General features: G+C 37.3%; 7 protein-coding genes and 4 non-coding genes across 11 annotated transcripts in view; 7 read left to right on the top strand and 4 right to left on the bottom strand.

The window, feature by feature from the left end:
- Positions 1–2,912: 2,912 nt before the first annotated feature.
- LOC133983295 (NLR family CARD domain-containing protein 3-like) lies at positions 2,913–11,576 on the bottom strand. Its single transcript, XM_062422331.1, has 7 exons — positions 11,559–11,576; positions 10,120–10,348; positions 5,377–7,165; positions 5,113–5,286; positions 4,086–4,259; positions 3,694–3,740; positions 2,913–3,493 (listed from the first exon to the last, which is right to left on the bottom strand). Exons 1-7 carry the CDS (start codon positions 11,559–11,561, stop codon positions 2,961–2,963), a joined length of 2,949 nt encoding a protein of 982 aa, XP_062278315.1. The 5' UTR covers positions 11,562–11,576; the 3' UTR covers positions 2,913–2,960.
- A 10,489-nt stretch (positions 11,577–22,065) lies between these two features.
- LOC133983972 (cathepsin K-like) lies at positions 22,066–28,261 on the top strand. Its single transcript, XM_062423188.1, has 8 exons — positions 22,066–22,185; positions 22,788–22,907; positions 23,768–23,830; positions 24,284–24,373; positions 24,492–24,707; positions 25,539–25,701; positions 27,952–28,060; positions 28,162–28,261. Exons 1-8 carry the CDS (start codon positions 22,066–22,068, stop codon positions 28,259–28,261), a joined length of 981 nt encoding a protein of 326 aa, XP_062279172.1.
- Positions 28,262–29,279: 1,018 nt separating this feature from the next.
- On the bottom strand, positions 29,280–42,317 carry sri (sorcin). Its single transcript, XM_062422087.1, has 9 exons — positions 42,197–42,317; positions 41,976–42,044; positions 37,898–37,942; positions 37,722–37,791; positions 34,974–35,017; positions 33,203–33,350; positions 31,444–31,557; positions 30,411–30,469; positions 29,280–29,623 (listed from the first exon to the last, which is right to left on the bottom strand). Exons 2-9 carry the CDS (start codon positions 42,024–42,026, stop codon positions 29,597–29,599), a joined length of 558 nt encoding a protein of 185 aa, XP_062278071.1. The 5' UTR covers positions 42,027–42,044; positions 42,197–42,317; the 3' UTR covers positions 29,280–29,596.
- trnap-cgg (transfer RNA proline (anticodon CGG)) lies at positions 32,836–32,907 on the top strand. Its single transcript has one exon. It is a non-coding gene; the product is annotated as a tRNA-Pro (tRNA).
- A 7,401-nt stretch (positions 42,318–49,718) lies between the features above and the next one.
- Positions 49,719–56,376, top strand: snrnp48 (small nuclear ribonucleoprotein 48 (U11/U12)). The gene is made up of 9 exons (XM_062422057.1): positions 49,719–49,937; positions 50,950–51,063; positions 51,592–51,652; positions 52,275–52,355; positions 54,223–54,402; positions 54,618–54,739; positions 55,444–55,565; positions 55,658–55,774; positions 55,896–56,376. Exons 1-9 carry the CDS (start codon positions 49,791–49,793, stop codon positions 55,990–55,992), a joined length of 1,041 nt encoding a protein of 346 aa, XP_062278041.1. The 5' UTR covers positions 49,719–49,790; the 3' UTR covers positions 55,993–56,376.
- Positions 55,994–101,876, top strand: zgc:113232 (uncharacterized protein LOC541546 homolog). The gene is made up of 27 exons (XM_062422036.1): positions 55,994–56,048; positions 57,520–57,806; positions 61,391–61,475; positions 63,485–63,550; positions 64,114–64,277; positions 65,208–65,339; positions 66,412–66,465; positions 66,589–66,642; positions 67,383–67,436; positions 68,608–68,661; positions 69,212–69,265; positions 70,913–70,966; positions 72,027–72,080; positions 72,329–72,382; positions 73,544–73,588; positions 83,297–83,350; positions 83,471–83,524; positions 85,388–85,441; positions 90,000–90,071; positions 91,090–91,125; positions 92,659–92,703; positions 92,832–92,864; positions 93,125–93,271; positions 96,865–97,041; positions 98,215–98,305; positions 99,662–99,739; positions 101,255–101,876. The coding sequence occupies exons 2-27, from the start codon at positions 57,786–57,788 to the stop codon at positions 101,458–101,460; spliced, it is 1,992 nt and encodes a 663-aa protein (XP_062278020.1). The 5' UTR covers positions 55,994–56,048; positions 57,520–57,785; the 3' UTR covers positions 101,461–101,876.
- trnap-cgg (transfer RNA proline (anticodon CGG)) lies at positions 62,638–62,709 on the bottom strand. Its single transcript has one exon. It is a non-coding gene; the product is annotated as a tRNA-Pro (tRNA).
- On the bottom strand, positions 100,664–100,745 carry trnal-aag (transfer RNA leucine (anticodon AAG)). The gene has a single exon. It is a non-coding gene; the product is annotated as a tRNA-Leu (tRNA).
- Positions 101,877–116,314: 14,438 nt separating the features above from the next.
- Positions 116,315–121,525, top strand: cd83 (CD83 molecule). Its single transcript, XM_062422768.1, has 5 exons — positions 116,315–116,391; positions 117,109–117,245; positions 119,017–119,248; positions 119,915–120,018; positions 120,139–121,525. The coding sequence occupies exons 1-5, from the start codon at positions 116,358–116,360 to the stop codon at positions 120,298–120,300; spliced, it is 669 nt and encodes a 222-aa protein (XP_062278752.1). The 5' UTR covers positions 116,315–116,357; the 3' UTR covers positions 120,301–121,525.
- An 8,101-nt stretch (positions 121,526–129,626) lies between these two features.
- Positions 129,627–129,708, top strand: trnas-aga (transfer RNA serine (anticodon AGA)). Its single transcript has one exon. It is a non-coding gene; the product is annotated as a tRNA-Ser (tRNA).
- Positions 129,709–130,169: 461 nt separating this feature from the next.
- Positions 130,170–132,498, top strand: part of cfap418 (cilia and flagella associated protein 418) — a 20,393-nt gene continuing 18,064 nt past the window's right edge. Inside the window, exons 1-3 of the mRNA XM_062423057.1 lie at positions 130,170–130,352; positions 131,565–131,667; positions 132,418–132,482. Coding sequence (XP_062279041.1) covers positions 130,201–130,352; positions 131,565–131,667; positions 132,418–132,482 — 320 coding nt within the window. The 5' untranslated portion in view covers positions 130,170–130,200. The remainder of the gene's footprint in view (positions 130,353–131,564; positions 131,668–132,417; positions 132,483–132,498) is intronic.

The raw sequence follows: 132,498 nt of genomic DNA on the forward strand, positions 1-132,498 counted from the left end.
CAGCAGCAGCAGTAATGCAGTAGTAATTTAGTAATGTAGTAATGTAGTAATATAGTAATGTAATCCTAGACATCGGCCAAGGCACTGAATCGCGTAGCAAACGTGTTGAGGAGCAGGTAGAAGTTGAACCTGATGAGCATCAACAGGCTGGTCATGATGAGGGACAGACAGCAGAGAGGTACTGGTTAGTAACAGGGACACTATTACAGTAGACTACATTTATTCAGGTTGACATTGAGCCCTCTCTTAAGGCAACTACATAGTCAGTTTTTATCAACTGGGTTTGTATAATATGATGATGAAAAATAGCATGCCGTTTAGTGCTGTTAAAATTAAGGTGGTAAATCTTGCTTATAGCGAGCTCACTTCTACAGGTAGATAGAAGACCATGGTGTTGAATGAAACTGGAAAACCTAAAGCATCCATTGGTATCACTGTTGACATGCTTGTGAGTGGGGAAAGGGGTTAAATATAGCTCCACATTTAACCAAAGGTTTTGTGGAGTTAAAATCTCACTGTCTTCCATATGAGTGCTGTTTGTTTCTCTGTCATTAGCGTGGTGGGTAGAGCTACAGTATGAGCTGATACTTAGTCTATAGGCCACAAGGAAGAAATTGATAGTAGTAAATCACAGCAGAATTGTGCAATTAATTAATTGGTTTTGTGATGTTATTTGCTACAAACACCTTGTTTGGTATAATATTGGTATATTGGTATTGTGAGGAGATATCAGGACAACGCTGTTAGTGACTGTTTGTATGTGGCCAGGTAGTGGGCCTATTAGGGAAAAAATCCAGGGCCATTTTTTATACCCAGTCCGTCCCTGGTGAGATCGGTTAGTTAGTAGGCAGGTTGTGTACATTTGTCTCATGTTACTCTGAGCTACAGTGAGTGTCATCCACACTGTCAGCTGTCTATCCAGAAATAAAATAAACTTTGCACAATTAAAATACAGCTAAAATCATCATTATGTGTTATATCATGTATAATTGGTTACTTTAGTTTAAGGTTTGGGCCTTATACAAAGCAAGTCTGAAGACATGTGAATGATTGAATTATTATTATTAGTATTATTATATTCTTCACCAAACTATTTTTTATTATATTCATTCTAGTTAGCTTAGGTTTGCTAACAGCAAATAAACTCACAGCATTATCAGAGGATGAGTTAATTTGATGCCCTTTCAATAAATCTTGATATAATGTCTTAGTTTTCCAGACATTATGGTCACTTTGTCCTTTTATTGATTGTTACATAAGCGACTTCAAGTTACTTCAATCAAAGCAGTTTATTGAACTGACAAAATATGACAGTATGATCTAGATATCAACTATTTCAAAGTGACAATACACCAGTCTGTAGACCATATAATCAAACAACAGAAGACTTTTGCAAAGGAAACGAGAGATAAGGTTATTAAGGTTATTAAACAGAGGAAACAGCTTGAGCCAAAAGTTTTTGATTTTTGTATTTTTTTTCTCTTCTCAGTTCTTGAAATCAGTGATAATGTGAGGATCAAACAGGAGCTGAGCTGAAAGGATCAGAGGAGAGGAATGTTAACACAGATCTGTACAAACCAGCAAAAGTCATGAATCCATTCACCATCCATATAGATAAACCTTGGAGTCTGAGCTATGTCATATGAATACCTAATTTGAATTTCTTTTCTTTTTATGATGCTAAAAGCTTCTGTGTTTGCATTTCACATCATGTGTAAGAACTGTTAAGACAAAGCTATCTAACAGATTTCTCTTCTTTTGTTTGGCTTAAAATGTGATGTAATTACATGTGAAACTGTCCTATCATGTAATAAATTCAAATGTGAAGGTGGATTAAAGAAATATCTTGACAGTATATTGAATTTTTGTATTTTTATTACAGGCATCAATCAATATCAGTTCAATGGGCCACTGCCAAAGACCCCAAAAAAGTTGAATCACATAGAGAACATAAAAAAGGAAAATTTCAATCAAACTACAGTGTGATTTAAAGTTGTCAAATAGTGTTGCAGATAAACTGTAAATACAAATTCATATAAGTTCAATACCTGAAATTTGTAAAACAAGAACAAACTGTAGCGTTAAAACCATTAGTGCATAATTTACATCTTGCAAGGTTTTGATTAGTGTACTTCATTATTATGCATTGACCTGTGATGAATAAGCATTTTCGGGCCTTGTATCATAAAGCACATCCTATAAACATCCCATCCACTGACCAATCAAATCACTGGAAAAAAGTCATAATATTTACAGGATCCTGACATGTACAATGTAACAAGGAAAAGACTCCAATAAATAGCCTATTCTTTATAGTTTAGTAGAATAATGTATCTTTTCTTGGCTTGCCATTTTCATAATGATAAGTGAAGCTGCATTTTAACTGTGCAAAGTGTCTTTCGTCACTGCAGCTCAGAATAACATGAGGTGACCTTAAGATCTACAGTGTATATTGGGTTAAATTCAGTAACCATGTTCACATTCTGCCTGAATCTGTCATTTTTATTCTCTTATTTAGTCTGTTTTATTCTTTTACCTATTTTTTCCCCTCTATTCTATTTTACTCTTCGTGGTTTTTTATATTATTATGTTTCTTTTTTTGATGATGCCTTTATGTATTTTGTAAAGCACTTTTAATGGCATTGTTTTTAAATGTGGTTTGTTGTGAGGACACATTGGAAAAATGCTGTAAATGAAAACAAACTTTGAAAAATAATAATAAAAAAAAATTAGCCATGCTTTAGCCAAAGTAAAGCGTAAGCGTGAAGTCCATGGTGGTTATGTATATGTTGTCTGTACTTAATCATATGACTACTTATTGTGATTATGATTAAGATGTATTTATTTATGCAATGCAATGCATCAAACCACAAAAAGCATGACATCAACAAAAAAGTGTGGAGTATCTCACATTGTGCAACCTGCAAAACCCGCTGTGTCTGATCTGGACCTAATCTTTTCTATATCTCACACAAATACACTGACATCTTATATGTTTCAGTCTTAAACCTGAAAGCAGGGTAGACCGGCTCAGTGAATGTGGTTTGGAAGGTTTGAAGGTGGATAAGCTTGTCAGAGGACACGTTGTAGAAGGACAGAGTGCCAGCAGGCCAGTCCAGGTACACGCCAACTCTTTTGTTGGGGGGGGTATGTAAGGATATTCTTCTGTTATTGTGCAGGCTGGAGTAACCTCCATCAGAGCAGCACAGACTCCACGACTGATTGTTTCTTCCAAGACAGCTGTCATGACCTTCTCCTCTCCTCTTGATTCCTTTGTAAGTCACTGCCATGAAGACCTGTCCTTCCCACTCGACCTCCCAGTAACAGCGACCAGTCAGACCATCTGTACACAGAATCTGTCTCCAGTAGTCAAACCTCTCTGAATGATCAGGATATGGCTGCTTCTCTCTCCCCACCACCACCTTTCTGTTGTGGTCAGACAGTACGAGTCTTCTGTTGGCTGTGTTTGTGTCCAGAGTGAGTTCACAGGCATCTGAGGGAGAGAATAAGACAAAATAAAGCTGCAGTTTGTCAGACTTTTATCTGACTTTTATCCCTTTGTCCTCTAGAAGATACTGGAGGGTTTAACCTTCTTGCTGTGAGGCAACAACGCTAACCACTGCACCACTGAGCAGTTTTACTTACACTATTAAAATGATTAATTATGAAAGATTGTTTCAAAAGCACACTTACACTTCCTCAGACCAGATTTCATTGACTGTGACCCACCATGGTCCATCCTGAAGGAAAAACAAAGTTGGATCAGCACCTTTTAATATCCTGGTTATTATCTGTGTTCATCCAAACTACTGGTACATACAAAGTACAAATACTGATTCTAAAACAATTTTTAAAAATTAATTTTATATGTGCAGTTTGTCAAAACTGTGATCCCAACAACCAAAATGAACATATTTCATTATAACACAGATCTCTCAAAACCTGAGCAAATAAGAAAAGTTGTCTGCATGGCTAGATAGATGCCAGAAGATGCAGTAAAATGTCTTAATTTTGTAATTTATTTATTTGCTTATATTGACCCCCACACCCAAACAAACTCAACCTATAACCTTGTGTGTCCATACCTGAGTGTGTCCAGTCTCCAGTGTGGATTCTCCTTTCTAACAGAAAGCAGCTTCTCTCCTGACTCTCCTGGATGATTGTAACTCAAGTCCAGCTCCTTCAGGTGGGAGGGGTTGGAGTTCAGAGCTGAGTCCAGAGATGCACTTCCTTTCTTTGTGATCAGGCAGCCAGACAGCCTACACACACACACACACACACACACACACACACACACACACACACACACACACACACAGAGTTTAGTTTTTCAACAACAGTATATCACTTGTTTCTTTTTTGTGGAAAGGTCTACTCATACATATGAGCAGTGCTAATAGAGCCACTTAGGTATTGCTCTATGGCTATGGAAGTTGTGTACAGTTGTTGTTAGCTACAGCAGCTACATATTTGTGAGCTTTCTTAATGCTAAATAATAAAGAGTGATGCTAGCTAAAGTTAGCCTTGAGTTTAAAGTCTTTTTGTTAATATTTTCTTGTTAAATATTGCTGTTAGAGGCAATATAGTGTTACATTTCTTCTGATCTTTCAGTTAAACTGGGTGAAGTTTATGATACAGCACCGTTACACTTCAATAGTGATGGCAAGAACAGCATGCATGCCAGTAACGTTATTGTAGTGAATTAGTGATGAAAAGCCTTCTTGCGTGAATCATACATGCATAATAGACTATCTATGATAACAAGAATGCTGAAAAATATAAATTTGCTAAAAATTTTTAGAGACCCTCGATGTCATGTTTTCAGGGGAGCTTGTCGTATTGAGCCAGCCTCCTGGATCTTTAACTTCTACATTGTGAAAATGTGCCACCTCAAAAAAATGCATGTCGTCCCTGCTTATATATTTCCAACCAATGTTTGCACTTAATACTGTTTCCCCAACAATACTTCTGTCATCTGAGTACAGCCATCTACCAGAATAACAAGCAAACAAAATTTACTGTTGAACTGGACATTTCATCTTTTGGCTTTTTCCACAATAATCTTCTCCTAAGCATAAAGCATTTATATGTTCATATGTTCAACAAACTGACCTGAGAGTTTCCAGTGTACAGTGTGGACTCTCCAGTCCACCACAGAGCTCCTTCACTCCTGAATCCTGCAGCTCGTTGTTACTCAGGTCCAGCTCTCTCAGACTAGAGGACGGGGAACTGAGAACTGAGGCCAAAGCTGTACAACTTATCTCCGAGAGGTTACAACAGCTCAGCCTGAAGACAAATTTTCAACAAAATAAGAAAATGGTAAGATTTGTTTTTAATTTTAATACATTAAATCTGTGTAATTAATTTTGAACCTACAGAGCTTTTCTGGAAGCTTTGACCACTGGCAGCAGCCTCAGAAGAGCCTCATCTGAAGCAGCGTATTTCTTCAGGTCAAACACGTCAAGATCTTCTTCTGATGACAATAACATGAACCCCAGAGCTGACCACTCAGCAGGAGACAGTTTATCTGTGCAGATACTTCCTGATCTCAGGTGCTGTTGGATCTTCTCCACTAGAGAGTGATCCTTCACTTCATTCAGGCAGTGGAACAAATTGATGCTTTTCTCTACAGACAGATTCTCACTGATCTTCTTCTTGATGTATTCAACTGTTTCCTGGGTAATCTGTGAACTGCTTCCTGTCTGTGCCAGCAGACCTCGAAGGAGAGTCTGATTGGTCTGCAGTGAAAGACCCACGAGGAAGCGCAAGAACAAGTCCAGATGTCCATTTGTACTCTGTAAGGCCTTGTCCACAGCAGTCTGGTAGAAATCTGTCCATTTGCTTGTGAACGACCAGGATGTTGTTTGCTTTTCTGCCAGCAGATTGACTCCAGTCTTGATGAATGTCAGATGGACATGAAGAGCAGCCAGAAACTCCTGAACGCTCAGATGGACGAAGCAGAACACCTTGTACTGGTACAGCCCTCTCTCCTCTTTAAATACCTGTGTGAACACTCCTGAGTACACTGAGGCTGCTCTGATATCGATGGCACACTCTATCAGGTCTGATTCATAGAAGATCAGGTTGCCTTTCTGCAGCTGCTCAAAAGCCAGTTTTCCCAGAGACTCAATCATGTTTCCGGTCTTGGGAGTCCAGTGTGGATCTGTATCAGCTCCTCCATCATACTTTAAGTTCTTCAGTTTGGACTGAACCACCAAGAAGTGGATGTACATCTCAGTCAGGGTCTGAGGCAGCTCTCCTCTCTCTCTGCTTTTCAACACATCCTCCAGAACTGTAGCAGTGATCCAGCAGAAGACTGGGATGTGGCACATGATGTGGAGGCTTTGTGATGTCTTGATGTGGGAGATGATGGTGCTGGCATGCTTCTCATCTCTGAATCTCTTCCTGAAGTACTCCTCCTTCTGTTGATTAGTGAACCCTATGACCCCTGTCACCATGTCAACACACACAGATGGGATCTGATTGGCTGCTGCAGGTCGTGTGGTTATCCAGAGGCGAGCAGAGGGAAGCAGGTTCCCTGTAATGAGGTTTGTCAGCAGCACATCCAGTGAGGTGGACTCTGTAACATCAGTCAAGATCTCATTGTTGTGGAAGTCCAGAGGAAGTCGAGACTCATCCAGGCCGTCAAAGATGAACACAACCTGGAACTCTTCAAACCTGCATATTCCTGCTTCTTTGGTTTCAGTAAAGAAGTGATGAACAAGTTCCACCAAGCTGAACTTCTTCTCTTTGAGCACATTCAGCTTTCTGAAAGTGAATGGAAATGTGAACAATATGTCCTTGTTGGCTTTGTCTTCAGCCCAGTCCAGAGTGAACTTCTGTGTTAAGACTGTTTTCCCAATGCCAGCCACTCCCTTTGTCATCACTGTTCTGATTGGTTCATCTCTTCCAGGTGGGGCTTTGAAGATGTCTTCTTGTCTGATGGTTGTTTCTGGTCTGACTTGTTTCCTGGATGCGGTTTCAATCTGTCTGACTTCATGTTCATCACTGACTTCTGCAGTCCATCCCTGTGTGATGTAGAGTGGTGTATAGATCTGATTCAGAAGAGCTGGGTGTCCTGCTTTTGCGATCCCCTCAAACAGACACTGTAACTTCTTCTTCAGGTTAGATTTGAGTTTATGTTGGCACACTGCAGCATGAGCTCCTAAATGAACACATGACAAATATTGTATTGGATTGTAATAGATTGTACATGTGTACACATTGTGTCAGTGCAAGTTTAAAAAGCCTTATAGTGGAGGCATGAGTGGTACAAGTGATACTTCTGGTTAATACAAACTAGGCTGCAGTGTGTTACTATTTGATTTTTCCCTGTTCATGCTAGAAAAGAGAGCTATTAGCATTTTAAACTGTTTCTTTATAATATTCAGAACTTCCATGCAACATCTTTTTCACAAGTATGCGCTGCATGCTCCAGCTGTTTCAGCAGCTAATGAAAATGTATAAATTATTGATGACCCGTTATTGCTGTATGTTGGACAGAAAAATAAAAAATAAAAGCAGGTGGGTGCTGATTCAGTGTGTTGATCAGTAGGGGTGGGTAAAAATATTGATTCATCAATGCATTGCAATATATTTTTTTTTTCTGAATCGATTTTAGCCCCTGGCCAGTGGGGGCGCAGTGAGCAACACCTTTGTGCGATTGGTGTTGTACGGACGGAGGCCGCACTCGACCAAACAACAACAACATGGCAACTAGGCATGGGCCGGTTACGGGTTTCATGGTATACCACGGGATGAAAATGTCACGGTTTCAAAACCACTCAAATTTTCCGTCATACCGTTCCTGCGGTACGAGCGGGATTTTTTTTTAATGTGACATCTCATCAGAGGGAAAGTGGAGGTCCCTCAGGTCGCGTGTAGCTGCAGTGTAAAGTACCCCTCCCCCCGCACACCTCCGGTTGCTATTACAAGCAGGTAGCTCTGCAGGCTGTATGATGGCTGAAGGAGGCGAGCCCCACAAACTTTTCCACCCGTCTAAACGAATCAAGTCGGCTGTATCGGAAAACTTCGGAAAAAAAGACAGACGGCCACGGCTTGGAGGAAGAAGGTTGTTTTATTTTACTAAAAATAATTCATTTATGTCGTGACTTGAGTTGCAGGTTTAGCCTCAGTTAATGGACTGCACTTATTTTTTTATTTTTTATTTAGAAAGAACTCAGTTATGTTTTATTTTTTATTTTAAATACATATTTACTAATGTTACATCATGTTCTATATATTGTTTAAAAATAAAAGACTGTTCAATGGAAAAGTTATATTCTTTTTTTTGTTTTTAAATACAGACATTTCAAAATAACTGAATAATAATAGCTGTAATCATAATACCGTGAAACCGTGATATTTTTGCCTAAGGTTATCATACCGTCAGAATCTCATACCGGCCCATGGCTACTGGCAACTGAAGCAAACTTGTTGATGGAGGCAATAAATGAATGGGGATTAACGGAGAAAGTACCGGCAATTGTCACCGACAATGCCGCCAACATGCTACTTGCTGTCAGTCTGATTGAGTTCATATGGGCATGAAAATAAATAATTATTTTAAAATTACCAACAGGTACTCTAATGAATTATTTGTGTATTTGTACTTATTACTGAATCGATATCGAAGCATTTAAATCAATATCGAATTGAATCGATATCGAATCGAATCATGACCTAAAGAATCGAAATCGAATTGAATTGTGAGGTTCTTAACAATACCCAGCCCTATTGATCAGACATAGTCCGGGACACTAGTTCAGGACAGCAGCTGATGTTGAAGTACGATGAGTAAAAGCGCACAGATGGGCAGCTTTTATTGAGCTGTGGCAGAGACACACAGAATGAGCACAGATCTGAAGAATAAAAGATTCACTAGCTTTGTTGTTTTTCCACTGGATGGAACAGAGGATGATGCTTTTGTTTGCTTTTGGACTTGAGCAAGCATACAGCTACACACCGTATCAAATATGTAAAGTTACTGTGTTCTTTTAAAAGGTTTAAATGATTCATAGCCTAACCCCAACCAGGTCTGAGTTAATATACTGGTCCAGTTCAGTTAAGCAAATCATTACCATTAACCATTTACCCAACACACCGTTTCAGGTGTAATATTTGTGTTTGGATTGTGTTTCAAATAAGAGTAAATTGAAAAGTTTTGGAGTATAAATGTATGCGTTTATAAATGAATAGCTACTGGTGCATTCAAATAAACCAGCCTTTAATAAAAAAGCGTTTTTCCCTGCATGACACCCCTCAAAATAGTGCATCTAATGGCACTTTTCCACTATACAGTACTAGCAATACTCGGCTCGATTGACTCGACTCTACTTGGGGGGTTTTTTGCGTTTCCATCAGGGATAGTACCTGGTACCTGGTACTTTTTTAGTACCTGCTCTGGCGAAGTTCCAAGCGAGCCGAGCCGATACTAAAATGTGACGTCAACAGATTGCCGGCCACTGATTGGTCAGAGAGTCACTGGAAGAGTCATGAGCCGTCCGACACAAGAATCAAACCCGGCATTTTTAAATACCGGCAACAGCATTACAGCCATTCATGCGTCTTACACACTGTTTTTTACGGTAGTTTTTTCTTGTGATCCAGCAGAGGGCGCTCCAAAACTTCACTAACTTACCTTTTGACTTTCTTGTAAAAACATTACCCATAGTGCTGAGTTGTCAAAAACTCCATAGTGCACCTTTAAATTTTTGATTTCTTTAAATTTGAGATGCACATATCCACTGGTTACCTACTTGTTGCTAAAGCAGGCCACATATTTTTATTTTTCATAGTTAAATGTTAGTACTTGCTTAGAGTAATTTTGAGTTTCATGTCCATCCAAGTGTGGCAAAATAACACAACTAAGTCTGTCTGAAAAATTGTATTGACCTTTTTCTTGCAAAAACATCGATGTAACCCCACTGACGACCAATCTATTCTAACCATCAGCAAAAGTTAAGCAGCTGTCAGTTTGGAAAAGTTAAAATACAGATAGTAAGAAATAGATCTGATGCAGATATTGCACATCATATTTACAGCAGACATGTAAATCTATTTTACCACCAATTTTACATTTTTCACAAAATGCTATATATGTTGAAAGTTACTTACTGCTTTGCAGACGGTCAGCCAGCTTCTCTTGCTTCATTCTCCTCAGGAACCACAGTGTGATCTTCAGAAGTGACTCTCTGCTGCTCCTCCTCTGCTCCTCCTCCTCCTTACTGTGCAACACATCTTCATCCTCCTCTTTCCTCTCCAAGCATTCTGTGTAATCTGGACTCAGAACTTTCTGGAACTTCTTTAGTTCGTCCTTTACCAAAGTGATGACGTTCTCCTCAAGAAGCTAGAGCAGGGTTATATTCATTTAGTTGATATTTTCAAATTCAAGAATGAATTTTGATGATTAAACTTAACCGTCATGGTAGTGTTATACAATTTATTATCTGCACCATCTTTCAAAAAATGCACATCAGTATCAGTTTCATCAAGTCTGCATCAAAGCATCAAAAAATCTCTTCCAGCAGCTCAAATATTGTCTTATTTACATGTTGTATCTTCTTGTAGCAACCTAACAAGACAGAAGACGGCTGAACTAGGGGTGGAACGGTTGCTTTTCACGGTTCTGGGCACGTGTGTATTGTTTGGTTTTTTTCGGTTCATTACACTTGCAACGTAAGCCAGTAACCCAGTAACCCAGTGAAATTTTGTTTTTTTTCATTTGGCATGATGCGGAGGCGTTACATTATTATATGTGGGACCTATGGAGGATGGAGGCTTTTGCTCCGTGCCAAACTTTCCAACAGTACGAACACCAGCAGCTACCAACCTGAGAGAGACTCACCATCTCCAGACATGTTGATTATAACAAAGCAGCCAAACTACACAAAAACAGAAATGGTAGGATACACAAACTATTGTTAAGAGCCGTCAGTTAGGGTCAGGTTTGAATCCCTCCTGATAACGTGTTTCTCCAAGGGGGAATCCCAGATCCCCACCTGTGTCCATGCTGTCAGTGTGTGTAAAATAATGTTAATTCGTCTGAGGCACTAATTTAAAAGTCTCCTTGAGACATGACTGTTGGTTAGTGTTAAACTACTAAGGATTGTTTTTATTAATCTGTATTGCGCTCTTGCCTTGATGGCGTCATCCCATCTAAAAATATACACAACATAAACTGAACCGAAAACCGTGACCCCAAAACCGTGATATGAACCGAACCGTGGATTTGTGAACCGTTCCACCCCTAGTCTGAACTGTTATTAAGCTCAAATATACAAACTAACTGCTTGATGAAGCCTTGTTTCCTATTCCTTTCTGTGTAACATATGATATAATGTGTCTTTGAGGAGCTTTGGAGCTGTTGCTGGACATCTTTGATGGAGGTAAACTAGCTGTTTCCCTTGTCTTCTAGTATCTGTGCTAAGAGCTAATTCTGTACTGAACACACAGCAGTTACAGTATCTTAATCATTTTGTATTTTCCTAAATATAAAACATTTTGGAATAATATTTGTGGCTGTTGTTTGCAAAATGTGTGTCTGTTAAGATACATACCATAAATACGGAGTCCAGGTGTGTGTGATGATCAGCCTGGTGTGTTTCTGATCCCTCTAGAGGACCTCTGTGGAGAAAAACCTGATCCATCAGTCATTGTAAAAGAAATGTGTTTTATGCGTAAGAGACCAATGTAGACTCTCTATTGTGGTACTATCAACATAAAATAATGGATAAGATGGCTCCTTCTACTCTGGACTTTCATCGTTAAGCTGAAGATGTTTCACTGTTTTTTTTTATGGATTTTGGAGCAATGCTGCTAGATTGTACTTTATTAATCCCACAATGGCATCCACAACTTGCTTGAGACAGTGGTTAACCATTCAACAACAATAATAATGTTTGCAGTAACATTATGTTGGCTTACTTTGTATCAGGATCATCTCCTTTAAAAACAACAACAGCCTCCTTAGACCGGTTGCTCTTCATGGACACACAGCTTGGTGCTGGAGAGTCTGGTCTCTGCTGCTCCATCCTGACACAAATAATACATTGATAAAACAAAGAATGTTTTATCATTTATTAACAAAGAATAGCAATGCTGTTGTCTGTCGGGGGGGGGGTTTAGTGAACTGAAAAGCTCCTTTTGTGCCAGACTAGTGATGCCAAGGTGCTCTACAGAAAGATTTAGAAGGTCTTTTATACCTGGTGCAGTGAGGTTTTTCAATGAACATTGCTGTTGACTGCTGAGCGTTGTGGATTGTTCGATTGATGTTGATGTGGTGCTTTGCTCTTATCTTGTACTGCCTTAGTCTGTATGTTTCCTTGCTGTATGTTGGCTGTTTGTGTGAGAAGGTGACATTCAATTTCCCCACCAAGTGATTAATAAAGTACTTCTTATCTTATCTTATGTTTAATGATTCCCTTAAGATGAATAATAAATAGTTATGCCTGTGTCTGTGCTCTGGTGACTCACTGAGATACCTAATCATTAATTTTGACCAAATGCTCAAAGGTTCAAATCTGGCAACCAGAAAAGCTACGGTGGCCCCAGGAGCTCATGCGGAAGAAAAGAAATTGGCATGTAAATTCTTAGGAATGGATAAATAAACCAAAAGAACAGATTGGCAAAATGTGCACGGTTGACTACTGAGAAATTTGCTTAATATTAATATTGTGTAACATTAACAGTAACATTATGTTGACTTACTTCGTATCAGGACCATCTCCTTTAAAAACAACAACTGCCTCCTTAGACCTGTCGCTCTTCATGGACACACAGCTTGGTGCAGGAGAGTCTGGTCTCTGCTGCTCCATCCTAGTAGTTCATTAAGAGAGGGAGAGACAATTAAACCTCAAAATGAGTGAGATTTTGAACAGGTTATCAGTTTCAATACCATAACCAAAATGATCACATTTCAGACTCAGCAACATTTCCTCCTCTTCATTAGGCTTCAGGAAAGTCCTCAATAATGGTATACTGATTTTACAGCTGAGATCTGACATGGAAACATTTAAACATCATCATCTTACCCCTCTGGTTTGGTCTCGCTGACGTGTTCCTCAGACAGACTGGTGTTAGAGGATGGGTCTCCCTCCTCTTTCTCCTTGGGCTCACTCATTGTAAAACGTCCTTCTTTACACAAACACACCCAAGATCCAACTGTGTTAGCAGGACTGACTATTAGATAGTACTGAGCTGAACCTCAGTAGTTTGATGGGGACTACTAAGAATTAAGGCGAGGTTATTTGATCCTTTTCACCCAATACTATGTTTTCTTCAGCGATGCAACTAATGTTCTCACACAGTTTTATATAGTCCAACAAGTTTTCATCTAGAAACAGAGGTTCTCATACTTTATGTTAAGGTCCCCTAAACCAGTAGTTCCCAAAGTGGGGTCAACGGACCTCCAAGCGTCCTTGAGTGGGTTCCAGAGGGACCTAAGCAAAAAGGAGAATAATTTATTTTAAGTATAATTCCATCCATAAGTAACACAATGATAGTGTGTATGTTTGGTCCTAGGTTTCATACACTTTCTGTAATAAAATATCTTAAAGCAAAAATCTTATCAGATGGGCAGTGTTTCCCCTAGGTTGACTGCTTTAGGGCTGGATGAGGATGAGCATATATTTACTAAAAAGGCATATAGGCCTATCTCTGACACTGTTCCTTCAGTTGTTTTCATCAATACACACATCTTAAACCAATAAAGCTTTTTATTAAAAAAAATAAAAAATAAAAAAAAGTGGTCAGTGGTCTTTGTGTCAGTGAAAGCAAATGGTACTCAAACGTTTTCACATCAAGAGTCCCTAAACTGACACAAATTAGACCACAGACTTCCCATCTGATAAGAATTTTTTTTTAGATGCTTTATTGCAGGGTATGAAGCACTAACACCAAGAAAGTGGACCACATCACTCCAGTCCTCAGATCTTTTGCATCAATACTCCTGATGGTTTACAAAGCACTAAATGATTTAGGGCCAAAATACATCTCTGACCTTCTACTCAACTACAAGCCACCCAGAACTTTCAGATCATCTGGGCCTGGTCTTCTATCTGTATCCAGAGTCAGAAGTAAACATGGTGAGGCTGCATTTAGTGTCTATGCACCCACTATCTGAACCCTCAAGACTTTCATGTTTGCTGCTGCTTTTTATTAACTGCACTGTAACATTATTTTTGCTATTTTATATCTATTTAGTCTGTTTTAGCAGCTTTATCTCCCTTTCTGTTTTTATATTGTAGCTGTTTTAATTATTTCTCTTGTTCTTTTTTAAATAATATTGTATGTTCAAATTTGCTTTTCTTATATTCTCCTTTTGCACTATACCTATGTAAAGCACCTTGAGTTGCCCTGTTGCTGAAATGTGAAATACATTTGCCTTGCCTAGAACTGGCCACATCTTACAAACTTTAAAATGTCAAACATATAAAGGACGTGTGTATCTCTTACCACTGAAGCTTCACCTACACCGTCTGTATCTGCTTGTTTGTCCAGTTTTATTATTTTCGTTACCAAACGTCAGATTTTAAACTACTGATAACAATGTAATGACTGGAAATGAACGTTAACTGACAAAAAACTGTCCCCGTTACAGTGACGGTTAAAACAGCCGTTAGAGGAACGTTAACTAGCTTAATCCAGTTTTGGACCATAACGGACGTTTTCAGATAAAGTTGTTTTTTGTTTCGATTATTTGATGAAACAATACGGCTACACTTTGCTAACATTAGCTATCGGTACACGTTTATGTTGAACCGTCGAGTGACACAAATCCGTGTTTCAGTTATAAGTTTGTTAACGGATAAGGTACATGAAAGCATCAGCAACATTAAACATGTAGTAACAAACCGAATAACGTATTAAACTGTTGAAATATTTGATACGTTACCTTTTTTTTCATCATAACCGATGTCATTTACCCAAAGAGAAAGTGAAAGTAAGAACGTCAACAAGGAAATGGGTGTGACTCGGTCTGAACAATAATAATAAAAGTATTCAGAATAAATCAGACAGACGGGCTCTACAATGGTTGGGCTGAAGTGTGCGGGGAGAGTTTATATGTGCTTCTGTTGATCAATCAGAAAATAACCTTTTATTGATCTGATTCATTTTGTCACTACCGTCACACCCTCGTCACAACTGTCGCCTACTTTTAATGTTATTAAACGAATAATTCCACAAAAGTCTAATTAAAATCCACACAATTGTATCTACTTGTTCTCCTTTATTAAAAATGTCAACATGCAAAGACACAACATGTTTCACTTAAAAGTCCATTCTCACTGTTTGTGTACTGTTGTTTAGATCCTTGTAAAAGTCCTGCATAAAAATAAGTATTATGAGTGATGTAGTATGCAGTATTACAGTAAAAGTACTGCAGTATTATGAGCGATGTAGTATGCAGTATTACAGTAAAAGTACTGCAGTATTATGAGCGATGTAGTATGCAGTATTACAGTAAAAGTACTGCAGTATTATGAGCGATGTAGTATGCAGTATTACAGTAAAAGTACTGCAGTATTATGAGCGATGTAGTATGCAGTATTACAGTAAAAGTACTGCAGTATTATGAGCGATGTAGTATGCAGTATTACAGTAAAAGTACTGCAGTATTATGAGCGATGTAGTATGCAGTATTACAGTAAAAGTACTGCAGTATTATGAGCGATGTAGTATGCAGTATTACAGTAAAAGTACTGCAGTATTATGAGCGATGTAGTATGCAGTATTACAGTAAAAGTACTGCAGTATTATGAGCGATGTAGTATGCAGTATTACAGTAAAAGTACTGCAGTATTATGAGCGATGTAGTATGCAGTATTACAGTAAAAGTACTGCAGTATTATGAGCGATGTAGTATGCAGTATTACAGTAAAAGTACTGCAGTATTATGAGCGATGTAGTATGCAGTATTACAGTAAAAGTACTGCAGTATTATGAGCGATGTAGTATGCAGTATTACAGTAAAAGTACTGCAGTATTATGAGCGATGTAGTATGCAGTATTACAGTAAAAGTACTGCAGTATTATAGTGATGTAGTATGCAGTATTACAGTAAAAGTACTGCAGTATTATAGTGATGTAGTATGCAGTATTACAGTAAAAGTACTGCAGTATTATGAGTGATGTAGTATGCAGTATTACAGTAAAAGTACTGCAGTATTATGAGCGATGTAGTATGCAGTATTACAGTAAAAGTACTGCAGTATTATGAGCGATGTAGTATGCAGTATTACAGTAAAAGTACTGCAGTATTATGAGTGATGTAGTATGCAGTATTACAGTAAAAGTACTGCAGTATTATGAGTGATGTAGTATGCAGTATTACAGTAAAAGTACTGCAGTATTATGAGTGATGTAGTATGCAGTATTACAGTAAAAGTACTGCAGTATTATAGTGATGAAGTATGCAGTATTACAGTAAAAGTACTGCAGTATTATGAGTGATGTAGTATGCAGTATTACAGTAAAAGTACTGCAGTATTATAGTGATGTAATATGCAGTATTACAGTAAAGTACTGCAGTATTATGAGTGATGTAGTATGCAGTATTACAGTAAAAGTACTGCAGTATTATGAGCGATGTAGTATGCAGTATTACAGTAAAAGTACTGCAGTATTATGAGTGATGTAGTATGCAGTATTACAGTAAAGTACTGCAGTATTATGAGTGATGTAGTATGCAGTATTACAGTAAAGTACTGCAGTATTATGAGTGATGTAGTATGCAGTATTACAGTAAAGTACTGCAGTATTATGAGTGATGTAATATGCAGTATTACAGTAAAGTACTGCAGTATTATGAGTGATGTAGTATGCAGTATTACAGTAAAAGTACTGCAGTATTATGAGTGATGTAGTATGCAGTATTACAGTAAAAGTACTGCAGTATTATAGTGATGTAGTATGCAGTATTACAGTAAAGTAGTGGTTTGGTCCCTCTGACTGATATATTATTATTATGACATCATTAGATTATTAATAGTGAAGCATCAGTGTTAGAGCAGCATGTTACTGTTGTAGCTGCTGGAGGTGGAGCTAGTTTACACTACTTTATATACAGTTAGCTAGTTTAGTCCAGTGGTTCCCAACCTAGGGGTGGGGCCCCTCCAAAGGGTCAGCAGATAAATGTGAGGGGTGGTGAGATGATTAATGGGAGAGGAAAGAAGAAAAAACTAATTTCTGATACACAAATGTGTTTTCAGTTTTTGGACTTTTTCTAATCTTTGATTTTTGCTGAAATATTGGATCATTTGAACATTTATTGAAATGAAAGCATGTGAGAAGTTTAGAGGGAAAAATCAGTATTTGGTGGAGCTGTTAACAACTCATAGACATCTGAAATGTGAGCCTGACTACACACTGCTTCTTGGTTTCATCTTTAACAATGTGTTGTATTTTAAAAGCTTGTTATATTTTCCATTGTGTCAAATCTGCATCTGAAAAGTAACTAAAGCTGTCAATTAAATGTAGTGGAGTAGAAAGTACAATATTTCCCTCTGAGATGTAGTGGAGTAGAAGTATAAAGTAGAACCAAATCAAGTACCTCAAAATTGTACTTAAGTACAGTAGTTGGGAACAAGTACTTGGTTACTTTCCACAACTGACTATAGGTAACAGTGAAGCAGTCTCTTTACATAATGCAACATCCCTTGCAGAAAGATTGAAATCTCTATGAGTCTACTTGATTTTTGAGTACTTTTTTGAGGTTTTGAGTGCAATATTACTTCAGTTTTAATTAACTGGTTATAGTTAAGTTAAACTGATGTGACTGGTAACAAATACACAAAACTGTGTCATTTTTCCATTTCGTGTTCAGCAGGTAGTGGACAGTGGGTTTTCAGAACTTTTTCTCTGAAAACAGCTGCCTGCTGCGGCCTAAAATGATACTATGAGAGAGCTGAGAGTGAACCAAAACAGCAAACAGCCGGACAGCAAAACAATGAGCTGAAACTCACTGTAAAGTTCTGTAAAGCCGAGAGCTGCTGCAGAGTCACTGATAATTCTCTGCAGGTTCATCACTACGAGCCACGACCAACAGATTACGCACTGACAGATCACACAGTGATATAATATAAAAATGTGCTGATTATTAGCCACTTCAAAGTATTAAAAGTAAAAGTAGTTGGGCTGGAAATGTATGTGAATAAAGAGATGCAAACACAAGTCTATCTATTCTGATGTTTTATAGGGACATTTGCAAATGGGCCCAAGCATGCAGAGGCTCAAGGTCTCTATAGAAATGAGCAGTGTGCAATGAAAAGGTTACATATCTGTACAGAATCTGAAAATGTTATCACTTTCCCCTTATAGGTATACACAGAACATCTTGTACAGATATTTACACAACCTTTTGCTATTGTTTCCTACCACAGACAAGGCTCATCTGTGTTTTTACATTACATAGTCATTATACAAATTAGGCAGACTATTTCAGTATTCTATATGATTTCCCTTCTGAAATGTTGTATAAGTTGCATAAAATTGTGTTTAACAATATTTCTTGGGTAAATCTAGACAGTTATTCCCCACCACGGGTTTCCATGATGAAGGTCTGGGCAGGGAACAATACTTATAGTTGTCATACTATAATGTGTTTCACAACTCTCACACACGCTCACTCATGATTACCTTTGCTATCATCACCCGGGGCTGTCAAGATATGACCTATCAGTTGGTCACATCTATCTGATAGCACGGCAACAAAACCTCCATTGTCAGAGGCAACAAATGATGCCTGTCAAGATCAGTTATCAAATGAGTGAATGTTCATTCTGGATATCAAAAAATATATTTGTGCATATCTGCAATTAAAAGCCCAATACACATGAATGCCAAAAGTGATATCATTTGTTCCAGGAAGAATACCATTGTGGCATCTGACTATGAAGACTAGGAATAATTGAATTACAGAAATCCTCAATATCCAGTCTAGCTATTAAATGTTAAAATGTCTTGCCATTAGTGTTTAAACTCAACTTTTTTATCATGTGAAGCAAATGAGCAAAATTTGTTTTACTACCAGGCATTAAACACGTCACAGGAATAAACTGATCCCAAAGGATGGCATTCCATGATTATTAAATTTCATTCTTCATTTCACCTTGAAGATTCTCGGAAAACCATTGAGAGCAACCTTCATTTACAATTAAGATTACACATGGAAAAACAAACATTAATAACAAGCAAACAACAAGGAAATATACAGTACCTAAACAGAATCATCAGTCAAAACAGCTATAAACAGGCAGTGAACAGTTGTTAATCATATTCCAGAAGTGTCCAAGAGGTACAAGAATATTCAGTTTTAGATCCATGAGTTTGCTGCACTAATACTGAAATCAGTCTTTTAAACTTAAGTTCTTGTATGGAGAACCTGAAGAGCCAGACAGTCACTGGTTCGAAATGGACCAAATGGTAAATGGACTGTACTTATACAACACTTTTCTAGTCTCCCAACCACTCAAAGTGCTTCTATACTACAGTCATATTCACCCATTAACACACACATTCATACACTGATGACAGGGGCTGCCACACAGGGTTCCAACCTGCTCATCAAGAGGAGATAACATTCACACACCGCTGGCACAACCATCAGGAGAGATTTGGGATTCAGTATCTTGCCCAAGGACTATTTAACATACAGACTGTAGGAGCCAGGAATCAGCTTGCCTGTCTTCTGATTAGTGGACGAGCTGTTGTACCTCCTGAGCTGACCAGAATTCCAGTGCAACAGTGAAGGGATGATTGATGGTAACTTTCCAGACAGGGCTTTATAGATGTACAGATAACAGTGATTATTGCGTCTGTAAGGCTAGCCGATCTTACAATAGTGGAAACAGTGGTTAATATTCTAGAGGCCTGATAACTGTGGTCACATATCTCTATGGATCCAAAAGACTTAGACCAGGGGTGTCAAACATATGGCCCACAGGCTAGAACCGGCCCGCCAAAGGGTCCAAGTTTGCACGAAAGAGGTTTTGTTTTTTTTCCACCGTGACCAGAATACAGGGTCAGAAAAGACAATGAATACATATTGTGGTCATATTTAAAACATTCATATATTAAACATTGTATAAAATGTTGTAAATCAGCAGCTTCTGTGCAAAATAAACTTTAAAAAGACTGAAACATATTGTTGAAATTGCACATTTTTCTTTAGACATGGTAGGCTTTTCACCTGTTTAGTAAATAGATGGTTTATATTATATATTATTTGTAGGTTATTACGCAACGGTTTTACTGGTTTGGCCCACTTGAGATCAAATTGGACTGTATGTGGCCCCTGAACTAAAATGAGTTTGACACCCCTGACTAAGACCAAGCTACAAAACATGGAGGAGGAAGTACTTTCCTGTGTATGTCACATGCAAAGTACTTCTCTGTACTAGATGCTAATCAAAGCGTTTGACAGATAAAACTTGATGACGAAAGCTCAGTGCTGTGCACCCTTTAACACCCACATAGGAAAATATATAATCCTACAGTTGATGTCTGAGATTCAATCCATGCCAGAAGTGTTCCAGAGGGCTATCGCGCAGATGATTGAAGGCCTTGATGGTGTTGTAAACATCATTGTCGACTATCGATGACTTGCTAGTTTGGGGAGACTCCATGAAAGAGCGTGATCACAGGCTGAAAAGATTGAGCGCAAAGGAGCACAACCTTTTTAACAAAAACAAGTGCTTTATCAGGACAAAAGAAATCCAATACACCAGACACACAGTCAGTGCCAGTGGACTGAGACTGGATGAGCGAAAGTGGTAAAACAGCTGCCATCACCACAGAATAAGCAGAAACTTCATCCAACTTCTGCCAGACTTTTGAAAAAGGGTGAGCCTTCTTTTTTTCTTAAAAGAGTAAGCCTTATATTTTTTTTGCATTTACTAATTATTACCTGATTTCCTTTCAAATGCAACTTGGGTGAATGAATCTTGGGGAAGAATGGGCTTTGTTTTAATTTGCTGATCTATGTGAAACACTTTATGTGGGTTTTAAAAAGTTCTGTATAAATAAAGATTATTATTATTATTGTTATTTAGACATGTACAATCTTGATGATTGATAAAAGAAAAATCTAATTGAAATACATTCCAACTTTATTTAAAAAAATTGTATGATAGACACTTGGAAAATATCACACCAAATTATTGGGGGAAAACCTTATTTTAGCAAAAAATCGCCTCTTTGGCACAACAAACTCTTAAAAGTGGACAAGAAGACGCTATAATTGAGAACTTGGGTCGAGGCAGGTATAATTTCTATTGAAGATGTTTTCGAGGATCATCATTTTATGTCATTTGGAAAGATAATGAATAAATATAAAATTCATAAGAAAGATTTTTGGAAATATCTCCAACTAAGAAGTTGTATGATGTCCATAAAAAGAAAACTTCCCTTAATACATCAAACTAGTATACAAGAAAGGTTACAAAATAGACAGGTGAAGGGTGGGGCTTTGAGATTTTACAGTATATGAGACAATCTCTCTCACCAAAACTCAATGGTCTCAAACGAGCTTGGGAAGAGGATTTAGAAAGAGAGATAACTGATGAGAGATTCAGAGAAATTGGTGGTTCCTTGTATAAAACATCTAGAGAAATACAGATGAGATTAATCACTTTATTATTGACCAGGAATCTATGAAATAATATAATAATCTTCCTTAACAAGGTACTTGGTACTGTAATGATACAAAGCCCAGCATTCTGCATACTAGGTATAATACCAGAAGGGATATGTTTGACAGGCCAACAAGTTTTATGGTATAGATTAGCCCTTTTTTTTAATCATTATTTTATTTACTTTTATTGGTAGGGTCTGTTTCAGATCTGTCTTTTTTCTTTTGTTTTGTTTTTTGTCTATTTGTGCTTTTTCACTTGTACATTTCTTATCCTGTGTGATATTATTGTTTGTACTAAAAAAAACAATAAAAAAGAGAATTACAACAACAACAAAATTGTATGATTGAAAATATTTATTGTTAACTGTTAGAAATAAGTTGTTTGAATGCAAAAAAATCTAATCTATTAATGAAGTCTTTGCTGCTGTTTCAGGATGTTGCTGTGTACCTCTGCATTGTTGTTGGTGGTCTCAGATCTGGGTTTTTGTCAGGATGAAGCCTCTCTAGATGACCAGTGGGAACAGTGGAAAATCAAACATGGAAGACACTACAATGTACGTATTTATGTGCATCATGTGTTTCTATCTGTTTAAACAATGCACACCCATGCCTGCATATCTGTTCCTACACATGCTCAGTTGCATCTGCCTTACCCAGACCACACAGAAACTGAAAACATGACCACTGTTATTAGTTGTTGGAGTCTAAACAAACTAAACTGACCAAACTCATAATAACTCACAATGAAGGAACATGTCACCCAGTGCAGCTGTCAGGTCAACTGCAGTACAGTATTTCTGTGTCTGTTGTTTTGATGCCTTACTTAACTGTTGGGAATGAGCTAGTTTAATATAACAGCAAAAGTCTGAACAGGATTAAACAGAATCATGTTCATTAAGTGTTTCATTTTTCAAATGAAACAGAGCAGACATCAGACAGGAACTGTGAGGAGCTACAGGAACAGCCTTCAGCAGCCAGACGAGGTATGTTTCTTGGTTTTTAAAGCCAGCTGAATGAATGCGGACAGCTTCATGAGTGAAGACATAATATTAACTCTTACATGTAATTTAATATGTCATTTATTAAGATTTAGGTTAGTTTTAGGTGTGGTCTACCCTTTCAAGCCAATAAAATAAATTGGTGTTGGACATTTTAGGAAGAGGAATATCGGAGAGCCATCTGGGAGGAGAACAAGTTAAAGATTGAAGCCCACAACCAGGAAGCAGAACAGGGAAAACACTCCTACAGAATGGGGATGAACTTCTTTGGTGACATGGTGAGTTTAAACACTGAGGCATTCAAATTTAATGTAGAATATTTTTTGACATGACACTATAATGTTGAACAAATAAACAATATTTCAATGTGGAATCAAGTACAGGTACACCTACTGGTTTTGGACTGCAGAGAAAAATGTTTTGAAAGAAAGTTAAAATTTTCATGAATTGTTCATGTTTTTGATAAAAAGGCCACTAAAATGAGTTGGTATAAAAACACGTTACATGTAAATACACTGTATTATAGTTATATTTGTTATATAGTACATCGTATATGTTATATTATTATCCTGAACCTGTGAACCAATCAACCTGTCAATCACGACGTAGCCACGCCCTAATGCATACCCTGCTTTATCGTCACATATAAAATCAGGGAGGCCAAAATGTCCCAAATGAACATCATACTGCATTGAAGAAGGCTTTAAACTAGCGATTGAGACCATAAACACATTTTGAAAACGTTTACTGAGGTTAGAAATCAAGTGAGAAGTTGGTGAATTCTCCATTGACTTGTATAGAGACGGAAGTCCTTTTGACACCAAAACGGTCGCCCCCTGGTGGCCTTTTGATAGAATGCAGTTTTAAGTTACTTCCGCGTTGGCCTCTTTTCAGAGGACCGGAACTCCAAGCTTGTGTTAAACGGACAACATGTGTGTGGAGTGAGAACAGTTTAAAAGGGACAAAACAAAGACAGAAAAATGAATGTACAGTCTGAAAAACGTATCAAAGTGAGCTCCAGCAGGTTAGATTAATTGTGCAGTTCAGTGTCAATTTGCTTTGTTGCTGTGAGTTGCTCTGCATTGACTAAAGCCCAAAAACCTGAAACATGATATAAAATGTAACTCTCCTCATCCAGACCTCCAAGGAAATGGCTGAAAAGATGACTTACCATGGAGAACATCCATCAAATGTAAGATTTGTACATTTATTTATGATTTTTAAATGTATTCATTATTATTATGGACACTTTGTTTGATGAACTGATTGTGAGGTAACTTTGTGTCAGATTGATAACAGACATAAACTAACCTAAACATGACTTGAACACAGCAAGTGTGTGCTTCCATGTTCATCTTACAAACAGCCAGAGGGTCATAACTTTCTATGGGTACGTTTAAGCCAAATGTGTATATTACAGATAAAATCCAGTGGGTCTTGTTACACGACAGCGAAGTCGCCGCATTGCATGAAGGGCTTCAAAGACATGGTGAGTGAACACTCGGCTAAGCATTCATGCTCCAGGCTTGATTTGGTTTTGTGGTGCTCGGATCTATCGGCATTGCTTATCCATTTTATTTGTTAAATCTCCAAAAACTTGAAATGTGATGTAACATAGCTTAAACTCTCTGTCTCTGTTTTCTCTGGATTCAAGGACACAGAAGAAAAGGTTGACAATGGGACTTTCCTACCAAAGTCTATTGACTACCGCAAGAGAGGCATGGTGACTCGAGTCAAGAACCAGGTCAGAGGAAATAGGTCCATGATGATATAATGCATGCCTTAATAGTAATCAATAGTAATCCTCAATGCCACAGTCTTAACTAAACTAAACACCTTACCCTATGCTCTACACCTTCCAGGGAAACTGTGAATCCTGTTGGGCATTCAGTGCTGCAGGGGCCCTCGAGGGCCAATTAGCCAAGAAGACAGGCCAGCTGCTGGACCTCAGTGTTCAGAACCTGATCGACTGTGTCACAGAGAGTGATGGCTGCGATGGAGGATTAATGACAGATGCCTTCGAATATGTGCAAGATAATGGCCTCAACTCTGAGGAGGTCTACCCGTATGCTGGAAAGGTAATATGTTAAGAGGAAATTAGCCTTAGGGCAATACTAAATACAGAGAGAAAGTTAATCAAAAATAAGCAGTGCCTCTTTCTCCTAGAGAGAGGAAGTGAGTGGATTGAGTTCTCACTGTAACACCTCTCAATCACCATACTTAGTTCTTCTAGTGAGTGATCATATTTCTGAGACAAATAGCTGCTTTTGATTGCAAACTAAAATATGTGTTCCTGCTTAGGTTGAAGAGAGCCTTTCAACTGAAATTAAATAGCATTGTGTCTACTACGGCAACAGATCTGCTCTGTAAATCACGTGTCCTGTGTTTGGTTTAGAAAAAATAAATAAATAAAAAGGTAAAAGTTAATCGTATGTAGCAGTACAAGAGCCAAAGACTCAACAACCCAAAGGCTGTTTCTTATCTAACATACGACCATGAACACACATCTTGTCCTGCACCTTAGCTGCACCAAACAAACATTCACTGGGACAGATGCACTGTTAACATCAGTAAGCAACTAGATAGCTAATTAGCGCCTCCTCTGTAGCCAATTAAATGGCATTTTATGGGCAGTGATATTTAATTAATATTTAGAACAAGTAAAAAACATCAATGTATGATGAAATAGTAGTGCTTTTTATATGCAGAGAGAACACAGGTTAGCCTACAATGCAGGCTGCATATCTGTAACATTAATGCAAGGAAATTTCGCACAGTATTAAGTAGTGTAGTATGAATAATGACCTCACTTTGGGTTGACATGCTGGCAAAAATACTGCCAAGAAGACATTGCTTCTGTTGCTTGTTCTCCATGTTCAAAAATGGGTTCTTCCTCTTCTTCTCCACAGAAGCAACGGTGCCGCTACAACCGATCAGCCATTGCAGCCCAGTGCAAAGGCTTTAACAGGACACAAAAATGGAATGAAAGTGCACTGGCTAAAGCTCTGTATGAAGTGGGTCCTGTGTCTGTGGCCATCAACAGCAGCTTTAAGTTCATGTACTACGACAGTGGTCAGTACCTGGCAGAGTTCAAGTTTCTTTGTTGAAGGGACACTGCTGGGGTGTCTTCATGTTTAGAAATGCTATCTCATTATCTAGAGTTGTAGTGTGTGTAGTGTTTTTTTATAACTACCCTCCATACATACTATAAAGTATGGTCAAGTAGTCCACTGTAAAAAATGTCCGTATAGAATTAACACTGAAATGCTGTAAAATGACGACATACAATACAATGGAGCATTGTTTACTTTACAATAATATTTTGTACAATGCTAAACCAAACATTACTGTTAAATTAAAAGAAAGAATATGTTATATATATGTATATATATATTTATAGAAATTACCTGTTAATGTAGTTTAAACACAGAAAAAACACAATACAAAAAACAATATAATGCAGTTTAAATGATAACATCATAGCGTTAAAATAACATTATTTGTAGATTTTGAGGGGAATTTATTTAAAAATTCAGTTAAACAACATATATATTGTAGCATGAAATGTCTTATATTAAGGCTTTGTAGTTAAATAATGTTGTTTGTTTGGTATTTTTCAGTGAAATGGGATTCTATGTACAATAAGCGACAACTAAGATCGAGCGGCATGGTGGTGTAGTTAGCACTGTCGGCTGCCACCCTGCTGTGTAGAGTTTATATGTATTCCGGTTTCCTCCCACAGACCAAAAACATGCAGTTTAGGTTAATAAGTCACTCTAAAATGCCTGTAGCTGAGAGTGTGAATGGTTGTCTCTAATCCCTGTGATGGACTGGTGACCTGTCCAGGGTATACCCTGCCTCTTGCCCAATGACAGCTGGGATTTGCTCCAGCCCCCCTGTGATCCTCTATACAGGATAAGCAGCATTTTTTATGTAAATTGGTTTAATAACATAATGATCATGCTAATTCAGCAGAAATCCAATGTTGAATTTACTGGATTAAAATGTAATTTTATACATTTTTTTAACTGGTAATTTTACAGGGTGTTATGAATGGGTGTTAGGAATTATTCTGGCAACCACAGCTGCCAGTTTTTTCCGTAAAAACGACAGGATTTCTTTTACAGTGTAAGAAAAATGCCTGATGTCAAGGGTTTCTAAGCTTGATGGAAAGTGCTAACAGATTTGGACAAAAATACTTGGTAGGGCGCCCAGATCATATTTTGTTTAGGTTACCTCATGAATAATGTAAAACAGCTGACATGCCAGACATACTATATTAGCTGCTCCTTCTTGTTTGTCCATTGTCATTTGTCTCATGCATGTAGCCTGATTACCCAAGCTCGTATTAAACGTGCATTGAAGTAGAACTCCTTGATTTTGTCTCATCTTTGCATTTTCAGGATCATCACAAAAGCATCCACTTTCATGCAGTTTACTGATACTGATACACTTCCAGAGCATAGTGCTATATAGGGTTCAGTAAAGTTCAAACAAAGGGATTTTTGCATCAGAAACAAACTCTGGCGTCAATCCAACTTTTTTTATTTTATTTTCTGACAACAATACACAATTACGTTGAACAGCTCAGTTACCCTCTATGACACTTGACTGATTTATCTTCATTTTATGTAATTACTTTTTTCATTTGATATAGCGTGATGGATAAGATGGACAGCTAATGATAAAAGGTAGGACTGTACCACTTTAGGGTGAGTTGCTCATTTACTTCCCTACTGTAGACCTGGATGTTTAAAGTGTGTGTGTGTTTGAAAGTGGAGTTGAAAACCTGCGAGTTTGAGCACAGACCTCTATGAAATAAACCGATAACCCCATCAGTATAACAACATTATCGAAAGGACTGTTCAGAGAAAAACGTTTTTCTTGACCTTTCACTTGATCTGGTCTGTTTGCTATTGTGTCTAACCAAGTCTTGCTCAAAGAGAAGTCTCAGCCTGTGAAAGTTGAGTTGTCAAAATCAGCTAGATATTCAGCCATGACTTGGAAATAGATAGTTATGTTTTCTCTACTCCAAACAAAATCCCTAGCACTCCAATTCTGTCATGGCTGAATATTTGCAGTGCTACGCTAGCTTGTTTAGGTAAATATCACAACTTCTTGACTTTGAACTTAGATTCTTTGAGAAATTTCCACTGTATTAAAATTTCAGGACAAAGATAGTTGGTCTACAATACGAAGGTCTACAATACAAAGAAGTAAGCTCTGCATATGAGACAAGATGATAAATGCAGACAATCACTAGACTTACCCTTTATGTAAGAATACGGGCTCAGTCACTCACTCTTTCACTTTTGTGTGCAGGTGTTTTCTACAACCCTGAGTGTGACAAAGACTACGTTGACCACGCCATGCTGTTAGTGGGCTACGGAGAGACTGCAGAGGGTCTGAAATACTGGATTGTCAAGAACAGGTGGGACATGTCACCTGTCTGAATGACATCAGGTTGTTAATGTGTCCAACAGGTTGTTTTTTAGCTTTGACCTAATGATGTTCAACACCTTTCTCTGACAGCTATGGGGAGTCCTGGGGGGAAGAGGGCTACTTTCGGATCGTACGCGACCACGGTAACCACTGTGGAATCGCCAGTGACGCCAGCTATCCGCTCATGTGAGAGGAAAGATGAAAGACGTAGAAGAAAGAGGGGCTAGATGAAGGGATTGTTCCTGGACTACTGCAACCATACAGGGCACGCTGATCCCTCTTCAGATTCAATACTGAACCATTACTGACCCCTGGTGGACATTTTGGGTAGTGTTTTTTTTTTTTTTTTTTTTAATTTGTTTTGCATCCTTGTTTGAGCCTGTTATGCCCGCAAGTAAAGATGGGAATATTGTTTGTTGTTGTTATTGAAACTAATTATATTCACTGTGATTGGTCTTTGCAGTTCATGTGGTGACAGCTAATTTATCTGAGCTGTATATCAGTATATATATATATATAAGTTAAAATATTCATCTTTCATATCACATGTAAAGAGAAAGAGTTTAAAACTTTATTTCTAACATATTGTAAGTAGTTTATTATTTAATCAGTCTGAACTTGTAACTATTTATACTGTAATTTGGAGCCAATCCCAGCTCACATTGGGCGAATGGACAGGTCACCAGTCCATCACAGGGCTAATAAATTACTGTATAAATTTATGTGTTGTATATTTAACATAACAAAGACATTAGTACACTATACCAGCATCCAAAGTACTGTAAATGAGTATCTACTACAGCCAGTCAAATGTGAACTACTCAGGACTTTAATGAAGATATAACATCTTACTTGACTTCTTCTTATAAAAGATAATAGATGATAAATGCAAATAAAAGATTATTTCTTTTATGAAAATCATGAACTACTCAGGATTGACCTAGAACAAAAACAAAGATTTTAGAGCAGGATTCAAATAATGTATATGCATGGATGTTTTTATGTTTGGATTTAAACAATTGGAGTATGAACTATTTGGCCTGTTTGCTGCAGCAGTATCCTAGAAGTAAAAACTGTGATTTAGGTTACAAATAAACAAGCAGATGAACAACATGAAAGTAATGTCATCGACTCTTAAATGAAAATTAAAGGCATTGCCTAATAAAAAACAAACAAAGGAGCCAAACATCAGTGTGTGAGATATTTATTTTATTCATTTCATACATGATAACACTGCCGAGCTCTTTGGGTTTACGTGATTACTCTTGAGGTAAAAAGCTATAGATGAGAGATAGTGGTAATAATGCCCTCCAGTATACAGGCAGTCTAATGTCTGTCAGTGGTTACTTTATATTCTTAGTTAGTTCGTATACTTTATACTCGTTAAATTCATGTTAAAATGGAATGTGACAGTGACGTTTTAATCCTCGTCGTACAAACATCATTAAAAATTAACGTAGAAATGACATGATGTGATTTTAGATTTTAAAAGGCGAGTATGTCCCGTCTGTTTGGTCTCTCTTCTTCATACGCTCATGGTGACCTGGATAAACTAGAGAGAGAGAAAGAGAGAGAAACATATTTAATGTCCAACTCTTAATCATCAATCATCCTGCAGTCTCATCTCGGCTATGGCTAATCTCACTAGGCCGTCATATCAAATTATGAGCTGATTATTTGTGTTAATATTTTGTTTTTGCTGCTTCTAAGTGGATAGAAATTTTAAAGAGTTACTGTAGTTACATTGTGAGAGATGGAAAAATAGTTTTTAAACTTGAAATTGGCAATTGTGTGTAAATTGGGCCAAAACTACATCTACACGGTCGCCCATAAAGTTGGAATAATTTTGTTTTCAGACACATTCCTCTTTTTATTTTCTATTTATACACATCAGTAATCACCTTTGACCAGGTGCAATGAGATTGAGCAATACAATTTGGAGAATATATACACTTTATCTATCAAGAATAAATCACATTGTCACAATCATTTCATGGAAAGAGGTAAAAAATATTTTATTCCAACTTGGGCGACCGTGTAGATATATCATATCTAACTTTGATATGATATATATAGAATACATGGACTAATGCATGCAGCATCACAGTGACTTCTTTGAAAATACTGATCCACTGATCCATCAAACACTGGCCAACACACCTGGTTGAATATCAGTGTCAGATCAGCATGTTACTGTATCAGTGACTTTACTGCCTGAGCAGACTAGCTGGCTAAAAGCTTCTCCTCTGTGGTGATGACGGACTCAGATGAGGTTAATAGCAGAAACAACGTCAGAGCTTTAGAAAATAAAATAAAAAAAGACAGTTGTGGGAACTTACGTCATCGTACTGAAAGGAGGCGCTGCCAGAGTGGGCCGTGTCTCTCCTTCTGAACTGATCTGAAAAACAAACAATAATGAGCTTTAACATCATGATGAGCTTTAAGGCTATGTTGAATGACTGTAGCTGTACAATTTATAGCAAGTTCAGTCACAGAAACATAAAAACAACCACAGCTTTGAGGCTTTGAGTGACTCTTCTAATGCCAGGTACAAATGTTTTATTGGGCAGACTAAAATCAAGCAGTGGAAGAAAGATCCTCAGACTAAAACAAGCTACAGATCATCAAGGCAACCTGCTCAAACCATAGACTGTATATAAAATGGACGTAACATCCGTGATGTCACCCATTGGTGTGTGGACTGCTGCTTGGAAGCGAATAGTATCGGATCTGAGCAGCGCCATCTGGAAAATTTCAGGTGCATGCCGGGAAAAATAAAAACACAGATTCTACTTATATGGGCATCAGGAGGAGCATGAGGCGCCCTCCTGAACCTGTGAACCAATCAACCTGTCAATCACGACGTAGCCACGCCCTAATGCATACCCTGCTTTATCGTCAAATATAAAATCAGGGAGGCCAAAATGTCCCAAATGAACATCATACTGCATTGAAGAAGGCTTTAAACTAGCGATTGAGACCATAAACACATTTTGAAAACGTTTACTGAGGTTATAAATCAAGTGAGAAGTTGGTGAATTCTCCATTGACTTGTATAGACAGAAGTCCTTTTGACACCAAAACGGTCGCCCCCTGGTGGCCTTTTGATAGGATGCAGTTTTAAGTTACTTCCTCGTTGGCATCATTTCAGAGGATCGGAGCTCCCCGCCTGGCTCAAACAAGCTGAATCTGATAATTTATCTACTTATTAACTTAATAAAGCTTTCACTGAGCTACCAGTCTGCTAGCTCAGTGTTTCCTCTGCTGTTAGGTGGTGTTTAATATATGCTGCTGAGATTCATTTAACTGTTTTTTTTTGTTTAGTTTTTTTATGCCGACAGTCAGATGCCATAAATGTTTCGGCCCACTCACCAGTCAGAGCGCGCAGTCTTACACAACAGCTCACAAAATCATCGAAGGGGATCCTGCCGTGGTTACTGTAGCGCCTCATGATGCAGTTCATGGCCTGAGGGCTCAGATTGTACCCTGAAACACAATCAATCAACTTCAGTTTCACTTTATTCGAAGTGCACATCACCCAATGACTCTCTGCACACTTTATAGGTTAAAATATAATATAATATGAGGCCTCACATATAAAAATACAGACTCACAAACAAAGGTGAGAATGTTACTATAACTATATGAAGTTATGACATTATAAAAGGTTTATTTTTCAACAGTAACAGAGTGGAGGTAATTATATCACAGTAGTAAAAAGTTGAATGTTTAACCAGCCAGTGAAACTACGAGGGATTATATCATTAAAAAAAAACAGGCTTTAAAGGACAAGTTCACAGTTTCATAAAGATGTTTCCTCTCTGTAATCATTCCTCCTGTTCATACTGACTATTAAAACCTTCAAATGTGCTTTCAATGTAAAGTGATGGAGACTAAATCCACAGTGTTTCCACACAGTCATTTAAAAGTAGATGATCAGCTTCTATTGAGCTTTATCAGTCTGAGTTATTATATCAATGATATCTGACATGTTTACAGTGTTTTTAGCATCAGATTCCCTCTTAGTGTTTCCTGTTGAGCTGTGGTGGAAGTATAGTAACACAAAGACTTTGCTACTAAAAACACTGTAACGTTGAAACATAGAAGATGAAGATTTGACTCATTCAGACGACTGAAGCTTCATATTAACTTCAGATCAACTTTCTTTTTTTCTTTTTTGTTTGTTTGTTTGTTATTTTCCTCATCTTCCTCCTTTCTTTCTTTCTGTCTTTCCTCAACTTCCTCCTTCTTTATTTGTTTGTTTCCTTCATCCGTTCTTTCATTTTCTTTCTTCTTCCTTCTTTGTTTGTTTGAGGAACATTAGGAAATAAAGAAAAATATTTCCTAATCTTCTTCCTTTCTTTCTGTCTTTCTTTCCTTCTTCCTTTCTTTTTCCTTCCTTCTTTCTTTGTTTGTTTGCTTATTTTGTCCCTCATCTTCCTCCTTTCTTTTCTTTGTCTTTTTTCTTTCTTACTTTTTCTTTCTTTCTTTTCTTTCTTTCCTCAATTTCCTCCTTTTTGTTCTTCCTCTTCTTTCTTTATTTCTTTCTTTCTTTCTTTCTTTCTTTCTTTCTTTCTTTCTTTCTTTCTTTCTTTCTTTCTTTCTTTCTTTCTTTCTTTCTTTCTTTCTTTCTTTCTGTCACTCATTTGGACGATCAACTTTTAAATCCATGTTTCCACAGAAGGATTACAAGAAAAAACACACTTCATGTTCATTTGAACTCCTGAGTGAACACACACTTGACTAATCTTCTCCTCTACAAGTGGCTCGTTGGTCTAGGGGTATGATTCTCGCTTCGGGTGTGAGAGGTCCCGGGTTCAAATCCCGGACGAGCCCTAACTTTGATTACAAGACATCTAAGGAAAAGAAAGAGTACTGCTACCATGATTGAAAAGAAAAGAGGATCTTAAAAAGAATTAGCATGTCTTAGCTATGTTACATGAATAAAAGGAGGGTTTCTTACATTACGTTGCCAAGCTACGCCTCATTTTATCAAATAAAGAACATTTTAAACTAAAAAAAAAATTACCAAACATCTGCCTCAGAGTGACTCCCATCCAGTAGAACAGGGAAGTGAGAAAACACTTAGGAGAGACAAACTGCAGTATATATATTCAACGAGTGGTTTTACCCATGGTGACGATGGCCTGGTGCATCTCTTGACCCTCCACGGTGCCGCTGTGGTCCCGGTCGAAGGATGCAAAGGTGTTCTTCCAGCCGTTCAGAGCCTGAGAAAGCTCCTTGAACTCATTGAAGCCCATCGTGCCGGACATGTCCCTCTGAGGCAACACTCACAGTCAAGGATCAGTCACACATATCTCCAGTTATTCTCTCTGTTACTCGAATTTTACAGGCTCAAACTATACAACGTTAACTAAAAGTTTCATAGATTAGATAGATTTCTGTAGTCAGTATTTGACTTTTGTTGCTGAGGCAGGAAATGACACAAGACCTGAGAAAAGAGGATGCAGATAGAAGATTCCTCACCACTGATCACATGTTCGTTTACTTCCACTCAAAAATAAAGTAAACTTCAGCCTTTAATTAGCTCTTCTATCAGTCATCAATGTTGTATATTGTATTTATTCTTCTTTATTTTAACTACTGTACTATTACTATTATGACACATTAATGCTTTTATGTATTTATTTATTTTAACATTGCTTTATTCTCTTTTTATGTCCCTTTCAATGTGAAGCATTTAGTGTATTTAATTTATTTTGTTGTAAAGCATTTTGAACTGCATTTATTGTATGAAAAGTGCTATTCTATTTATTCTTCTGCTTATTAATGTTGTTCTTATTATTATTATTATTATTAGAAGTAGTAGTAGTAGTACTAGTAGTAATCATAGTAGTACTAGTAGTAGTAGTGTCATGGGAGCCACCAGGGATTTTGGGCCCCATGAAAAGACAATTGGGCTCCACCACCACACACAGGACACACCAACCATGCACAAATGCAGTAACCACACCTCTAAATGCGAACGCTTGCAACTCTCTTCTAGTCCAATAATAACTGTTCAATATCTACTGACACTGAGACAGGACTGAACCATTTCATGTAAAAAGAGGGGGGTGAATGGGCAATACAGAGGCTTTAGGTGGTTCATTTTTGCCAGAAACAAGAAAAATAAAGTGCCAGTTTAATGTGTACATTGTAAATTAATTATTTTATTAATTATATGTCTGTTTAAAAAACAATGACTATTGTTCAAATATTTTTAGGGCCCCTGTCAGTCACAGGCCCATCCTAACCTTTCACCCCCTTATGGCTCCCCTGAGTAGTGTGACCAAAAGTCTGCAGACAGCTCTGTCCTCATACATGGGTCTACTTTAGGGATGGGTCTGTTATTCTTGATTCGAGGCTCTTAGTTATTATTAAGATAAATATTAATGCTTCAGCATACAATTAAATATTATTCAGACAATTGTGTTCTTCCAGCTTAATGTCAACAGTTTGGAGATTACTCTTTTCTGTATCAACATGTGCTCAAAGCTCCATAAACTAAATGTTTTCTCAGATTGGTGTGGAGGAAGTTGACCATGTTTTATTCTAACTGTATTAATAATATAAGATGCTGCTCCCTGACTTATCTCAACTTCTACAGGCTGCTTTGTGCCAGTGCAATTGTTTTAAATATGAAGATAAGTAATGACTCCCCTACTTTACACTGTGCTTTCTCTGTCTGCAGTCTGTTCTCATCCACATGTGTACACATAAGAGGCAGCATGAACTTGACATATCTCTGCCTTTGCTGTATTTTAGATGATGCATGTTGACGTTAAACTCAAAGACACATTATCATTATTATTATTATTATTATTATTATTATCATTATGATTTTAGCCATAAAGTGTCCCGTCATCGTCCGCTCTAAATGACTGATGGGTGAAGGATACGTCCAGCATGTTGATCATCAGTTTGCAGGTGTCCAGGCTGAAAGCTGTAACAGAAAAACACAAACTGTTTAAAACTCATAAAAACACAATTTACAAGTGTGAAGTACCTTGAAATGTACTTCAGTTTACTACTTGAGTAAATGTACTCAGCTACTTTCCACCACTGGACTCAGACTTATGATGTAATTGTGTTTTAATGGAAAAAACTCAAAACTCATTTGACAACAGAAACAGAAACCTAGAAACAGTCATCTAACCACAACAGAGTCTGAACTTTTCAACCCAGAGAGTTTGGTTGCATGTTGACCTGACATACGCTCTGCTCGCTACCGTTTCCTGTGAACTGCAAATATAAAACCTATGAAACCACGATGTTCAGCAGAAGTTTGTTCTCATGGTTCATTTCAATCTCAGCCTGCAGCCAATGACTGAGTGACACGGTCAGATCAAGAGCTCAACAACAACAACAGGATGTGAAACCACAAGTGTGTGTTTACAAGAAGCTCAGAGCAGAGGCGTAAAAACTTGTTTCATTCAAGGGGCCACAAACAGACCAATTTAATGTGATGGGGGCCGAACCATTAAAAATATGGAAGGAAGGAAGGAGGGAAGGGAGGGAGGGAGGAATATGAGACAGGAAGGAAAGATGGAAGAAAGGGAAGAAAGACAGAAGTAAGAAAGGAAGGAAGGAAGGATGGACAGAAGGAAAGAAGGAAGAAAAGAAGGAAGGACCGAAGGAAGAAGGGAAGAAAAGAGAGAAGGAAGGAAGGAAGGATAGATGGAAGGAGGGAAGAAAGCATGCATGAATTAAATCTGTTCGAGGTTAAAACACCTGATGAATCAGACGAACGATCAATACGATCAATACAGGCCAATAAAGAAAGAAAAGCCTGTTTAAACATATGAGTTATGTGTATTTCCACTAAAGGTCTCTCATGTCTGTTCAAGTGTCTGCTTACAACAGGCTGAGGCAGTATACAGTATATGAAGGTATTAACCAGAAAGACTCTTTAATTAAGCTGGATTTAAAACAATAACTACCACTGACTATTTTAGATAGATTTTAGCCAAATGTCTGATTTCTGTCAGCTTTATTTCCTGGTAGAGTCGCTCAAAGTCACGCCGACCTTTCTGATCCCACGTTGAGGATGTGAGCTTCACATTGTGTCCAATAAAGAAAGAAAGGCCTGTTTAAACTTGTTAAAGGACTTTGTGTTTTTCCTCCAACAAACAGTCAGCATCTTTCACCGCTGCTGCCTGTCTATTCATCCTGCTGCCTGTATAATGACTGGCTGTTCTCTGGTAGCACTACAACACTTCATGTTACTATAAAACTCTGTCAGTATAATAGGAAAAGGAGAATATGTTTATAATGGCATTTAAAATATAGGTACAATACACATTTATATTGTGATACTGCCCAAGCCGAGGGGACACTTTAACTTTTATACATGTTAAATTTGACTCATCAGCAAAGCGAGCACCTTATATCATATATATTATATATTACTGGATTACTATTACTGCTGCATTAACATGTAAGTAGCATTTTAATATTGTAGCTGGTTGGTATCAGGCGGGGAGTTCCAGTCCTCTGAAATGAGGCCAACGTGGAAGTAACTTAAAACTGCATTCTATCAAAAGGCCACCAGGGGGCGACCGTTTTGGTGTCAAAAGGACTTCCGTCTCTATACAAGTCAATGGAGAATTCACCAACTTCTCACTTGATTTCTAACCTCAGTAAACGTTTTCAAAATGTGTTTATGGTCTCAATCGCTAGTTTAAAGCCTTCTTCAATGCAGTATGATGTTCATTTGGGACATTTTGGCCTCCCTGATTTTATATGTGACGATAAAGCAGGGTATGCATTAGGGCGTGACTACGTCGTGATTGACAGGTTGATTGGTTCACAGGTTCAGGAGGGCGCCTCATGCTCCTCCTGATGCCCATATAAGTAGAATCCACGTTTTTATTTTTCCCAGCATGCACCGGAAATTTTCCAGATGGCGCTGCTCAGATCCGATACTATTTGCTTCCAAGCAGCAGTCCACAAACCAATGGGTGACGTCACGGATGTTACGTCTATTTCTTATATACAGTCTATGGTTTGTATGTAAATTTCGGAATCTGTAAAGTACCTCGTTACTACAGCTGTTAAATAAAGCATAAAATGGAAATACTCAAGTAAAAGTACCTTCAAATGTACCTCAGTTCAGTACTTGAGTAAATATATACTCAGTTACTTCTGTCTTCTCTTTAATCCTTCCTTTCATCCGTCCTTTTTCCCTTTCTTCCTTCTTGCCTTCCTTCTGTCTTTTCTTCCCTTATTCCTTCAGTCCTTCCTTCTTTCCTTCCTTCTGTTTGTCTGTCCATCCTTCTTTTACTTCCTTCTTTCGTCCTTCTTCTCTTCTGTCCGTCAGTCCTTCCTTCCTTCCTTCCTTCTTCCCTTTCTTTCATCTTTCCTACCTGTCTCCTTTTCCTTCCTTCCTTCCTTCTGTCCGTCCACCCTTGCTTCCTTCTTTCTTTCTGCCCTTTCTTTCATCTCTCCTTCCTTCCCTCCCTCCTTCCTTACTTCTGTCCTTCTTCCCTTTCTTCCATCTTTCCTTCCTGTCTCCTTTTCCTTCCTTCCTTCTGTCCGTCCGTTCATCCATCTATCCTTCCTTCCTTCCCTCCTTCCCCCCAGATTGAGGATGTAATTGTATTTTAAGCAGATGATTCATTTTAAAAACAACAGTGTGGTGTTCTTACGCTGGTACGAGCCGGAGATGCCGGACTGTGTGAGGCAGCGCTGCAGCTCGTCTGGTGAGATCTGTCCATCCTGTCAAGAGTCAAGAGTCACAACACAGTCAGATAACAATAGACTACCACACAAAGATGAGAAAAACATTATTATCCCCAAATATTGAGGGTCAGGTGTCTCTTACCTGTCCGGCCACAGCTGAGAAATATCCATATAAAGGATCCTGCTGCTGCAGAGAGAGAAACAAGAAGGATTTAGTGGAATTAGTTCAGTTCATTATTCTTTTATATTTGCTTGTTTGTGTCTTATTTTGCTCCTAATGACGCCAGTTTATAGCCTGCAGTGAAAACCTAAAGATTATTAGTTTATTATTAATTAATCTGCAAGTTATATTCTACTGTTATTATTTTACAGAAGCCAGAGTGATGCATTCAAATTGTCTGTTTTGTGCAATCAGCTGCAAAACAACCCATGAAAGATACAGTTTATTATTTTAAAGGACAGAAAAACAACAAATCTTCACATCTGATCTTCCATATTAATTAATAATCATGACAGTACATAAACAGTTCAGAGTTTCCCAGAACTTTTAGAGACTATGGTGAAAATGTTGCACATTTTAAGTCAAATGCATCATCCTGGTTTCACTCTGAGAGCAACATTAAGAGGTTATATCTTTGTGTGCTTTAGTAATTTAACTACTGGTTGAACAGTGATGAGACACTCACAAAGCTCAGGAAAGAAATATTACCAGTTAATAAATGTTTGAAACAAACTAACTAGAAAAAAAGACTAATGTCCATATTTCAGCTCTGAAACAAAGAAAGCAGAAATGATTATCTAAGTTCAACTAGTTCATTACTTATGAACATAGTAAATTTACTTTTGTTTCTTCAAATAAGTAAAGTAACTCTTTGCTGATCAATAAAAGACTTGTAGATGTTTTAGAAGTGGATCAAGATCAGAGTTGATTTATTGTACAGATGGAAATAAAGAAGATCTCTTATTAAGACGTTGCTTTTTTAATCTGAACAAACTAAAGCAGAATAATGTTGCTGCTGTGTTTTAGATTCAGAGGTTTGAGGCTGAGCTGCAGGGTTGAGTGGAAGTTTATTTGTGTTGTTGAACTTATCCGCTAACCAGAAAATAACGTTTTATTGACCTGATTCACCGGCTTTCTAGCTTGCTCGACCACAGCTAACACAACAGCGTCCTGTAGCCGCTTACTGACCCTAACCCTGCATTAAACAGAGAGGAGGAATAAAGTAGTAGATTTCCTGCATTGAACAGACTCTCTGAGAGCAGAGGAGAGCGCTGAGTGACAGCAAACTGCAGCAGAGACGGTGGAAAGTCATCACAACTTCTTTTAGTAATTAAACAATATAATCTGCACAAAACAAGATAACGTCTCAGCCTATATCTTATTTGAAAATACGTTGATATATCTTAGTGTACAGATGTGTTCAGCTCACTGTGAGACTGTGGCGGCACAAATTAGACGATGACGAGCCGCCACAGTCTATATAATTAATGGGAAACACTGTCAGTAGTTGTCAATTCTTTCCATTGACTCGTCAGTTATTCGATTAATCTGAGACACTTTAAACACGACAGACATTTACAGATGTGGTATAATTTGTTTAGTTGTCAGAGTGAATAAATCAATTTAAATGTATTGAAATATTTAGCAGAGGACAGCAGGTCAAACATGTATGGAAGCCCATTTCCGCCAGAAAAAAAAAAAAAAAGATAAAACTTAGCTTTGATAATAAAAATATCCTCCAAGTAAGTCAAAATTATGAGATAAAAAGTCATAATTATGAGATAACCAACTATTTTATCTCATAATTATGACTTCCATAAACCTGGCTCCAAAATCAGGGAAAATGTGTTTTAAAGGGTTTCAGATGCTACAGAATTTACAAGCTAAAGCCCGAAAAATCTTATTATATTAGTCAAAACTTCAACTATACTAAGTTGTTACAGGCTCATGATGTCTGAGTGGAAGATAAAGCAGCACACACACAGAAAGACTGAACATTAAACACTGAAAATGTTTTAAATAGAGTGAGATGAAGCAACCAGGCTGCAGTCAGGAGGGTATTTTTGGTTATTTTGCAACACGTTTTAAAACCTTTCCTGTTAACTAACTGGGAGCCGATGCACGTTGGCAAACATGTGTGTGTGTGTGTGTCCAAATGTGTGAGAGGAGATCAGTCTGTCGTCCGTGCAGCATTTCTCTAATTCACCTTATCTGAAATAAATCTCAAAAATGTCACATTATCAGCACAAACCCTTCATTCACTCAGTCAGTCAGGCGTGAGCTCCACCAGCTGCCTGCGAGCTTTACATTGTCCAACCAGAGCTGACTCAGTGTGTTTATATTGACCGCTGGAAAGGATTGATCTCATTATCTATTGTGTGTGTGTGTGTGTGTGTGTGTGTGTGTGTGTGTGTGTGTGTGTGTGTGTGTGTGTGTGTGTGTGTGTGTGTGTGTGTGCTCCCCTCAATCCTTATTTTATTTCCAAAATCGTTATCAGCAAATCCAAACGTCTGACTTTCCCACCAGCACATGAACGCATCTCAGTCATTTCAAAATCTCACATCATGCTCTGTGTTTAGCCCCCTCTGTGGCTGATATTCAACATATGAGTTCAAGTCTCACGTGTGTGTGTGTGTGTGTGTGTGTGTGTGTGTGTGTGTGTGTGTGCTCCGGTCAATCCTTCTTTTATTTCCAAGAGAAAACACACTCACTGACTCAAAGCTTAAAACCTCATGAGACATCTGCTTATGATTAAGTTACAGATGATTCCTCCTCCACAAACTTTAAGAGGAGTTTAAAGTCGACAAATCAGGATCCTATTAGCGAGTAAAGTTTCTATTGTTCTGCTGTAATACTACGAGGAGAGAAAACATCTGCTGGACTAAATAATGAAATATAATAAAAGTACATTTACTCAAATACTGCAGTAGAGAACGCCACGTTATACTTCACCTACAGTTCAGAGGGAAATATTGTACTTTGAACTCCAGCACATGTTTCCTTACTGATTAAGATTACACACACATACATGTAAAACCACTTTTAACTATTAAATCAATGTATTAAATCAGCTATTTTGGATATTTGATACTACACATCCACTACAGCTAAGCAGGGAAACACAAAGAGGGAGTTTGACAGACAGATGTTTCCATTTCAAAAGGTTTCTGTATTATATTGTGATTTATGTGTGAATTGTTTGGATTTACATGATTTATATTCACGTTACTTTGTCTCAAAACACTAAAAAGAGCCACCAAACAGTAGTTCTGTATAAAGAAGATGCCACTACACTAGTAATATTAATAATACTTAATAAGACTTAATGTTAGTATACTACAGCATATTAAAGTGCAATTGAATCCAGACTGTTAAATAGTCTACTTAAAGTGTTTTTGTACTTAAATTACACTTAAATATTATTGAAGTTGTATAAAAACCACACTTTAATTGTATTAAGTATACTTTACTATGCCGTAGGGAACTATTTTAAGTATATTTAATATATTGCAAATGTTCTTTAGTTGACGGTACAAGTGAAATATATTCATAATGTAATGTAAAATGTACTTTGAGTGTATTATCTTACATTAATAGATAACAAATACATCTACTTTTGTGTACTAAAGTATTTTTATATACTGCTTTAGCGTTATGAGTGTTACCAATATACTTTAAGTGTACTATATTATAAAGGAGACTTAAACATATATTTAAAAGTTGATGTGAAGCTAATATGAAGCTTCAGCATCCAAATAAATCAAATCAAGTAGATATATTTCATTATTACAGTGTTTTTAGTAGCAAAGTCCCATTTTATGTTCCTATACTTCCACCACAGCTCAACAGGAAACACTAAGAGGGAATCTGATGCTAAAAAGACTGTAAATGTGTCAGATATCACTTGATATAATAACTCAGACTGATGAAGCTCAATAGAAGCTGATCAGCTACTTTTGCTTTAAAAGCAGATTTTAAAAACACTGTGACATTGTCCTTTAATTACACAATAATGACTTTATAATGCAGACAGATCAGACAGACAGTTCTGATGTATTTCAGGTAGAAACGTTTAATATACTTTAAGATAAAACACCTTCAGTCTTGTCATTTTTCTGCACGAGCACACTTCCGGACTGTTTAGGAAGGATATCCCAGGATGGTCGCTGCACATAAACAGCTTTATTTAACAGAAACATGTTATAATACATTTTCTTACCACTGCTGGGAATCCACCTTGGGCTGCACCGTACGGTCCTGGGTAAGCCATTGTTGAGTGTCACGTTTACTGTTAAAAAAAAAACAACAAAATGGGGAATTAACGATCAGAAGAAGCTGTTATACTCCTTAAAGCCAGAGGGTGTGTCTGTCTGTGCACTATAACACACTAACACACCACAAAACGATGGAAACCGAAAGTATAAAGTGTTATAAACTTGCCTGATTCACCAAAGCGGGTTGAAATGGTAAATATAAAGCGATGAAACGCAAAGAAAATGGATCAAATACGCCAGAAAAAGGTGAATTCTTCGTGAGGGTTGTTAAATATCATCTGCTGCGCTCTGATTGGCGGAGAGCGACCACGTGGTCTAAAAACTGGCCAATCAGAACACACAGCGCTGACCTAACAGAATAAAAGGTTTGTATGTGAATTAAATATAATGTAAATAGAAAGTAAACACACACACACACACACACACACACGTCATTACCATTGTGTTAAATAATCTTAAATAAACCAGGCACTGTACTGTAAAGGGAAGAGTGTAAAAGATTGAAAACAAACTAAATACCTTTCTCAAATAATAAGATTAGATAAGATCAGATATTCCTTTATTAGTCCCACAATGGGGAAATTTGCATTATTACAACAGCAAGTGGACAGTAAAATAGAATATAAGAGCAGCAATAAGAAAAAGAATAAAGAACAATAAATAATAAGTACAAAAACAATAAGTACAAATAGTAAAAAATATATATAATAAAAATAATCGTGACATTATTTACCAGAGTAATATTGGTATTAAGTGGTAATATACCAGAGGTGATATTCTTATTGCACAGATTAAAGTGAAATAAATATATATGTATATTATATGAATATTGCACACAATTGAAATTATTAGTATTGTCCGTATACATGAAATACTAATATTGCAGAGGATTGGACATTAAAAGTGCATGAAAGTATATTTAAAATATATTATATATATTATATTACTGGATTACTATTACTGCTGCATTAACATGTAAGTAGTATTTTAATATTGTAGCTGGTTGGTATATACTCATTATTATTACCTATATACTAAATTACTAATATACATAGTTAACTCTTTTCCAATGTTTCATATTGTATTTTTAACCTTCCTGTTGTCCTCGAGTCAAGGAAGGAAGGGAGGAAGAAAGAAGGAAATGAGGGAGGAAGGATGGAAGGGAGGGAGGAAGAAGGAAGGATGGGAGGAAGAAAAGGAGGAAGGAAGGAAGAAGGAAGGAAAGGAGGGAGGAAGGAAGGAAGGAAGGAAGGAAAGAAGGAAGGAAGGAAGGAATGAAGGAAGGAAGGAAGGAAGGAAGGAAGGAAGGAAAGAAGGAGGGAGGGAGGAAGGAAGGATAGAAGGAAGGAAGAAAGGGGGATGGAGGAAGGAAAGAAGGAAGGGAGGAAAGAGAGAGGAAGGAAAGAAAGAGAATAGGAGGGAGAGAAGGAAGGAAAGGAAAGGAAAGAGTGAAGGAAAGAAGGAAGGATGAAAGGGGGATGGAATAAGGGAGGAAGGAAAGGAAGGAAGGAAGGAGGGAAGGAAAGAAGGAAGGAAGAAAGGGGGTGGAGGAAGGAAAGAAGGAAGGGAGGAAAGAGACAGGGAGGAAAGAAAGAGAGAAGGAGGGAGGAAGGACAGACGGAAGGAAGGAAGGAAGGAAGGGAGGAAAGAGAGAGGAAGGAAAGAAAGAGAGAGGGAGGTAGGAAGGACAGACGAAAGGAAGGAAGGAAGGGAGGTAAGAAGGAACAGTCAAAACAGACGGGGTCAATTTGACCCGGGAGGACGACAGGAAGGTTAATTTATCACCTTTTTGACAATGCCAATAAAACTGGAAATGTGTAGGCTTTGTAAAAGTAGAATTAATGGCAGATCTGTTGTATTGGACAGCTTTAACCTTTGTGTCGTCCTCACAGGTCAAATTGACCCCATCTGTTTTGACTGATCCGTCTTTCCTCCCTTCCTTCCTTCCATCTGTCCTTCCTCCCTCCTTCCTTCCGTCCTTCCTCCCTTCCTTCCTTCCTTCCTTCCTTCCTTTCCTTCCTCCCTTCCTATCTTCCAACCTTCCTCCCTCCCTCCCTTCCTCCCTCCCTTCCTTCCTCCCTCCTTTCCTTCCTTCTTCCTTCCTTCCTTCCTTCCTTCCTTCCATCTTTCCTTCCTTCCATCTTTCCTTCCTTCCTTCCCTCCTTCCTTCCATCTTTCCTTCCTTCCTTTCTTCCTTCCTTCTATCTTTCCTTCCTTCTTTGACTCGAGGACAACAGGAGGGTTAAACTGCACAGGTGTTGCTAATAATGTGCTTAGTGAGTGTATATGTTATATATATAAATGCAAAACACTGGTGTGATTAATAGAGAGCATTACATCATCAGTTAAGCTGCCCAATCAGCTCGTCCTGTGAGGTGACACGTACATTCCTCTGCTGCATCCAACTCCGGTCCAAAGAAAACCCATCTGAGGCTCCATCTGTTGTTTCCTAGAGGAAGGAAAGGGAGTGGTGCATGTGCATGGTGGTGTTTGCTCCGTTTCACCTTCCTCCATCACACACGAGCGCTCGTTGAAGATCCAGCTCGGGCCGAGATGTACAGACTGAATCCTGACTGCTGGGTTTGGTCTCCAAGGCCTCGTCTGCGTCTCGTTCCTCAACAGCAGAGGAGATTCACTTCAACCCGCCCAGGAAACCAAGAGGAAGAGGAGGAAGAGGAGGTGGAAGATCACTCTGCTGTTTGCTGCTACACTACAGGTGGGTTCAACATAAGATAATGCAAGAAACTTTATTGATTCCAAAGATGGAAATTAGGTTTTTGCAGCAGTAAAAGCAGCAGGACTCAGCAAGGAAAGACTGACAGTTGGAAAAAATGTTAGCAATAAAAATGTCATAAGTCATTCTTATCTTACAGTAAAAAACAATATTATCCTAACACTACTAAAAGATACTATAAGATAAGATAAGATAAGATAAGATACAATAAGATAAGATAAGATATCAAAGATGTAAATGTATGTATAGTATATATAAGCATGTATAGAACAGTGTATTACTATGTATACTATATTTAGGACAGGTGAAGGACAACATGTGCAATTTTAGTCCAATATATTTTTAGAAGCTATAATTTAGGAATGCAGTCCCCATTTTTTTCCTGTGTAAAAAAGAAAAAAACACAATATATGTGTCTATGTTACAGATTAGAAGCATAAAAATATACAGTATATAAACATAAAAAACAGGAAGGACCAATCACACTGTAGAAAATAGAAAATGGAATAATAATAAACTGTAGGAATATGAAATGAGTAGATTGATTTTGAGATATATGAACATAGTACATGATATTAATACTGTTGACCAATGAGAAGAAGGATCTCCTGCAGTGTTCAGTGATGCACTTCAGTTTATTCATCAACCATCATGTCTTTACTTGACTATGGAGATATATTATGTACTCTCACGCTGCTCATTCCACCTTAAAACAACTTTATGCAGATCATAGTAATCACTGTGTGTTGTATGAAAAAGAAGCAACAAAAAGAGAATGACACACGATCACTACTGTGTATAAATGTCTACTAAAGCTGCCTCGTTTATATCACATCTCTGCTGCTCATGAAACTAGATCTCAGGAGTGGACTTAATTATTCACAAATACTGAACGGGCACTTTGAACTTCAGCACTTTGCACCATAGATTGAAATTACTACACTACCACATGTTTGAGATAGTTTCTGACGCTGTTCATACATGTCGTGTCTTGCTCAAAGGTCTCCCACGCAACACACAACCTGATCTCAATGCAGACTAACTGAATTCTTCAAAGGTCATAAAACGTACCTTGTTGATCCTGCGGAGCCGCCCTGCTGAACTAATTGCAGGTCTGCTGCAACGCTCAGTTCTTTAAATCAGGGCTTTTGGGTTTTTAGCTGTTTTTTACTTAATAATTCAATTTGGGGTTTCTGGAGCAAACCAGCAGTCAAATGGTCGCTGCCACTTTATTATCAACTGTCCAATAAAGGCAAAAATACCAAAAGATAATCTTTTATCTATCTAATTATTCATATCCCACACATCTCCGTAACGTACTCTCTTACAGTATATCTATATACAGCTTTTTCCCACCGGCAGTCAGACTCCTTAACTCCCAGCACATATCCCTTTAAATGGACACTTAAAGAGGCTCTTTACGAATATGAACATCCTTTTAAATCATGACTTTTATCCAGGCCCATTCATTTCAGATTGCAGATTGCAGATATCTATTTAGTGCATGTTCAAATTGTATTTAAATGTGTCTTTTTATTATGACTTGTCTTTGCTTCACATTTGTTTTGAAATGTGATGAATAAATAACATTTCATTTTGCCTTTGAATCCATCCGTAAGAGCATGTTTCTCTTCTGCATCTTGAAAACCTTCCCACTGTGTGTGTGTGTGTTTGTGTGTGTGTGTGTGTGTGTGTGTGTGTGTGTGTGTGTGTGTGTGTGTGTGTGTGTGCGCGTGTGTGTGCGCGTGCGTGATGACTGGTGACATCATTCCCTCTCCAAACCCAGCAGGTCTCATCAGCAGGTCTGCAGGAAACAGACGGATCAGACATATGATTCAGCCACGACTTCCATCTCTGAGCCAAAACTCTGCTTTAACCAGTCATTCATGTGTTTGTGTTCCTAATGTTGAATAAAATGTACTTTATATGGAAAAACTGTAGTAATATAAAACCCATAGTGTGTCCAGGTTACAGTGTTAACTCTGCTTCTAATCTGTATCTTCAGGTTGTGATAGCATCATCACCGAGGCTGCTGATGCTCATTGGTCCACCCTTGAACTTGCCGCCCACTCGGGGATCCCCAACAGCTCCGTCCTGGCTGGGCAGGGTCCACAGCAGCCAATCACAGTGCTCCATCATGCTGCTGGGGGAGATACAGCTCAGCATGCCATTGGTGGTCACTGCTGCCAGGGTCCGGGGACGGAGATCCAGGCATGTGGGTGTGTTTATGGGCAGAGGGGACCAGAAGGATTGGGTCACTGCTGGCCTGGAAGTCCATACGTCTACTACGGAGGTGAGCGTCCACCTGATGTTTCCAGGTGTTTCTGGTTGTTAAAGGACAGGTTCACAATTCACAAGTGTGTCTTAAATCATCAGTCAGGTGTTCATATGAGCAGTAAAGAGGTTTTCCTCTCTGTCATCATTCCTCCTGTTCATACTGACTATTAAAACCTTCAAATGTGCTTTCAATGTAAAGTGATGGAGGACAAAATCCACAGTGTTTCCACACAGTCATTTAAAAGTAGATGATCAGCTTCTATTGAGCTTCATCAGTCTGAGTTATTATATCAATGATATCTGACATGTTTACTGTCTTTTTAGCATCAGATTCCCTCTTAGTGTTTCCTGTTGAGCTGTGGTGGAAGTATAGTAACAAATGACTTTGCTACTAAAAACACTGTAACATTGAATCATAGAAGATGAAGATGAAGACTCATTTGGACGACACCCATCCATTAGAAGATACACCACAATGATGTGACTGAAGTAGCAGCTTTGACTGGTTGTTGGTATCAATGTTCACAATCTCAAATTCCTTTTAAAGGTTTGGTTCACGTGTTCAAATAGCAGTCAGCTGTCTGTATGAACAGTGAAAGATGTTTTGTTCACTGTAGTCATTCCTCCTGTTCATACTGACCATTAAAAGATCTTAAAATAACTTTTAACTGCATTTTTACACTGAAGAAGGCCTGTAGATTTTGTCTACAAGAAAACATTGTCAGGTTGGGGGTTGGGCTACTGTGGGATCGTTTGACACACCTTCCACTTGACATGGCTGCAATCTGGACTGGACTCTGTTGATAGTTGCCGTCCAACTTGTAAGCCTCTTCTGGGTTTGATCAGCCTGCTCTCCTCTTGAAGATTTTATTTGTTGGTAAAATGATGGATAAGAGATAAGTTACAATGAGCTAAACTCATGATAATACCTTGAAAACTGGGTGCTGGATCCTTAAAGTAGTTAATAATGGAAAAGAAATATAATCCAAATAAGGTCACTTCAGAAAGGTACACACAGTTCCATTGAGGTCCCATAATTAGCCCTAAGAGGTACATTAATGTAGATTGCACCTTGTGGGACAGAAATGGACTGTCCTCTATGTACTCCACCATGCATCGTCCATACCATTGCTCAAAAATACTTCATGAGAACATTCACCTTGATGGAGCTAATTCAGTACATTGGATTTACTCATAAAGCCCATTATCTTATTAGACTTTTCAATGATAAGTTGGGTAGCTTTGTCAGTAAAATCTACATTATAGAGGTTGGGATTGGCTGTCAGGGCTCTCTGCAGTTCCTCAGGTAGAGATAAAATGATCACACTCCTCGGCATTGTCTGAGCAAAACTGGAAAAACAGGTACAAGACAGGTCTCTATACGGGTACAAATGGGTCAAGGGTACAAAAGCTGCTCTGTAGAAGGTACCGTCCCTGTGACAAGCTGTTATACCCCTAAAAGTACAATGATGTCCTGTATTTTCTGAGAGTGTAGTGTGATATCAGTACTGAGAGCCAGTATCTCAGATGTTAAAGGTCAAATGCTGTATAACAACATTTGTTTGTTTGCTTCATGCAGTGAGGAGGAATGTGGTGGTTGGAGTGGAAGTGGTGGAGGAGGTCGCTGTGGAAGACACTCTAGAAGTAATGTAAGTATGTTATGACTTATTATGACATGAATAGTTTTTATACCACTGATATAAGATGTTATCAGTGTGATTGTAATTGTATGTGGTTTAAAAGGGTGATTGCTGTCTTTTCTCCTCTCAGAACAGAGCACATATACACAGATGATCTGCTGGATCCTGACCTGCTGCAAGATGACCAGCTCTACCCAACATGAGCCCCCACTAACTTTCAGTGTCTCCTGTTTTGATTGTAAATAATGTAAACAAAGTTACTGTCGTTCACATTTTTTTGTCATATTTATTTGTATTTAATATATTTATCCTAGCATTATGTTTATGTTGGTATGTCTTTGACAAGCTGTTATTGTTTGTTTTAATGACAAACACTGGCAACTATAAGTAATAAACTCTATAACAGAAAAAGTGTTTAAGTGATACTTTTCATTTGAGAAATTAAGTGTGACAATATAATATAATATAATATAATATAATATAATATAATATAATATAATATAATATAATATAATATAATATAATATAATATAATATAATATAATATAATATAATATAATATAATACAATATAATATAATATAATATAATATAATATAATATAATATGGTGTTGCAAGAGCAGCAGTTTGTCTTGTTAATTTCTTTTTTTAATGTATTTTTAACTTTTTTTTTTACTATATATTTTTTTACTACATTTGTTTCTTTTTTTAATGTTTGTGTACTTAAATATTATTAATTATTCTTTTTTCTTTTTATTGATGCTCTTCTATTTGTGCTATCCACTTACTGCTGCAATATAATATAATATAATATAATATAATATAATATAATATAATATAATATAATATAATATAATATAATATAATATAATATAATATAATATAATATAATATAATATAATATAATATAATATAATATAATATAATATAATATAATATAATTTAGTGGACTACTACTACCAGCATGCATTGCTACAGCTTTCCCGCCGACGCCTTGGCCATACGTCATCATCACGCATCCTTCCGAACATGGCGGCTGCTGGAGTGAAAACAAAACACTGATGAATTTCAGACACATTTTCTGCTGATTTGGAGTCAAAACAGTAAAAATGTCGGATTTATTAGAAGCACAAACCCTCCAGGAGCGACTGGACCGTCTGCAGGAGCTGACAGAGTTCACTGAGAGCTGCAAAAAACAGCTAGACGGTTTATTAGAGACGTTGGGATGGTCGCTGGACGACAAGGACAGTAACCAGGTAACGATAACGTTTAACAGTTTATTAGAGATGTTGTTTAGGTCGCTGGTCGACAAGCATAGATATATATGGCTATGGTCGACAAGGACCCTAACCAGGTAACAATAACAGTTAACGGTTTATTAAAGACGTTGGGATGGTCGCTAGGCTGTGTGTACCTAGCAGTATTTATTTATTGTCACACTAATGTCTCTGTTGCAATGTAGCTTGAATGTTATTCTCCCTTGTAAGTCGCATTGGATAAAGGCGTTTGCTAAATGACTTAATGTAAATGTAAATGTAGGCTACAAGGACCCTAACCAACTAACAATAACGGTTAACAGTTTATTAGAGACGTTGGGATGGTCGCTAGGCTACACGGACCCTAACCAGGTAACGATAACGGTTAACGGTTTATTAGAGACGTTGGGATGGTAGCTAGGCTACACGGACCCTAACCAGGTAACGATAACGGTTAACGGTTTATTAAAGACGTTGGGTTTGGTCGCTAGGCTACACGGACCCTAACCAGGTAACGATAACGGTTAACGGTTTATTAGAGACGTTGGGATGGTCGCTGGGCTACAAGGACCCTAACCAGGTAACGATAACGGTTAACGGTTTATTAGAGACGTTGGGATGGTCGCTAGGCTACAAGGACCCTAACCAGGTAACGATAACGGTTAACGGTTTATTAGAGACGTTGGGATGGTCGCTAGGCTACAAGGACCCTAACCAGGTAACGATAACGGTTAACGGTTTATTAGAGACGTTGGGATGGTCGCTGGGCTACATGAACCGTAACCAGGTAACGGTAACGATTAGCTGTCGTTAATTTAACGCAGGAGGGTCTACAATTATTGTCATTATTGATTAATTTGTCGATTCTCAACAAGGAAAGCAGGAGATTGTCACATTTGGGAACCTAGTGTCTTCAATGATCAATTGATTATCAAAATCTTTTCAGATAGTTTGTCATTTCTCTCCAGTTTATAATTAATCTTGTTTCATCGTCTGTTTGTGCTGTTTTTAGGAAGCGATGGAGCAGTGTCCCTACGACCCTCACCACCAAGTCCCTGTGAGGAGCATGGAGAAACACAAAGCTTTCTGTAGCCTCAGAAAGATGGGCTACACAGCTGAGGAGCAGGTAATACACAAACACACACACACACACACACACACACACACACACACACACACACACACACACACACACACACACACACACACACACAGCTCTAGTTTAACAGGAGCACCCATCTTCCATCTGTATCAGTAATATTAGCGAGGACAACAACAACACAATACCAAGAAAACAGACTGCACAAGTGTCTTTTCATCCATCTATCCATTTTCTGCCACTTATCTGGTGTCAGGTCATGGTTGCATTAGACTGAGCAATGACGTCCAGACACCTCTCTCCCTAGCATTGCTCATCAGCTCCTCTTTGGGGATACCAAGGTTGTTGATGCTGCACCGATCCGCCTGTCAGTCTCACGCTCCGTCTTACCCTCACTGTGAATAACACCCTCAGATATTTAAACATCCTCCACTTGGGGGCAGCAACTCCCTCCCAACCCTGAAAGGGCAATCCACCTTTTTCCTGCAGAGCACCATGGTCTCTGAGTATTTGGAGGTGCTGACTCTCATCCTGACCGCTTCTTATCTTTTTCAGGAGGAGATGGTCGACCCTTCGGTGTGTTACGAGAACAACAGCATCAAAAGCTTTACAATGGGTGAGTTATATTACTGATGATTGTTACAGAAAAGCATTGTTTTCCTTTATGATCCAAAGTTCAGCCAATGCTTTTTACATTAGAGATTCTGTAAGTGGTTTTCCTTGTATGTTGAAGTCTTTTTGAGAAATTAATCAATTTGACCCCAAAAAACATACACATTTAAACTGCTGTCATGAAATATTGAGGCTTGCTATAAAAACTTTCAAAGAGTCAAGACGTGTTTTATTAAGGTTTTTGTATTTGACTGTTGATTAAAAACAAAAGAAAAGAAAACCTAAAAGAAATCATAATTTTTTGTTGTCCTGTTACTGACCCTAAAGATATGTTTTAAAGGACAGGAGAGAACATTCGACCTACAAGATATTATTAAACATAATGTAGATGTTTAAGTATCTTTTTAGAAGTTTATTACAGAAAATTACAGCCACTGACCTCCACCTGTCACCTAGCTCTCTTTGGTGAATTTTTTTCTTGTTTTTTATCTTTACTGAAGGATGAAACACCTCAAAGAGAGTCTTGATGAAAAGAAAGTGATGTGAAATAATTTATCAAAGAATGAAGTTAAATCTCTTTGTCTCTGGCTCAAATCATTTCCATCATCATTTCTTCCTCTCTGCAGACAAACCCACGCAGCACCAAGTAATCCTGCAGGCGAGATCTGCTGCTCCGCTTATGAGGATGGAGGGAGTCTTCTGGCAAGGTATCATCACTTTAAATGTGTTTGTTGATCTGGGTCAGAGACTACGGAAGAACACTAGACTTTGGGCTAAATCTGGTTTATTTACAGTCATTTTTATTTACATGCACTATCCCTGACAAATAAATTAATACAGTAAATAAGACAGAAATGTGACAACTTCTTATTAAAAGCAAAGAAACACAGTGAGAAATCAACATTGAGAGAACATGTACATTTACCCAACCAGACCACTAGAGGTCACTGTGGATTTATCTTGTACTACATATATAAACTCATCACAAAAATAGTTTGGTCGTCTGCCTGAGGATCCTTAAAAAGTCTTAAATTTAGTTTTTGATATTCAAGGTTTTAAAAATATCTGGTATTGTAGGCGTCAAAGCATTACATTTGATCTGAGCTTAATTATATCAGTTTAGTTGATGTTATTTATCATTATCATCATTATTTTCAGATTATTTTACATAAACCAACCAATTAACTTATTAATTAACAAAATCAGCTCCATTTCAACCCACTGCACCAGTAAAATCCTGCTTTTGCATCATTATATGTCTCCGCAATGGTATTATTTAAAAGAGGTTTTAATTAAAAAGGTCTTAAAAGTCATTTGATTTGTTATTAAAAATGTGCAGATACCTCGTCTATCACCTCCAAATTTGAACCCTTAATCCCGTAATACCTAAAAAGATCCTGAAATTCATCATATTATTTTCATTCTGGATTTTTTTTTAAAACTTTTCTTTTAATGATCATATTTGTGCTGACGTGTGTAATTTCGTGTGTTGTGTGTTCTGTTTTCAGCGACACTGGTGAGTATTAGAGAGGAACTGGGCTCTAGAAAGTTCTGCTGCTCTGGTTCAGGCTTGCCTGATTACGTGCAGTATCCTTTAAATGTCATATCCTTTCCAAACCACAGGGGCTGGGCTGCGGGACACACACACACACACACACACACACACACGTAATGAAGCACACACACACTTTCCCTTTACGTGTTGGGGAAAGGCGTCATATAGTCAGGCTTCACAGGTCACATTAATGTGGAAGGAAACTTTATCCTAGTGGCACGTTGTTATGTGGTTTCAGTATATGAACATCACTTCCTCTTTCCATGAAATCCACTACTTCTATGATCACATACTGAAAAGAGGATATTCACAATCAGTTTCATCATCTGCATTTCTGTATTACAAATGAGGTTATAAACAGTTAATATTTCATAGTTTTATAAGTATAGAGCATGTTAAATTACAAAATAACTGGTTTATGAACATGAAGTGTGTTTATCTTGCTGTAATGATTCCTCCTGTTCATACTGACCATTAGAAGATCCCTTCATCATGTTTACAATGGAAGTGATGGAGGACTAAATCCACAGTCCTCCTTCTGTAGAAACATGGATTTAAAAGTTGATGTGAAGCTAATATGAAGCTTCAGTCGTCTGAATGAGTCAAATCTTCATCTTCTATGTTTCAACGTTACAGTGTTTTTAGTAGCAAAGTCTTTTTGTTACTATACTTCCACCACAGCTCAACAGGAAACACTAAGAGGGAATCTGATGCTAAAAAGACTCTAAATACTTTTATTACTACTACTACTACTACTACTGTAATAACTACTACTACTGTAGCAACAACTACTCTACAAGTTCTACTACTACTACTATTACTATTACTAGTACACAAAGAGGGAATTTGATGCTATCTGCCATCTGATGAAGATGATTGAAGAAGCTTTACAGCCTCATGTTGATTCTAGCAGAGAAAATACAAACAGGAGTTGTGTCTTGACTATTTAAAGAAATAAGTATAATGAACAGAAAAGAGTGTATATGTTCACCTCCCTCCCTCGGTCATTTCTCCATCAGGTCAGTACTCCGGCCAGCCCGTCGACGTGCCTCAGAGCCACAAGCGAACTGTGTGTGACCTCACTGTGGCCGACCGGTTAGCTCTGTACGATCACGTGATCGGCGTCTTCAGACAGAACGAAGCCGACTCCACCAGCAACGATGATCTCTACGTAGATTTGGTGTCCAAACTACAGAAGGGTAAAGCTCGCTGGCTTTCAAAGCGTCACACAGACCCTCAAACATCACAGTCATGATATGAGTCAGAACTGTTTTAATCTTTGTTGTCAGAACACAAATTAAACTATCTTCTAAACACATTTTGCTTTAATTTTAATGAAAATAGAAACGTTTGGATTCTCCCTCCGCATGCTTGTTCTGTAAAAGTAGTTTTTTTGTGGTTTTTTTGTGTGTAGATGATCAACAAAATGAGCCAAAGACTCACCTGGAGCTGATGGCAGAGATGAGGGACTACAAGAGACGGCGCCAGTCCTACCGAGCCAAGAACGTTCATATCACCAAGAAGTCTTACACTGAGGTATGAGCGAGCCACGGGAGAACATTCACCTGGGTTTCTACCCTTTGGCTCACATTTTCAGGTGTCTGTGGGCTTTGATTGAGGCTACAACACAACTCACTATACAAGAAAACATCATTGAGCAGACTTTTGTTTGCCTTAATGTTGTGAAAATGTAGAATAAGTGAGAGCAAGTTTTATTTTGCTTAATTCACATGAACTTAAGCTGGAAATCTAAATTGTAGGTTCAGGAAATAAAGGAGTAAATCTTTCTCTATATGTTCAGCCCTGTTAAATGTCCACAAAGCATTTACTAAGTATCTTTACCCAGTTGTGTGGCTTAAAATAGATTTTTCAGAATGTAAGGTGATAAAATGTCCTTAAAATGTTTTATTTTCAATTATGGTATGACTTAAATTTTGAGGATATTACTTCTTATAAATATAAAATCATTTGGTCCTCAGTCTCTTCTGTTTATTCTAGGATCAGTTCATTTCTAAACAGTTTTTTAATTAAAACTAATATAAGGTGTTCTCTCAAAATTTGTATTCATGCAGTTAGTTTGAAATTTACATTTTTATGAAGAGTTTTGAAGAGAAGAAATATTAAATAATACAGGAAACACTGATGATCCAAACCATCAATCAACACCAAAACTCTTCCTGTTTAAATGTGATTAAAAAACTAAAAAAGTATAATGTTGTTGTATCACTTTGATTGTTCAGGTGATCAGAGAGGTGATCAACGTCCACTCAGACGAGCTCTGCAAGCAGTGGAGAGAGGAGGGAGAGGAGGAGAAGGAGGAAGAGGAAGAGGAAGGAGAGAGATCTGAACACTCGTCCCACAGGTAGGAAGAGAGAGCGCAGTGACCTCTGACCTCCTGATGAGCTGATATCGAAGCTTTTTAAAGTTTTTAACAATTAAAATTATTTCTATCAGACGTCGGCCGGATGAAAGGCAGTCGGTGTCGTCGGAGTCCCGTCAGTCCCACATCAGACGCCACCGCAGCCGGGAGCGAAGCCATGAGAGAGAGAGCAAGAAGAAGAAAAAGAGGAGGTGAGAGAAAAGTTAAACATAACACAATCAGAGTCAGGCGGCTTAAATGAACAATGTTTTAGATTTTAAAAGTGTAAAATCTACTGATGTGGGCTCATTTTGGCTGTTTTGGATTTTCCAGCAGGGAATCCCGATCACCAGACGGCGACCATCACCACCACCACGAACGAAAGAAGAAGAAAAAGAAGAAGAAAGACGAGCGGGAGAAGGAGAAGTGAGAGCGTCGGATCAGCAATCGACGTGAAGTCAAAGGTCGTCGTGGCCTCTGCGTCAGGTGTCACTGATTATTTTAAGTTAACACACTCAGGGGAGGAAGGGAGGGAGGGGGGGGACAAACGGGGAATAAAGTTTTAAAGAACCAAACACTGCAACAATTTGAGGGTTTTTTTGTGCATCATGAACAACGTTTTGAAATCTAACACCACTGCTTTTCATTTCAGTGTCTTTACAGTGTAATTACAGTGTTTGTCAGTCATTAACAGACCCTCACACCCCCCCTCACCCCCCCTCAGGATTGGCTCTGAGAGGTTTTCAACTCAAGACTACAAAGGAATGTTGGACAGGAGTGTCATAGCTGGCAGTTTTACCGTAAGGTTCAAAGGTCAGCGGGTTTTTGGGCTTGTTTTTTTTTTTGCTGTGTGGCTGCAAATGTTTACACATGATTCCTGCAGTCATCAGGAAACTAGGGTAAAGCTTTTATTTTAAAATTTGGGTTTCTGTGGTTTGGAGAAGTTTGACGATTTATAACCCAAATATTATTCTGTAGAGCAGTAGTCTCCAACCCTGCTCCTGTAGAGCTACTGCCCTGCATGTTTTAGGACCATGTCTCTCCACTCTAACACACCTGATCCTAACTATTAACTCATTATCAAGCATCTGAAACTCGTCAACGGGCTTGATAATGAGTTAATTATTAGAATCAGGTGTGTTAGAGTGGAGAGATACCTAAAACATGCAGAGCAGTAGCTCTCTAGTAGCTCTACAGTAGCAGGGTTTGTAGGGAAATTTAAAAAATAAATAAATAAGGAAACCAGTTTTTATGATTTGTGTAACTCAAGTAAAAATTGTATAAAGCCACAATATCTGTAACACTTAAATAACTCAACATGTGTAACTTCACTCATGGGACTCATGCTGAGTTGTGAAACAGTGCAAACGACAGCATCACATGAATAAATATGTATAAACCTAAAGGTGATTGGTCAAACAGTGTGTTGCTATGGTAGTAACACACTGGTTGCCCCCCCCCCCCTTATTGAAAACATCCTCCAGTGTGCCTGGATTAGGGGTGATATGGGGCGGACACACAATAAAACTAAACCCTGATTGTTTTCTCACACTTTTGCACGTCACATCGATTATATAATGTGGGTCGGCTTATCTTGTCGGAGTGGGCGCTTCACCTGCTGACTAGATCTCACAGTCAGAGGTGAGAGATGGGGAGGGGGCACGTTGACCTCAAACCACAGTTCATACTGTGAATCTGTGAATAATATAAAATATAAAATCAGTCTGTACACCACCAACTGGTTTAGTCTTGACTCTGAGCTGGGCGATGTGGACTAAATCAAATATCACAATATTTTTGAGCAAATATGCTTTCTCTCTCTCCCTCTCTCTCTCTCTCTCCCTCTCCCTCCCTCCCTCTCTCTCTCTCTCTGTCTTTCTTTTCTCTTTCTCTCTCTCTCTCCCTCCATCCTCCTCTGTTCTGGTCTTTCTCTGCTGATGCTGGACTCTGGTCTCAGGTATTTCTCACCCTGTTGAGAAGCAGACCGAGAGGACGGAGACGTTCCCGTCAGTGCCTGGGAACCTGAGGGCTCCTGTAGAGGACAGAGAGGAGAGGAAAGAGAGAGAGAGGGGGAACCATCGGAGGGATCATGCTGTGAGGAGATACAGCTCAGGGAAAAAGATAAAACAAGTTGAGGATTGTTTTGTTTTTTTTGTCCTCGTCTGAAATCCCCTAAAAAAGCTGAAGATCCTGATTGAGATCTGGTGTCACTGCAGCAGCATCATGGGAGCCTCCAGTGGAAAGGTAAGAGGACCACTGAAGGGACCAGAGGAAAATAGAATTATTAATAGCTAAATGAACTTAAATTACTGCAGTTAAAAGGAGTCATTTTGCAGATAATTGGGCTGCTGACTGATATATGAAACAAGTGTAACACAGCACGTTGTTAATACTGATGAATTAATGCATTAGCAGCGTTTTTAATTGAAGCAGCTGCTCAAGGTGGAGACAGTTTGAGCTGCTTTAAAAGAGTCAGAAGATGCATCTCATGGTTTTTGAAATGTTAGATTAGCAAGAAAAGAAGAAAAAATATAATTGTGCGACATAAATTCGCATAAAAGTTTTGCATTTTTGTGAAATATTGTAGCGTTTTACCTCTTTGGGCTGCAAAAAGTTATTAATTTGAAGCTATTTGAAGAGAGAAATGTCAACTCAAACATCTGAGACACAAACACACACTGATTCTTTATAAGAAGCAGTGATTTAAACATGATGGAGAGAAGAAGAGTGTGGGTTCAAGAAATAAGAAAATGTGTGTGTGGTTGTAGGTTTGCAGTTACACAATGAGATCTATTCAAATAGACTGATGTTAAATAATGGTAAAAATGATCAAATTGATGTTTTAGTTTGACTGTTTTTACTCTGGATTGGGCCTTAAACTCCTTTATGATTAACTTTATGCCTTCAAAAACCTTAAATATGAAGATATGACGTCTTCATTTCCACATTTTAAGCTTGTTTTCTCTTAGGTTAAAGTCTTGTGACCTTTAAACTGTGATATCAGAAGCCTGTAAAACCCATTAAATTATCAGTTTACTTTACCTGTTTCAATTCAAGCATTAGCAAACTTTAACTCCCTTTATATATATATATATATATATCATAACATGTCTTTATATTTGATATTTAAACCTTTATTATTAGAGAAGAGGGGCTTCATGTTATTTATATAGTTTAGATTAAGGCAGATTTTTGTCTGTTTTGGTCATAAAACACAAAATCACTGCTGTTGCTTCTGGTTCTTTTGGCATTTTTTTTTAGGTTAAAGCAGAATCATGAAAACTTGATCTAAAGAGGAATATTTATGTTTATTTGTAAGAGAAAATGAAAAAAAGCTTTTTATTTGGTGCATTTTCTTGAAAAGGACCAAAACCAAACTAAGAAAATTCAACTTTAATCACTAAAAAAACTTATAATACAAACTTAAAGATGTGTTGCAATGTTATAAAACAATAGGCTTTTGCTTTTTGTAGTGCATTATAAAATGATTAGTGCACATATCCATGAGAACATACGGATAATGAAATGAAAGCGTCTCACCTCACTGGCCCAGAGGTCCTGCAGGTCACATCTGCTGTTAACAGGCTCGTGTTAAAATGACCTGTGGTTGGTTTATAGTTACTGTTCATCCAGCAGAGCCCACAAAACACAATATAACACAATATTTCTCTTCATTATGCATTATGCTATTATCTGCAAAAAACGTTGATGTTGAAGTGCAGGAAAGTGAAAATATCTATAATTTTGCACACAATCAACATTGTACATATTTCTTGTCTTGAGTAACAAAACCAGACATTGGCTCTGTTGCTTGTTTTTACTTTAAAGGACTTTTGGGATATTTTATGAGTTTATTATCAAGTGGAGAGTTAAAGAGATGACCTGAAATAAGGAGGAGAAACGACGGATGTTGTGCATTGAAGGCTCAAAGCCAGAAGTGAACCAGGCAAAAGTCAGACCGTATTTTCTGTGTTTTTATGTCTTTAAATGCTTTAACCCCTCCTGTTGTCCTCGAGTCAAGGAAGGATGGAAGGAGGGATGGAAGGGAGGAAGGAAAGGATGGAGGAAGGAAGGGAGGAAAGGAAAGAAGGAAGTGAGGAAGAAGGGAGGAAAGGAAAGAAGGAAGGGAGGAAGAAGGAAGGAAAGGAGGGAGGAATGAAAGGAAGGAAGAAAGAAGGAAGGAGGGAGGGAGGGAGAAAGGAAAAGAGGAAGGAAGGAAGGAAAGAAGGAGGGAGGGAGGTAGGAAGGAAGAAAGGGGGATGGAGGAAGGAAAGAAGGAAGGAAGGACAGACGGAAGGAAGGAAGGCAGGGAGGAAAGAAGGATTTGACCCAGGAGGACGACACGAAGGTTAAAAAAGTAATCAGTTAAAAGTAGAAAAGCAGACAATTAAGAGATGAAATATTTCAGCTTTCTGAATGATCCAAAACTACATTTCTGTGAGATTTCAGATTAGATAATATAAGATAAGATAATATAATATAACATATTTATTTGACAGTTGCATTGTTGCAGCAGCAAGTGGACACTAACAGTAGCAGTAATAAGAAAAAGAATAAAGGCCAATAAATAATAAGTATAAACAAATAGAAGATGAAGTATCACATAAAGGAAAGTGTGTTTACAGTCAGTTTCTCCTCCTTTTATCTGAGAGTTTATTGCATCACTGTGAGGTTAAACGTGCAGGTCTGCTCCTCCGTTGGCGTTCAGCCTCACACTGAAACTTCAGGAATGTCAGATGAGTCTGAGAAAAGCTCGGCGTTTTTTCATCCCGACAAAGAAACCTCTCAGTCTGTTCACTTCTCACCCAAACACCAGCAGAGTCTCATCTGACCCCAAAACCTCTCAGTCTGTTCACTTCTCACCCAAACACCAGCAGAGTCTCATCTGACCCCAAAACCTCTCAGTCTGTTCACTTCTCACCCAAACACCAGCAGAGTCTCATCTGACCCCAAAACCTCTCAGTCTGTTCACTTCTCACCCAAACACCAGCAGAGTCTCACCTGACCCCAAAACCTCTCAGTCTGTTCACTTCTCACCCAAACACCAGCAGAGTCTCATCTGACCGACGCTGAACCTCAGCAGCCGCACAGCAACCAGAGAGTTCTGCACGCTGTAAAACATGAAGTTGTGTTTGAACGTCGGGTCTTTAAAATAAAGATCTGATGCTCGCTGACGCTGCAGGGTCCAACATGAGGTCATCAAGGTTCAAGCTTCACTCCTGCTGGTCTTTTGGTTTAGATAATAATGATAATTTTATTTGTATAGCACCTTTCATACAATAAATGCTGATCAAAGTGCTTTACAACTAAATAAATTACATTAAAAGGGCCTGTAGAACCTGATAATGTAATAATTCCACAAAAATGTAAAAAAAAACCCTCATAACTCAATAAAAACATTATTATTACATTATTAAGTTCTGCAAAAATAAGGTTAACCCAATAATGTAATATTACATTATTGGGAAGTTATTGCATTATCAGGTTTTATTATATTTTGTAATGTTAAAAAGTATAAAAAAGAACAAAAACATGAATGTAATATAAGATAGAAAATAAAAAATAGCAATTTTAAGACAGTAAAAATAGTTCATAGTAAAAGTAATTAGAATATAGAATAAAAACAATATATAAAATCAAGTAAACAACAACATTTTAGTGCTTCTCTGATGTCTAAAAAGTAAGTACATCTCAGAGGGAAATATTGTACTTTCTACTCCACTACATTTACTTAACAGCTTTAGTTACTTTTAACTAAATGTACTGTAGTCTATTCCTCTGTTGGATCTGCTGGATGATGTTAAACGGTCTCTGTTGTGTCTCTGCAGGCGTCTCTCTTCTCCAGGCTGCTGGTCTTGGTGCTGTGTGTCGTCTCTTCTCTCTGTCAGGATGATTATTCTGGATACCACTCAGGTCAGAGCTGAGATACACAACATATACATATACATCATTTATCTTTAATTAAACAGCTTATTAAGGAGATTTTCATTCCTGCTTCACACACCAACATAAAGGGGAACATTACATTGATTATTAAAGAGAAAGATGAATAATAATATGTTTGTTTTAGGCATAAAATTAACACTTATTTTAATTTTATTTCATTGTTTAGTCTAAAAATGACCAAAAAGTATCCATCACCATTTACCAGAACTATCAGATTCATTTTAAGATCTCTTACTCTGATTAGCAGCCAAACATTTAAACCAAAGTGTTTGTTTTTTGGAATAATCTGAAACTTAAATGAACGATTAAAAGTATTTTTATCTGCTGTAAATCCAGTAAATGTTTGGTAGTTTAATTAGATAATTGATTAGATTAAAAGAGAATAATTAAACCACTTAAAGTGCTGTACATTCAATGTTATTAAAAAGCAGCATCAATGGAAAGGTCCGACTCGGTTCTGATCTGATGAAAGTGAGACTTGTGACCAGAGTTATTATAGTTTTTATTTTTTATTTAGTTTCTCAGTTTGGTTTAACAAGCAATTAAGTCGTTTTAGTTGAGTTTTTATTCAGTTTGTTTAGTTTTTATTTAGTTTTTATTTAGTTTCTTTAGTTTTTTATTTAGTCTTAGTTTTAGTTTTCCAGGTATTAGAAGAAGTCAAACTGAACACAATGCAGTAAAAATGGAGTTTAGTTTTAGTTAGTTTTGTTTTGTTCATTGTAGTTTTTATTAAGTTTTCATGTCATCTTTATTCTTATTTCAGTTGACAAAATAATTTTTTCATTACTAGTTTTAGTTTTAGTTAATTATAATAACCCTGTGTGCAGACGCTAACTAATTATTTACTACAGACATGTCCAAACTAATCCATAAAGGGCCGTAGTGTGTCTGCAGGTTTTTGTTCCAACCAATCAAGAGCACACACAACTGATGACAATTAATTAAATGAGTCGAGCTCAATGAAAATCTGCATTAGTCAGTGTTTACTGTTTGCAAGAAACCTCAGTGTAGAATTCATGTTTACGCTTGCTGTGTTGTTCCTTTTTTTAAGATCCTCTTTTCTTTTTCATCATGATTGTAGATTTAACAGTAATCTTTATTTTTCTGAGGCATCTTGTAATCAAAGTAAGGGCTCGTCCGGGATTTGAACCCGGGACCTCTCGCACCCGAAGCGAGAATCATACCCCTAGACCAACGAGCCACTTGTAGAGGAAAAGATTAGTCAAGTGTTTCTTCAGTCAAGAGCCCAACTAAACACTGAAACTAATGCTCACTTAATGACTAACTAGCTCAATAGAAGCTAATCATCTACTTTTAAATGACTGTGTGGAAACACTGTGGATTTAGTCTCCATCACTTTACATTGAAAGCACATTAGAAGGTTTTAATAGTCAGTATGAACAGGAGGAATGATTACAGAGAGGAAAATAACCTCTTTACTGCTCATATGAACATCTGACTGCTGCTTTAAGACACTTACTGGAGAAATAGTGACCCATCCTTTAACTAACCTGTAGAATTTCCCTCCTTCCTGTCTTCTATTCCTTCCTTCTTTCCCTCTTTCCTTCCTTCCTTCCCTCCATCTTTCCTTCCTGTCTTCTTTTCCTTCCATCTTTCCTTCCTGTCTTCTTTTCCTTCCATCTTTCCTTCCTGTCTTCTTTTCCTTCAATCTTTCCTTCCTGTCTTCTATTCCTTTCTTCCTTCCTTCCTTCCTTCCTGTCTTCTTTCCTGCCTTACTTCCTTACTGTCTTCTTCTCCTTCCTGCCCCCCTTTCTTCCTTCCTCCCACCTGTCCTCCCTTCCTTCCCTCCGTCTTTCCTTTCTGTCTTTTTTTCCTTCCATCTTTCCTCCCTGTCTCCTCCCCCCTTTCTTCCCTCTTTCAGTCAGTATGAACAGATTACAGAGAGCTGCCTGCTGATATATAAATATTGACCCATCATTTAACTAACCTGTGTTATAATGTGTGTATTTGAGCAGGTGAGGAACAAACCTACGAAGGATCCGTCATCGACCACTATGACAACTCAGCCTCTCCGCAGCCAGGTGAGATCATGTGACCAGCAGCCAAAATATAAACCATAGCACACATTTAAAAAGTCTCATCATCTCCTTTCTGGCTTTTGATTCAAAATGTAATAGTTTGCAACCTTTAATTTTATTCTATTGTGCTTGTTTTTGATGTTTTAAGATCTTATTATTATCATTCTATAGTTTTATTTTCTTATCAATTGTATTTGTCTACTTCTTTTATTGTCTTTTAGTAGTAGCTTTTATTAAACTTCTTCTATTTTATTTTCTTTAGTCTTTTTTAATCTATCTTAACCTCATTTTTTTACTCCTAACTTTTAATAAACCTTTTCTCTCATTCTCTCTTATTTAACCTATTTATTAAATGTTTTTAGCTACTTAATTATTTATTTTACATTTATTTTATTTACATTTTTTAAGCATTTTTATCATTTTTATTTACACTCTTGCATACATTTGTATCCAGTTTTGTCTTTAAAATACTATTGCTATTTCTGATTGATTGATTTATTGATTGACTGATTGACTGATTGATTGATTAATTGATTGATTGACTGATTGATTGATTGATTGATCAGAGTATCCCCCTGAGGCGACTCTCAGCCAGTACGAGGAGCAGCGTCCAGCGGAGGACTACGACCCTTACGCTCCGACGCAGGTCACCATGATCACTGAGGACGCTTTCCCCTACGCTACTACCGCTGAATCCCACTACGCCAAGGAGGACACCGAGACCATGGAGGTGATCCTTCCTTCTTTCTATCTGTCCTTCCTTCCTTTCTTCTTTCCTTCCTTTTCTTCTTTTCCTCTTTCCTGCCTTCCTTCCTTCCTTTCTTCCTTCCTTCCTTCCTTCCTTCCTTCCTTCCTTCTTTCTTCCCTTCCTTCTTTTCCTCTTTCCTTCCTTCCTTCTTTCCCTCTTTCTTTCCTTCCTTCCTTCCTTTCTTCCTTCCTTCCTTCCTTCCTTCCTTCCTTCCTTCCTTCTTTCTTCCCTTCCTTCTTTTCCTCTTTCCTTCCTTCCTTCTTTCCCTCTTTCTTTCCTTCCTTCCTTCCTTTCTTCCTTCCTTCCTTCCTTCCTTCCTTCCTCTCTTCCTTCCTTCCTTCTTTCATCCTTCCTTTCTTCCTTCTTTCCCTGTTTGCTTTCTTCCATCTTCCCTTCCTTTCTTCCATCTTTCCTTCCTTCTTCCCTTCCCCTCTTTCTTCCTTATTTCCCTCTCCCACCATCTTTCCTTCCTTCCTTCTTTCTTTCCCTCCTTCCTCCCCTCTTTCCTTTCTTCTTTCCTTCCTATCTTCTTTTTCTTGTCACTTATTTTTTCAGATTATATAATGATGGATTTGCCAAAAACTGCAGATTCTGACCTGTTAGATATGCGACTGAACTATTTATGCCTCATCGCTGGAGCTTCTTTTAGAGAGTTAAAAAACATTTAAATGTAGAAAAATCAAGAATAGACAAACCATAGACTATTTAAAAGGAGATAAAAAAGCAATTCAAGTTAAATTAATCAATTATCTCCATTGATGACTTTTTGTCCAGTTTTATCATCTAAATATGATCATGCTGCTGTTTCCAGATGTGAAGACCTCAGAAAATCACATATTCAACTCTTATAAAGAACAGGATGTCTTCAGTGTGTATTTAAACGTTCCCATTGCTGTCATTGTTGTGTTTCAGTATCCTCCCTCGGGCCCCGACTCCGGCTCCTCTGAAGAGTCGGGGGGCGACTCTGCGCTCGGAGAGGAAGGTCCGACAGAGTGCGACTGTGAACCCGGAGAGCCTGGGTTCGCTGGATTCGCAGGACCGAAGGTACCGACTCATTTCATCACATCAGTGTCACTTCATCCTCATCATTTCATATATATTATATTTTATTAATCTTTTATTTTATCTGTGTATTCTTAATCTTTACATTTTTTATATTCTACCTCTGGCGTTTCCTTCCTATGCATGAAAACTGCAATACAAGTAAAGTCTGATTGATTGATTAATTGATTGATTTGTCCTGCTGCTGTTACACTGACCGGCCTGATGGGGGCGCTGTTGTTCTCTGTCTAAGCTTCATCACACAGTTTAACCTGTTTTACTGCTGCACTCACCCAGCTCCTCTTACAGCCCCATTAAATCAGCAATATCATACCTCATATACACTATATTATTACAGTTAGAGCCCGACTAATATACCGGTCAGCTGATATTATTGATCGATACCGGCCTATCACAGATATCGGTATCTGTATTTATGTCTAATATGCACTGATATTTATTCAAAGTTATATAAGAAGCATTTTATGTATATTTGATCCTTTTTCCTTTTTCAAGCTAAATATATAAATATGTACACAGTCGCCCATAAAGTTGGAATAATTTAGTTTTCAGACACATTCCTCTTTTTATTTTCTATTTATACACATCAGTAATCACCTTTGACCAGGTGCAATGAGATTGATTAATACAATGTTGAGAATATTTACACTTTATCTATCCAGAATAAATCACATTGTCACAATCATTTCATGGAAAGAGGTAAAAAAAAATGTTGTATTCCAACTTTATGGGCGACCGTGTACATTGCAAATTAAAAAAGTGCATTTTATGTACATATTCTGTCTATACATAGTAAATGGCTGATATATGGATATCTGTATTTTTTCTCTCTAATATCAGTATCTGTTTTGCCTTAATTACAACATCATATTTTTGTTTTAACCCTAACAATTGGACTATAAAAGAAGCACACATCTTGGTAGATATGGAAGCACCACAGTATGTAATTATGAGAATATTGCATTATATTAGCAGAAACACCCTAAAAATGTATATGCAGCTAAAACTTTAAGATAATAAAGCTCATTGGTTTGTGTGTTTGTGTCGCTGTCAGGGATCCAGAGGTCCGCAGGGTAAAGATGGAGAGCCGGGAGTTCAAGGCAGAGAGGTGAGAGACTAAAATAAAACGCTGTTAGTGCTTGTTGATGAAAAAAGAGGAAAATATATATTTATATTGTGTGTGTGTGTGTGTGTGTGTGTGTGTGTGTGTGTGTGTGTGTGTGTTTCGTAGGGTTACAAAGGACCCAAAGGAGTTTGGGGCAGAGGAGGAGATGCAGGACCAGTGGTGAGTAGATCATGTTACAACCTGACAGATAAATCACAACGATGTTGGAGCACGAACTGAAAGTAAAAAGATGAATCAGAAAGAAACTGAAGGAAAACGAAAGTGAAACTAAAAAAAACATAAATAAAGTTTTCTGAAGTAAGAGTGAAACCAGTTTGATAAAAAAACTTTTTTTAAAATCCCAAACTATAAAAAAGTTTCTCGTTGAACGTCAGCGAGAAAAATGTAAACAGTTTATTTAACATTTAAATAAACAAGACAACACATTGGGCAAAAACAGGAAACAAATTATCACACTTTACAGACGCGTTTCAACACAATATGAGCAAAAAACATATAAAAAATGAATAAAAAGAAATAAAAATGAAGGTGTTTATAATGTTACATTAAACTCAGGCTGTTATTCAGTCTGTATATAGTGTAATGTTGTGTGTTGTGTGATATGCAGTTAGTTTTCACCTTGTTTTAAATCACGTTTTTATGACTTTTACAGCAAATATAAATCCAGACTGTCCATGAAACAAATAGACACGTACACATTAAGGAAGAAAATGAAAGAAAATATAAAACATACAATCACTTTTAACATGAATATAATAACAGCTGCATGATATAGAATAAGTGATACGTTTAATCTATCTTAATATATATATAACTGTACTTGATTATATTGTGCAGCTGATGTATTTATCTTGTTAAGCTGCAGCTTGTTTTGACCTTTGACCTCTTTCCTGTTGCAGGGCTCCGGCGGACCTGAAGGAGACGACGGAGCTTCAGGTTTCTCTGGAGCGATGGTGAGTTTAAACAGCCGGCTACAGATATCTGTAGGTCAATGATTAATAATTATCATAAATAATTATTAATAAGAAATTAAAGAATAATTAATTTTAGTTATTAATTTGGGGAACCACCGGAAAACCAGAAACAATAACCAAACAGTCAAATTAGCCAAAGGAAAAAGGAAGGAATGAAGAAAGGTAGGAAAGACAGACAGTGAAGGACGTACAGACAGACGGAAGGAAGGAAGGAAGGAAGGTAGGAAGGACAGAAGGAAGAAAGGGAGTAAGGACAGATGAAAGGAAGGACAGATGGAAGGAAGGATAGATGGAAGGAAGGAAGGAAGGAACAAAAAAAGGAAGGTAGGGAGGAAGGACAGATGGAAGGAAGGACAGATGGAAGGAAGGACAGATGGAAGGAAGGACAGAAGGAAGGAAGGACAGATGGAAGGAAGGACAGAAGGAAGAAAAGGAAGGAAGAACAAAAGGAAGAAAGGGAGGAAGGAAGGACAGAAGGAAGAAAGGGAGAAAGAAAGGAAGAACAGAAGGAAGAAAGGAAGGAAGGACAGATGGAAGCAAGGACAGAAGGAAGAAAGGAAGGAAGGAACGAAGAAAGGAAAAAAGGAAGGTAGGAAGGACAAATTGAAGGAAGGAAAAGAACACAGGATGGAAAGTGGGCCGGACCGCACCCAACGGCGGGCCGGTTCTGGCCCTCAGGCCGCATGTTTGACACCCCTGCCCTAGACCAAAAATGGCGCCAACTCGTGGTCACGTGCTCAGCAACAACACACGTGACTGAGATGAGGGTTAACTTAGCTTTATCCGTTGTTAACTCATCAACCTCTTACTATTCATTGATCTAACGATGTAGATATATTACTTAATGTGAGCTGTGTGGCGTTCAAAGTCCATCAGGAAATTCCAACACTATTCTTCCAGACGTCCTGATTCTTCGGACTAACGGTGCTGGTTTCGGCCCGGTGCAAAAAACTCATTAAACTGAATATCTGAATACATTTTTTTAAGCTTTGGGAAATTATAATGAACATTTTTACCATTTTCTTACATTTTACAGACAAATTGAATTGATTTTAATTGAAAATAATCAGCTGAATTATTAATTAAGAGGTTACTTGCAACCATACTTACAATTAAACAAATCTTTCCTTCTGTTTTTCTTTTTTAACAGGGAGAACCCGGACTCATTGGAGACCCAGGAGAGTCAGGAGACCTCGGCCTGAAGGTAAATTAAACATGTGTACAATTTTCTTTTCAAGCATGTCAAATGTATTAATATATTCCCAAATAAAAAAATCCACCTCAGAGTACTTTAATATCAGCTTCTGGCCTTACGATGACTCTCAAACTAAAAAGGTAGAAACTGTTCATGAAAGCACCTGTTGACCTGAGTAGAGATCCAGATGTTCTTCCGCCACATATTTGGAAATCACCTGGAGTTTTGGTTCCTATGGCAACCGCTTTGACTCACAACCGGCGGTCCTGGTGAGACTTTTAACGACCAGCTGGAGCGGTGGATTTTAGGGGTTTTCCAGCCGGCAGACACAGCAGCTGTCAAACAAATAGTGACAATATGATGAATTAACTGCAATTATACCATAAAGATAAACATTACTCCACCTTTCTTTACACATTTTTGCCCCGTATCTATTGCCATGTGTTTTAGTGAAATGAATAGTTAATAGTTTTAATAAGATAGTAGTTATGAGGATTTCTTTTTATGATGTAGCAGTGAAGATCATTTTTAACCCGTTATCATCTCTTCCTGCTGACAGGGGGAGGTCGGCATGGAGGGACCTCGCGGAGGAGTCGGAGGTCCTGGTGAGACTGTAAGGAAACACGGTGACTTCTCAACTCTTCTTCTGTGGTGGAAACATCTGCAGTGTTTGTGCAGAAATGAACTCTGTTGCATCAAATAAACTTTATAAGTATAGCAGCTTCACAGACGATAGACAAGCTGATAACAGAGAGAGAGCAAATGCACAGGTGAAATACAACGAAATAGAAGAGAAACACAGTATTTTAGAAGGAGTAAAATATTATAACAGCTGTATTTTGACATATTTTAAAAGCTCAGAGAATAAAAACTAAAAGCTGCCTCTCTAAAAGCTTTAGTCTTGCACTTTAGAAACAACTAAAAGGCTCCTGAAGGAGTCGACCTGGCTCATAAACTGCAAACATGTCAGATTATCAGGCTGCTGCAGAGACCAAGATGTGCTTTAACCTTTGTGTCGTCCTCCCGGGTCAAATTGACCCCGTCTGTTTTGACTGTTCCTTCTTTCCTCCCTTCCTTCCTTCTGTCTGTCCTACCTCCCTCCCTCCTTCTCTCTTTCTTTCCCTCCTCTCTTTCCTCCCTTCCTTCTTTCCTTCCTCCATCCCCCTTTCTTCCATCCTTCTGTCTTTCCTTCCTCCCTCCTTCTTTCCTTCCCTCCTTCTTTCCTTCCTTCCTTCCTTTCCTTCCTCCCTCCCTCCTTCTCTCTTTCTTTCCTCCCCCTACCTTCCTCCATTCCTTCTTTCCTCTGTCCTTCTTTCCTTCCTTCCTCCCTTCCTCTTTTCCTCTCTCCCTCCCTCCTTCCTTCCTTATTTCCTCCGTCCTTCCTTCCTTTCCTTCCTCCCTTCCTTCTTTTCCTTCCTCCCTCCCTCCTTTCCTTCCTTTTTCCTCCCTCCTTCCTTTCCTTCCTCGCTTCCTTCCTTTCCTTCCTCCTCCTTCCTTCCTTCCTCCCTCCTTTCCCTCCTTCTTCCTCCCTTCCATCCTTCCTTCCTTGACTCGAGGACAACAGGAGGGTTAAATACAGAGAGGACTTTATCTAAGTGGTTTATAAATTAATTGAGTGGATCAGATAGGAGAGTGTCTTGAAATCAGCTGATGTTTTGGCTCCTATTGACCCACGTTGAGCCATAATGGCGGCTGTTTCACCTCGTCAGCGAGCAGGTGAAGCAGTGATGCAATAAAAAGAAACACTGGTGGTGAATTTTAGGGGGTTTTACCAGCCGACAGACGCTGCAGCTGTTTAATATAAACAGAGGATAGTCTATTTAAAATGGCTCAACCACCACATTAAACTGTGATTATTCCCCTTTTTTCCCCTTTTATTTAAATGCAGCTTTAGATTCCAGTTTCACTTTTTCAACAGCTGATTTAATCTTTATGCAAATGTATTTATCACTTAAGAAGGAGCCAAAAAGCTTTAGTTGTGTTTTATTTATGTCATGTGAAGCATTTTGCCTCTTTAAAAGCAGTGCATAGAATAAATGTGTTATTGTTATTATTAATTATATCAAAACTGAACATAAAGTATAATGTAAAGTGTGCAGCATCTACCTTTCCTTCTGCTATAACCTTTTTATTTGATGTTTTATGTAATATTTTCCTTCCATCTTTTATTAATTGTTGCTGTAATGTAAATTATGATGTTAACTGTCACACAAACTGAATTAATTAATTGATTTTTATGTGATTATTTGATTCATTTCAGGGTCCTAGTGGTGACGCTGGGCCTTCAGGATCAGATGGGGGTGAAGGTATCAAGGTAAACAAGCTTTAAACACATATTTACATTTCTTTATATACACATTAGAACTGTATTTATGTTTCCTGAAGATTTTAACTACTTGTACAAATGTCCTAAAATGATGTTAAAAAGGTTTAATTAATATGTTTGATTTATACAAAGGAGGTTACATCTGAAGTCAGACCTTTAAGATTTTACTCAGGAGGGTTTTTTCCTCATTTTTTAATATTTAACATGTTACTGAATACATATATTGCTGTTTTTAATCCTTTGAAATCAATATTTTTTTATATATTTAGTAAATAAATCATGACGTGGGTTTATTTGGAGCACACATGAGATTAAATGGAGTCACAGTACCAATTAAACCCACTTTATTCATCAAATATCTTTATTTTATATTCCAAAATCTACATGAACTAATGAATACATTTTCAAATGAGAGATAAATGTTGCTTTTATAAGAAATGATCTCCCTTATAAATCATGTCAGTATCCATGAAAAACAGCTGGACTTAGATTCTGGTGCTTAATGGAAACATTTACCCTAACAGCTGATCTTAGTTAGTTAGTTAGGGAGCCAGGCAGGCAGTAAGGAAGGGAGGGAGGAAAGGAGGGAAGGAAGGGAAGGAGGGAGGGAGGAAGGAATGAAAGAAGGAAGGAAGGAAGGGAGGAAGGAAGGACGGACAGATGGAAGGAAGGAAGGAAGGAAGGATCTGTAGGAATCTGTAATCTATTACATTTATAAAGTAACCTTCTCAACTCTGCAGACAACAATATTTTCTCAAATCTATAAAAACAGAGCAAACTAATTTAAAAGTAAACAATTAAGTAAAAATCAGTTATTATGACTTTATTTAACAAGGAAAGTTATTATTAACTATTGAGTCCAAAAGTAAAAAAAAAAAAGAAATCACATTTTATTGGCTGATTTTGTGACATTTCAGCCTAAAAAAGGTATTTTTCATTTTCAGTTCAGATTTTAAAGGTTCATTTACACTAAAATAAGCTTTTTAATTTTGTTTTTTAAAATCATGAGTTTTGTATTGATGTTGTTGTCTGTGTGTTTTCTGTTCAGGGCTCCCTTGGTGACGGAGGCATAGAGGGTCCTCAAGGCCCAGACGGAGATAAGGTATGGAAAAAAAAATATACTTTAAAGGCCAGAAAGACACAATCTGAAGTGCTTCTATTTTCTCTGTATCGCAGCTGAATATTGTTTTCCTTCCACTTAATGTTCACAATATATCTGCATACGTTCATAGACAACTGTTAGTTTCATATATGATTTTATTGTTGCACTTCCTCCTGCTCACCAGTAGAGGCCGCTAGAGGACACACGCTGACCTGACGTTTTTCTAACTGTCTGAACTTCTTTCACAGGGTCAAATCGGAGCGCCTGGGTTTCCTGGTGACTTCGGCGAGAGAGGCTACACTGTAAGAAAGATCTTCATCATCATCATCATCATTTCTGCTCAGTTAAATCAATTAACCTGCAGTTTAGACTCCATAAGGGGTCGCTGGGTTCATTTAAGGGATCACAAGATGATTGGACAAGAAAAAACACATTTCTGACACACAGAATAGTTTTTTTAATGCAAGTTTTCCTCTAATTTTTGCTTTATTTGATCTCCTCGTGGCTTCAGATAAAACAACACTGCAACATGTGATGAGAGGTCTGGGGTAGGCTTTACTTTATTTTAAGGGGACACAAGCCAAAAAGTTTGAGAAACACTGATGATTTTTGAATGAATTTTTAAATTTTTTATTTTTTTTAATTTTAAATTTTTTAACTTTTTAATTATTTTTTTTAAGAATTTTTATTATTATTTTTTTTTAATTTAAATTTAAATTGTTTTAAATTAATTTTTTTATTTAAATTTTGTATTTAATATTATTTTCGTATTACTTAAACATTTTTTATTGATGATGATTTTTTTATTGATGCTTTTCTATTTTTACTATCAACTTCGCTGCTGAGGTCCTGCAGATTTCCCTAGTGAATGAAAATCTTATCTTATCATATCTTAACATTAACTCTGCATAGCATCACTCACATTTTACTTTTCTTTCTAATTATTTTTTCTTTATTTGGAAATATAAAATGACCAGATTAGTTGATAATTATCATGACTGTTAATTAAAAAAAACTCTCTAATCGTCCTATAAATTAATAAATTACCTTCAAACTTGTAAACACAGCTACAATACTTTCTCAAATGTGTCTCAGATTTAATATTTTATGTGTTTGGTGCATTTTTCTACTTAGAATAAAAGCCTTTGCTCTCAATTTATGACAAACAGCCAACACACACAATCATATAGAAACATTCATTTCTCTGTATTGCTTCATGCTTCAGTGTTTTGGTTGTTGCGGTTTAGTCTTCCCGCAGTGAGTTTCGTTACCTTTCTGCAGCATCACACACACTCTTAGATGAGACAATTATAAAGTGAGATTGAGTCAGAGTCATTTGAGTAAGTTAGTCCTTTAATGGCTGATTTCTAACGAGCTTCTTCACATGAGAGCGGATTGAGTGACACGTGCTTTTTATAATATGAGATAATCTGAGCAGAATATTTCCTGTTTGTCCTCCTCAGGGTTATCCTGGACTTCCTGGAGGCTCTGGACCGGGCGGACCCAAGGTACACACACACACACACACACACACACACACACACACACACACACACACACACACACACACACACACACACACACACACACACACAGCTATTCACACACTCCAGGATAAGCGGATATTAACTCAGGTAAACACAGGCAAATGCAGAACAATGAAGAATACCACAGAACACATGATAAGGCATTTTATAACTATACGTCATACATTGCTTACATACCTCAGAGTGTGACTGTACAGTGTGTGTGTGTGGGTGTGTGTGGGCGGAAAGTAGTGGTCTCGTCGGTCTGTGGTCACAATTACTCACTTCACACTGTAACTGTAAGATAAGAGGTAATACTGAAACCTCAGTGACCTCAACCAGTTCAGAGTCTCACTGTAGCTGCAGAGCATTTCACACATTACTGAACACATTCCTGTTAACACTGTCGTAAATATTCAGATTTATCAGAGCGTGAGTCAAAGTTAGTTTTATTATTGCTCCACTGTTCATTTAGTACATTTACCATAATGAATGTAATATTAGTAGTTTACCGTAATTAATGTAATATGAGACGTTTTAACCCCAGTGTGTAAAATACAGGGAGGAGAAAATGTTAATATGTTATTTAGCACGCGCATTGTGATTTACCAAACCTGAAGGTAATGTTGCTGACGGTAACTGTGTCTATAAATAATAAGTTTGAAGGGCAGGTATTAACTGCGGCTGTTACCATGGAGACGAGGAGACGGAGGCACAATGACAGAATACGCATTGTTTCCACCTGTGTTAATATTTTTGGAGTGGAATATTATATATACTAACAGCATTGACTTTGTCACTAATACTCTCCCATATGTGGGTTTTTATGGTAATATTAGTTTTTGTTATAACTCAATATACTGTATTAGTTAACCTCTTCCACTAGAACCTGATCACATTTCATTTTGCGCCTGCAGCTTTCTGCTCGTCCAAACTCTCCATTAAGACACAAAACCCTCATTTAAATACTGCTGTCTGCACCTGTTGCACCTGTTTTCATTAAACAGTTATTCTAAGTAGATCACCTGCAAAAAGCACGCAAACGAAACGCACAATCTATTGCACTGTGCACGCAATTTAGTTCCTTTATTTGTGATCTTAGTAAATCAGGCCCCTTAATATTGAAATTTACCTGCCATAAAACTTACTCAGCATACAGGGGTGGATTAAGGTAATATAGGACACTTTTTGCAATTCTGACTTGTTCACCATATTAAATATGAATCCAATACATTATATCAACACCTAATATCATTATGAAATCCATGAGATGCTTCCATGTTAAATCAGAAGACAATTTTTCGATACTGTACTCAAAAGGAAAATTACACATATATTAACGCTTCTTGTGTCAAATCGTTTCAGAATCTGTAGATTTTGTAATGTGCGAAGTTATTTTTTAGGCTTAGAAATACTTTGATTTATAGTAAGCAACCTTATCTGCATATTTGGTCATTTAATTTTGTCGGCCTTTCTGCATCAGAACTAGTAACCTGCATGTGTAATGTTAAACAATATAACTTACACAGTTTACATATACTAGTAAGCTTTAAAATAACTGATTAGAAAAAGAGATAAATGCACTGGAGTCTAGTTGTCCCACATTACTTTAATCCACTTTATATATATAACAGTTTCCATTATGGACGCTTTATGTGTTTTCCTGTAGCGTCACCCTCATGACAAACCTTTGAATTGCATCTCTTCTAAAGGCAAGGCTCAAAAAAATGTACTTAATTGTGTAAATTGGTTGCAACATAAATCTGAGAGGTTGCGAAACAATCGACAGGACATGAAATCAGTGACATCATTTTATGTGAAACGAATGTTATTCAAATAAAAACAGAAAAAAGGAAAGCTTAATTGGTATGAAAATGGTGTCACTTTATTTTACAGGTCCTTTGATTTTATTATAATCAGCTGCAAATATTCGGAGGTATTAGCAGATATTTGATGTTTAGTTTTAGGACATTTTTCTGAAAAGTTGCTGCAATGTAAAAATGACAAATTATAACAAAAAACAGAAAGAAAGTTGGTTTAGTTGTTAAGTTTTCTTTGTGTAGTTTTTGTAAGTCAAACTACATATTAGCATATCAGGATGTTTCTTTTCTTATAATATAACTTTATAATAATCACCTGAATGTTGCGTAACCCTTTTAAAGAAATGTCCTTAAACAGCAGCTACTTGTATTAATGTATTTAAAAACCTAATTTAATATATAAGCTGATATATCATTTGACACACAAAGATTATTTACTATCAAATCTGTTAAGACTTACAAATATAATGAAATATAAACTTTTATTTGTTATGATTTTGTATTAAATTGTACCTCCCTCTCTTGTAAAATACCCCAAAAATTAACTTAAATACCTTCAAATAACTGAGAAAATTTGGAGGAAATGAGTATAAAATTAAAGGAATTTAAATATAAATATCACCACAAGCCCTTAAAGGGGGATTTTCCACCTCAGTGTTTATCCAGGTATTATAATAATATAATAATATAACTATAGCACCTTTCCAAACCATAACAAAGTGCTTTACATAATACATTATACACATTTTAAGCAAAAACACACAAAAACACAATTAAAAAAAACATCATCAGGCATATATAGATAACATTAATATAAAAGAATCAACATTAAACTATTGAAAAAACGATGCAATAGTACAGACATGCCAGTGTGAACAGGCGGGTCATTAAAAGCTTTTTATAATGAGTCACTGCCTGCTGATCTGATACTGAGGGGGGGGGGGGGGGGGTTTGTGGCTTTTGTGTCTCACGTGAAGCTGCGATGCAATCTGATGAAACTGAAGTCACATGAGTCAGCGAGTTAAAAAGAAGTGGTGGCTAACAGCTACAAGCTACATAATGTACCTAAATCTCCAACATCCTTTTTTAATCTGTCCATCAGTGAGTAAATAGGTGGAGAAACATCTTAAAATCCCCAATTAGTCAAAGTAAAAAAAACAAAAACAGGAGCACGTGTTTGAGCTGGAGACAAATATCATCACGCCAACATGTGACTCACCAGTTTTGCGTGAGAGATAGTGACCTTTACAAACATCCTGTGGCATTGTTTAAACCACCAACCAACCTACACACACACGCACATACACACACACACACACACACACACACACACACACACACACACACACACACACACACACACACACACGCGCACACACACACACACACACACACACACGTGAGACTTGAACTCACATGTTGAATATCAGCCACAGAGGGGGCTAAACACAGAGCTTGATGTGAGATTTTGAAATGACTTACATGCGTTAATGTGCTGGAGGGAAAGTCAGACGTTTGGATTTGCTGATAACGACCTCATGCAGTCAGGAAACCAAACCCAGAAGATAAAAGATAGAAGATAGAAATGTGAAAGTCCTGCAGTTTAACAGGCGAACGTTTGCATGCATAGATGTAAATGATTAAATAAAAGGTGAATTTGTATGTAAGTGAGGTGTTTACGTGTCTTAAACCAGCAGTCAGGTGTTCATATGAGCAGTAAAGAGGTTTTCCTCTCTGTAATCATTCCTCCTGTTCATACTGACTATTAAAACCTTCTAATATGCTTTCAATGTAAAGTGATGGAGGACAAAATCCACAGTGTTTCCACACAGTCATTATAAAGTAGATGATCAGCTTCTATTGAGCTTCATCAGTCTGAGTTATTATATCAATGATATCTGACATGTTTACTGAGTGGGACAGTACATGGAGGAGTAGTACTTTATGGAGTAGTAGTAATTGTTACAGTAGTAGTAGTAGTAGTATTTTTTATAGTAGTAGTAGTAGTAGTAGTAGTAGTAGAAGTAGTACTCTTTGTAGTAGTAGTTATTACAGTAGTAGTAGTAGTAGTAATAATAGTATTTAGAGTCTTTTTAGCATCAGATTCCCTCTTAGTGTTTCCCTGTTGAGCTGTGGTGGAAGTATAGTAACAAAAAGACTTTGGCACTAAAAACACTGTAACGCTGAAACATAGAAGATGAAGATTTGACTCATTCAGACGACTGAAGCTTCATATTAGCTTCAGATCAACTTTTAAATCCATGTTTCCACAGAAGGAGGACTGTGGATTTAGTCCTCCATCACTTCCATTGTAAACATTATGAAGGGTTCTTCTAATGGTCAGTATGAACAGGAGGAATCATTACAGCAAGGTTTCAGTGTGTAGTAGGCCTCCTGACTGCAGACACACAATAAAGCATAAAGACAGGAAGCAGAGTGAAACCTGGCTCATAAATACATGTACCAACATCTCTAAAGCTCACTGACTAACATGTTATATCTTGTTTGTTGCACACAGATAAACAGATAAAGGTTTTTCCAAGATTACAAGAAGCAGCAATGACATCATGCTAAGCTAATGCTGGTTTTGGCAGCTTATGTTGAGATAGCTTAAGTATATCAGATTGTTTTTATAATAACATAGGATTAGGGTTCTGCTTTATCCAAACAAACAAAACAAGCGTGTTGCTATCAGATGATCTCACATCATCCCAATCACATGAAAATATTATAAAAATCCTCTTTTCCAACTTCTCCTCTGACTTTCTGCATCATTTGACTTTCATTGTGACTTTTATAAACAGGAAATGTGCTTTTTTTTGGGAGTGTTTTAAGCAAGAAAACAGATACCATCTATTAGTCATCACTTCATCCGCAGGAGGAAGAAAGTTTTTGGTAATTTCTTTTATAACATAATACAGAACTGCCCCCCGAAAAACGTTCACTTCTGAAAGAAAAATACCAAAATTGCTGAAAGGGTTTTTAAAATAAAATAGTTTTACTTTCTCTGAGTCAACACCCAAATTTAGAGGTTTAAATGAAGTGTGAGGTAAAACAGAAAGTAAAAGATAAAGCTGTCTGAGTGAGAAGTAATTAGGGTCAAAGTGAAAATGACTACACACTGAATTATTCTAACTATGCTTATCTATTTAAAGGCACATTTCATCTAAAGAGTATCAGTCATGTGACATTAACCCTGAGCTGTCTCTCATGCTTTAAGCTCTGTGGGAACGTTAAATAAAAACAGTCATCTCACTTATTTCAGGAGTGTTTTGAGATGTTTGCTGACAGCATTTATGGATTCATGCCTATTCATAACGTGCTTACATTTCTTATTCAAGTTATAAATGTGTAATGTGACAGTAAAACCTTTGAACTTTAACACACAAACATTCATCCTCTCTTATCTTGAATGTCAGGTTTTTAAAGCACAGGAAGTTTCACAAATGAAACCAGACAGCAGAGACAGTGAGTTAAAGGTTGTTATTACTTTATTGTTTTATTGTTTAGACAGTGATTAACAAAGCAGAGAAGGAAAAAAAAAAATTCCAGTAAAAGTAAAAGTAGATCTCACTGCAATGCAATTCAGTTTCTTTATTCCTTCATTGTTAGTTTAGTTTATTTTGGTTATAAACCCTTTACATACTGTTCATATTCTGACTCGTAATTAGTCTCTACACCAAGTCACATTTCTAGTCAGTCATTAATAAACGTTTGATTAATCTTATGGAGGAAAAAAAAGACATTTACAGTCACTATTTTATAGAATATGAAGAATACAACATATTTAAATGCTGATTTTTTTTACATTTTTTATGTGCATTTGCACATACAGTATAAAAATGTGTATCAGCTGCACAAAGATTTTTTTAAAAGATGCATTTTATTTCCATTTGAATTAGGAAACAGTATTATATAGTAGTAAGAGTTAAACTCAAGTACACATGTAGAAATAAAGTAAATGTGCTTGTTCTTCATCTCACAAACCAAAAAGGAAAAATAATGAAAGTAAAAATAAACAAGCAGATAAATAAATAAACAAATAAATAAATAAAGCAGTTTCTGACCAAAAAGGTGTAGGCTGAAGCATTTACTTATAACACCGACCCTTTTTACATCATTCAATAGATCCCAATGTACATAATAAACATAAAACATTTATAATAATTGGAACATGTTAGATAATGCACATACTGTTAAAATATACACATAAATATATACATATTTCCTTATACAGTATATGCATGGTTATATATCCCCCAAAGTACCATGGTACATAAAGTAAAATTACAAAATATTATTTATACCTCAGTTTTATGTTTGTTAATCATTTTATTTTTAAATATTACACATATTCAAATATTTCTCAAGTATATCCAACCAATTACTGAGCCGTTTTAATTAATTCAACTATAAAAAAGTATATTATCTGTTTTTAAAAGCTGGCTTCAGAAGTTTTCATAAAAAAGATGGACAATACACATATAATAACACAGTTAAAATATACACATATATACACTTATTTCCTTATATATGCATGGTTATATATCCCCAAAAGTTCTCATATATAAAGTAATCCATTGCAAAGTTCATATATTCATGCATCAAATTTATATTTATATATTGCACAATATACATCAAAATTAAGTGTCTCCATTGGTACATTACAGTCAGTTTAAATGAACAAAACAAACAATAAAAAGAATAAAAGCAGAGTGACTATTACTATTCTTTTGGTTGCTGCTTTAATTACGGAACTGATTTATTTTGATATTATATCTGAAAATGTTTTAATTTAACTATTTTGTTCTGTTGATGAACTTTGGGATTTTTTCTATCATATGAAAATCTTTTAATATTAATAATTGCGTTGCCTTGTACTGAAGTGAATTAGGGTTATTTGTGGTCATTTGACACAAAAGGGCGTTTACTGTAAAGGGTGTTTTTCCATCCTGGTGTGCAGTGTGTGCAGTTTCCTTTTGAAATATATGATGACAGGAGAAACTTGGCTGAGAACCCAAAAACTAAAAACTAAAATCAAACTGTCAGCTATGCAGCAGGTTTTTGTATATCGATGGGAAACCAGTCACATATGAGGAAGTGTCTTAAGAAACATGGGTCTTTCCAGGTTATATAAACTGGTTTAAAATCCGGGTCAGTTATTTTGCACAAAGGTGAAATGCACAGATAATATGTGTCTGTTCATGTGTTCTAGATAAGGTTGAGGCATTATGAAACCACAATGGTTTTACAGTAAGTGAGCTCGAGTTCAATGTCATTCTGCAATGTCTGGAAATCTGAGCTGACTTTCACTTTCCCCCGGTTGAACTAGCTGGACAGGTTTTAAAGTTTCAATGTCCCCAAAAGAGTCTCATGTGAAATTACACACAGGTAGTAATGTTTATATAACAACAGCACTGAGGTCAGCAATCTAAAAATAGAGATTATGTAAGCGTTAGTTAGAGTTTATAGTGATTTGATTTATCAGCAGAGGCCATAATGCATAATGTAGAGAGAAAAGTCGTGTTTTCAGACTAGATTTGAAAGTCTCAGCAGAAATTTCCCTCCTGAATGTGAACTGGTAGTTTATTCCAAAGAAAGGGAACTATTTGTTAAAATACTTTACATTGAGGAACAGTTAAATAATCAGCATCAAGAGAACGTGAAGGACGTGATGGAGTAATTTAAAGCCTTATAAGTAAGAAGGAGGATTGGTTTTGGTAGTGAAAGCAGTGGTTGAGATTTCTGGAGTTTCATGGCTTGAGGGAACAGAAGGCTGAGTGAACATAAGGCTGAGGGAACATAGGCCTGAAGGAACATAAGGTTGAGGAAACATAAGGCTGAGGGAACAGGGCTGAGGGAACATAGGGCTGAGGGAACATAGGGCTGAGGGAACATAGGGCTGTGGGAACATAGGACTGAGGGAACATAGGGCTGTGGGAACATAGGGCTGAGGGAACATAGGGCTGAGGGAACATAGGAGCTGTAGGAACATAGGACTGAGGGAACATAGGGCTGAGGGAACATAGGAGCTGTAGGAACATAGGGCTGAGGGAACATAGGGCTGTAGGGACATGGGGCTGTGGGAACATAGGACTGAGGGAACATAGGGCTGTGGGAACATAGGGCTGAGGGAACATAGGGCTGTAGGGACATGGGGCTGTGGGAACATAGGACTGAGGGAACATAGGGCTGTGGGAACATAGGACTGAGGGAACAGGGCTGTGGGAACATAGGGCTGAGGGAACATAGGGCTGTGGGAACATAAGGCTGAGGGAACATAAGGCTGAGGGAACATAGGGCTGAGGGAACATAAGGCTGAGAGAACATAGGACTGAGGGAACATAGGGCTGAGGGAACATAGTGTTGAGGGAACATAGGGCTGTAGGGACATAGGGCTGAGGGAACATAGGGCTGAGGGAACATAGGGCTGAGAGAACATAGGGCTGAGGGAACATGGGGCTGAGAGAACATAGGGCTGTAGGGACATGGGGCTGAGGGAACTGAGGGAACATAGGACTGTTTAATTCCTTCAGAAAGTATAATCTCTTTATGCCCTTTTTGCAGATTGTTGATGTATTGAGGTCATGGGTCAAGTACTTATAGGAATCAACCATCTCCACATCTGTACTCTTGATTATATTTGGGCGAGCTGGCTGTGGTATTTTCCTATAATCAATGACCATGACCTTTGTTCTTTTGAACTTTTAACTTGAGGAAATAGCCGTCACACCCATCATCAACCCCTACATCCTGTATCAAACTGACTCAGACTATGTCATCCTGTCAGTGTAAACTTTCACATTTAGCTTTTATCCCATAAATGTTCCATCACTCTTCATCACCACACTTTCACTTTTATCTACTGCGGGGTCGGAGTCTAAATATTCCCATATCAGGGCTGTGATGTTTTCTACCTGGAACAACTTCTTCTCCTTTATAGAAAATCATAAATTGTATGTTTAGCATTTTCTTCTTGTGCGTTATGCTGCAGCTGCTCTCCTGTAACCTGCTGGTACTATCCCGTTATCTCAAGACATCAAGCTAGTTTTAGTTTTAGTTTTAGTCTTAATTAATTATAATAACCCTGCCCGGAGTTACTGACTGACTGACTGAGTTACTGACTGACTGACTGAGTTACTGACTGACTGACTGACTGACTGAGTTACTGACTGACTGACTGACTGACTGACTGAGTTACTGACTGACTGATTGACTGACTGACTGAGTTACTGACTGACTGATTGAGTTACTGACTGACTGACTGACTGACTGAGTTACTGACTGACTGATTGAGTTACTGACTGACTGACTGACTGAGTTACTGACTGACTGACTGAGTTACTGACTGACTGACTGACTGACTGAGTTACTGACTGACTGACTGACTGACTGACTGAGTTACTGACTGACTGATTGACTGACTGAGTTACTGACTGACTGACTGACTGACTGACTGACTGAGTTACTGACTGACTGACTGACTGACTGACTGACTGACTGAGTTACTGACTGACTGACTGACTGACTGACTGACTGACTGACTGAGTTACTGACTGACTGACTGACTGACTGACTGACTGACTGACTGACTGACTGAGTTACTGACTGAGTTACTGACTGACTGACTGACTGACTGACTGAGTTACTGACTGACTGACTGAGTTACTGACCGAGCCATTTCACCATACCAACATCAAGATTAAAGGACACTAGTTTGATTATATAATAACGCCTACAAATGGGATTCAATGATTTAGATTTTCTGGAATTTTTTGCAAATGAAATGTTTCTAATGCTTCTTCCAACCACACAAGTTTATCCTGCTCACTGTTATCTCTTCTTCTACTTCTTCTTCTTCTTCTCTCAGGGTGATAAAGGTAAAGACGGTGTGCCAGGCAGTGATGGTGACCCTGGAGAAGATGTGAGTCAACGAGGTTTAGATTAAATTGCAGGGTAACTGTTTGGTCATCTGTGCCCCCCCCCCCCCCCCCCCCCCCCCGCCCCCGAAATCTTACAAACTCTGTGCTGTTTGTCTCCTCAGGGTCCCATAGGAGTCCCCGGTTTGATGGGAGAGCCTGGCCAGTTTGGTACCAAGGTAACAAACACAACGGCTGCTGTGTCCGAGAGCATCAACGCTGCAAATTAAATCTTTATTAATATTTACAGACATTTACTCAGTATTTTAGATAGTTTAGTTTTTATACAGTTTCAGTTTGTTATGTTTTATGTGTATCTATTCAGGGTTGTTTCAATCAATCAATCATTAAATCAATCAATCTTTATTTATATAGCGCCAAATCACAACAAAAGTCATCTCAAGGCACTTTACACATAGAGCAGGTCTAGACAGAACTCTTTAATTCATTTTAAAGAGACCAAACTTTCCCACATGAGTAAACACTTGGTGGCAGCAGCAAGTTAAAACTCCCTTTAATGGGAAGAAACCACTTATGCAGAACCGAGCTCCAGGTGGGCGGCCATCTGCAGAGAGAGAGAAGAGAGAGAGAGAGAGAGAGAGAGAGAGAGAGAGAGAGAGAGAGAGAGAGAGAGAGAGAGAGAGAGAGAGAGAGAGAGAGAGAGAGAGAGGAGAGAAGGAGAAGAGGGAGAAAGGATGCGTAAGATCAAGAGCGGTTGACTTGAAAAGAAAGCAAAGAATCCCACACACTCTTGATAATATGATCCTAAGGTTAGATTAAGTTCATACTTTTATCTGACGTTATTAAAGTGAGTAAAAGTGAAAGTGAGAGATTACACTTTTCTAGTCAGTCTATTAATGACTCTCAGTTTCAGCAACAAAGAACAAAAGCTGCTGAAATGATTCATATTTCATCCAAAATGTTATTGAGTCAAAATGCTGAATGCGTCAAACAAAGCTTTACAAATATCAACCTCAAATTTCATCATGTTTTTATGCAGAATTTGCATTAAAACTAGGAAGAATTTGTAAAATCTCCTGTTATTCTGGATAAAGCATAGATGTATTGATCAAAGATGGTTTCTGTACTTAACGAGCCTCAACACAACACCAGCTGAACAGAAATGAAGTTATTTGTTTTGATTCATTAACGAGAGAAATCAGATACGAGGGTCAATGATGTGATGCAACCAAGTGTCCAATTGGTGTAACCAGTATTTTTTCATTAAAATCTGATTATATACAGGATAATAAATGAACTAAAATGTGGAATAAGTATAATCCACTTTTAGCAAGGCAACACTATGTTTTTTTAACTAATTTTATATAATTTGTCAAAACTTATCTAGAAAAAATTGTTGTTTTTAAAGGATATGCCCTGCTCAATATTGACAAAATGCTTTAAAATTAAAATGTTTCTTTTCATTTACATTACATTTAGAGTGTAACAGACAGTCTAATGCACATTACTTACAGATGGTATCAGCTTGCATCAAATATTGAATTCCACTGTATGCAGAGTGCTGCCTGCATGTCTACACACTGTTTTCACAACTCAATGTCTGGACTGTACAGTTAGTATTAGACTACAAAAGAGTAGCAAGCCTGCACTGGTAGAGTCATCTAAAGCTTTGAATGGGTCAGTTGGGTTCTGGAGGTGTGGTTTGGCTTTTCATGGGCTGTAGAACCTTATTTCTATGTCACAAATCAGCTGTCTGGGTCAGAAAGTGCTGCTGCAGTGTAACGCAGGGTGTAACATGTATACAAATATGCTGCTCTATTGCAGATAATACACTGATCACGAATAAGTATCTTATACAACCTCACTTCAAAAACTGCAAACTATCCCTTTAAGCACACAACACAACTCAGAACTACAACTACAATACATTTACAGACTAATAAATTTAAATATTATATATACTATACCTGTAAGAAAGCCCAACATGGAACTATAATATTTTTAAAGATGTTGTTTACTACTCTGAGTTTTTATCTACCAAGCATCTCCTCAGTGTAATATTGTCTGTTTTCCTGTTGCAGGGCAGTAAAGGAGACCGAGGCGTTCAGGGACCTCGAGGAAGAGTCGGCGCTGTGGTGAGTGACGTAACTTTAAAGTCACAGATTTGATTCCTGACACAGAGGAATAAACTGAGCATGTGCAGAAGATTTGGATTAAATAAAGTGTCCATTAAGGGGAGTTTTTATAGGTTTGAGCTTTCATAACTATGTTTATTAGAAAAAAATACATAATAAAAGAAAAGTAAGAAGAATGAAGTTTTTGAGATTAAGGAAAGAAAACAATACCTAATAAAAGAGTAAAGAAATACAGACGAATACACACAAAAACTCAATATAAACACATAGAAACTACTTTTTTTATAACTATTCAGTCCAAAGGGGCTTTGAAAAGGATGAAATAATAAAAAATAAACATTTAAAATACAAAAAAATGAGTTTTAAATGAAGCAAAATCAAATTAAAGAAGAAAACACTTGATTTTTTAATCAATTAAAGCCTTTATTATCATTGCACAGCAGTACTTATATCCCTTATTACCCTTATGATTGGTTAGATTAATTAATTTACTATCAATAGGTTGATTAGTTGCTCTATAGAGGAACTTTCGTCAAGTCTGAGAAAATAACAAAGCTTCATTTTAGTCATTTATTACATTATCAGCATATTTTGAATCTTGACCTTTTAATGGGGAATCTTTAACATTTAATATTGACCATGCTGTTGTTTTTTAATGTGTCTCTGGGAACTTCCAAAAACTTTATGGAAGTGTGATATGCCCTGACATTTAAATTTAACCTCCCCCCCCTCCTCCTCCATGTGTGTTTTCTGTTGTTCCTGCTGACCTTAACACAAAAACTATGAAGTGAGAATGACCAGGACGGGGGCGTTAATAATACCATGGGTTTGCTCAGTTTTCTCATGAAGGAGGCAAAGAAGTTCCTTTAAGAGAGAAATAAAAACAACGATGTCATTGTTTGAGTCCTGACCTCACATGTTTAACCTCTTAAAACGGCATTAATGAAACCTACTGGAGCTCTAATAGAAGACAGCAGTCATGTCGTTTAACCCCCGAGAATGTACAACCAAGACGTGAAGGCATTAAAGATGAGATCATGGTAACTACTTATGTCCTTAATTTTCCTGGAAATCAGTCATTTGCAGTTCATTTGTAGGAGATTTTACAGAAATGGTGAAGTTTGGTAGGCTTTCCACCGATCTGATCGGCTATATCGGATCGGCCGATATTTTGCAATTTATGCAATTTGTGAGATCGGCTGTAATGTCTTAATTCGCCGATCCGATCAATGTCGTCATTGTCGTGTTGAAACTTTTTGCAGATGCTCCCATGGCTTGTGTTTTATCTGTCTCATTTACTCTGAAGACGTTCCACACCACCGACATGTTTGTTTGAATCCGAGTGTAAATGAGACAGATGAAACACAAGCTATTTGCAATCTGTGCAACACTAAAGAACCTCGTGGGGGGGGGCGTCTGCAAAATGTTTCAACACCACAAATTTAATCAGGCACCTGGATAAGGAACACAAGGAGGAGCCGGATTTAAGAAACAGCTACTGAGATGACTGAAAATGTTAATCAGGATTTTATTTAGCAACATATAACCAAAAAAATTAGATCACAGTAATGCTTTATGTCACAGGCCCTTTAATTGGTCATTTGCAGGTATAGCAGTTCATTTTTATGATATTTTACAGAAATAATGGTGCAGTTTGGTACAAATGATGAGAAAAATGTGCAGTTTGTTCACCTTTTTAAAAAAATAATTTCCCCAAAGTAGTTGTTGTGTAGCTGTTCATTCATTCTTTTCATTTATTTGAAAAGGTTTTATAATGTTGTGTCTGTCAGAGTGTCATTTATTAAGATTTACTGCATTTGAACAATTAGAAACCCAAATATTATAATAATATAAGTAGATACTAATACCAATTAAACCTACTTAACATCACTTTTATTATTTTTCTTATACTTCTTATACTTTTGCACCAAATTGCACCAACCAATCTGTAAAATATCCTGTTAAATTTCAGTAAATTACATTGAAATTTTCCTGAATTTGTTTTATAAAAATGGGCAAAGTTCAGTAAAAGCACTGCTGAGATGACTGAGGAGGACCAACACTGACTTATCTGCAAATAAATATATAAATAAATGTAATTATTAAGCAAATTATCAAATAGTTTATGAAAAAAATGGAAATTCGTTAAGTAAATAAGCAAAGTAGTAAAAAGGTAATCGTAAAAGATTCCAGAAAACATGCAAAGAAATAATCAAATGCATTTCTGAAGTTGAAAGTCATAATAAAAAGTGAAAGTGAATCATTTTTATTTACACTTGAGGTGTTTGTGGCCAGGTGGGGATTACACTCATACAAATGAATGTTAGGAATCATCTCAGTTTATCTTGAATATGAAACTCAGTTGTTGTTCTTGAATCTAAAATTGAAAGTCATCCATCTGTGGTTCCTCCAGATATCCTGAGAAACTTCCCCTACGTTGAATTCTCTGGAGTTTTAATGTTGGTTTGACATTAATGTGGTGAGACTGTCTGACATTAAGAAGAGACAACAATAGAGAAAGAAGGCATTGATGTCTGAAGCTGTGTTTAAATAAAAACAATACCAGAACCCTTAAGATGATAATGAGGACTTATTTTAATACCCATCATGCCTCTGCTCATCCCCATCCAAATCATTTTTTTAAATTACATTTTAAAAGTGTTGAAATTATTAACATATTTATTAAATGACTTTTATACATTATATTATACTATAATAACTTTCATTGTATAACAACGTTCATACAAGAAATACATACACCCAGTGCTTCATATTAGAACCCAGCCAGCATGTCCATGTGGGCCCCACATGGGTTAAAAGTGGGCTGTGTGGGTACTGAGTGGGCTTCAACTGGGTCCCACATGGTTTCAGTAACATGTGAAGCTGCCTGTATGACCTCATAAAGGATGTAAGTGGGCTATGTGGGCATAAACAGAGCAAACTGTATGGGCCCCATATTGTTTCAGTAACATGGGTCCCACATGTGAAGCCCATGTGGGCTGGCTAAATGGGCCCCATTTAAGGTCCATTCTGATCCCACTTAGACCCACATAAACATACGGGGCCTATATGGGTCGGCTGTGGCTCAGAAGGTCAATCAATCAATCTCTTAATTCTGGTTAATAGCGGAGCTGCAGAGAACAAACAAGCAGATATATCATTTGACTAGACAAGTTCTGATATTACTAGTTGCTGGTTTTATTGCAGTACTGATGTTCTCGTTCCCACCAGTCTTTACTGGTTGAACTGGTTTCATCAGTCAAACCGTTCAAACTGTTTAACCAGTAAAACAAACCAAAAAAAAAACCACGTTAGCAATTCACAAGAATAGTTTTACTTTTCTGAGTCATCTTCTGGACTTGAGTAACACCTTTAAGCTTCGATGAATCATTACATCAGTATATTGAAATACTCAGAAGTACTTCTTAGTACTTCTTGAAATACTCAGAAGTACTTAGAAATACTCTGAAAAACTCCAGAATTACTGACCATTAAATATAAAGATCAAGCTGGTGTTCTTACTTCCTCACAAAAAGTTCAGATTTAAGGTTTTCCCCTGCAACACTTCCTCATTTCTTTTTTTGTTGTTAATCTCACTTTGTCTTCTGTGATCTTTACTACACTCACTCATCACTCATTTTTCAGCATATAACTTTAGCATTTAGGTAGAAAGATAAATAACTATATGATGAATATAATCCTCAGAATCAGTGCTGGTCCTGTCCTCCCTGGGGCCCTCAGCTAAGTTCTGCTATTCAAGGTGCAAGCGTGCTGGTGGATGCACACAAATGCACAAATGCACCTTTCTGTCCGAGCTGCAATTCAGGAACTAACACAGTTGCTTGCTAGCAGTTTTGGCCATTTTTTTTTTGCTCTCCTCACATTTTTACTCACTGTGGGTTCATTTTTCCCTGCACATGCATCCTGCACGTCTAGAAAGCAGTACAATCATGGCCCAAGATGTCTTATTGTGCAGCCTCAGCCTACTTGTACAGGGATTAAGAACACAAATACCTGCTTGTTGTTCCTGCAATTCACTCTAGTGTTGTTTTCTTTTCCTTTTTTCGTGGCCTGAGGGATCGCTGTGCTACATCTTGCCAACTGTTATCAGTAAATATGAGCACGCTTTGTAACTCAGGTGCGGCCTTTTCGGACGTGCAGGACCGGCTCTGCTCAGAATTCATGGCTGAAGAGTTTATAAAAAAGAGAAACAGATTGTGAACTACAGCAGCAATGATCAACTTTTTAGATAATGAATTGTTAAGTAGCAAAAAGAAAAAGACAAACGTGATGATTCCAGGTTCTTAAATGTGATAATTTGCAGCTTTTCTTCATCTTACCTGATAATAAATTGAATATTTTGTAGTATTTTTAACATATATTTTGTAGACACTGGATGCATCTGCTGTGTGAGCTTCATGTTTAAGTTTTCTGATGTTTTAGAGGATGAAAACACTTAATCAATAACGATTTGTTGCAGCCCTGTTGAAGAAGTGAAGTTAATTTCCTTCATCGTGGATTAATCAGGCTGATTAGATTAACTGTGTCTTTCTAACAGGGATCTCAAGGAGAGCAAGGAGACGCTGGAGTACCTGGGAAACTGGGACCAAAGGGTCTGCAGGCCTCCAAAGTGAGTAGACACAACAGACACACAACACTCAGACTGCAACACAAACACCGACATTTAACCTGCAGCAACATTTAAATAATCAAATAATAATCTGACATCATCTGAAGGCTTTTATACTTCATCACAACGACACGTTCATGTACAGACAACTATAAAAAACCAGCCAGACATTGTTCAGACATGAAGTGCAGACGGAGCTCTGAATCACTTACAGAGTCATTACTCATGTTTCAAGTCAGCAGTTTGAGTTTGTCTGAGTTTAAATATATAATATTGGTCTTTTTTACAACTTGAATCACTCAAATATTTTTATAATAAAGATTTAGTCTTGTTTGCAGTTCAGTATCTTCACACTGTCAGCAATTTAACATTAAAGCTGATGACTGTACATGTTTGGGTTTTTTTTATCACTTTTTCAGACCTGAAAAACTGGAAAAATTTAGGAATTAAATATTTTTTAATTGAGCCAAAACACAAAGATACACACATTTACAAACCATTAAAACACAATAAATACAAAACAAAACAAACATTATATGTATTATAATAATATATATGAATGATTAAATTAATATATTAATTTAAATGATTAATTATTGCAATAATTATTCATATAGTTAATAATAACAATAACAATACATATAATAATAATATTTATTTATTTTTATTTTTTTCTTCATATTGTTAATGATAATAATAATATTATTAATAATTAATATTATTTTATTTTTATTTATTTTTTCATTGTGTTTGAATGGCTTTTGAGTGTGTATTTGTGTATATTATTATTATTATTATTATTATTATTTAATTAAATCAATTATATGTATAAATATATATAAATTATATATTATTTTAATCTACACTGACTTTACAGGGTTGTGGTTATCAGCTACATTAAGTTATATTTATTGTCATATAGATATTATTATAGTATCATTATACAGTATGTAGTTAAATTTAAAGGTGTGCTGATGTTATTAATGACGGAGTTTATCACTGTTTGTTTTTCCTTTAGGGGGCCAAAGGTGAGACGGGAGCCGACGGTGAAAAGGTGAGTCACTCGTCTGCTGAGCTCTTGTTTCTGTTGTGAGTTTAAATCAAATTAACACGAGCAACTAATATAATGAAAGGGTATAAATCAGCAGAAAGGGTTTTTTATTTCCATCCTGCTGCAGCCTTTTAAAGGCTCCTGTTAAAGTCTGGGTTAAAGAAGGAAGGAAGGAAAGGAAGGACAGAGGAAAGAAGGTAGGAAGGGACGGAGGAAGGAAGGAAGGAAGGAGGGAAGGAAAGAAAGAAAGAAGGAGGGAGGGAGGGAGGAAGGACAGATGGAAGGCAGGGAGGAGAGAGGGAGGGAGGATAGGAAGGAAGGAAATGAAGGAAGGAAGGACGGAGGAAAGAAAGAATGAGGGAGGGAGAAAGGAAAAGAGGTAGGGAGGAAGGAATGAAAGGACAGAGGAAAGAAGGGACGAAGGAAGGAGGGAAGGAAAGGAAGAGAGAAGGACGGAGGGAGGAAGGACAGACGGAAGGGAGGAGGGAGGGAAAGAAAGAAAGAAGGAGGGAGGGAGGGAGGAAGGACAGATGGAAGGCAGGGAGGAGAGAGGGAGGGAGGATAGGAAGGAAGGAAATAAAGGAAGGAAGGAAGGACGGAGGAAAGAAGGGACGAAGGAAGTAGGGAAGGAAAGGAAGAGAGAAGGACGGAGGGAGGAAGGACAGACGGAAGGAAGGAGGGAAAGAAAGAAAGAAAGAAAGAAGGAGGGAGGGAGGGAGGAAGGACAGATGGAAGGCAGGGAGGAGAGAGGGAGGGAGGGAGGATAGGAAGGAAGGAAGGAAGGAAATGAAGGAAGGAAGGAAGGAAGGACGGAGGAAAGAAAGAATGAGGGAGGGAGAAAGGAAAAGAGGTAGGGAGGAAGGAATGAAAGGACAGGAAAGAAGGGACGAAGGAAGGAGGGAAGGAAAGGAAGAGAGAAGGACGGAGGGAGGAAGGACAGACGGAAGGGAGGAGGGAGGGAGGATAGGAAGGAAGGAAAGGAAGGAAGGAAGGACGGAGGAAAGAAGGAAGGTGGGGGGGAAAAGGAGGAATGACAGAAGAAAAAAGGAAGGGAGTAAGGAAGGAAGGAAGGAGGGATGGAAAGAAGGAGGGAGGGAGGGAGGAAGGAAGGACAGAAGGAAGTAAGGGAGGACATAAGGAACAGTCAAAACAGACGGGGTCAATTTGACCCGGGAGGACGACACGAAGGTTAACGGCTCCTTTTGTTTTCATGGGAATAAAAGATGAACTAATGAAGGAAGGACGGAGATTTTGGAACCTTATCAAAACTCTCATTGGATATTTATCTACTGTCCATAAAAACTCCTGCAGGTCAAACATTCTGTTGTGGTTAATAAATAAACATGTAAATATTTGCTGAGCTATTAATAAAACACAGCCAGGAGTTTCCCCCTTTCACCTACTTGTATTTCCTGTTTTATGTTGTTTACAATAAAACGATTAGAGCTCGGTGTGACTCTATGAATAAATGACAGGAACTTCCTCTTTCATCACACGTTTATTGTGGGGTTTTTATTCTTCTTCTACTTCCTGCAGGGTTCAGGAGGGAAGAAAGGCATCAAAGGCATCAAAGGACAGAAGGTAAACAAAAACAAACAGTTTACAGTCAGATGATGCAACTGGACGTTCCCTTTCACTTCCTGTTTCCTTTCACTTCCTGTTTCCTTCCACGCATTTTAATGACAGATTTGTTTGTTTCCCTTTTTCAGGGAAGCAAAGCAAACCATGGAGACAAAGGACAGGTGATTTTATTCAACACACACACACACACACACATATACACACACACGCACACAAACATACACACACACACAAACAAACACACACTCCCACACACATACACACACACACACACACACACATACACACACACAAACACACGCAAACACATACACACACACACACACACACAAACAAACACACACACGCACACACACACCACACACACAAATATTAAATTTGTGTAACCATGACGACATCATCTCTCTCTTTTTACTGACAGCGTGGACCTAAAGGCGGGATCGGTGGTAACGGCGTCTCCGGCCCCGTTGGTTCTCCGGGCCTTCCAGGAACCAGAGGGGAGAGAGGCGGGATGGGAGACCCGGGAATCAAAGGCCGACCAGGACCCAAAGGAGCACCAGGTCCCACTGTGAGTAACAGCTGGGTGTCATCTGGAGGAGTGCCACCTTAAAAAACAGACACATAAATATATAGTGGGGACGTGGTCGCTGTGCCAGATAGAAATGAATGAAATATCTAGAAAAGTAAAGAGTTAAAGCTGAACAGGTGGTTGATTTTTACTTTAAAGACCGTGTAAAGTGAATTCAGACATTTTCTTCTTAAACACATTAAATAGGTCATAAATGTATTTCTAAAAAATGTGTAAAAAGCATTTCAACTATTTAGATTTGAATTGTCGAGCTAGGCTTCACAAACTGTGTTTCAACATTTCTGTGTCTGGATTAAGTGAGCGGGTCTGAAAATGTTTAGCATAAACCCGCCCCTGCTGCTGTAGGTATAAATACATTCAGCGCACACTACTACTACAGTCTACAGGTAGCCAGTTAGCCGCCGAGCTAGCAGCTGGGTTAGCAGCAGAAAGCTCTCAGACCTAGCGTCCATGTTTCTGGTAGAGGTGGTGACTTTGATTGACAGGTGACACTTGGTAGGGGGCGGGGCTTCAGCGGACTCGGCGGGCACTCCCACAGCGTTTGGGAGCAGAGACAGAGGCTGATTTTTACACAACTTTGAAGCCTAATTTCATATATTTGGCGATTTTTTTTAATCATTCTAATTTGGCAGGGTGGTTAACAACACACTTTTCTGTGGGATGTCAAACTCAGAACACATATTTATTCTTACTTTACACGGAGTTTAAATCATAACAACCAGGGTTCCCACTGATCCTTAGAAGGTCTTAAAATATCTTAAATTTTGTTTTTCATATTCAGGGTTTTAAAATGTCTTAAAATATCTGGATCTGTAGGAGGTAAGGTGTTAAATGTAATTATATTTCTTCAGTTTATCATAATTATCATTATTTTCTGATTATTTTACATAGACCAACCAACAATCAACTTATTAATTAAAGCAGTTGGAACTATAATGAAACTAATCATTGGTTTCAGTCCTATATAAATAACTTCAAAATTAGCTCTATCTATCAACCCACTACAACAGTTAAATCCTGCTTTTGCATTATTATTATTATTATTTGTCTCAGCACTGGTATTATTATTATTATTCCTTAAAGAGGTTTTAAAAAGGTCTTAAAAGTCATTAAATGTGTTCTTAAAAACCATGTGTGGGAGGATGGGACCAAACAGACATGACTAAAATATAGAAGAGCAACTACACATGGAAACCAATCATGTCGTTATGTCTCCTTTATAAATATAACAATAACAAGACAAGCTGAGAAACTGAATGAGTCAAAGGTGAACAGCTGGTTTATTTTCACTTAAATCATCAAAGAGTTTCTAAAGAACCGTGTGGGAGGATGAGACACGGAAAGTAATAAAATATCTAGATAAGTATGTTTAAAAAGAATTCACAGGTGGCCCCGACCATAAACTGTGTCTAGACGTAAAGTTCAATCAATCAATCTTTATTTATAAAGCGCCAAATTACAACAAAATCATCTCAAGGCATTTTACACATAATTAACCTTTGTGTCGTCCTCCCGGGTCAAATTGACTCTGTCTGTTTTGACTGTTCCTTCTTTCCTTCCTTCCATCTGTCCTTCCTCCCTCCTTCCTTTTCTCTTTCTTTCATTCCTCTCTTTTTCCTCCCTTCCTTCTTTCCTTCTGTCCTTCCTTCCTCCCTCCCTCTTTCATTCCCTCCTTCCTTCCTTCCTTCCTCCCTTCCTCCCTCCCTCCTTCTCTCTTTCTTTCCTCCCCCCTACATTCCTCCCTTGCTCCCTTCCTTCTTTCCTTTGTCCTTCTTTCCTCCCTTCCTCCCTTCCTCTTTGCCTTTCTCCCTCCCTCCCTCCTTCCTTCTTTCCTCCGTCCTTTCCTTTCTTTCCTCCCTCCTTTCCTTCCTTCTTCCTCCCCTCCTTCCTTCTTCCTCCTTTCCTTCCTTGACTCGAGGACAACAGGAGGGTTAAACAAAAACTTTAAAAAAAAATGTGTGTTTATTTGTTTTTATGTTTGTGAAGCAGATATTTTAAAAGGTGCCATATAAATAAAGCTTATTGTTACTATTATTATTATTATTATTATTATTATTATTATTATTATTATTATTATTATTATTATTATTATATATGGGGTCTAAGTGGGATCAGAATGGACTTTAAATGGACCCATTTCACATGTTGGGCCTATGTTACTAAAATAATATGGGACCAATAACAATTTTGCTCTGTTTATGTCTATGTAGCTTCGCCCACTTACTTCCTTTATGGGGCTCATACAGCCAGTTACTGAAACCATCTGGAACCTGCAAAATTTACCCAGTTCAAGCTCACTCAGTACCCACATAGCCCACATTGAACCCACATGGGCTTCCTGGCCGGGTTGGGAAAAAGACAATACCACAACAAACCGAGAAACTGAGTCACAGGTGTTTTATTTCCACCTCATCAGAAGTGAGGAAGGATGGGAAATGTATAAAACCAAACTAGGCTTCAACCTCATGAAAACTAAACAAAAACACCACAAAAAACAAACTAATGTAGGAAAGTACTTTCAAGATGAATCGACAGGCGGCACCGACCACAAGCCGAGTGTTTCTAAGGCGGCAGATCAACCACACGGGTGAAAAAGCCCCAGATGTTGTTTTGCTCTGCTCCACATCTGACAGGAAATATGAGCAGACTGAGCAGGTAGAAACTCATCATTTGGGTTATTAGCTGCATGTAGTTATTATCATTAATGTGTAAAGACTGCTGTCGAACAGAACAGCAGTTATATACGATTAAAATCACGTTGATCAACCAACAACATTTTCATTCCTCAACTTTCACCAAAAATGATCTTTAATTAGAAATCTTCTTGTTTTCTAAAGATCTTTTAAAGTTAATCTGAAAAATTAAGCACATTTTTAAAAAGAAGAGAGGCAAGGCAAGGCCGTTTTATTTATATAACGTATTTCATACACAATGGCAACTCAATGTGCTTTATACATAAAACAAACATTTAACAGTAAGAATTGGAACAAAAAAAAACATAAAAACATGCAATTTGAGAAATAAAAATAAAAACCAATAATAGTAGACACATGGAAACATTAAAACATACAATTAACCCCCCCCCCCCCCCCACACACACACACACACACACACACACACACACTCACACACACACACACACACACACACACACACTAATAATAAAAAATTAAATAAAAACAAAGTACAGAAAAATAGAAAGAAAGAGAAATAAAATACTAGAATAGAGCATTAAATATAAGGTTGCAGCATAAAATAATGATTTGCTTTAAAATCATTAAAAGGACATACTGTAGAGTGCAAATGAAAGATTCAATTTAAAGTGCTTTAAAATAAGATCTCAATCATAAGCACAGGAGAAGAGAAGTGTTTTTAACCTGGATTAGGTTATAAACACTTTAAAACACTGTTTCCTTTGCATGAACTACATTACATTAAAAAGTACATAAAGCGAGGAGAACTCACCGGATGAGTCTTCCTACTTGCAGATTGCAGACTCATTAGAGGATTAAACGATGAGTGAGTCATAGCAGCGATGGAAGGAAGATAAACGAGTGTTTTGTGTCCTGCAGGGTCCCGGTCTCACTGATGAGCAGGTCCTGCAGCTCTGCAGAGGCGTAGTCACGGCCCAGATCTCCCAGTACGCCTCCTCCATCCGGGCCAAGTGTTCCCAGGGCTGCCCCATCAACAACCGGACACTCATCGGGCCCCCGGGAGGCCAGGGGCCGCCGGGACCGTCAGGGAAACCTGTAAATATCATTCCTACTCTAGTTTATACTCTATTTACCCTACTGTCTGTTTCCTACTCTAGTTTATACTCTATTTATCCTACTGTCATATTACTACTGTATATTATTCCTACTCTATTTTATACTCTACTTATCCTATACTGTATCTATTTTATACTCTATTTATCCTACTGTATATTATTCCTACTGTCTTATTCCTACTCTAGTTTATACTCTATTTATCCTACTGTTTTATTCCTACTCTATTTTATACTCTACTTATCCTACTGTATTTACCCTACTGTATATTATTCCTACTGTATTTTATACTCTATTTATCCTACTGTTTTATTCCTACTCTATTTTATACTCTACTTATCCTACTGTCTTATTCCTTAGTTATTTCGTTTAAGTTAATAGCTGTGGTTTAAATGGTCCACATCTCTTATAGATTCAGGTAGATTATTGCGTCATTTTGGAGCATATTTAAAGAAAGCTGCATTTATTTTTCTTGTGTGTATAATTGTGTGTATTTAAAACCTCAGCAGTAGATGATCTGAGAGCTTGTGAAGGATTATAAAACAACAGAGAGTCAGAGCGAAACCATTCAGAGCTTTAAAAACAAGTAAAAGAAGCTAAAAAAAATCTATTTTAAAAGATACTACGAGCCAATGAAGTGAAGCTAAAACCAAAGTAATATGCTCACTTTTCCTTTATTTTGGTTAAAAGTTGAGCAGCAGTTGTAGTTTTTCTAGTAAATGCTTTGTTCGTCGGGTAAAAACAGCATCACAGTAGTTTAATCTGTTGGAAATAAAAGCATGAATACATTTTTCCGCGTCTGTGTGGGAGAGGAACGGACGTATTTTGGTGATATTTTGTCTTTAACCGTCGAAAACCGCAGTTCACAGTCATAAAATCCCCCGTTAGTCATTAATAAACGTCTTATGGGGGAAAAAGGAAATTCACAATCACATTTTTATAGAATATGAAGAATACAACATGTTTTAACGCTGATTTTGCACATTCACATTTATATTTAGAAAAAGGGGCCAAATTTGACCCTAAACAGTATTAAAAGGTTAAAGTGAGAATCAAACTTCAGCTCTGAATAAAGAATAATGCCCAGACATATTACCTCTGATTTAATTCACATTATTAATTAATTATTAATTAATTTTTGCCTCCGTCTTTCAGGGTAAAGCTGGAAAAGCCGGAGCAAAGGGAGCCAGAGGTGTTCAGGGAGACAGAGGACTGGAGGGAGACAAAGGAGCGCTGGGTAACCGAGGTAACGGCAACTTCTTTTTAACGTTATGGGTTTTATATTGTTTTTATATGCAGAATAAAAACTAACACACACATTTAGAGAATTAATCTGCTTCCTAAAACAGATCATTCGTTCCCTTAAATTACTAATTTGCTGTAAATTACAAACTGTTTCATTTTTTCAGTGTAATCATTTATACGGTCAAATAACCTAAAATACAAAATCATGTCCTCAAATTACTGAACCATCCAATAATTGCCAGAAATTCCTAATTCTTTGAAAGTGTTTGAGTGTTGAGAGTGTTTATTGGAGCTTCTGACAAGTTATTTTATTATTTTTATTTTGTATAATTTTTGATATATCTGGAAGTTTTTGCAGTTTATTTTTCATAGTAGGTTTTTTTTAACCCTTACATACATTACAGGGTCACATTTGACCCATTTACATCTGAGAGCTATAAAATCACCCTATATACATTTCTTTAAGTAAGACATAAGCCACAGTTTAGAAAAATGGAAATAAAATGCATATTTTTAAATTCTTGTGCAGCTGATACACATTTTTATATATGCAAATGGTCAAGTTTGACCTGTATTTATTATAAAAAGCATTCAAACATGTTGTGTTCATCATATCCTATAAAATGTTCTCCTGGACCATAAAATAGTGATTTTTCCATAAGATGAATCAAACATGTATTAACGACTGACGGGGAATTTATGAATGTGAATTAATGTAGAGACTAATTATGAGTCAGAACAGTATTTAAGGGTTAAACAAATAAAAACATATGAATACAATGTTGTTCAAAGCCCTTATAGGTCCTGTGTAAAGCTCATATCACCACCTACTAAATACAGATAAATGAGCTTCTAGACCTGCTGCATCTCATTTGATACAAACATTTTCAACAGGAATTAATATAATAAAATATACTACAAAATATATCGTAATTCAACACTGCATTGGTTTATCTGTGCACTGCATGAATCTGATCTTATACATCAGGTTTCTCAGGAGGGAAACAATGATCACACTGATGATGTAGAGCTCTCTAAAACTCATGGATTAAATTTGATTCACTTGACATTAAAGGGTTAATATCATTCTTCAAATTACTGTGACTGAACTCTCACCTACTTTTATTATATGTGGGCTTTTCTTCACCTTTAATATTTCACTATGGACTGTTAGAGTGTATTAGTTTTAATTGGATCTTGGATATTTGTTTATATATTTAAAGATCCCCCTCCAGACACAATAACGTTTTTTTAAATAAAGTTTTTTTAAATAAAGTTTTTTTAAATAAAGTTTTTTTAAATAAAGTTTTTTTGAGTCCCATTTTTTCTCAGAAGCTTTGTGTTTTTTCCCCAACAGGTAAAAAAGGACCTAAAGGTGCTGCAGGTGTTCCAGGTACGGGCCTGCCGGGACTCGACGGACCACAAGGCTACAGAGGTACGCTCCACACACATCTCCACACGGTCAATCATGCACTAAGATCACATGACAGCTGTGAGACTGGTGACATCATCGATATGTGTCATAATGACTCATCACACTTAGATGGGAGCTGCTGGTTTCTTAGGAATCTGGAAAAGGGAAATGAAACTGTAAAAAATAACTATTGAAGGAAGCTTTGTTTCTATGTTTTATGCTATTTTTCGGATTTGGGAACTTTAGAGAGGAGATTAGAGGAAGATGTGAAGTTTCTTGTTTTATCACTCTGTTGTTTACATGCATGCAAAGTCAACTTTAACAACACACAGCTGCATATACAGAGAAATATGCATTTATATGTTGTGTTTTAATAGTTAATAGTGTCAGTAATGTGTCAATGATGGGTTTTTTTGTTTGTGTCCATGTGTTTTAGTTTAAATTTAAAGGGTTAAAATGTGAAAATAAACGTATGAATAACTTACACACATTCTTTTTTTGTGGACCCAGCATCAAATTTCTGCTTTTAATCCATTTTGAGAGAATATATTAGAGGATTATGGCAAAAATGTCTAAGTGGTGTAACCATAAAAACTTTGTACCAAATAATTCAACTTTCTTAAAAACAGTAAATTGTCAATAAAACACCATATCAACTAGTTTGGCATGATCTTACATTATAACTTACATTATAACTTAATATGTAATATGTATCATTCTTTTGTGGTTACACCATTTGACATTTTCAGGAGCATTCAGTCTTACTTTTGTTAAAAAATTATGCAAATATCATTTCAAATGATATAAAACCAACAAAAATACTAAATGTATATTTTTAAAAACCTGATGCTGCTTTTAAACTTATTTTTTAACATATTTATGAAATGCTCATGTTGCTAACCCTTATTTATCACTGAAATCCAGATACTTCATTATAAGATAATATGGCAGTGGTGGGATTTGAACCCACGCCTCCTGAGAGACTGGAGCCTTAATCCAGCGCCTTAGACCGCTCGGCCACACTACCTGCTGTCTTACATGCATGAAACACATTGACAGAACAGAGCGGAGCTGGCTTCCAACCTCTAGGTTATGAGCCCACAATGCTTCTTCCACACCACTCTGCACTTTCACATGACATTTTAAGGTTTACAAAATCAATGCTTTATGGTTACACCACTTAGACATGTTTGCCATAATTTATTACAATTGTATTCCATTACCTTTATTTAATATAACAGTTATAATGTAAGATCATGCCAAACTAGTTGATATGGTGTTTTATTGACAATTTACTGTTTTTAAGCAAGTTGAATTATTTGGTACAAAGTTTTTATGGTTACACCACTTAGACATTTTCACCATAATCCTCTAATATATTCTCTCAAAATGGATTAAAAGCAGAAATTTGATGCTGGGTCCACAAAAAAAGAATGTGTGCAAGTTATTCATACGTTTATTTTATCATTTTAACCCTTTAAATTTGACTAAAACAACATCATTGATCCTGATACATGTTATAAATTCCTCTTCCAGGTTTTCCAGGTTATGCAGCAGAACCCAAAAACGGCATGGAGGGTCCTCAAGGCCCACGCGGCTACACAGGTCCGGTGGGTGTTATCGGTATGCTCGGGGTCGCTGGCGTGCCGGGATTCTGCGAGGCTCGGGATTGCAGCATTCACGCACCGGTGATGCGTAAAGAGCAAGGCCTGGTGAAAGGACCAAGCAGCTCCAATATCTAAACCTGAGATCCACTTTGGGTTTCGGTTCAAAGAAGGAAATGCTTATTAGATTCACGACAGACTGATTCTATGGAAGTGTCGGAGGGCCCAGTATAGCACCGTGAGGCGCTCCGCTGAGACACACTGAGCTCTGAGCGGGAATAAAACCAGCAAAGACTTTTCCATCTGAGCCGGATCCAGTCTTTAAGTGAACTTTTTTACTTCCTAAAGATCCAAAAAAAGTTGTAATAACATAAAAACACCCAAACACTACATGATTCCCTTCTGAATCCTTCCATTTTAGTCTTTTTGTTTTCTCTCGTACTCCATAAAATGAACAAAAAATAAATAATGCAGTGTAAATATGTTTGTAAAGTATCTCAAATACATGTACTGTGCTCTGAAATGTGTTTCAGATAAACTGTCTGTTTTTTTTAATCTGAGTCCTTCAATCCTTCAGTTTGGATGTGAACTCACATATTTCACATTATTCTGAATTTTTATCATCTTGCACATTTTAATTAGCAAAAAGTTGGCAGAAAAAACACAGATTGACTTTATTTTTCAATGTTTTAATAAAGGTTTAAAACATGTAGCGACTGTGTGAATATGACGTGTGACCTGCAGGAATCGCTCTGTTTCTGACTTAAAGCACAAAACAAGAACAATAACATGTTACTGAATACATATATTACTGTTTTTAAAGTAATGAAATATAATAAGTTACATTACTTTGATTAAGTCATTGAAATAGTTTAAATAGAGTAACTAGTAATATGTAACCTATTATATTTCCATAGTAACCTTCACAACTCTGGTTACTACAAAGGAGTATTAGGGCCATTACGACTTTTTTCTCGTATTACGACTTTTTTCTTTTTCTTGTAATATTATGACTTTATTCTCGTAATATTATGACTTTTTCTCGTAATATTACGACTTTATTCTCGTAATATTACAATTTTTTTTGTTTTCTTGTAATATGACTTTATTCTCGTAATATTATGACTTTATTCTTATTCTCGTAATATTACGACTTTTTTCTTTTTCTTGTAATGTTATGACTTTATTCTCGTAATATTACGACTTTATTCTCGTAATATTACAATTTTTTTTGTTTTCTTGTAATATGACTTTATTCTCGTAATATTATGACTTTATTCTTATTCTCGTAATATTACGACTTTTTTCTTTTTCTTGTAATGTTATGACTTTATTCTCGTAATATTACGACTTTTTTCTTGTAATATTACAAATTATTTTTTTCCTCATAATATTACGACTTTTTCTTTTTCTTGTTATGTTACGACTTTATTCTCGTAATATTACGACTTTTTTCTTGTAATATTATGACTTAATTCTTGTAATATTACGACTTTATTCTCCTAATATTACAACTTGTTTTGTTTTCTTGTAATATGATTTTATTCTCGTAATATTATGACTTTATTCTTATTCTCGTAATATTACGACTTTTTTTGTTTTCTTGTAATATGAATTTATTCTCGTAATATTATGACTTTATTCTTATTCTCGTAATATTACGACTTTTTTCTTATTCTCGTAATATTATGACTTTAATCTCGTAATACTACGACTTTTTTCTTGTAATATTACGTTTTTTCTCGTAATATTACGACTTTCTTTTTCTTGTAATGTTACTTTATTCTCGTAATATTATGACTTTATTCTTATTCTCGTAATATTACGACTTTTTTCTTATTCTCGTAATATTATGACTTTAATCTCGTAATACTAAAACTTTTTTCTTGTAATATTGCGTTTTTTCTCGTAATATTACGACTTTTTCTTTTTCTTGTAATGCTACGACTTTATTCTCGTAATATTATGACTTTATTCTCGTAATTTCGACACACAAAAATAATTCCCTTCGTCTGGCCCTAATACTCCATCTTAGGTTACAGACTTTTCATCCTTTCAATAAATTATGAGACAGTTTGCAGAAAAGGAATAAAAAATCGCTTTAATTGCATTTTGTTTACATTTATGACACAAGAGCAGAAACATATAGAAACAGATTGCACAAGTATTTCAAGCTCTAAACATCACAGCAATTGTCTCTGCAGGTGAATATTTAATCACATTAGTGATTAAACATAAATGAGAACAAGATACAGTACAGGGATATGTAAAAAAATAAAAAATAAAAATCACATTTATCCAGCAGCTGAGATTTTGGCATGAGAACTCCTATTATTTTATCATATTTAAAGGCTAAAACTGGCTACAGGTAAGAAAATCTGTTGTCTAAATAAAAAAAAGCCACATTAACGTGATAGCACCACCATGATGTCAGCAGTTTGTGTGATAATGCCGCAGATATGTGTTCTTATTTGGCTCATTTACAGCGATAAAGTCAAATATTACTTCTGTGAAAGGTCCAAAGTTAGTCATGAAAGCAGGAAAAGAGCATGATTAATGTTTCAATTAGATCCTGAAACTTATTGATTAGTTTGATAGATTTAAAATAGACACCAACACAAGATTACAACTGAATTATCACCATTAAATAAAAAAAGATATTATTAATTATGACTTACGATGCAGAAGTCTGTGGGCTATTAATGTGTTTAATATTGGGTTAATATGATATATATATGCTGATTGCTTGGCTAAAAGTTGCAGCTATTCTCTTATTATCTTATCTATATTTTAAGCGGTTTAAAGAGAAAATAAAAAGCTTTAAATCAACATTCTAATATAGAAAGTTGGGAGGTAGAAAGTGTTAAAAACATAGTGTTATAAAAGTGTTTATACATGCAGGAAAATAGCTTATATGAATTTTGGGCCTGTTGAAAGTGCAGATAGCAGATTTATACATTCACATTTAATCATCTACTCTAACTGAGACATTTTTTAAATACTTGGATTAATTATTTTAGAAATGCTTCTTGGTAAGATTGACTCTCCTAGTTGAATGGGTCAGTGATAAATAAGAGTTGGAAGGGTTAAAAAATAGTGTTAAAAGCAGCATCAGGTTTGTTAAAATGTACATTTAGTATTTTTGTTGGTTTTATATCATTTGAAATGACGTTTGCACCATTTTTTACCAAAAGTAAGACTGAATGCTCCTGAAAATGTCAAATGGTGTAACCACAAAATACATGATTCCCCAGAGTAAATGTAATATTTAGAACAATTGTATTCCATTACCTTTATTTAATATAAAAGTTATAATGTAAGATCATGCCAAACTAGTTGATATGGTGTTTTATTGACAATTTACTGTTTTTAAGCAAGTTGAATTATTTGGTACAAAGTTTTTATGGTTACACCACTTAGACATTTTTGCCATAATCCTCTAATATATTCTCTCTAAATGGATTAAAAGCAGAAATTTGATGCTGGGTCCACAAAAAAAGAATGTGTGCAAGTTATTCATACGTTTATTTTCACATTTTAACCCTTTAAATTTAAACTAAACCACATGGACACTAATAAAACCATCACTAACCCTTTCACATTTACATCATTTTTATGCCTCTGCTCTAACCGAGACATTATAAATACTTGGATTCGTCACTTTGCAAATGCTTCTTAATAAGATTATAGATTAAACCCCACGTAGCTCGATTAAAAATACAGTTAAATTCGTGACCTTTGGGAAATACCGTTACAGTTACAGTTACAGTTAAAGTGGGTTTTTATACTTTGGTACTTTCCATTCAGCTAACTTCCTGCTTCCTGTTGTCTTGATTATTGCGGTTCGCTTACTGTAGTTACTGCAGAAACAGCTGCTGTATGATTGTAATACTGTAGATCAGAAAAGAACCAAGTTTTAATTTAGTCTTTAGTGTTATTTCTGATGTACTGATACTGATTTTTAAATTGATGCAGACGTTTCTTTCTTTAACCCTTTGTATAAACATCGACATTTTCGACAAGAGTCTAAATACTTAAATCTGCTTCCTTTAAATGTGTTTTTTTAAGGGTTACTTTTAGAAAAAATGAGGTTATTATAGTTTAAAAAGCAGGTGATTCACACCAAGAAAGTGCTATTTTAAAAAATCAGTTATTTTCCTTCCTCTTCGTTGCCATGACAACATAAAGCATGGATTTCTTTCCTCATTGAGCCTAAATGTGATGTTTTACAGACCTCTACAAACCTCAACAACCTGTATCTATAGCAACCATAGAACAACCTGTATCTATAGCAACCATAGAACAACCTGTATCTATAGCAACCATAGGAACAACCTGTATCTATAGCAACCATAGAACAACCTGTATCTATAGCAACCATAGAACAACCTGATGGTCTGTCTGTGCGTTACATACCTCATACAAGTAGTAAAGATTGACCTAAAAAAAAGTTAAATGGGTTCAATAGATTTAGTTTTTTGAGCAGATATCATGACACAAAGTGACCTACAAAGGGTTAAAACATCTTTTCACATTATCAGATAGTTGACATGATGTGTTTATTGATTTTTATAGCGCAAGAACGAAAGAGGACGCTTCCTTTAGTAAATAAAATTCTCGTTAAGCAAGAAGACAGACATACGTTAGCTGAGTGGAAAGTACCAGACGTTTGCAGGAGGTGCTCGGTGAATTATTTATGGACCTAATAATGGTATGATCATTTATTGGCTAGTTTATAATAAGAAGCATCTCTTTAGAAATAAGGCTGCAATCAACATTAACTTTCATTATCAATTATAATCAGCTAGTTTTTTCCCTCAATTAATGAATTAAACTGCAAGAAAATAGTTGAAAATAGTTGAAAAATGCCCCAAAACTCAAATATTCAGTTTATAACGATAGAAAATAAAGATAAGCAAATATTCACAGTGCAGAAGAGAAGGCCACATAAGTTTAAAAAGTTTAAAAAATAACTTGGTTTCTTAAAAATAGCTGGCATTGAATTTTCTGACCACTAATTGTTTCAGCATTAGGTTAAAAATCCCTTTAAAGATGTCAGTGAGGTAAAAAAAAAAAAAGGGTTTAAAATGAGATTTATATTCTCTGTATTTTAGAATAGTGTCTTTAAAGAAACAATGAACTGAAACTCAGCAGTGCAGAAGCTAAATATAAATGCATCTATATATAAATTTCTACTTCGTCTCACTCGGCTGCAGTTATTTCTGCTTTTAGCGACTGACCTCATCGTTTTGTGCTTTTATTTTGCTCTCCTCTCACAGTCAGACGCTCTTTTCCTGCTCCGACACTCTTGGACCTCCTTCAAGTATTGAAACGCTCATGTTAAAGATGAAGCATGCTGGATTTTTTCATTATTATTGGTGACCAGGGTTGGGTATCAGGACGAGTCTAACGATGCCTGCAATCGATCCTTTTTTTGCACCCAGAGCTAGAAAATATGACTCTTTATATGGACTTGCTCACAGCCAATCAGAGCAAGCGATCTTTGATTTAATGCACTTTTTAAGTCTCTATTAAGTGCTTTTATTCACATGATTAATATCTAATTAAATGCTCAGCTGGTATAAGGTGCTTGGATTGGATACCCAGCCTTAATGGTGACCTAATAATGATATATCCTCATCTTTTTGTTATTTTTAAAGGAATTATGATCAAAGATATGAACTAATTGGGATGTTTTACAATGCAAACATGAAGCTTTGGTGCTTTAAATGAGCCTTAATGTTTGCTGGCAGTGTTTCCTCTATTCACAGTAATTAGTGCACGGTTTCCTTTTTAGTTTGATCCTTCATTGTAAACCTTGAAATGAAATATATGCAGACCATTAATCAACTAAATTTAAATCCGTCGTCATTCATTTATGCTTCAGGTTTTGGTTTATTAGCTTTATAAACTGGATAATACCCGAAAAACAAAAACAAAAAAACTGGAAGAGCATCTAAGAGAAAAGCATCCCTTGTATTTCCCCTATGATATAAAAAAATCCATTTTCTACTTCTTCTTCTTCTTCTTCTTTATACTTTTGTCCCAGAGTTTGTTTTGCTCAGACAAAGAAATAAACTAATAAAGAAATCCAGTTAAAATGGCCTAAAATACCGTTTTTAAACATGTAAACATGCTGTCAGTTGATTTCTATACAGCAGTTTTTGCTCTGTGAACTCTGAGGGCCGCATTTACTAATAAGAGTTAAAGCGTAATAAATAAATAAATGTGTATTTTAAAGTAGGAAAACAACCACAGATGGTGAGTTGAGTGATAAGTAACAAGAAAATAATACAAGATGATCATTTCATTTCAAACAGGAGGTGGAAATTAGATTTTGAGCCAATAAGACTACATTACCCATGAGCCTCGGCCACCGTTGCCATGGAGAAGAAGCCGAGGGCGTGAATCAGAGCAACCAAGACATAAAAAAAGAGCTGATTCACTTTGTCAAAATCGTCGTTATCTTTATCTTTACACATGATCACATCTTAAGCCGTGTGATTGGCTGTTTGTTTTTATTGTGGTGAAATGCACCATGGGAGTCGTAGTGTAACTTCGACTTTAACAGCCTCGACTTTTAGACTTTTAACCCTCCTGTTGTCCTCGAGTCAAGGAAGGAAGGGAGGAAGAAGGAAGGAAAGGAAGGAGGGAGGATGGAAGGATGGAAGAAGGAAGGAAAGGAAGGAGGGAGGAAGGAAGGAAGGAAGGAAGGAAGGAAGGAAGGAAGGAAGGAAGGAAGGAAGGAAGGAAGGAAGGAAAGGAGGGTGGGAGGAAGGAAGGAAAGAAGGGAGGAAGGAAAGGATGGAGGAAGTAAGGAGGGAAGGAAGAAAGGAAAGAAGGGAGGAAGGAAGGAAAGAAGGGAGGAAGGAAGGTAGAAGGGAGGGAGGGAAGGAGAAAGGAAAAGAGGAAAGAAGGACAGAGGAAAGAAGGAAGGGAGGAAGGAAAGGAAGGAAGGAAGGAAGGAAGGACAGAAGGAAGGGAGGAAAGAAGGAACAGTCAAAACAGAAGGGGTCACTATGAGGATGACACAAAGGTTAACTAAAGAATCAGATATCCTCTAATTGAATCTTTTCATTGTGGTGATTTAACCGGGAGAGTTTCATGTTGATTCAAACTGAGAAGGACGTAAAAGTTCTCAGTGGTAAAAATTAAATCCTGATGTTGGGTAAAAATCTTCGTGCAGCTTTGCAGAAGTCGTCTAAATAAACTGAAGAGGAAATCTCTACTTTCTTAGTAAACGCAGCCCTGAGAGAAGCACGAGTGAGATGATGTCTTCTTTTTCCTTTTGCATAGAAAATAAATGTGTTTTTTTTTTTGCTGTCAGTGTTGGAAATACACGTGAAATGAAATGAACGTCAGCAAATATTACAATTCCACCTTAAGAGACAAAAACTGATGTGCATAGTATAAATATGTGCAGGTTATATACTGCAACATATTGCTGGTGCATTTAAGATTATATATATTATTTACAATGTGCAAATGATATGAATTAAAAATAAAATTATAAATATATATATAAAGCATATTTTATAAATAATACTGTCTGCAAGACACTGCCTGGCGAGTCAGTATCTCATTCATTTAAATAATACATCCTATGTCATCGTTGCACCATAAAGCAGCTATTTAACTTTAAGAGACACCAACTAATATGCATGGTGTAAGCATTTAGGGTTATATAATTTACTCCCAGTGCATTTAAGTTTGTTATTGGATTATTTACAGTATGAAAATATTAGAAATGTATATATATTAATAACACTGTCTGCAGGTCGCTGCATGGCGAGGCAGTGAAACATTCATTTGTCTTCTATGTAAAGCAGCTGCTGGTTAATAAAGAGAGGAAGACAGGAAGCAGTAGTACAGTACCGGGATTAACAGCTTTAAATCACAGCTGATGTTTGGTCTGAGTTCTTCTTCTACCCGATGAAAAGGATCCCGACCGATAGCAGCATCAAACCAACCAAGCCTGCATATAAAACAACAGAGGTCAGACTATCCCAAACATGATTTATCAGGAGTGTCTTAAACAGTCAGGAGGCCAAATGAACATGAAGTGTGTTTATCTTGCTGTAATGATTCCTCCTGTTCATACTGACCATTAGAAGATCCCTTCATAATGTTTACAATGGAAGTGATGGAGGACTAAATCCACAGTCCTCCTTCTGTGGAAACATGGATTTAAAAGTTGATCTGAAGCTAATATGAAGCTTCAGTCGTCTGAATGAGTCAAATCTTCATCTTCTATGTTTCAACGTTACAGTGTTTTTAGTAGCAAAGTCTTTTTGTTACTATACTTCCACCACAGCTCAACAGGGAAACACTAAGAGGGAATCTGATGCTAAACAGACAGTAAACATGTCAGATATCATTGATATAATAACTCAGACTGATGAAGCTCAATAGAAGCTGGTCATTTACTTTTAAATGACTTTTATCCTCCATCACTTTACATTGAAAGCACATCTGAAGGTTTTAATAGTCAGTATGAACAGGAGGAATGATTACAGAGAGGAAAACATCTTTCACTGCTCATATGGAAACCTGACTGCTTGAAAAATGGTGAACCCTAACTTTAGTCCAGTGGTTCCCAACATAGGGGTGGGGCCCCTCCAAAGGGTCAGCAGATAAATGTGAGGGGTGGTGAGATGATTAATGGGAGAGGAAAGAAGAAAAAACAATGTTCTGATACACAAATGTGTTTTCAGTTTTTGGACTTTTTCTCAAACTGTACTACAGTAAAGTACAAACTACAGTAAAGTACAAGTACCTCAAACTGTACTAGAGTAAAGTACAAGTACCTCAAACTGTACTACAGTAAAGTACAAGTACCTCAAACTGTACTAGAGTAAAGTACAAGTACCTCAAACTGTACTACAGTAAAGTACAAGTACCTCAAACTGTACTACAGTAAAGTACAAGTACCTCAAACTGTACTACAGTAAAGTACAAATACCTCAAACTGTACTAGAGTAAAGTACAAGTACCTCAAACTGTACTACAGTAAAGTACAAGTACCTCAAACTGTACTAGAGTAAAGTACAAGTACCTCAAACTGTACTACAGTAAAGTACAAGTACCTCAAACTGTACTACAGTAAAGTACAAGTACCTCAAACTGTACTACAGTAAAGTACAAATACCTCAAACTGTACTAGAGTAAAGTACAAGTACCTCAAACTGTACTGCAGTAAAGTACAAGTACCTCAAACTGTACTAGAGTAAAGTACAAGTACCTCAAACTGTACTACAGTAAAGTACAAGTACCTCAAACTGTACTACAGTAAAGTACAAGTACCTCAAACTGTACTAGAGTAAAGTACAAGTACCTCAAACTGTACTAGAGTAAAGTACAAGTACCTCAAACTGTACTACAGTAAAGTACAAGTACCTCAAACTATACTAGAGTAAAGTACAAGTACCTCAAACTGTACTACAGTAAAGTACAAGTACCTCAAACTGTACTGCAGTAAAGTACAAGTACCTCAAACTGTACTACAGTAAAGTACAAGTACCTCAAACTGTACTGCAGTAAAGTACAAATACCTCAAACTGTACTACAGTAAAGTAAAAATACCTCAAACTGTACTAGAGTAAAGTACAAGTGCCTCAAACTGTACTACAGTAAAGTAAAAATACCTCAAACTGTACTAGAGTAAAGTACAAGTACCTCAAACTGTACTAGAGTAAAGTACAAGTACCTCAAACTGTACTGCAGTAAAGTAAAAGTACCTCAAACTGTATTGCAGTAAAGTACAAGTACCACAAAGTGTACTACAGTAAAGTACAAGTACCTCAAACTATACTACAGTAAAGTACACATACCTCAAACTGTACTACAGTAAAGTACAAGTACCTCAAAGTGTACTGCAGTAAAGTACAAGTACCTCAAACTGTACTACAGTAAAGTACAAATACCTCAAACTGTACTAGAGTAAAGTACAAGTACCTCAAAGTGTACTGCAGTAAAGTACAAGTACCTCAAACTGTACTACAGTAAAGTACAAATACCTCAAACTGTACTAGAGTAAAGTACAAGTACCTCAAACTGTACTACAGTAAAGTACAAATACCTCAAACTGTACTAGAGTAAAGTACAAGTACCTCAAAGTGTACTACAGTAAAGTACAAATACCTCAAACTGTACTAGAGTAAAGTACAAATACCTCAAACTGTATTGCAGTAAAGTACAAGTACCACAACGTGTACTACAGTAAAGTACAAGTACCTCAAACTATACTACAGTAAAGTACAAATACCTCAAACTGTACTAGAGTAAAGTACAAATACCTCAAACTGTACTGCAGTAAAGTACAAGTACCTCAAACTGTACTAGAGTAAAGTACAAGTACCTCAAACTGTACTGCAGTAAAGTACAAGTACCTCAAACTGTACTAGAGTAAAGTACAAGTACCTGTAGATTAGTAAATGTGTATATCTTCTTTCCACCACTTCTTTCTGAGTCTATGTTTCAGATGTAAGATATAATTTAAACACTGTTAGAAATAAACGAGCTCACCCTTTTCCAGATTTCCAGGCTTGTGTGAAACAGAATCAGAACATGGTTGTTTGTAGTAATGGATCCTTTTCTCTTCCACCACACCGTTCTGTAACATAAAGAGTGAAAATTAGAGCTTAACAAAAGAGTTTCTGCAAATTACGATTTTATTACTTTTACTTATTTGGTGTCTGATGGAGTAACTTATCAGATATGATGATCTCAACACACGTCATCCATCAGAGTTAAAGTGTCTCTGAACCAGCATCATCATCATAATACTGCAGCATGACATCATCCAGGTAGACAGATACAAAGTTAACTTCATTATTAAACAGTATGGTGACATACGATGATGCACACGACGGTAACGTTGACGTTAACGCAGGAGTCCAGCGTCATCAGTCCTCCTTTAATCTTCTGGCAGGGAGGAATGCAGAGGTTGAGCATTGTGTAGGCAAAGGGCTGCAAGAATGAAACACAAGTCACATCATCAACATTAACCCTTTACATACTGTTCAGGGTCTTTGTTTATATACCTTTGTACAGCTGGTTGTAGTAACAACTCCTACGACTCTAACGACTCTAATGACTCTAACAACTCTAATGACTCATACGACTCTAACAACTCCTACGACTCCAACGACTCCTAAGACTCTAACGACTCCTAAGACTCTTATGACTCCTAAGACTCCTAAGACTCTTACGACTCCTAAGACTCTAACGACTCCTAAGACTCTTACGACTCCTAAGACTCTAACGACTCTAATGACTCCTAAGACTCTTACGACTCCTAAGACTCTAACGACTCTAACGACTCTAACGACTCTAACGACTCCTAAGACTCTAACGACTCTTAAGACTCCTAAGACTCTAACGACTCCTAAAACTCTTACGACTCCTAAGACTCTAACGACTCTAACGACTCCTAAGACTCTAACGACTCCTAAGACTCTAACGACTCCTAAGACTCTTACGACTCCTAAGACTCTTACGACTCCTAAGACTCTTACGACTCCTAAGACTCCTAAGACTCTAATGACTCCTAAGACTCTTACGACTCCTAAGACTCTTACGACTCCTAAGACTCCTAAGACTTTAACGACTCCTACGACTCCTACGACTCCTAAGACTCCTAAGACTCCTTAGACTCTTAAGACTCTTACGACTCCTAAGACTCCTACGACTCCTACGACTCTTACGACTCCTAAGACTCCTAAGACTCCTACGACTCCTACGACTCTTACGACTCCTAATACTCCTACAACTCCTACGACTCCTAAGACTCCTATAACTTTTACGACTCCTACGACTCCTAAGACTCCTAAGACTCTAACGACTCCTAAGACTCCTAAGACTCCTAAGATTCTAACGACTCCTAAGACTCCTAAGACTCCTATAACTTTTACGACTCCTACGACTCCTACGACTCCTAAGACTCCTAAGACTCCTAAGACTCTAACGACTCCTAAGACTCCTAAGACTCCTAAGATTCTAACGACTCCTAAGACTCCTAAGACTCCTATAACTTTTACGACTCCTACGACTCTAAGGACTCGTACGACTCCTACGAAATGAATAGTTACTGATGCATTCAAATACACCAGTCGTTAATAGAAAAGCGTTACACACCGGGTTTTACGGTATATCATCTGTCATTTGTCACATTTTTTCTGATTTTTGGCTCGTTCTGCATGCAGGATTATTTTTACCTTTCCAGTGATGTCCCAGTTGTTTCTACAGCCTTGGTTGAACTGGATTGTTGGATGTCCGCAGCAGTTATAAGACTGGTTGATCTCGATCACGTCTGAGTTGCCGCTGACACACCACACCACACCAACTGATGAACGCAAAGAAGAAATATATTGTGAATATTAATGTTATTTGTACTGAGCTGCCTTCCGACTTTCATTAACCTTCCCTAAAGTTGAGGTAATGATATGATATTGTATGTTAGTTGTTAGTGGTGCAAGATGAGGGGAAAGGTGACACTGTAAGAATATGATCAGGACCATGTAAGCAGGACTTCAGTGGTATCTGTATTCAGCTGTAAGATGCTGGAAACCATCCAGTCCTTAATGGCAGCACTGCAGATAAGCTAGTTATGGTTGTATGTTGGATCTAAACCAGGTTTTTTTTAACCCTTTGTAGGTCAAACCAAGAAAGTGATATTGACAACAAAAAACATGGATTTATTTCTTCTCATTGAGCTTAAATGTGATGTTTTACAGACCTCTACAGACTCATTCACACCTCATTTCTTCTAAACTTTTATTAAAAACATGTTAGAGACAAAAAAAAAAGGAAATGTCTCCAACAGGATCTCTGATGTCAGCAGTGATTTGTGTTCGTCCTCGTTTATACACTAAAGCACAACCTGTATCTATAGCAACCATAGAACAACCTGTATCTATAGCGACCACAGAACAACCTGTATCTATAGCAACCATAGAACAACCTGTATCTATAGCGACCACAGAACAACCTGTATCTATAGCAACCATAGAACAACCTGTATCTATAGCAACCATAGAACAACCTGTAACTATAGCAGCCATAGAACAACCTGTATCTATAGCAGCCATAGAACAACCTGTATCTATAGCGACCATAGAACAACCTGTATCTATAGCAACCATAGAACAACCTGTATCTATAGCAACCATAGAACAACCTGTATCTATAGCGACCATAGAACAACCTGTATCTATAGCAACCATAGAACAACCTGTATCTATAGCGACCACAGAACAACCTGTATCTATAGCAACCATAGAACAACCTGTATCTATAGCAACCATAGAACAATCTGATGGTCTGTCTGTGCATTACATACCTCATACAAGTGCTAAAGATTGCCCCAAAAAAAAGTTAAATGGGTTCAATAGATTTAGTTTTTGAGCAGATATCATGACACAAAGTGACCTACAAAGGGTTAAAAAGTTCAGTCTAGACCTGCTCTATGTGTAAAGTGCCTTGAGATGAATTTTGTTGGGATTTGGCGCTATATAATTAAAGAGTGATAGATTAATATCTGAGCATTGAGAGGAGCCAGATGAGGTGGCTCGGGCATCTAGTAAGGATGCCTCCTGGACGCCTCCCTGGTGAGGTGTTCAGGGCACGTCCCACCGGTAGGAGACCCCGGGGAAGACCCAGGACACGCTGAAGAGACTATGTCTCAGCGGGAAGAGCTGGACGAAGTGGCTGGGGAGAGGGAAGTCTGGGTTTCCCTGCTTAGGCTGCTGCCCCCGCGGCCTGACCCCGGATAAAGCAGCAAGAAGATGAGATGAGATGAGATTAATATTTCACTGTATCTAACCCTATAAGTGACTTTACATCTGAATTTGTTTTTATGGTTTTATCAGTTCTCATTTATTTGATTAGGTTATTTTTTTATTCAAATGTTTATGTTTTTATGACAGATATGACGACCTTTTATAACACACACAGACACACATGGCCATTACGTCATATTTGGGGATTTCCCAACACCACTTCTTGGAAACTACCACGCTTCCCCTTCACTACAGAGAGAAAAAGTCCCACTGAGCTGCTTCCACTTTCACTTTCATGCACTTGAACGTTATAATAACACGTTGTTAAATAATCATGTCTACTATTATTATTATTTTTATTACACAGTTAAAACTTTTGGCATTATAGCTCGGGACATTGCAGATAACCTACAAAGCTGTTACTGTAATAACATAATAATAGATAACATTGTTGCAGGATCTGGAGCTGTATAAATAACACTTTATAATGACATAATCCTACTACTTATTTCCTATTAACGCTATAAATAAATGCCCAGTCACAGCCAAACTTCATTTAAAAAATCAGCCAATTTAATTAAATCTACCTCGCTGCACCTTTCCGTTATAGAGCAAAGCAACACATGCACATAATCTCTAAATCTGTTGCGGTTTTTGATGCAATCTGCACATTGCCATTGAGCCGATTTTACCTGCACGTGCAACTTGTTAATAAAGCATGTTAATATGTGCTGTTGGAGGTGTGCAGGTGTTAATAGAAGCGAGGACACTTTGAATTGCTCGGTTTTTAAATGCGGTTCAATGCATGTAAAAAAAAAAAAAAACCACGTGCATTACACAGCATCACTAAGATGACTTAACACTTAACTTAACTTAATTTAACACCTTAAGACACATTGCATACTCACCTAATATGAGAGGTAAATGGGAATCCATGGTGCGGTGTCGTTGTCTATTGTTGTATAACTATGATTTATGAATGGATCACCTGTTGATGTTGACATCAGCTGTGGGAAGAGAAGTCTGTGTTAAGCTTGTTCCGCATTAATTGTGCACGTGACTGGGAATTTTTTTTTGATAGCGGTATTAGTGATGCCCTCCCATTGTGCGCGTGGACCCGCCCATCAGCTTGCTACTCAAGTATTTCCCTTTCGGCAAGGACGGAGTGGCATATAAATTGGAAACTGTATTCTGTGTGCAGAGTCAGTCTGTATCTACAACTCTGAAACCTTCATCTGCAACTTCTGAAACATCACCATGTCTCTAGTTGTGGCTCTGTTGTTGACACACTGTGAGTACTTTTTTATATTTACTTTCTTTTTCTCTTTTTTTAATAACGTGCGTTTTTACTGAAATGGCTTCATTGAATCTAAAGCTACAGTCAAGTTACATATAACAGCTGTTACTAACACTACTGATAGAGTTGCTGCTTTTACTGCTGATAATAATAATACTATTTACTACTGTTACCATGACTACAGAAGTATAGAATAAAGTACAGGAGTCAAACTAATACTGGTTGATAAGAAATGATCATGTCAGTATCGTATATGTCAGTATATGTTATATAATAATATAATAGTATATATTGTATATGTCAGTATATGTTATATAATAATAATATCATATAATAGTATATATTGTGTCAGTATGGAATCAATGAAAAACACCTGAACTTAGATTTTGGTGGGTTTAATGGTAAACTACACACTAAGTAATTAAATGTTAGAAGTTATATTACTTTGATTGAAGTATTTGAAATATAAGTACAGTCCATTTACCAAATAGTTATGTTACTTATTACATATTAAATAGATTAACTAGTAATCTGTAACCTATTACATTTCCACAGTAACCTTCCCACCTTGTATATATATATATATAGTTATTCTTTGCTCAGGGGAAGCTTGTTTAGTGTGAATTAAAACCTTGAAATCTTGTTGCTTTTTACTATTATTATTATTATTATTATAACCCTAATCTATATATGCACTCATGTGTTTCTCAGGTGTGTACTCTGCTTTTGGAGCATCTGTCAGCGGTGACGTCATGGAGGTGCAAACAGTCTCAGGTGAAGATTGTCCCCTGCGATGCACGGCCAGAAATAAGCCAGGGGTCGACTACAGCGCAGTGAGATGGTACAAGGTAAGAAATACAGCTGAAGGAAACACTTCCTCATCAGAATACAGGAAGAGGAAACTGTACGTCAGCATGTTGATTGATAGGAAACTGATATTATTATTTTCTGTGTGCCTAAAAATGAGAGCTGATGTAATGGAAACTTTAGTATCAGGTTTAATTTAAACTACTGGAAGGAAGAAGCGTCCACATGATGAGTAGAGTACGTACACACAGCTTCTTTGTTCCCATGTGAGCTGATATTGATACTGATGCTCTGCAGAAAGGTAGAGGAAGTTTAGAGTTGCAGTGGATTTCCCCCCCACAATAAAACCATTATAATAATTATCTTCAACTATGTTATTATTGTGCTATCAGTTGTTGCTGCTCAAGTGAAAATGAATGAAAATGAGAAAATTGTGTTCTATCTAGTGTGTATCTTAGGTCACAAGTCTTTAAAAACACATCTTTATATATATATATATTTACTCTGTTTATGTGAAGGAAAGATTTACAGTCCAATAAAAAGAGAGAAAAGCAGCAAATCATCATGTTTTAGAAGAATGAACCAGAGTGTTTGACATGTAAAAATCTGGTTTCAAGTGAATTTCATCTTTAAAATGTCAGAAATTAGTTAAAAAATGCCCGAGACACTGATAATGCTTTTTAAATGGATGTTATGTTCGATTAACAGTCCAAATAATTAAAGATTTACAGCAAATCATCATGTTTTAAAGGAAGGAACCATGTAAAAATCAAACTTTTATTAGTCATAGTAACTCCAGCAGCTTTCAAAGTGACATTACAAAGAGTTTTATTGCTTTTTTAATCATTATTTCGTCTTTAAAATGTCAGAAATTAGTTAAAAAATGCCCGAGACTCTGATAAAGATTTACAGTCCAATAAAAAGAGAGAAAAGCAGCAAATCATCATGTTTTAAAGGAAGGAACCATGTAAAAAATCAAACTTTTATTAGTCATAGTAACTCCAGCAGCTTTCAAAGTGACATTACAAAGAGTTTTATTGCTTTTTTAATCATTATTTCGTCTTTAAAATGTCAGAAATTAGTTAAAAAATGCCCGAGACTCTGATAAAGATTTACAGTCCAATAAAAAGAGAGAAAAGCAGCAAATCATCATGTTTTAAAGGAAGGAACCAGAATGTTTGACATCTAAAAATCTGGTTTCAAGTGAATTTCATCTTTAAAATGTCAGAAATTCAGTCCAAATAATTAAAGATTTAAAGGAAATCATCATGTTTTAAAGGAAGGAACCATGTAAAAATCTAACTTTTATTAGTAATAGTAACTCCAGCAGCTTTCAAAGTGACATTACAAAGAGTTTTATTACTTTTTTAATCATTATTTCGTCTTTAAAATGTCAGAAATAAGTTAAAAAATGCCCGAGACTCTGATAAAGATTTACAGTGAAAATGAATGAAAATGAGAAATTGTGTCTTTCAGGGTTGAAACTGTATTGATATCTTTGTATATTTGGTCACAATTCTTTAAAAACACATCTTTATATGTATAGATTTACTCATTTAAACTCTCCCACACTGATGTCTGTTGGATGTTATGTTCGATTAACAGTCCAAATAATTAAAGATTTACAGCAAATCATCATGTTTTAGAAGAAGGAACCATGTTAAAATCTGGTTTCAAGTGAATAAATGAATGAATGAACTTTGTGTATCAGTAGTTATTCTGCTGCTGATAGAAGTAGAAGTATCAGACGTATTACTCAGCCACTTTATAAGGATCTAGTGACTGATGTGAAGCTTCTGCGTCTGATTCCAGCAGCTCGACAATACTGAGACTCGTCGTCTCCGAGGCCTGCTGACCCGAGACCTTCCCAACGGCACCACCAGGTGGTACACCAGCGTGGAGCGGCAGGTGGAGCTGATGGGTGACACCTTAGACATCTACCTGCCCAACGTGACCTGCGCTGACAGCGGCGTGTACGTGTGTCACCTGGCGGCACCCGTGGGAGAGCAGAACCAGGAAGGGCAGGTTCTCCTCACTCTCGCAGGTACGGTAAACGTTTTGAAGCCTCTGGGCGTTTGTCTCGGGTTTCATAAGCTGATTCTTTCCCAAACTTTCCCAAAATCTCTGAGGAGGAAACAGAACTTTCTATATAAATCAGGAAGGAAGGAAAGGAGGGAGGAAAGGAGGGAGGAAGGGAGGAAGAAGGAAGGAAAGGGGGGAGGAAGAAGGAAAGAAGGGAGGGAGGAAGAAGGAAGAAAGGAGGGATGAGGGAAGGAAGAAGGAAGGAAGGGAGGAGGGAGGGAGGATGGAAGGGAGGAAGAAGGAAGGAAAGGAGGGAGGAAGAAGGAAAGGAGGGGAAGAAGAAGGAAAGGAGGGGAGGAAGAAGGAAGGAAAGGAGGGAGGAAGGAAGGATGGAAGGAGGAAGGAAGGATGGAAGGAAGGGAGGAAGGAAGGTAGGAGCGAGGGATAATGGAAGGGAGGAAGAAAGAAGGAAAGGAGGGAGGAAGATGGAAAGGAGGGAGGAGGGAAGGAAAGAAGGAAGGAAGGAGGGACGGAGGGAAGAAGGAAGGAAAGGAAGGAAGGCTGCAAGGGAAGAAAAAAGAAGGAAAGGAGCTTATATATACTAAATTAAACATCTTTTGGGGTCATGACCTGAGCTTCTCTCTCAGGTTCAAACTTGAATAACTTTTTTTATTATTTTCATTTTCAGATTGTTTTGACAGCTCAGAAGAAATCATGATGACCGACACTTTCCTGGTCATTTTTGCCTCCGTGGTGCTGATGTGTGCATTCATCATTTTCCTTATAAGCTATGTAAGTAGAAGTGTAAATATGAGTCTTTTCTCGTACTTTAACCTGTAATCATTACCACTCTCTATATTTTATACACAGAAGTCTAATCTGGATGTATGTTTCTGTGTTTCTCCTCCACAGGGAAGCCTGAAAAACGTCGTCCAAGGCGGAAACAAAGCGACACAAAAAGAAGTTTTACTGAATGCTCCGCTGAAGCCGCTGGAAAAAAAGGACTTAAAGTTGATTTATACTTTGGGCCCAAATGTGTCTAAAAAGCCGTCTTTAAAGCACATATGTGTCTAAAAGGTACATCGCTGGGAATCATCTCTTTTATGAGCTCAATATACAAATATGTGAACACATGAAGAGTGACTTTACGGCCCCTTAAACACCACAACCAACATGCAAAACCTCAACAAAGGACAAGAACCAGCCCCTGAACTGTTCATAGAAATGTGGATTTTCCTCCCAGGACGGGTCAAACATCAGCTGGACTTTGAGCTGGTTCTTGAATCCTGCAGAGAGTCCATCACGAAAGAGGGCCGCTGCCGCCATCGGGGGGGCCGAACTCACCTGCAAGGAGGCCCCCTATTGGTCGAGAGGAGATGCTGCGCCCCTTAATAGTTTGTTTTATAGTTATATATGACTTCCATACACATCCAAAAAGCCTCTCCATGCTGTGATGTTGTGCAACCATGTAGATTTTTTTATATAGAGACTTTTTTTGGAAATGAAAAAAGTCATAAAAGCAACAAAAAAAAAAGTCATGTAATATCCTCCAATAATTCTCTCTAGGCTTTAAATTATGAATCTCCAAGTATTTCAGTCAGTGCTCTATAAAGGGTTAATGTCCACCAGAGGGAGAAAGGTATTATATTAAAGCTTAACATGTTGATTGCACTTAAAAGTCTTTTCTCGGGTAGAAAAAAGACATCCTGATAACGTCGCCTTCTCACTTTAAAACATATTTTAAAAATCATAGCAGCTCAGAAAAAGAGGAGGAGAGAAAATATAAAAAAAACAAGCAAGAAACAAAACTGTGAAGATGCTTTAAACTTTTATAGAAACTCTCTCTTATTGGGTTTCTGCAAAAAAAATCCGAAATTTATGAAAGCTAAAAAAAAAAAAAAGATGTGCTTAAACTACTGATTTTATTCTCCGGAGTCAAACATGTACTTTACCGTCCTGATGTTGATCTTTATTCTTTATATGGAGGACTAGAAACAGGAGCGCTGCCACTTATTTACCTGTGATCTTAAATGTAGCAACAACCCAAAAATCATGATTTAAAGATTACAGATAACTTTATTGTCATTGTGCAGAACTTGAAATTCAGTCGAACTCAAGACCGGACTTGTATATAAAATAAAGAATAAATGAATAAATGCTCTCATCTCTACAGCAGACGGACCAAACACTTTCAGTTTTATTAATGCAAAAATGATGTCTGACTTCATTTAACCCTCCTGTTGTCCTCGAGTCAAGGAAGGAAGGGAGGAAGGAGGAAGGAAGGAAAGGAGGAAGGAAAGGAGAAAGGAATTGAAGAAGAAGGAAGGAAAGGAAGAAGGGAGGAAGGAAGGATGGAAGGGAGGAAGAAGGAAGGGAGGGAGGAAAGGAGGGAGGGAAGGACGGAAGAAAGAAGGCAGGAAGGAAGGTAGCGAGAAAGGAAAAGAGGAAGGGAGGAAAGAAGGACAGAGGAAAGAAGGAATGGAGGAAAGAAGGACAGAGGAAAAAAGGACAGAGGAAAGAAGGAAGGGAGGAAAGAAGGACAGAGGAAAGAAGGAAGTGAGGAAGGTAGGGGGGAGGAAAGAAAGAGAGAAGGAGGGAGGGAGGAAGGAAGGAAAGGAAGGAAGGAGGGAAGGACAGAAGGAGGGAAGGAAGAAGGAAAGCAGTAAGGGAGGAAAGAGAGAAGAGGGAAAGAAAGAGAGAAGGAGGGAGGAAGGAAAGGAAGGAAGCAAGGGAGGAAAGAAGGAACAGTCAAACAGACGGGGTCAATTTGACCCGGGAGGACGACAGGAAGGTTAAATGATCTCATAATACTTGATTTATATTTTTATGCTTTATTAACAGTCAAATATTCAAAAAGAAGAAGACAGCAGGAATGTTTTAACCTTTTAAAAATTTACAAAACTCACAAACTCTTAGTGAGTAGTGAGAATGTGAAAGATGATAAAAGGTACGACGGTAACCCCCCCCTCCCTCCCCCCCCCCCCCGCTACCTGTTTAAGCCACTACAAAGGTCAGCTGTTATTCTCATGTTTGCTTGTTTACACTTTGAGTTAAGCGAGGTAATTCTGCTTTTTTTTTTTTTATACTTTCACAGTATTTTTTTTGTTGTTGAATCTTTGTGACCTTTTTTTTAATGCCATGTTATATATATTTGGGGGGGGGGGGGGGGGGGGGGGATTCACAACCAGCTCCAGTGGGAGTTTTGCCCTTTAAAAAAAAAAAAAAAAACAGGAAGTGAAGATAGAAATCGAGATTAAAAACGCCTCTGCTCTGTCTGACCTCAGAGACACGTAGGTGGGGGTGGGGGGTAGGGGGGGGCAGAGAGTCACACTGGACTATTTTTTTTATTTGTTTGTGCTTCTGTTGTGAAAGTCTTGCACTGTTTATATATAGATGTGTGTGTTGTGTGTCCACTCAAAAGAGGAAGCAGAGGTGGAAAACTAAAACTAAAATGACTGAAGAAGTAGAAGTGGTTGGTGCATGTGATGTGATGTGTGTGATGTCATGTGACTTTATCGTCATATGTGGTTTAATGGTAAATAAAAGAAAGGTTTTTAATAAGAAATTGAGCTCATGAGTTACTTTTTAGCAAGTTGAAGCAGCTTGATATAAAAGCTTGTTGTTGGTTTGGGTTAATTATGTTTAAGTAGGTTGAAGGTTGTGAGCTCTAGTTTCTATTTTACCTGAAAGTTTCTTCATGTGTGATTTATATAGATTACTGAGTTCCTGATGTTTAGTTTAAGTCTTTAGTCTTTGGATTACTTTCTCGACTAATTGATTAAATTGTTTGATCCATAAACAGTGAAAAATGATGATCAGTGTTTCTCAAAATCTAAGGCGACATCCTCAAATGTTTTATTCTGTTAGCTGACTGTCATAGAAACTAGAAAATATTCAACATTTGGGACTAATTGATTAATTGTTTGCTTCATAAAATGTTAGAAAACGTTGAAAACATGTCGATCAGTGTTTCTCAAAGTCTAAAACGACAAACTTAAACGTCACAGAAACCAGAAAATATTCAACATTTAAGACGTTTTACTTTGTTTTTACTTAAAGAATGACTCCAAATAACTGGTAATAGTTGGCATTTAATAGATGAATCTTTCCTCCTTAGTTCCTTAAAACCTGAACATAGATACATAACATGATATACAGCATTAATTCAACATATTAAAGAACCTGTTGCTCATGTAAAAGACCTGATGATGCATTCAGGGTCACATCTAATCTTTGCAGCAGTGTTTCTGATCCATCATAGTGTAGGTTTGTGTTCTTCTAACAGGAAATCCATGTAGGCGGATCTGTTTTATTTGGGGGACTTCCTCATGTAGGGTGTCGCTCTGCTACTCTGCAAAAAATAAGGGTGTTTGTTAGTTTATAGATTATGAAGAGTCAGCGACTTTAAAGGCAAAGATCACAGTTTTAATACTGCATGTGTTTTGTGTTATTGTGTCAAATGTAAATATAAAGTTGTTTTTGTGTGTTGCCTATATAGTTTTAATACAGTGATAATATTACATGAATGCTACTTTCATCAATATAAAGTGAGGTTTGATGTATTGCACGTTATATATACTTCCTGTTATTACTGTAAACATCCTTACTGCAGCTACATTAGTGGCTTGTGTATGTATTGCATGTTATATATACTTACTGTTATTACTGTGCTATATCTCCATTTAATAAAAATGGTTTAATGTTATGGATTTATGTGTCTTCTCATCTTGTTTTTGTGTTGTTTAGATATAAGTATCATCCTCATCAAGTTGCATACTATGGAGTTTATTCCCTATCTTAATTCAAGAGCATATTAAATGGATTTGAGAGCAGTATTTATTGATTTCATGCTTAGATTTTGTGATATTTTCTCTCAAAACTCTGCTCTCACGCTCAAATTTGCTCTGCGCATGCTCGCACTGTGTCCTCGCACTCGGTTACAACGCTGCTCGCGCAGATTTCCTGCGCTCAAACTCGAGTTCTTCCTCTCGCGCTCAGGGAGTTTGTGCTCGCGGGTCTCTGCTCTGCTCTCGGATTTGGAAGATGGAAGGAATGAAGACAGGAAGGAAAGTGGGCCGGATTGGACTCCTCTGCGGGCCAGTTCTCATGTTTGACACCTCTGATATAAACACTGTTTATGAGGGGAACAAACTGCGAGTGTAGAATATGAACAATATGTAAAGGGTTAAATATTTCACTTTCATTCATTCTTTTTCACAGGTTAATTAACAGTTTCCATAAAACTGTTGAAGTTGAAGTTCTTCTATAACTCAATCATTGCTTAGAGTTCACACTGAGCTGACTATAAACCCTCCTCACATCATTGCCTTCCTTTAGTTAAAAATGAAACCAGTGTTAAAAAATCTGCATGAGCTGCATCTGCATCTTTCTCTCGTAGCTGTTTCATCTGTTTCATTTCCTCTTCCTCATCACGTTCTCGCTTCACCTCGCTAAGTTTGCTATTTCCCTTTCCCCAGAAGTCACACTCAAGTGGACGTAAGAAATACCCGCGAGTCATTATTTAAATGTTGCTGTGTTTCTTGTAAACTGTGTACGTGGTGAGCAGACGTGTATTTCTGGTATATATACGTACAGTCACTTTCTCTTTGTTCGCTTCACCTGCAAACGTATTCAATCCAATACAACACCTAACCCTAACCCTCATATGTTATTAACTATTAGGAACACCATTCAATATAAGGAAGGAAGGAAGGGAGGGAGGAAGGAAGGAAGGAAAAGAGGGAGGAAGGGAGGAGGGAAGGAAAGAAGGAAGGACGGAGGAAAGAAGGAAGGAAGGGAAATGGGATTGGAATGGAAGGAAGGAAGGACAGATGAAAGGAAGGAAGGAAGGACGAGAGGAAGGACAGATGAAAGTAAGGAAGGAAGGAAGGAAGGAAGGAAGGAGAGAAGAAGACGGGCAGGAAAGATGGAAGGAAGGAGAGAAGAAAAGAAGGAAGGAAGGACAGATGGAGAGAAGGGAAATGGGATTGGAATGGAAGGAAGGAAGGAAGGAAGGAAGGAAGGAAGGAAGGAAGGAAGGAAGGAAGGAAGGAAGGAAGGAAGAAAGAAAGAAAGGAAGGAAGGAAGGGAGGAAGGATGGACGAAGGAAGGAAAGAAGGAAGGAAGGAAGGGAGGAAGAAAGGGAGGAAGGACAGATGGAAAGAAGGGAAATGGGATTGGAATGGTAGGAAGGAAGAAGGGAAGGAAGAAAGGGAGGAAGGACAGATGAAAGGGAGAAAGGAAGGAGAGAAGAAGACAGGCAGGAAAGATGGAAGGAAGGAGAGAAGAAAAAAAGGAAGGAAGGACAGATGGAAAGAAGGGAAAAAGGAAGGTAAATAAGACAGGAAGGAAAGATGGAAGGAAGGAAGGAAGAAAAGAAGGAAGGACAGATGAAAGGAAGGAAGGAAGGAAGGAAGGAAGGAAGGAAGGAAGGAAGGAAGGAAGGAAGGAAGGAAGGAAGGAAGGAAGGAAGGAAGGGAGGTAAATAAGACAAGAAGGAAGTAAGTATGGAAGAATAGAACTTGGTAACTTTACAAGATGAAATTCTACTTTTTATTGTATCATCTGCTTCTGATTACTTTTATTCTGATTTTATTCTTTTTAAATGCAAGAAATCAAAGTTTGATGAGTTAAATCATGATTTATGTTCACACTTCCTCCAACTCCAGATTCAGGGGATTCACAGAAAGATGAAGATGTAAATCAGACGCCGGGTTGATCTACATTTCTGTGAGTTAACCATCGCTATAGGTTAACCGCATGCTGCCTCTGCCTGCATTTACTCTCATTCTGACTTTTGAAGTGGTTTGTGTGAACATGTTTATTTGGAAAGGAGCAGCAGCCTCTGCAGTTTGCCCGTTTAGCTGATGGTTGTTTACGATAAATGTCTTTATGTGAATCCCCTAAAATCTCTATATAATGAGTCTAAAGAAACATGTGGAAATAAATATTAATTTTCCTTCAAGCGTATTTAATTAAGTTCCATATTTACTTGTCGGAGAGGTTTGCAAGTATGACACCAATGGAAGTATTTAGGGTGTTCCAGCTGGATTTTAGTGTAGGTGAGAAATGTCCAGATGTGAATTAGATAAGCAAACATTTCTGAGTATGCAGACACAATGTCTCTTCATAGGGGAGAACGAGGAAAGAAAGAAAGAAACTCAAAGCGCTTTACACTACAATGCACTCACCCATTCACACACTGATGGCAGGGGTGATCCCACGCAGGGTGCCAACCTGCTCATCAGAGGAAGCTAATTATTCATACACTGTTGGCGCAGCAACGGGAGCGATTGTCTTGGGTTAAGTGTCTTGCCCAAGGACACATCGACATGTGGACTGGAGGAGTCGGGTATCGAACCACCAATCTTCCAATTGGCGGACGACCGCTCTACCTACCTGAGCCCTGTTATCCTGTTGACAATCAGGGCAATGGTTAGTCAGTAGATTTTAACATACATGATGTTCACACAATCAGCAGACTATGACACGCACACACAAAGGCTGTGTCTCAATTCAGGGGCTGCATCCTTGTAAGGACGCATTTTAAGGGCGGTTACGTCACAGCGCCGCGCCAAGGCCTGTCCCAATTCAAAGACTCCTCAAACGCAGCCTCAAAATGCGTCCTTGTTTGCCCTGTTTTTGAGGATGCATCGCTACTATCCTTAGCGGCCTTATATATCCCAAGATCCTTTGCGCGCCGCTGTTCAGTCCCATAGATATATATAGAACATGACGTTCCATATATATCTATGTGCAGTCCTGCGAAAAGAACAATGGTTGTTATTGTTAATAAATGTTTATGTTTTTATATGGTATTGTTATAAAATTAAAAAAATATTGTTAATTGTTACACGTTGTCTTTTCCATTTAGTATTTACAATTTAAGTACAATTTATAACAGGATTAGCAAACGGCATAAAGTGCTACTGTTCAGGAACAACAAGGGATTTAATATTTTCTCTAATATTTTCTTTTATTAGCAAAGGATGAAACTTAACTCTACAAGGGGGCTGTCTTAACATTTAACTATTTACAAAAAATACATCACAAATATACTATTTACAGATTATTATTAGAAAATGATGTACAATTATGAACAAACTATTAACAAAATATGTATTATTAAATACAACACTACTAAAATTCCAAATGATTTACAATAATAAAAAAAAAAATTAATAAATAATAACAAATTAATAAAATAAAAAATATTAAAAATAATGTAATAGGCTGAGCAGGAGTCCCTGGCAGTGCTGCTGGGCTGGATGGGATGCCACAATAAAGACCCTGGTGTCTTCTGTGGTCAGTGGGACATCATCTGGGCTGGTATTCAGGGTGTTTGGGGGTCTGGTCTCCACTGTCCACTGGGGTTGGTCCGATGGACGATGCCGCCCCCCCCCCCCCCCCGTGCAAAGCGAATTATATAAAATTATCTTAACCAAGGTCTTAAACGAACGAAACGAATTATACTAAAAACAATAAAATTCAAAATCATTTAGATTAATAATTAATTAAACACTCAAAAATGTGCTGTGCAAAAGACATTCACGTGTTGCTTCTGCTGCCGCCGTCATCTCCGCTACCAGTTCTGTTTTTATAACACTTAGCTCAGGTGGATTCATGTGGTCCCCTCGGTATCTTGGGTCAAGCAGTGTTGCTTTGCGCATCATCCACTGGGTGGCAATGATAAATATCCGTTTCCTTTTCTTTTTTTTCTTTAAACAAAAAAAAAATAACATGAGTAGTATTTGAACTATTTGTTATAATAATGAAATGATATGATACTATAATAACTAAAAAATAATAAAATATGTAACATCTCCAACCACCACCACCTCTTCTTTCTTCTAGTTTGTCTTATTCTTATGTTTTTTTCTTCTTTCTGCTGTTTGTCTTATACTTCTGTGTGTTTTTTCTTCTGTGTGTGCCTTTCGCGTCTTATGGGCGGGAACAGCTGGTGACGCAGCTGGTGACGCAACCAGGAAATGCTTCGAAGGCTAGACCGTTCCATTTCACAACGGTTGATGCGTCCTTCTGAGGTTCCTCAGTAGCACGCGGTCTTCGAAGACCGCGAGGCCGCGTCCTTACAAGGATGCAGCCCCTGAATTGAGACACAGCCAAAGACTGTGTTGTGGCAATACTGTAAATTATTATGTAGCCGGGTGGTAAATCTATTTATATATGTAATTTTCCACTGAGGTGAGGTATAGCCCTCAAAGATGTTTCAATGTTTATTGTTGTTTTCTTTTGGTGTAACGTTGTTTATGTATAAGTCAAATGTGAAGTAAATTTAAGTATAGGTTGTCACAGTCATACTTGCTATTGCCGATTTTGGTCACAAGGTGGCAGCTTTGAGTAATGTTATAGTTACTGAGCCACGTGCATTTTGGTCTGTCTTCTTCCTGAACAACCTGGAGATTTGCAGGGTGGACGGTGCTGTGACTCCGTCGTGTAAAGTAGTAGGTAAATACACATGTCTTGTAAAATATGTTTGTACAAATATTTAATGGGATGGTTTGATGTAGACACTACTGGAATTCATTGTCCTGGTATTTTGGCGCCAGACGTCGACCGCTTTGTCCTCAACTGCATGGCGAGGTAATGTTAGCTTGTATATAGCCGCACCATGCTATCATACTTTGTTACTAGAGAAGTGCTACAGGTTTTACATTTATTTGAACTCTGTTTAAAAGGTAAACGACAGTGTGTTTGAGTTGTGCAATCTCTGGGAAGTTCCACGTGGGTTTGGTGAAACTTGCTGAAATGTAAGTGTCTGGATGGGGAGAAAAAAGCAGTGAAATCTTCCTTTTTTTGCATTTTCACAAATACAGTAAAGGTTTTGAGATCATTAAGAAAAAATCCTACAGTAAAAAATGAATGAAAGTCAGGATTATGATTCCCTTTGACATCTCCTGTCATCCTGGAGTATTAGTTTCTTAAGACTTTTAAATACTGAGCAGATAAGACCACAGCAAATAAAAGCAGACATAGCAATAAGACTTAAAAGCAGTTTAACATGAGTAAAGACAATAAGGAAAAATATGCTCCAGTTAAAATGCTCAAAATTTTGGGACAATTGCACTCTACTGATCATTCTCATTTCATCTTCCAATTTTTTTAGTTCATTGAATTAGATTGAAAATGGCTAAATGGCGCCATCTAGCGGCGGTATGCAATTTTTAAGGTGGACTGGGGAATTATAATCTGGAGCTGTGAATCGGAAGCCAACTTCAGCCTCGTCCTTATACACGAGAGTTATTATATAACCTTTGGATTTATTAAGAAGAAGATGCCAAAATATACATAGTTCAAGCCCCATAATCATAACTATTACTGAGCAATGTCTCACTTGTAGTTGATTCTTTAAATACACAACTTTGAGCCTAGGTTGTCATCCAGTTGTCGTGGCCGAGTGGTTAAGGCGATGGACTAGAAATCCATTGGGGTCTCCCCGCGCAGGTTCGAATCCTGCCGACAACGCATAACTTTATTATTATTTTTAAATGTGACTTTATAATCTTTACTTCACTGTTTAACTTCCTTGGTATTCATATTTAAAGCATGTATGTCAGCGGTAAGCATTTGGTTTTGTGTTGTGGGCCACAGAATTGACAAATCAAAGTACTTCCTTTCACATTTTCATAATAAAATCCCTCCCTCCCTTGAATGAACTGTACAGTGCACGGTGCCTTTAAACAAAAAAAAAGAAGCTAAAAATAATGTTGATTCCTTTTTTAAAAGCGTGTTTGGCTAGATTGTCCACTCTTTCATTGCCCATAATGCCAATGTGTGCAGGAATCCAAATGAATGTAACTAAAAGGGCAGAAACTTTTCCTCTGGGCTACCTTTATGTTGAAGGCGGCGAAGCCCGACATCCGCCTTCGCTCTGGTGTAACCTAGCAACGACGAACGCCTTTAGCGTCATCGGTGAGCTGTGTCAAGGCTAATGCCAGCGAGCTAAGCTAACCAAACATGGCTGAGGATGATGAGGATGATCTGGACGAACTGCTGGATGAAATAGAAAAGAAGTTTTGTCGAAACGTTTCTGTCTCGTGTTTAGCTCGAGGAGACACGAACGAGGCCGGAAAATACGAGAAAGACAAAGAAAGGCCGATAAAACAAAGGTAAACAAAGCTAACAGATGCTAGTTGTGGACTAACAAAGCTAATGAGAAACAACAACATGCATGTTAAAATGTCTCTGCATCAACTAATAATAACAATAATACACCTGTTCATGCTCACAGCTGACTCACAGGTTAAATATAGGTATGATACACTTTAGAGGTACTTGTACTTTACTGTAGTTTGTACTTTACTGTAGTACAGTTTGAGAAAAAGTCCAAAAACTGAAAACACATTTGTGTATCAGAAATTAGTTTTTTCTTCTTTCCTCTCCCATTAATCATCTCACCACCCCTCACATTTATCTGCTGACCCTTTGTAGGGGCCCCACCCCTAGGTTGGGAACCACTGGACTAAACTAGCTAACTGTATATAAAGTAGTGTAAACTAGCTCCACCTCCAGCAGCTACAACAGTAACATGCTGCTCTAACACTGATGCTTCACTATTAATAATCTAATGATGTCATAATAATAATATATCAGTCAGAGGACCAAACCACTACTTTTACTGCAATATTGCATACTACATCACTCATAATACTTCAGTACTTTTACTGTAATACTGCATACTACATCGCTCATAATACTGCAGTACTTTTACTGTAATACTGCATACTACATCGCTCATAATACTGCAGTACTTTTACTGTAATACTGCATACTACATCACTCATAATACTGCAGTACTTTTACTGTAATACTGCATACTACATCACTCATAGTACTGCAGTACTTTTACTGTAATACTGCATACTACATCACTCATAGTACTGCAGTACTTTTACTGTAATACTGCATACTACATCACTCATAATACTGCACTACTTTTACTGTAATACTGCATACTACATCACTCATAATACTGCAGTACTTTTACTGTAATACTGCATACTACATCACTCATAGTACTGCAGTACTTTTACTGTAATACTGCATACTACATCACTCATAGTACTGCAGTACTTTTACTGTAATACTGCATACTACATCGCTCATAATACTGCAGTACTTTTACTGTAATACTGCATACTACATCACTCATAGTACTGCAGTACTTTTACTGTAATACTGCATACTACATCACTCATAGTACTGCAGTACTTTTACTGTAATACTGCATACTACATCACTCATAATACTACAGTACTTTTACTGTAATATTTTACTACTACAATGCATAGAGACTAATATTGTGGTTTCCTATGATTTAGTGCGGCTAAACCTGAGAAACCGATGAGCAGCATCACTGAAGATATTGACGCCCTCCTGGAGGAACTGCTGGAGGAAGACTGCAGTGATTCCTTAAAACCAAAGGTGAACATGCACCTTCCCTGAAGTCCTGCAAGAGCATTCAGAGAGGATGAGTTCATCACCGCTGGCTTTAAGAAGTTAGAACAGGCATATTTTACTGTTTTCTGACCTTTTTATGGACAAAACGATTTAATAAATAACCGACCAATTAATTGAGTGACTTCAGAAACTTTTTCTTTTCTTTTTTTTCTCCTATTTATTCCAAGTATTATAAATATAATTGAGAATAATGGCTAAATAATACAACACTAATTATAATTTCAACAATAAATACAATAAAATAATAGATTCAGATCACACACTGCAAACAAGCATAAATAATATCCTCTTAATATGCATATACAGATATACCTCGACTTTATTTAGCATGTAAATCCAAACTCTGTCGCATACTTAAAAGAAACGAGTTCTAACAATAATGTAGATTTATCAGCTCAAAACAACAAAGAAAGTTGAACTTATTCACCTTTTAACTTTATTTTGAAACAGAAGTACTCAGTGAAAGTGTGTCTCAGTTTAATTATTTTTCACCTTTTCATCATTATCACGCAGCTGCCTCATCTCCAGCTCTGTATATTCATTATGAAAAGCCGCCACCTGGCTTTGTAAATGTGACTAAATCCATATGAATGTTGTATTAGGCCGTGTGGTACTTTAACACGTCTATTCAGCTTTAAATTAATTGACACTCACGGTTTTTCTATAAGAACGTACTTTATATCTGTAATCTTCTCCTTTACTCTTTCATTTCAGACTCAAGAGTTCTCTAAAGGACCACAAGTGGAGAAGAAGCCGTCGTCTCAGTCTGGAGGGAGGAAGTAAGTCAACGAGTTC

This window comes from Scomber scombrus, chromosome 7, assembly GCF_963691925.1.
Source record: "Scomber scombrus chromosome 7, fScoSco1.1, whole genome shotgun sequence".
NCBI classification, from domain to species: domain Eukaryota; kingdom Metazoa; phylum Chordata; class Actinopteri; order Scombriformes; family Scombridae; genus Scomber; species Scomber scombrus.

What these genes read in the sequence shown, in the direction of transcription:
- LOC133983295 (XM_062422331.1), bottom strand. An exon ending in TGTACACTGGAAACTCTCAG is followed by an intron (nt 4,260 to 5,112) that starts GTCAGTTTGTTG and finishes GTGTGTGTGTAG; the next exon opens with GCTGTCTGGCTGCCTGATCA. An exon ending in GAAATCTGGTCTGAGGAAGT is followed by an intron (nt 3,494 to 3,693) that starts GTAAGTGTGCTT and finishes TCTCTCCCTCAG; the next exon opens with ATGCCTGTGAACTCACTCTG.
- cd83 (XM_062422768.1), top strand. Translation starts at nt 116,358, where the DNA reads ATGTCTCTAGTTGTGGCTCTGTTGTTGACACACT. An exon ending in GCGCAGTGAGATGGTACAAG is followed by an intron (nt 117,246 to 119,016) that starts GTAAGAAATACA and finishes GTCTGATTCCAG; the next exon opens with CAGCTCGACAATACTGAGAC. An exon ending in GGTTCTCCTCACTCTCGCAG is followed by an intron (nt 119,249 to 119,914) that starts GTACGGTAAACG and finishes TTTCATTTTCAG; the next exon opens with ATTGTTTTGACAGCTCAGAA.
- snrnp48 (XM_062422057.1), top strand. Translation starts at nt 49,791, where the DNA reads ATGTCGGATTTATTAGAAGCACAAACCCTCCAGGAGCGACTGGACCGT. An exon ending in GGAGGGAGTCTTCTGGCAAG is followed by an intron (nt 52,356 to 54,222) that starts GTATCATCACTT and finishes TTTCTCCATCAG; the next exon opens with GTCAGTACTCCGGCCAGCCC. An exon ending in TCTGAACACTCGTCCCACAG is followed by an intron (nt 55,566 to 55,657) that starts GTAGGAAGAGAG and finishes TATTTCTATCAG; the next exon opens with ACGTCGGCCGGATGAAAGGC.
- zgc:113232 (XM_062422036.1), top strand. Translation starts at nt 57,786, where the DNA reads ATGGGAGCCTCCAGTGGAAAG. An exon ending in ATGGGGGTGAAGGTATCAAG is followed by an intron (nt 70,967 to 72,026) that starts GTAAACAAGCTT and finishes TTTTCTGTTCAG; the next exon opens with GGCTCCCTTGGTGACGGAGG. An exon ending in GAGGAAGAGTCGGCGCTGTG is followed by an intron (nt 85,442 to 89,999) that starts GTGAGTGACGTA and finishes TCTTTCTAACAG; the next exon opens with GGATCTCAAGGAGAGCAAGG.
- LOC133983972 (XM_062423188.1), top strand. Translation starts at nt 22,066, where the DNA reads ATGTTGCTGTGTACCTCTGCATTGTTGTTGGTGGTCTCAGATCTGGGT. An exon ending in ATCCATCAAATGTAAGATTT is followed by an intron (nt 23,831 to 24,283) that starts GTACATTTATTT and finishes TCTGGATTCAAG; the next exon opens with GACACAGAAGAAAAGGTTGA. An exon ending in TACTGGATTGTCAAGAACAG is followed by an intron (nt 28,061 to 28,161) that starts GTGGGACATGTC and finishes TTTCTCTGACAG; the next exon opens with CTATGGGGAGTCCTGGGGGG.
- sri (XM_062422087.1), bottom strand. Translation starts at nt 42,026, where the DNA reads ATGGCTTACCCAGGACCGTACGGTGCAGCCCAAGGTGGATTCCCAGCA. An exon ending in AAGGTGGATTCCCAGCAGTG is followed by an intron (nt 37,943 to 41,975) that starts GTAAGAAAATGT and finishes CTCTCTCTGCAG; the next exon opens with CAGCAGGATCCTTTATATGG. An exon ending in TGATGATCAACATGCTGGAC is followed by an intron (nt 33,351 to 34,973) that starts GTATCCTTCACC and finishes GTGTTGCCTCAG; the next exon opens with AGGGACATGTCCGGCACGAT.